This window comes from Lissotriton helveticus, chromosome 1_2, assembly GCF_964261635.1.
Source record: "Lissotriton helveticus chromosome 1_2, aLisHel1.1, whole genome shotgun sequence".
Lineage (NCBI taxonomy): Eukaryota > Metazoa > Chordata > Amphibia > Caudata > Salamandridae > Lissotriton > Lissotriton helveticus.
Window position 1 is genome coordinate 300,021,992 of NC_136058.1, and position 144,179 is coordinate 300,166,170.

General features: G+C 47.9%; 1 protein-coding gene across 3 annotated transcripts; it reads left to right on the top strand.

Moving 5' to 3' along the window:
- Positions 1-14,497: 14,497 nt before the first annotated feature.
- On the top strand, positions 14,498-100,058 carry PTCH2 (patched 2). 3 transcript variants are annotated; one of them, XM_078671771.1, is made up of 24 exons: positions 14,514-15,145; positions 22,915-23,107; positions 53,900-54,089; positions 54,963-55,032; positions 55,511-55,602; positions 64,662-64,857; positions 65,304-65,425; positions 69,471-69,618; positions 75,666-75,797; positions 76,409-76,564; positions 79,322-79,414; positions 80,093-80,218; positions 81,051-81,169; positions 82,459-82,855; positions 83,316-83,628; positions 84,820-84,962; positions 85,331-85,511; positions 85,683-85,963; positions 87,383-87,520; positions 88,634-88,776; positions 92,997-93,096; positions 93,844-94,128; positions 94,964-95,485; positions 97,571-100,058. In XM_078671771.1, exons 1-23 carry the CDS (start codon positions 14,990-14,992, stop codon positions 95,483-95,485), a joined length of 4,296 nt encoding a protein of 1,431 aa, XP_078527897.1. In that variant the 5' UTR covers positions 14,514-14,989; the 3' UTR covers positions 97,571-100,058. The 3 variants fall into 3 exon arrangements, with proteins under 3 accessions (XP_078527899.1, XP_078527897.1, XP_078527898.1); XM_078671772.1 differs by lacking the exons at positions 14,514-15,145; positions 22,915-23,107 and adding an exon at positions 35,390-35,689; XM_078671773.1 differs by lacking the exons at positions 82,459-82,855; positions 84,820-84,962; positions 85,331-85,511; ... (5 more) ...; positions 94,964-95,485; positions 97,571-100,058 and having other exon boundaries at positions 14,498-15,145; positions 83,316-83,548.
- The last annotated feature ends 44,121 nt before the right edge of the window (positions 100,059-144,179 follow it).

Below are 144,179 nucleotides of genomic sequence, written 5' to 3' on the forward strand. Positions count from 1 at the left end.
CACGGAAATAGCTATAGGCAAACAAGAGCAGTTGGGTGATCAGCGGTCTGGAGATGAGGAGGGGGAGTAAGCTGCAGCACCCCCAGCACATACACCAGACTGACCATATCAGAGAGGTCAACTAAAGTTAAGGACACAGGCTGAGTGAAAAGGCGAACAGCAGAGAGTAAAATGAATACGATAGATACTAAATGGACGCGACAGTCAAAATGGCTGCCGTTTATGATAACATAGAATTTACACTTTTCCACAGATGACCCTTTTAGCATAAGTTAAGACAGTTTTGTCCCTTCTAAGGGGCATAGCGTACATCCTCAACATCTATTACCATTAGTCTTTGTATTTCTAGTTCCACTGCTAAACGGGCATTTACATTTTGGACATTCGCTTTAGACGGTATGCAGGCAAAACAGGCAGAAGTACAGAGTGAACAGAGCATTGGTCCACAATGAACACACAAACAACAAGAGAAGATAATAGCTATTAATATGAACAGGACTGATAATACTTTCAAACCCCAAACTGAAAGTAAGTTCAAAAACCATCCAGTCCAAGTCCATGTTCCTGGGTCTTGATGTATTTCAGTGGCTATCTTGTGTAGTTTGGAGATGGCCGCATAGACAGATGGTGAATTGTCCAGTATGAAAATACAGCAGCTGGATCCGATGACACGGCATGCTCTACCTCGGTCAGCTAGAACATCTAAAACAAGTCTATTCAGTAAAGTGACCATGCGGATTGATGCCTGTTCTTCCGTCAAGTTTCCTAAGGCCTCAGTTGTCTGATTAATCACTGCCGCCACTGTACGAGTGAGGCGACGGACCAGCTTGCTGTTTTGTACTGGGCCAACGAAGAAGAAAATCCTTTATTAAAGTCTGTATATTGCTCCCATGTGGTCTCTGTCTGATCGACTACAGACACATCGATGGCACGTTTTCCACTACTATTAACTTGGTGATTGTGCAATTGCAAATCTTGGTGGTATTTGGGGGAGCTAGAAACACAGGTGGTAGAAGAAAGGCTATGTAACAGGTACCAGACCAGCCTGAAGGTAGAAAGTAGTATGCCTTGACTTCACAAACAAAATAATTATGACGTGGTGCGAGGAAGCTGCTTCGGCCCCTCGTAGACATTTGCAACACTGTAGTACAGTTACTTTGACCCATTAGTACATTGCCTGTACTCTGAACACAGAGGGGGCCAATAGTCAGAACAACAGAGATAACAGGTGGCCCATTTCCTTTAGCTGATCTAGAGTTTGGATACACATATTTTGTTGCTGCATTTCCTCTACTATATTCTTCCATCTCCAAGACTGTCCCCTTTGCTTGTGGGTCCCCATCTTCATTGGGATAGCATACTTTATTCAGTTTGGCATTGAGGTCGCCCACATCCCATGTTTCTGAGAGGTTAAATTTATAGGAAGCATATAGTAGCTCAAAAGAAGCTTGGTGTGAGCCATTGTGAGAAAATGGCAGTGGTGGCAACGGGATTCCTTTTATGTTCTGATGAGGAGTAATCTTGCCACAAACCCAACAGTTAGTAGCATTGCTTAGCTGGTGTGTCTGATGCAACATTTGAAGAAATTAATTGCTTCTCAGATTCTGTCGGTACCCCTGTTTATGTTGTGGCAAATCGAAATGATGGTATTCCTTTATAGTAGGCGATGTAGCAGTAATGTTGAGCAAGACAGCCCCAGGCATTACTGCCTCCACTACCCACATTACAGTAGCGATAAGAACAGCAATCAAAGTCAAACCAAGGATGCAAAGTGTACAGCCATTACACATTATCGCAGCAATCCCCTTCTTCTCCTTAGGGGGAATCATCTTTCGGCAAACGACAAGAAAAGTAGCGCCCTAAGAGTCCTGAATGGACGTTGGTTTCTTCACTGACGTTGAGATGAGTAGCCACTAATAGGCGGCCCCCCTTTGTAGTCAGGCTTAACCACTCAGGACAATGGCTTCACCTGTCTTGTTTTGCACTGGAGAGCCTTTCTTCCTGGGTCGGAGTAGGTACCTAGATGTACCGGGGATAGTGTGATCCGGAAAATCGTCCTCAGTTCTTTCAGGTGATGAAGCTCGTCCTCTCTCTGTGACCAAAATGTCTCGATGATCCTTTAATGTAGCCGGGTCCACTAAGGTGTGTGGAACCTTCTTGCAGTGGCTAGCATGTATCCAGTTTTTCTTGTTGGTCACTCGGACTGTGGTATGGGTGGCGAGGAGGACCTGTTCCGCACCCCTCCAGCAAGGTTCTAAACAATTTGTTCGCTGAAATAGTTTGACCATCACATGGTCACCTGGGCGCAAGTCATGTCTGTCACCTTGTGACTTGTCCGGGAAAGCTTTTTGAACCTGCTGATGAATGGAAAGTAAACTGTCAGTTAACCGAGATAGATGATCACTCATTAATGTGTGAGGCACATCATGTGTAGGGTGAGGCTTAGGAATCCCTCAATTATTCATGGGCATGCCAAACACAACCTCATATGGGGTAAGCCCAGAGCGTGTATGAGGTATTGATCTGATGGAAGGCAGAGCTAAGGGCAATGCATCAGGCCATGTCAAAGAAGTGGAAGCCTGTATTTTTGCCAATTTCAGTTTAAATGTGGAGTTATAACTTTCCACCAAGCCTGCTGACTGTGGGTGAAAAGCAGCATGGAACTTCTGCTTGACCCCTAGCCCTTTCATAACATACTCTAAAACCTTTCCAATGAAATGGGGCCCGTTATCTCTCCATAAAAATCGACAAGCACTGAATCGAGGGAAGAATTCCTTCAGAAGTATTTTTGCAGTTGTGAGGGCTGTATTGTCTTTTGTAGCATATGCATCCACCCATTTGCTGAAGGCGCAGACTACTACTAAGACATATTTAAGGTTATTGCAGCGCTCAAACTGGATGTAGTCCATCTGAAGGACCTCAAAGGGTGTAGTTGGTGTCGCAAACCCTCCTGTTGAAGTTTGCGTTCCCTTTCCAGGATTGTACTGAAGACAGACTAGGTAAGACTGGACTATCTTTTTGGCAGTTCCAGCAATATCAGGATGGTCCCAGACTTGCATATGCTGTTTTGCTATTGAAGATGCACCAACATGGGCTGTACCATGTGCCATATGAATCAGGTGGTATGGGTATGCGGTGGGCTACTTCCATTCAGTACTATCTTTGCTCCTCCAATAGCCCTCATCATCCAATGCTCCTTCCTTAGACCATTTGTCTAATTCATCGAAGGAGGCAGATTGTTGCAAATCCAACAATTCCTGTCTAGCATCATGCCAACGTTTAGCTTGCGACTTAACCACATACATAGACGTGGTGCTTTGCTGCATTACAGTCTCATGGGCTGTACAATCTGCAACGGCATTACCTGCTCCTATTTTGTCTATCACCTTCTTGTGTGCACTACACTTGACAATAGCCATTTTCTTACGATAGGTTAAGGCAATAAGAAGATTGTGGACTAGTTCTCCATGCACTATCTGTGTTCCATGTGAAGTGAGAAAACCGAGTTCTTTCCACAGGCGGCCAAAATTGTGCGCTACCCCGAACGCATACTGACTATCAAAGTAGACATTGACAATCAGGTCTGTACTAAGCTCACATGCTCTGGTTAGAGCGATCAATTCAGCGGCTTGAGCTGATTTCTGTGGGATACGAGCTGTCTCAACTATTGTCTGGAGTGTCGTAATAGCATAGACAGCAGATGTAGTGCCATCGGGCAATTTCAAACATGACCCATCAACCTATAACTCCCCATCCGTAATGGAGACAGGAGTGTCTTGCAGGTCAACTCGACCTTTTGTTTGTTCTTCAGTGAGAAATATACAATCATGTGACTCTTGTGACTGAGGCTGAGTGGATGGAAATGGTAACAATGTAGCTGAATTTAATGTCAGGCATCTTTTTAGCGTGATATTGGGGACCAAAAGTGTCAATTCATATCCTGTCAAGCGAGCACTAGTCAGATGTTGCGTTTTTGTTTGATTTAGCAGAACATCAACTGAATGGGGTACTAACACGAGCGGTTTGTGTGACAGAACTATTCCTTCACTCTGGCGTATGGATACAGCTGTTGCTGCCACTGCTCGGAAACATCCAGGAAGCGCGCGAGCGACTGGGTCGAGGACAGCTGAAAAATATGCACACGGGCGTTGTTTATCACCATGCATCTGTGCTAAGACCGAGAGGGCACAAGCTTCCCATTCATGTACATAGAGTGTGAAAGATTTAGTGTAATCTGGGGTACCTAATACTGGTCCAGAGCAAAGAGCTTGACGTAACAGTTGGAAGGTGCTCTGGCCCTCAGCAGTTCATGGGAGGGGCATTGGGGTGTCTTTGGTCAAAAGGGCCAACAGAGGTTTGATAATATGTGAAAAACAGGGGATCCACTGCCTACAAAAGGAAGTAAGGCTAATCAATGCATGGACATCTTTTTGAGTACGGGTACAGGAGTGTCTAGAATGATCCGAATGCGATCTGGTGTGAGCGCACGTCCCTCCTGTAGGAGAGTAGGGTCTGCTGTCCTATGGTCACCCCATTTTTTTTGCTTTTTGCTTCACTGGTTTTCGACTTAATGTGGCTGTGGGCCTGCTAATCAGACCCACAGCCCTGCTGTTCTCTCTCTAAATTCACAACCATGTACTTTAGGTACATTGCCAATTAGGATTGGGTTACCTTATGAGCCCATGTACAGTGTACTATAGGTACCCAGGGCATAGGTGCATCCAAGGCCTACCAGGGGCTGCAGCATATCTTTTTCCACCCCTGGCTGGCCAGCCAAACTGACACAACTGGCTTATCACTAAGCTGGGGCAAGGTCGTGTAATCACCCCTTGCTTAGATATAGTATACCTATGTCTAACCTTATATCTGGACACATGTACACCTATAAGTCACTCCTATGGCAGGCCTTAACAATCCTGGAGGCAGAGTGCTTGGTTTTATGTGAGATGGTGTTCTAGCATGAGCTGAGCCTGTCTGCAGCTTTCGGAACCATGTCCTTATAGCTGTTCTAGGATATTGCCATACCATATACTCTTAAGTGCATTATGAACCTCGCGGTTAAATGCTATCTTTGGTTTGGCATTATCAAAACATGTCGTGTAAGGTGTCATACACTTTGGAATACTACCCCCTTGCCAATTCTGGCGACGGGGGTAGCATTCCACCCTTCTAGAGGGAGAAGACATGTTACTAACCTTAATCCCGGTTAAAGTTCACCAGAGCTTCAGCATCACAAAATGGATGCTGCTGCCACAGACACAAGTCTGGCCTCCTGCTGCTGGCCGAAACTCCGGCAGGGGAGGCCTGGACAATAGGTTTCCTGTCACAGGGAGGTGCTAGCACCACCCCAGACAGGAGATAGTGGATTGGGGCAGGGAGGGCTGAATGAAACTAGACACTGCCTGGGGCACACAAGGTGTCCCATGCATAGCCCAGTTCAAACCGGTGCCGAGACACTCCAGCCCCAGCTCTGGCACGAAACTGGACAAAGGGAAAGGGGTGTAACCACGCCCTTCCTGGGTCCCACCCATAGGAGGGACCTAGCAGGTAATCCAGCCCCTTGATTTGGAATAAAGGTAGGAGCTGTGTCCATAGACTTTAGATAATCCTGACTGAAACTTTGATATGAAACTCTGGACCCTTCGACGTCCTACTCGACGTAGAAGACTGAAGAATCTCCCTTGTGGTCAAGGAGACCAAGCAGGCACCGTCGCAAGCAGGCACCATCAAGCGCTCAACGGTTTGCTTTGTTGTTGCTCCCGCCGGAGCTCGAACGACAGAGATCGACAAGACCCGGACTTCCAGACATCCAACAGCCCGATCCACAGCCACAGCAAAGCTGAGACCCGTGGAGGCGACGTGAGACGTGGGACTGGCCATCTTGGAAAGCCAGCGAAGTGCTTTCTGTGCAGCTCCCTAGGCACCCTCGAAGCTGTGCATTGGGGATTGAGAGCCCCGAGCATCATTTGCACCGAAGATCACCTCTCCACCCTCACCGAGTGCTGCGTGTGGCCCTTTTGCATTTTCCTGTACGACGCGTCTGTCCGGTCACTTGCCTGTTGGCTAGTGGCCTCTGTGACGACGAACCTTCGAATTTTCAATGCTGGTCTGGTTGCTCCAGACTGGCCCTTGCTCCCCTGAAAAGGTGCAGCCCATCAGACCTTGCTGGTCTGATCCAGAAGCCATTGTCGAGTCCTGCGTGGGTTGCATTTGCCAAGGCCTGATCGAGATCCGACACCGCCGACAGTGAGAGCCTTCGTGGGACAGCGCCTGGTCATCGTCGACACCTCCTGGTCCACGTGGCAGCGAAGACAAGCTTCACAACATCACCTGATGGCAACCCGACATCGCCTGGTTCCTTCCTGGTTTCTTCCTGGTCACTGGCTAGTGACCCAGACTCTGTCCCCTCTGCTTTCAGGTACTCTACATCTTCGATCCACCCTTGGATCCAACCGGACTCTTCTCTCCTTGTCGCCTGCAGCATCTTTTCTCCAAGGCTCCATAGAACTCCACGACGAAACCCGACACACTTTGACACCTATGCACCCGCTTCCTGTGGGTGAGGTAACGCGAGTACTGCGGTGCTCCTGTAGAGATTTACATCCCTAGTGTCCTAGTTTTAAGTGGTTAAGTTCTAGTCCAGTCGGAAGACTTCCAAATCTGCAACTTTCAAACTTTACGCACCCATTGACTTCTACAGGTGCACGCGTGTGCACTTAGACACTGCACCCGCATCCTGTGGGCCTCCTGCTCCCTAACTGTTGTTAGTCCAGTGTAGCCCCAGCGATTCCCAAGGCCCTAGGTCTTACCATTGTTCATGACGTGGTTCTTATACCACTATTTTAGTATATGGTTTTAGGGGCCACCAGGGCCTATCCATATTTGTGCAACTCTTGTATGCTATATTAAGTTTCTTGTTATACGCTTGTGCTCCTGTGCTCATAAAGAGTTAAGGGGATTTATTTAGAAATAAATACATATATATTTTGAATATATAACCTGTGTGGTGTCCTTTCATTTGGTATTATAAGGTTTGCATATGGTAAAACAGCTGGCTTCACATGCCCTCTTGAGTTTAGCCTAAGACTGCTTTTGTCCATGCCACCACTAGGATAGCTGGTCTATAAGGTTGACTTTACAACCATCACCATAAGGGTTGTTTGGACTGGTGCAAGGTGCTCACTAGAATAGTGAACATCATATACCAGGCCAACTTCTCACACCTCCTTAGACAGGAGGTGACCTAAATAGGTAACCTGCTGTCTACAGTATTGCAATTTCTTTCTAGAGACTTTGTGATTATGTGATGCAAGAGATGATTAAGGGTGGGCGTAGGCGGAATTCCACAAAGTGTGAATTCCGTAACTTCACTTCGTAGACTCCCAATTAATAAAACAGAAACCTCATATACTGTTTGTAAAATAACAAGTAACTTTGTCTTTACATGCTGAAATGCATATAGTCATTTCACAAAAGAGAAAATGAAAATTTAGCAAGCAGTGAGAGAGGTGATGATTTTGGGAGCCTCCCTAACATAGGGAGAAAACCAAGCAGATGCCTTGAAAACAAAGAGCACATCTTGCTGAACGATTCGGTGGTGGTCCCATCCTCTTAGGACCACCCCAATCACAATTATGGGCAAAAATACAATCCCAACCAAAGGCCATGCAAAGCATTATGGGACAAGATTAACAGTAGGCAGTGGATATTATAGTAACCAATATCAAAATAATTCTACAAAGAGCTGCAGTTCAACTAGTCGTTACTAGGTCCCTGCTGTAGTAGCCCGACGAGATTCCTCTCTAGCACTGCCCTTCCATTTATCTTTATCTTTGCTAGACAGAGTAGAGCGAGTCTGTTACATGGATCGCTGATCATTGTCCATATCTTTTGAGGGGGACAGCTCCTCATCAGGAGCACCACCCGCAGGGGCACTGGGAATGGGTGATTTATACGGGGGCGGGGTCGCTGTAGTATGATATAATCATCATGAAGAGTATCAAGTATTGGATAGACAGGACGTCTAATAGGGTATTGGCCATTTACCTGCAATCAGCGTTCTCTATCTTTCTTTTCTATTCCTTCCTGCATTTCCTTATCTCTTAACCGCATGCGTGTGGCCGCTTTTCCCGCGGTATGCGGCATTTTAAAAATTACCGCGTTACATGACGAGCTCAGCTCGTCATCAGCACACGGCAGGTAACGCTGATGACGAGCTGAGCTCGTCATCAGCATGGAAGGGGTTAATTCAACACATTGCTGATATATCGTCTTCCGCTGTTCTTTCTTCGCTATAGCTTCCGCTTTCTTCACTCTCTCTCGCATTTCTTTAGCCCACATACGCAAACAATCAAACATATCCTGCCTACTTTTTCTTTTGAACAAACACTGTTCCACGTACTGAACCTTCTTAAAATCAAATGACCCATTTACTGGCACTGTAGGTCGGTTACTTTCTTTGTGTATTTGTTCCACAATGAGTCATACATTATGGGACAAATACTAAATTTTATATACATATCTCTATTCGGCACCCCTTCTGGAGGAGCCGTCTGACTTTTTTCCAAAACATTTCTGGTACTGCAATAGCAGCACCACTTACAAATTTTGCTCAGTGCAGACATGTTTATGTATATGTAAAATATTACTATCCAAACAAATGTCAGAAGGAGAAAAATCCCCACATTACCTGCCTTCGGTCTTTGCAAAGAATGAATACCAAAACCAAACCAAACAATCAAGAGTGCTGCATCGGCGACCTTACCAAACAGAAGTCTTCAACTCCTACCTACCGATCTCTGGTTGACCTAATGATCACTTGAAATTCGCCAAAGAAGTGTCAGTCGAGACCGGCCACCACCCGGAGGATCAAGTCAGGAAAACCGGAAAGTTAACGTTCGCTGCAATGACAAAGATTTTCTCATGCAGTGCGCATCCTCAGTGATAATTTCGATCTTCCGTCAAGACCACTCCTTCAGATGGCCGCCTCGCCAATGGGGCCCAACATTGGGCGCCAATTGCGGAAAGGTACCCCCGTGAGGGCACACTGGTGCAGGTTCACCCTCTCATCCACGGGTCCGAAGACTAACAAAAGAGAGATCGGCATTGGAGTGAAGGAAAACAAACCACGTTTATTAAACACTCAGGGGCGGGACTGCTTCCGAACAACACCCTCAAGTGTTGTGGAAGGAAGTACATTGAATGCAAAAACCGTCACCCTTATATACTGTTTGTTGCAGTGTAATCGCTTGGGAAGGAAAACTGGAGAAACAAGTTTAAGCACAGAAATAGCTATAGGCAAACAAGAGCAGACGGGTGACCAGGTGGTCAGGAGATGAGGAGGGGGAGTAAGGAATGTTTATGGCGGCAATAACCAATAATTTGATAACATCTGAGACCAAGTGCACCTGCAGCTGCATCCCCCCAGCACGTATACCAGATTGACCATGTCAGAGAGGTCAGCTAAAGTTAAGGACACAGGCTGGGTGAAAAGGCGGTCAGAAGAGAGTAAAATTAATATGATAGAAATTAAATGGACGCGACAGTCAGAATGGCTGCCGCTTAAGCTAACATAGAATTTACACTTTTCCACAGAGTGCATGTTTAGGGCTACAAGGTACCAGTCTGTGACAGAAAGCACTGTGAACATGCAAGCCATTATTTTAAACTTGAATTACACAGTATAAGATAGGCTGCTATAAAATGTGCAAAAAGTTTTAAAACATAATAGTGCTTTCAAAATATATATTTTAGTGATACCTAGACAGTGCGTAGCGCAAATTCTTTTTTAGAATGGTCTTTTAAAAGCACACACATTGCACCTTAGCTAGTAGCTCCCTTATAATAGCTCTCAAAAGAATAAATGTGTGTCTTCAGGAAGCTTCAGGTGATTCCATCAATTAAAGCCAATACTGCCTTCCAAGCACCCTTTACATGAGCAGATTGACTGGCTGCATGCATTTACATTTCTTTCAGGGAGGCAGGCACCCTAGCAAGAAGGCTTGTTTAGGTGTCTGCCCCTCCCTCTGTGTCAAAGCACAGGAGACTCCCTCCCACTTCCGCTGAAGCTTTTCAACTGTGGGAATTAACCATCCCGGGCAGTTGTTTTTTCACACAAAGTGGGGGAGCTGTTTTTCTAAAATTAAAAAAGTATGGGCACGTCGTGCCCCTCCAACATTCCCCCCCCCCCCAATTCAACCACTGCACTAAACACAGTCCTAGTGCTGATGCAGGAATTGGGTAGAAATCAAAAGCCCCTTTGACTACTGTAGCCTTCGGAGAAAGTTTTGCCTGCAATCAACTGTCCTGGTGAAATATCTGGTGTCAGGTCTTTCACTTTGCTATGTCTGCTCCTTGCCATAGTTTTACGGTGGTCGTGTGTGCAAAGACCCCCTAGATGTGAGCCAGGTGTCTGATAATTTACAAAACTGCCCTAAAAATGAAAAACACTCATTTACTCACCACCCAAAATTAACAGTGGTCCCACCCAAGTCATGAAATTATATTTTAAGATGGCATTGGTAACTGCCAGAGGTTCAGAGAATATGCCCTCATTTAATGGGGCTACCGCGGACCCTATAGTCAGTATATGGCACAGTTTAGAGAAGACCAATTATCGGCCAAACTGATCTTAGGTTCAAGACTAATGCAGGCAGACTGCTTGTGCTGGATTTTTGCTTATATCCAAAGTACAGCCAATGAAAATACCATCATTTAAGGGGCCGATACCTTTCAACTGGCCAGTTGTGGTTGGGAATTAATGTTGGGGATTGGATCAATTGTCACCACTAAGACAAGATAATTACAAAATATAAGTGCTAAGAGAATGATTCTGATAGATTCAAAACTACGTGTTCAAACCAACAGTATGCTACCCTAATGCCTACGGTGACAAGGAGAAAAGCCTTGTAGACCCCTTTGGTTGGAAATGGGCTAATGTGGGCTGTCACAGAAAGAGGTGTTACGTGGTGGTTTAGCTATGACACTTGCAGTCCTTTCATCCTGTCCCTAGACTCTGTTTTGTCATTGAATGGAATGAATAACTCCCTTGAGATGAGACAGTCACCCGTGCCTTGCTCCTCGTCGTAGGGCCTGCTGCACTCTACACAGGGCAGTACAGCGCCCTCTTGCACTCTGGAGGTTGCAACAGCAGTACATTTCCAAGCAACAAAGGGCAGGGTTTTAGGTGTGAGGGAAATACTGGGCGCACTGCTCAGGTTAACGCACAGGACAATGCTGTAAGGCAGAAGGTGCATGCAGGTAAGGGTCACGTCCCTGTAATCCCTCAAAATGTGCTTAGAGGACACATTAAATATAATGAAAACAAAACCTGCTGCACACTCATATGAAAGTTCAAGCCAAAAAAGATGTCTCAATGGACATAAAGTTCAAATTTCATGGGCGAAGGAGTGGACCACCAGTGTTTCGGTTCCTCTTTTATTGTTCATAGAAAGCCAGCCGACACGGTTTCGTCGCAAGAAAACACACTGTTTCCGCGACTCCTCAGGGCTGTAGGTAATAGATTTGTAACCACAGGTCGCGGTGCCGGTGATAATTCCGACCCGGCTCCGCTCGAGACCGGGTTTCAATATCAGTCAGAATGTGATTTTACAAATATCAGAAGTAATCTTCTCCAGCGGGTATGCGGAGATTCTTTAGTAAGTAATCTTGCTAAATATTGCGGTCATCGGGGTAAGAAACTCAAGAGTGTCTCTTTGTCCGCGTGTTTGAAGCACGGAAAGTGTAGAAACTTCTATGGCAGTAAGTCCCCGTAGTGCGGGGGCTGATTCAGCGGCGATATTGCTCGAGTTCGCGTTTCGTTCCGGGTGCGGTCATTTCCAAGAGTCCTATGCCTGGCCTTGAGAAGCATTGCATCTCCCTCCCAAAGTTAAAGCCAAATACACGTAACTGGCTGGCTCCAGGCCCGGGACAGTATTAATTCATCTTCGAGGGCACCAGCGGAAAGTAGGGCCACCTTCCTTCAATGATAAACTCCCCTCCAGTCCGGGGAGAATGCCTCTGCACTGACTTCCTTCTGGCCCTTTGGTGAGGTTAGAAGTTGGACTTGGACGAGCTGATGAGGCCACGTCTAATGGTCTGAGGGAACTCAGACTGTCCTGGGTGTGGCCTCTGGACTCCTGTGGGGATTGTGAAGAGGGAGGGGGCCCAGCTACTGTTTAAGGGCACGTGTTCTAGCGTCAAGAATGTAGATGTGAACCCCACCACCCCCAAGCATCTAGTGTGGACAGCAGTGTGCTGGGGGTCACTCCACAGGGTGGAGAACCACCCCGTGCAGGGGACGAGCCTCTTGTGCAGCCTTCATTTTTCCTACTGAACACATTCATACGAAATCACATTCATAAGAAATCTTATGTACATTTTAACATGAAATCATGTACACAGTACTGCTAATGTGCAGACCAAATGAGTTGGGGACTTCTCTCTCCACTGTCTTTAAGGACGACCACATTCTTGAGTGGGTTGTTGAGACTCTGTACACGTAACCGTGTGTGTGGCGAGATTGTCACGAGCCCAGAGCCACATTTTTCAGAACCCATGGTTAGTTAGTGCTAGACCCCACCGTGAAATATCGCAACCACTTAAAAGCACAATTTGTGAAAATAACGCGTGGTACAAAAGCGTGGTTGGGGCTGGGAATATGCAGAAGGGCACATCTGGAACACTCTGTCCTCCCCCTTTGTCTGGGATTGAGGCAGAAGATGTGTTTGTGTTCCTTGTCTCTCCAATAAAAACAACAGAAATGAAAAAATACCAGTTCTGCAGCTGTCCCAATAAATGCCATGTCAGGCTGGGATAATAAACAGTGTGTGTGTGTGTGTGGTGCCGGTGATGCGTGACGCTGTGCATGAGGTGCTGTTAGGATATGCGTCTGGGTTCGCCTGTGTGTGTGGCGATGCGCTATGTGTGCGTTTCCTTATGCAATATGTGCGCTGTCTCTGCTGTGCATGCGTGCGCAGGGGTGATGCAGGCGACTGCTGTGTGCGTTTAATTGGTCATATATGTGCGTGGGGTGATGTGCAGTTTTGTTGTCTGCCGGGTCTTTGGTTTGTGTCCGCAGTTTATGCTGTGGGCATGTGTTCTTTTATGTACGCATGATGTGTGCGTTATGACAGCATGTGTGTCCTGTGTGTGCAAGCTGTGTTTGCAGCGCGCGTTGTAATGGTGTATGCTTGTGAGTATGGGCTGCTGATGTTGATACACTGGCCTGATGGGGTGAGTAGTGTATGTTCTCTCTCGTGTGCATTGTGCTGGTAAGTGTAGTGCTATTGTGTTTTATTCCACGCGTGTTGGTGCTAATGGTGTATGTGGTGTGTATTTGCTGTATGTGCTTGTATAAGATGCGTGTGTAGTTGAGTTTGTGTCTACGGTGAAGTACTCTTCTGCTAGTACTGTGTTAATTAACCAGAGGGTGTGTGTGCGTACTTGGGTGTGGTGATGGGTGAGTGAGTAAATTGCTGCTGGTGTGTTTGTGGTGCTGTGTGCGCATGTGTTTGGGCTGCTCGTAATGTGTGTGGTCTTGTATGTGATGTAGGTGGGGTGCTTCTGGGTGGGTGGTGTGACAGTTTATCTAATGCTGGCAATGTGTGGTGGTGATCTTGTATGTGGGGCTTGGCTCATGGCGTGTGTGTTTGTAAAAGTCTGTGCTGCCCTGGGTGGTCTGTGCTGGTGATGATGTGGGTAATGCTGGTTTAAGCATAGTTCAAGTTAAATATATATATATATATATATATATATATATATATATATATATATATATATATATAGAGAGAGAGAGAGAGAGAGAGAGATATATATATATATATATATATATATATATACATACATACATATATATATGTGTGTGTGTGTGTATATGTGTGTGTGTGTGTGTGTGTGGTGGTGGTCGTGTCTGGTGATTGTGTAGTGTGACTGAGTGGTGCGTGTGCGTCTGGTGATTGTGCAGTGTTGTCCATGGTGTGCCGTCTGGTATGGTGCCGGGCTGTGTAGTGCTGCGCAGTTCTGCGTGCGGGTGTGCGTAGCGCCGATATGCAATGTGTGTGGGTTGCGCCAGCTGTGTGTGGGGAAGGGGGATGCCGGAGACGTGAATGTGTATCATTCCTAAATGTTATGGTGCTAAATTCCTTTAGTGTTAAACAGCATTGCCTCACACCAGATGAGCACCAACACCTCAGCCTCTCACTCCAGCCCTCAGTTTACCACCCCCCCCCTCCCGTCGCCCCAGGGTCCCCCCCCCCATATTGATCTGAGGACAGAGGAGAGAGAGGCAGCAGAGCCCAGGCGGGCGGGCGGGCTGGGCTGCTTGGGTGGTCTCGTCTCTCCCTCCGGTTGCTTAGCAGCTAATAATAGGAGATGCTTGTGGGGTAATTTGCCTCTTCCTCAGCCAATGGGGGGAGGCAGAGCCCTTTTCCATCCCAAACCTCCCACCCACCCAGCCGGCCCCCGCCCTCCCCCCTCTCACTTCTTTTCAAGATCTGCTTGGAGGCAGCTTCTCACCAAATGTTGGTGGGACTGCCTGTGAAGCGGAGCTCTGAGACCCCCAGAGCGGCTCTTTTTCTCTCCACTCTTGATTTTCGATGCCGGGCCGTGCTTTGGTTTTTATTATATTTTTCTTGCAGCTGATCCCTCTTTGGAGTGTGTGTAGATTTTGAATTTTGATTTTCTATTGGGGTTGTTTTCGCCGCTCCTTCTGCGACTTTTAAAAATTTTGCACCGATCCGGAGGAAAAGGAAAAGCGAGCGTCCCCGAGGAGCCGGGATGACGAAGATGTGGGTCTCCGAGGGGTCTCCCCCGTGATGCCCCCTCTGCCTGGCACCCCCGCCCTCCATGGATTATCTCTCCTGACCGCCTGCGGCTGACTTTCTTTCTGGTTGTGTCTTTGGGTGATTTTCTTTCGTTTTGTTGCTGCTGGTGGTTTTGTTTTCCTCTCCTCGCCACCGCCACCAGCTCCCTCCTTGTGCTTGGATCCCCTATGGCATCGGATCTCCGGGCCCCCCCTGCGCCCCCAGGAGGGTTTGGGGGGCAGCCCCCCGGGTACAGCGCCCCCGCACCGCCGACTGTCAACCCGGACCTGCAGAGGAGACCCGGCTACTGCCACGCTGCCTATGCCCTGAAGCAGATCTCCAAGGTAAGAGGGTGCCGGGGGTACCCGCTGGGAGGTGGGGGGTACAAGTGTGGGGAGAGTGACCCGCGTCTTCAAGGTGCTGGAAGTTGTCTTTCAAGGGATCTGGGGCTCGGCATCCTCGAAGGGAAGCGAGGGAGAGAGAGTCCCGTCTCCTTGCATTCAAAGAGGCGCTCCTTTAAATAAAAGAGTCGAGGACGTGAGGGGCGCGGGGTCAGCCGTGGGTGACAGCCCGGGGCTTGGTCCTGGGATGGAGATGGTGTGCGTGAATGGGAGGTGCAGGGCTGGCCTTTGCGGGAGTAAAAGGGATGTTAGGGATTTAAAGAGCCAATGAGGACGCCGGGAGCTGAGCCGTGTGTGGGGACCACTGGCGGTGTGGAGAAGGCTCGCCAGGCAGCGTCGCTTCACAGTGGGCAGCAGGGGCAGGGGGGCTCTTGTGTGGCAACAAAAAGGGGTGCCCGCCTTGAGCTTGCACGTTGTGGGAGAGGGGGCGCGGCATGGGTCCGGGGCCAAAACGGAAGTGGGTGCACAGAGACGGCCGGGGCAGACCCCCCTCTGTGCACACACGGGGTTGGCTGAGATGAGCGAGTTTGCCGAGGTTGATGTCACTGTTCGGGTGGGGAATGCAAATGTAAGAATACAACACACCTCATTTGACCTCACACCCGAGCCTCGGAGGATAGGTGGTAAAAGTCAGCCCCGGGGGCCGTCGCTGCCACCCCCACCGTCTGCTCCCAGTGTAGAGAGAAAGAAGGCCAGCCGGGCCACGGGAAGGAAACACAAACACGGCGCGGAGGAACTGAAGTCAAACCGAGGACAGGGCCCCTTGGGATAATCCCTCTGCCCCCCGGCGGTGGGATCCAGCGGCCTCTGTCTGCAGAGGGAGAGAGTGTTGTGTGTCTCACAGGAGACGTGCCAGCGGCCGCCGACTGCAGTGGAAGAGAGTGTTGTGTGTCTCACAGGAGACGTGCCAGCGGCCGCTGACTGCAGTGGAAGAGAGTGTTGTGTGTCTCACAGGAGACGTGCCAGGGATCCAGCGACCTCTGTCTGCAGTGGAAGTTGTGTGTCTCACAGGAGACGTGCCTCGGATGCCAGCGGCCTCTGTCTGCAGAGGGAGAGAGTGTTGTGTGTCTCACAGGAGACGTGCCAGCGGCCGCTGACTGCAGTGGAAGAGAGTGTTGTGTGTCTCACAGGAGACGTGCCAGCGGCCGCTGACTGCAGTGGAAGAGAGTGTTGTGTGTCTCACAGGAGACGTGCCAGCGGCCTCTGACTGCAGTGGAAGAGAGTGTTGTGTGTCTCACAGGAGACGTGCCAGCGGCCTCTGACTGCAGTGGAAGAGAGTGTTGTGTGTCTCACAGGAGACGTGCCTCGGATGCCAGCGGCCTCTGTCTGCAGTGGAAGAGAGTGTTGTGTGTCTCACAGGAGACGTGCCAGGGATCCAGCGACCTCTGTCTGCAGTGGAAGTTGTGTGTCTCACAGGAGACGTGCCTCGGATGCCAGCGGCCTCTGTCTGCAGAGGAAGAGGCCGTGTTGTGTGTCTCACAGGAGACGTGCCATGGATCTGAGCGGCCTCTGTCTGCAGTGGACGTTGTGTGTCTCACAGGAGACGTGCCTGGGATGCCAGCGGCCTCTGTCTGCAGAGGAAGAGGCCGTGTTGTGTGTCTCACAGGAGACGTGCCATGGATCTGAGCGGCCTCTGTCTGCAGTGGACGTTGTGTGTCTCACAGGAGACGTGCCTGGGATGCCAGCGGCCTCTGTCTGCAGAGGAAGAGGCCGTGTTGTGTGTCTCACAGGAGACGTGCCATGGATCTGAGCGGCCTCTGTCTGCAGTGGACGTTGTGTGTCTCACAGGAGACGTGCCTGGGATGCCAGCGGCCTCTGTCTGCAGAGGAAGAGGCCGTGTTGTGTGTCTCACAGGAGACGTGACAGCGGCCTCTGTCTGCAGAGGAAGAGGCCGTGTTGTGTGTCTCACAGGAGACGTGCCATGGATCTGAGCGGCCTCTGTCTGCAGTGGACGTTGTGTGTCGGATCTGAGCGGCCTCTGTCTGCAGTGGACGTTGTGTGTCTCACAGGAGACGTGCCTGCTAACTTCTCACCTCCGAGAGTGGCCCCCACAGCCTGCCTGCGGGTGGGTGACAGGAGGAGAGCCATGCTTGCAGCAGAAACCCTCCAGCGCCTCGGATCCCAGCTGGTGGTCGCAGGGGACAGCGGCCCCCGTTCGTGGTGCTCTCCCTTGAGCACTGTCTGCAGCTGGGGGCTGCGGGGGTCTTCCTTCGCTCTCTCTTGCATGTTTTGATTAGAGAGCGAGGTGGGCTTTATTTTCTCCGGGCTTGAAAAGTGCTTGGTACGTGTTTTTTCCTTCGTGGCTCAGGCCAGTCAGGGAAATGTGGCTGTCTATAAGGTGGAGGGTGAGGAGGAAAGTGGTAAGGAACAAGAAGGTGTACACTTGGGCAACATAGGCAGGCACCCAGGGCAATGGTAATTTAGTGTAGTATTCCTGCTTCGAGCCGCTGTAAATGACAGGTGTTAATCTACCTGAGCCCAGCTCAGTGTAGTCATGTTATGGACCAAAGAAAACAACTGGTGTTGACAGTATTTTAGCATGTATACATGTGACTGCTGTACCTCGTTTCCAAGCGCACCCCTTTTTACCAGGACAACTGGTGTGCAGGGCTGTACATCTGTTTGGTCCAAATCACACAACTTGCTCAACTGGGGAAGCCGAGACTACGCTCTCCAGGGCCTCAAAAAGTGCAAGTCCTCTTCGTAAATATGGTACATTTTACATGGTTGAGGGATAAAAAGTGATGCGCTTTGTTTTTCCTCATAAGAAGGAGCACGCGGCTTCTGGGAGTTTATGTACATGGAAGATTCCAGAGGTGAGGGGGTGTAAACTAGAACATAAAGTTCTCCAGACAAAAGTGAGGTTTGAGGGTTTCAAATCCTGCCAACTGATGAGCAGTGCTCAGGTGTGAGAAGAGTCATGGTGCACTCGTGTGAGGGCCATCCCTAGTGATTAGCGCTGCTCTCAAGCGTGAGAAGCACGCCCAATGAGTGACTCATGTGAGTGTCACGCCTAGTAACTGATTGCTGGTAGAAGATGATGACATGAGGGGTCTAGGTGGAGATGGGGTAGAGGTGGACATCTTCTCAGCCTTTCTTCATGTCATTGCCCGGTTGTCACTAGTGTCTGGTAGGCCTGCTCGGCTCTGGTGGACGGTGGTTTTCCTTTGAGCGTAGCGCATGCCAGTGGTGTCCCGAAGGTGTCCCTTAGCTGTCAAGTAGATCCCAGCTTCATGTATGTGACTGTGGCTCACAGGCCGAGCTGCAGAGGTGATGGTGCAGGTCTCTGGGTCGACGCGAGAGTCCTTGCGTGTGGTTAAGACACCCCTGATTTGAAACAGTAGCTGGTAGTTGCCAGTGGGAGCCCAATGGGTGAAAGCGGAAGGCTGACGCAGGTATCACTGAGTTGGAACACCTTAAATACAAGCAGAAGTTCTGCGGCTGCAAACGAGAGGCCCTTAGGGTTAGCAAGTCTTCTCAGTGTGGAGATGTCACTTGGTGAGGAGTGGAGGACCCATGGGTGCGAGTGGGAGTCCTGTCCCTGGATTGTAGTAGGGGCTCCCTTGCTAATAAGAAAGTTAATCTGGGAAGGAGACGACCCCTAGGGGTGAACACGAGCTCTCACTGTGTCTTTTGGTCGTCTGTTGTCAAAGAGGGCGTCCTAGACATCTGTCACTCACAAAGAAGTGGATCATTTCACAAGTGATGCTGCCAGCTAGCAGAGTGGGAGGCCGGGCGGGCTATGGCTGCCATTATTTGCCATGAGCCAACGTCCATCTTGGGCAACAGGCTCTGTGAGGAAGTGGGAAGGGGCCACCTCACAAGCATGTCGTACCACCAGCAAATGCTTCTGTGGGTGAGGCCAAGTGGATCCAGTCTATGGCGCACGGGGCTTGGCTCCTCTACTTCTGTGGTCTTGCATTGAGCCTTCCTTCCATTTCTGGGTTGCTGGTGATGGAGGGGTGGCCCTGGAATTTGTTAGTGTATAAGGCCCACCTACTCTTTCTCCAAGGCTGCAAATCACGCCCCTAGAATCGCACTTTCTTTGGGTTACCAGTCATTATGTGCCCAGTAAGAGGTAGTGGCAAGAGTGTGGCGTCAAGGCAAGCTGCTAAACCTTCGATGAAATGCTTTTATGACCCCCTCTCTGGGCGTCAGGTTAGACAGGATCCATATTTCTACCTCTGGCACTTTTGTACTCGGTGTGTCATGCATATGAAAGGATACATGCTGCCCTTTTTGAAATCGGGCACGTGGTGAAATGAAATGAAAGTGGGCGGCCCACCCACGACTAAGTTGTCAATCTGTGGGCAGTGATAATAAGTGATGCAAGCAATCATAGACCTCAAAACGACGAGGGTCTGAGTCTGTCTTGGCCAGTAACATGTCTAATTGGATTGTGCATACTGTGGGCACAGATTCCTTGCCTCGTGTCTTACATTCGATTGTGCACACAGTTGGCCATTAAAAAGCCCTACATGAGATGAGGTATATGATTGGTCAGTGTCACATCTTGACTGTGCAGTTTTCGAGTAAACATCTTGGTTCACTCCGTGCCCACAGTTGTCCAGTATCCAGCCCAAGATCAGGTTGTACTTACGCTTGGCCAGTAACCTGCCTCAGATAAGTTTACGCACACATGTGGCTGCTACCTACGTTAATATTGGATTATGCATACATTCGGCCAATGAAGCATCTTAGATGGATAGTGTGTGCAGTTGAACAGTAACACGTATTAGATCAGATTGTACATACAGTTATCCAGTATCCCGTATTAAACCAGACTGCACACAATCATGTCCTAGATCGGAGTGTACATACAGTTAGCTGATAAACATTCTTAAATTGGATTTTGTGTACGGTTGTCCAATATTACATCTTGAGTGTACAGCCACTGGCCAGATTGTGCATAATCCTTACATTGAATTGTGTGTACTGTTTGTGCAGCTACTTGCCTTATATCGAATTGTACAAACAGCTGCTAACCATTCTCAAATTGGCTTGTGTGCATGACTGGCCAATATCACAATTTGAGGGGACAGCCACAGGTAGGATTGTGTGTGTGGTTGGCCAATATCACATCTTAAGGGTATAGCCATAGGTGGGATTGTGTGCAGAGTTGACCAATATCACGTCTTGAGAGTACAGCAGAAGGTCGGATTGTGTGTCCGATAGGCCAATATCACGTCTTGAGGGTATAGTTGCAGGTGGTATTGTACTTACAGTCGGTGATAATTCTTACGGTAGATTGTGTTTATGGTTGGCCAATGTCATGCCTAGAGTTTACAGCGTGTACAGAACACGCCTTAGATTATTGGATTGTGCATACAGATGGCTGCTAACCATACGTAAATTGTGTTTACAGTTGACCAGTGTCATATACTGAGTGTACAGTCACGCTACTTGGATAGGATTATGCATATAGGCAGCAGCTAATTGGTCCTAGATTGGATTGCATCTACTGTTTGGCCATTTATGTATATTTTATGCATACTGTTGTATTTTGGGTTTCTAACTTGTTTTACTGGTCATAGCATTTTTTTTTGGTGGTGTAGACATGGCCTTGTGGCTTGAGGCGGTCTCGCAGAGAGTCTGCCTTGAGCATAACGTTTGAGGTGTCCTGGGAGGAGATGTCAGCTTTGCAATGTGAAGCGGTCATAGGTTTGGGTTTTTGTATAGCACTAACGTGTTGTGGGCGCTTCATGGAGAATTGAGATACAGGAGGCATACATACAGCACTAAAATTGGCATTAGACACATGGTAAGCCAGAGCATCGAGTATCTCTGGGTCCAGGGCGCCATGACCTGCCAGCATATGCCTGGGGATACTCAAAGTGCAGATTTGGAGAAAGTGATGTGAAAAACACCCTGGCTGTCGCCGGGCATTTTCTTCCCCTGCCCACAATTCCAAAATGTCATAGCTGCTCTCTGGCTTTCCATGCCTGTGCCAATTCCGCTTTCTGGGAGTTCTAGACTTTGTGGAAATCTGTCCGTTTTCTGCGCCATTTTTAATAAGGTTTGCCATCTAGGTTTTACTGTTGGCAGGTACAGGCTAGGCCCCGCGAGGCCTTGGGAATAATTGTGTGACAGGCAGGCAGTAGACTTGTGTCATGAGGTGTCGGCATACTAATGGCACAGGGTGTGGCTCGCGACAGCAGTTGTGGTCTTGATGCATGATATGTGGTGGAGAAATACATCACGGTGACCTTGGGTGCTCTGTGCCTCGTCTCCAAAGGGTACAGCCCGCACTGAGTGCTGTGTAAACAATAGTGCTCTGTGCCTCGTCTCCAAAGGGTACAGCCCGCACTGAGTGCTGTGTAAACAATAACAAATGGTTCAGTCCATGGAGTTGGGTCATATTTCTAGCAGATCTACTCCACCGACTAGTAAATAGCTGTCGATTAGCCCTTTGATGTGAGAGTGATGCTGATGACTTTGAGGCACACTGAGTGTAACTGTGAGAGACTTATGTTTTTAGGGTTACTGGGCTTCTGGCGTCTAAGGGTGACTTTGAGGCACTCATGTTTTTGGGGTTACTGAGCATATGGGTGACTTTGAGACACTCTTGTCTTTAGTTACCGATCCTCAGGGTCTGAGGGTGACATTTAGACACAATTTTTTAGGGTTACTGAACCTCTGGCCCTGGTATCTGAGGGTAATTTTGAGACAATCATGTTTTTAGGGTTACTGAGCTTCTGGGTCTGAGGGTGACTTAGAGACACTCAGTTTTTTAGGGTTACTGAGCCCCTGGCCCTAACGTTTGAGGGCGTCTTTGAGTCACTCATTATGGTTTTTAGCGTTACTGAGCCAGCCCTGGCTTCTGAGGGTGACTTTGAGGCACTCATGTTTTTAGGGTTACTGAGCTTCTGGGTCTGAGGGTGACTTAGAGAAACTCAGTTTTTTAGGGTTACTGAGCCCTGGCCCTGGCCCTAATGTTTGAGGGCGTCTTTGAGACACTCATTATGGTTTTTAGTGTTTCAGAGCCAGCCCTGGTTTCTGAAGGTGACTCTGAGACACTTGACTTTAGGGTTACTGAGCTTCTGGGTCTGAGGGTGACTTTGAGGCACTCATGTTTTTAGGGTTTCAGAGCCAGCCCTGGCTTCTGAGAGTGACTTTGAGAGAGTGCCGCCTCTCAAGGCTTCACCCATCTTTGTAGTTATAAATCCGCTGTATCACATCCTTTATTCTGGTGTGTACTGTAAAAGTTGTATATCACCACACCAACATCACATACCGTCGGCTCCATAGGTAACCTCCTCCTTTGTAATTCTTTGATTTTGCCCCTTCTTTAAAATGCGTCTTACAAGTGATACCTAAGCTCAATGTATTTAAAAAGTATGCTATATTTTGTTGTTTTACTTTTCCAGTCTAAATAAGGGTCGACAGGTTAAGCATGCTTAATATTTGTTGCTGAAAAAAGAGGACTGAATGTGACATAACGCATTTTTTCAGCTGAAATGTGACCAAGTGGCTTACCTAGGTGTAGGTCTTGGGATTCCAAAAATGTCTGTGTCCCCCAGGCCAATCCTGTGCCCCTACGAACTCTGGAAAGCAGGGCGAGCCTCTAAAGTCGCCTGACCCTCCCATGTGCCTGAATGAAAACCAACTCTACTGATGTAGCGCTGAGAGGCGGACATTTGTTTCGTGCCTGTTTGATCTAACCCCTGTTTCCCTACATCCCACCTCACCCTTGTCTTGTCTTCCTTTCTAAGGGGAAAGCAGTGGGTCAGAAGGCCCCCCTCTGGCTCCGGGCCCGCTTCCAGGCGCTACTCTTCTCCCTGGGCTGCCGGATTCAGCGACACTGCGGCAAGGTGCTGTTCATTGGCCTACTCGTCTTTGGCGCTATGGCCGTTGGGCTGCGGGTGGCATCAATCGAAACGGACATCGAGCAGCTCTGGGTGGAAGGTAAGGCCTCTATGCACCCCATGAACCAATGCCTGCATTGTGGATATATAGGTACAAGGCAATGTAGATGGTTAGTGGTGGATGGTGGTCATATGTATGGCCAAGTACAATTGTGAACAGTAGGTAAATGCAATGAGCGCGCTTTCAAAGGAGCAGAGTGTCTACCAGTACTTCTCAGTCCCCCTGATTTATCTTCCTAGTCTCAACCCTTGACCTGAAAATTCCACCGGTGAATGTGGTTTCCTGCATTGCTTTTATATCCTTTGGGAACCTGGAATCCTTTTCCATCCCCCATTGCCTCCAGTGTGACATCTTTCTATTCTTAATGACAGTGTGTATCTGACTTGTTACCACCATGTGGAGCTCTCACTCTAAATGACAGTGTGTATCTGACTTGTTACCACTGTATGGAGCTCTCACTCTAAATAACAGTGTGTATCTGACTTGATACTACCACGTGGAGTTCTCACTCTAAATGAGAGTGTTTATCTGACTTGATACTACCACGTGGAGTTCTCACTCTAAATGACTGAGTGTATCTGACTTGTTACCACCATGTGGAGCTCTCACTCTAAATGACAGTGTGTATCTGAATTGTTACCACCATGTGGAGCTCTCACTCTAAATGACAGTGTGTATCTGACTTGATACTACCACGTGGAGTTCTCACTCTAAATGAGAGTGTTTATCTGACTTAATACTACCACGTGGAGTTCTCACTCTAAATGACTGAGTGTATCTGACTTATTACCACCATGTGGAGTTCTCACTCTAAATTACTGAGTGTATCTGACTTGTTATCACCTTAAATGACTCAGTGTATCTGACTTGTTATCACTGTATGGAGCTTTCACTCTAAATTACAGTGTGTATCTGACTTGTTACCACTGTATGGAGCTCTCACTCTAAATAACAGTGTGTATCTGAATTGTTTCCACCATGTGTAGTTCTCATTCTAAATGACAGTGTGTATCTGACTTGTTACAGCTGTATGGAACTCTCACTCTGTGTGAATTTTTTGAAACAACAACCCTTGTAATAACGAATTGATTGTTTTAAAAAGTTTTGGGATGTGCACTTTGATGGTTTTAATCTAATCGAATAAAGTTATACTTGACTTGACTTTACCGTATGTATCTGACTTGTTACCACCATGTGGAGTTCTCACTCTAAATGACAGTGTGTATCTGACATGTTACCACCATGTGGAGTTCTCACGCTAAATGACAGTGTGTATCTGATTTGTTAGCACTGTATGGAACTCTCACTCTAATTGACAGTGTGTATCAGACTTGTTACGGCTGTTTGGAGCGCTCACTCTAACGACAATATGTATCTGACTTGTTATCACTGAATGGAACTCTCACTCTAACCAACAGTGTGTGTCTTACTTGTTACAGGATGGTGCTCTCCCTCTAAATGACACGGGGTATCTGACTTGTTTCCTCTGTATGGAACTCTCACTCTAAATGACAGTGTGTATATGACTTGTTTCCTCTGTATGGAGCTCTCACTCTAAATAAGAGTGTGTATATGACTTGTTACCACTGCATGGTGCTCTCACTCAAAACAACAGTGTGTATATGACTTGTTTCCTCTGTATGGAGCTCTCACTCTAAACAACAGTGTGTATCTGACTTGTTACCACCATATGGAGTTCTCACTCTAAATGACAGTATGTATCTGACTTGTTACCACCATATGGATTTCTCACTCTAAATGACAGTGTGTATCTGACTTGTTACCGCAGTATGGAGCTCTCACTCTAAATAACAGTGTGTATCTGACTTGTTACCACCTTGTGGAGTTCTCACTCAAAACAGTGTGTAGCTGACTTGTTACCGCAGTATGGAACTCTCACTCTAAATGACAGTGTGTATCTGACTTGTTATGGCCGTATGGAACTCTCACTCTAAATGACAGTGTGTATCTGACTTGTTACGGCTGTATGGAGCTCTCACTCTAACGAAAATGTGTATCTGACTTGTTACCACTGTATGGAACTCTCACTCAAAATGACAGTGTGTGCCAAGCGTGCTGTGGCTATGTATTGGAATGCTAGGGCTACCCCAACATTAGTCAAATGGCTTAGGGATCTTGTGTTTTGTAGGGAACAACTAAATGTTTATGCCGAGGTGCTACCTGAAGCTTCTAGGCCTAAAGATTTTTGGGCGCCACTTACTATGTATCTGCTAAGCCACCCAGATATTATATAAGTGACTGTATATAAAATTGTCTATTAAGTTTAAAAAGTGATGATTGTTATTGACATTGCGGTGTGGTAAAATATTGAACATGCACCGACTGTACTGTTACACCTTCCAATTTATCTGCCATATGGGACTGGGGGGGAGGGCTGAAGTTCAAATATAACAGAAAAGTAGTTATATAATAGGGGATTGCTGTATATTGAGGGCTAATATGTGTGTATTAATGTCATTGATTGGAATTATGACTCAAATAAAAAGATTTTTTTTATTGACAGTGTGTATATGCCTTGTTACCACTGTATGGAGCTCTCGCTCTAATTGATTGAGTGTATCTCACTTGTTACCACTTTAGGGAGCTCTCACTTTACATGATAGTATGTATATGACTCATTACCAATGTATGAAGCTCTCATTCAAAATGACAGTGTGTATCTGACTTGTTACCGCTGTAGGGAGCTCTCACTTTAAACAACAGTGTGTATCTGACTTGTTACCGCTGTAGGGAGCTCTCGCTCTGAATGACAGCGTGTATCTGACTTGTTACCGCTGTAGGGAGCTCTCGCTCTGAATGACAGCGTGTATCTGACTTGTTACCGCTGTAGGGAGCTCTCGCTCTGAATGACAGTGTGTATCTGACTTGTTACCGCTGTAGGGAGCTCTCGCTCTGAATGTCAGTGTGTCTCTGACTTGTTACCGCTGTAGGGAGCTCTCACTTTAAACAACAGTGTGTATCTGACTTGTTACCGCTGTAAGCTCTCGCTATGAATGACAGTGTGTATCTGACTTGTTACCGCTGTAGTGAGCTCTCGCTCTGAATGACAGTGTGTATCTGACTTGGTACCGCTGTAGGGAGCGCTCGCTCTGAATTACAGTGTGTATCTGACTTGTAACCACTGTAGGGAGCTCTCACTTTAAACTACAGTGTGTATCTGACTTGGTACCGCTGTAGGGAGCGCTCGCTCGACAGTGTGTATCTGATTTGTTACCACTGTAGGGAGCTCTCGCTCTGAATGACAAAGTGTATTTGACTTGTTACCACTGTAGTGAGCTCTCACTTTAAACAACAGTGTGTATCTGACTTGTTACTGCTGTAGGGAGCTCTCACTTTAGACAACAGTGTGTATCTGACTTGTTACCGCTGTAGGGAGCTCTCACTTTAAACAACAGTGTGTATCTTACTTGTTACCGCTGTAGGGAGCTCTCGCTCTGAATGACAGCGTGTATCTGACTTGTTACCGCTGTAGGGAGCTCTCGCTCTGAATGACAGTGTGTATCTGACTTGGTACCGCTGTAGGGAGCGCTCGCTCTGAATTACAGTGTGTATCTGACTTGTTACCACTGTATGGAGCTCTCACTTTAAACTACAGTGTGTATCTGACTTTTTACCGCTGTAGGGAGCGCTCGCTCTGAATGACAAAGTGTATTTGACTTGTTACCACTGTAGTGAGCTCTCACTTTAAACGACAGTGTGTATCTGACTTGTTGTAGAAACAAAAGGAGGAGTATCCCCTGCAGAATATAGGACGAATAGTCTGGAGGGTAGACCTAATGGCAAAAAAGGAAAAATGTATCCTTTTATTTAAAACCCCTCACTCACCACCCTAGCGGTGACATGCTTCATCATCGGGGTCCACCCTGGTGGCCTAGCGTCACCAGGGTGTGCTTCGACACCTGAACTACAGTGGAGCGGGTTGTGACTGTAAGTGCAAAAAGAAAAATATGTTAAAAATTGTCCTGGTTTTACTCAAAAAAATAACTTTATTATAGAGCAACTGGACAATGTTAAAATGAATGGCGAGATGTTAGTAGGCAAGTTACGACCTACTCATCTCTATATGTGTTGGTGTGTATTGGTCGACATGTTTCTACCAATGGGCTAGTGCCCGGTTTCTTCAGGACCAAAAAACAGGTGGACGGGAGGTGTGGGCCCCCTAAAAGGCTCACCCTGTCCTGATCCCCTGTTGACCCACAGGCAAGTTGCTCGGGGTGCGTGTGCTCAACTATCAATTAAGCTGAGACCTACTGCCATGGTTCCCTGCTCGGCTATGAGCAGGGAACCATGGCAGTAGGTCTCAGCTTAATCGCTTCGCCGGCAAACTAATATGTTTTTCTGATGCGAAGAGCCTACGCCCTGCCCGATGAAGCACAACAGAGCTCTTAAATAAGTCTCTTTTTCACATTTTTTTCCTTGCTCACTTATTCAGTTGAGCACACGCACCCCGAGCAACTTGCCTGTGGGTCAACAGGGGATCAGGACAGGGTGAGCCTTTTAGGGGGCCCACACCTCCCGTCCACCTGTTTTTTGGTCCTCAAGAAACCGGGCACTAGCCCATTGATAGAATCATGTCGACCAATACACACCAACACATATAGAGATGAGTAGGTCGTAACTTGCCTACTAACATCTCGCCATTAATTTTAACATTGTCCAGTTGCTCTATAATAAAGTTATTTTTTTGAGTAAAACCAGGACAATTTTTAACATATTTTTCTTTTTGCACTTACAGTCACAACCCGCTCCACTGTAGTTCAGGTGGCGAAGCACACCCTGGTGACGCTAGGCCACCAGGGTGGACCCCGATGATGAAGCATGTCACCGCTAGGCTGGTGAGTGAGGGGTTTTAAATAAAAGGATACATTTTTCCTTTTTTGCCATTAGGTCTACCCTCCAGACTATTCGTCCTATATTCTGCAGGAGATACTCCTCCTTTTGTTTCTAAAACATTTGCCCTAGGGGAAAAGGAGTAATCCTGGTCCAATTTGCCTGTGGACAATCCCTTACTCTCTCCTTTGATCATTACATATCTGACTTGTTGCCCTGCGGGGCGTCCTTACTTTAAATGACAGGTGTATCTGACTTGTTGCCCTGCAAGGCGTCCTTACTTTAAATGCCAGTGTGTGTCTGACTTGCTACCCTGCACGGCTTCCTTACTTTAAATAACAGTTTGTGTCAGAAATATTACCACTGAATGGACTCCTATTTTAAAAACCTGTGTATCTGACTTGCTACCACTACATTGACCCTTGCTTTAAATGACTGTGTATTCGACTTGTTACCGGCATATGCAACTCTCACTCAAAATGACTTGTTACCAATGAATGAAGCTCTCACTCAAAATGAAAGTGTGTATCTGACTTGTTACCACTTTAGTGAGCTCTCACTTTAAATGACAGTGTGTATCCGACTTGGTACCACTGTAGTGAGCTCTCACTTTAAATGACAGTATGTATCTGACTTGTTGCCCTGCAAGGCGTCCTTACTTTAAATGCCAGTGTGTGTCTGACTTGCTGCCCTGCACGGCTTCCTTACTTTAAATAACAGTTTGTGTCAGAAATATTACCACTGAATGGACTCCTATTTTAAAAACCTGTGTATCTGACTTGCTACCACTACATTGACCCTTGCTTTAAATGACTGTGTATTCGACTTGTTACCGGCATATGCAACTCTCACTCAAAATGACTTGTTACCAATGAATGAAGCTCTCACTCAAAAAGAAAGTGTGTATCTGACTTGTTACCACTTTAGTGAGCTCTCACTTTAAATGACAGTGTGTATCCGACTTGGTACCACTGTAGTGAGCTCTCACTTTAAATGACAGTATGTATCTGACTTGTTGCCCTGCAAGGCGTCTTTACTTTAAATGACAGTATGTGTCTAACTTGCTGCCCTGCACGGCTTCCTTACTTTAAATAACAGTTTGTGTCAGAAATGTTACCACTGAATGGACTCCTAATTTAAAAACCTGCGTATCTGACTTGCTACCACTGCATTGACTGTGTATTCGACTTGTTGCCACTGTACGGACCCTTCCATTAAATGACAGAGTGTATCTGATTTGGTACCACTTACTTTGAATTGACTGAATGGGGCCCATAGGAGGGGGGGTCTGTCTGCACAGCAGGGGCGAGTGTTGCCACACCTGGGGAAAGGGGGTGTTCTTGGCAGGCCAGTAGGGCTGGGGCAGAAGCTGCCAGGTGTCAGCTCCCTTCACCCTCTATAACTTTTTAGAAGAGCCGTGACCGTGGTGACAGAGCTCTTCCCAGGTCAGACAGGAGCAAATTGCCATTTCCTCGTGGAAACCTTTTTCTGAAAAATGATTTCTCTGGTATTAATAGATTCAGCATGTCCCCCCCTCCTCCTCTCCCTGGCTGTCGACCTTTCATGTGGGAACACTTTACCGAGCTATTTGTTTCCCCATTCCCATCTTGGAGCGCGAGAAACGTGCCCTGTGCCGTACCCCTCCAGTGCTTGGGGTCAGCTTGCAGGGCTGTGCAGGGGATGCCAGGTTGTTTTTAATTTTCACACCCTTGATGCATTCCTGGCCCCTCCCCCGCCCCGAAGCAGGCCCGGGCTTTTTAGGAGCAGATGTGCTCCGTGGCCCATCCCCCCAGTCCGCCACCCCTTCCCCTCCCTGTGTGGTCCCAATTTCCCAAACTGCTCTTGGATTTCCTTCAACAATAGATGAGACTTTGCCCTCACCCCCGAACTAAAAACTCAGCCCCCACCCCCGCACAGACATGAATGCAGCAAAGTTTACCCACCTGTTTCACACAGTAAAGGAGTCAGAGCAGCTGAAAAGGAAAATACAAACAGGATTCCGAGACCCCCCTCTTACCTCAGACCCCCAGTCCTGCCCTTAGTTGCCATGTTGTGAGCCGGAGCAGGGCTGTCACTTGGCAGTGTGGGGCGGATGGAGCTCCAAAGAACTGGCGCATTCCTGTTTTACTTTTTTTTTCTCTTTAGGTTTGTATCTCGTTGCTGCTTATTTTGTCTCACACATATTATATTTCTCTAGTTTCTTTCCCACGTCTGTTTTCTATTTAGCTCGTTCTCTCACTTGGCAATTCTCTTACTAAATTTTTCATATTTTTCGCACTCTTTTTTTCCTATTCACTCGTGTTTTCTTTATTTTCCCGTTTCTATTGGACAGTAGTGTTTATACTATGTTTCTTTTATAGTTTACTATTTCAATATTTTTGATTTTCCCCCCTAATTTTTACAAAATGTTTCGCTTTCCATTAATCATGCATTCTATTTTTAACCTATTAATCTTAACGTTTAGTGCTTTATCTCATTAGTTCGTTTTCTTTCCTAGTATCTATCTCAACTTATGTTTATCAGTCTGTTTGTCCTTTTTCAAACTTTACGCCCCCCATTATTTTCCAGGTCACTTTAAATTTTACATTTTTGATGATAGACAGGCTAATGTTGTTGGTGTTGAATAAGGATAGCTTTGATGGTAGTAATAACACAATGCTTTGTGCCTTCTTTTCTGGACAGTACATTTTCCTTTTTTGGTATAATTCCTGTCTACTTCGATGCATGTTTCCTCAGTTTCTCAGAGCTGAGCTTTTCCACTATGAGTTCGTCGTTCATAACAGCTACGTCGTGTCTTGCCTTGGTCTCCCCTCCCTCCTTCCCCCTCTGTGTCCTTCTACCATCTTCTTTATTTCCTTCCTGCAAACTTCCTCTTCCTCCGCCACTCAGGTATTTCCGGCTTCAGCGATGGTGGGCGGGAGGGGACATGGACTGGAGGTCCTTTTAGTGACACACGAGGATTGATTACATACATGTGCCTGCATTCCCTGGTGGGCTTCCGTCGGGTTGGATTACCAAGCTTTTTGTTCAATTTAATGACCTGAGGAAGTATGTCATTGCAGAAATGCCATGTGCGGGTATCTTTGCTCTTGTGGGGTGTTTAGGTACACGTGAGTTGGTTTGGAGCATGTTCACTTTTTTGGCACTTATCAATGCATTTGACCTCTGGTGGTAACTCTGGGCTCATGTGGTGGCAATGGAAACGCGTGTGGGGTCACTGTTAAAATCTGTGTCATGGCTTGTTTTAAACCTAAACCATCAGTGTGGCTAACTATTGAATGTAAGTCATCATTGGCTAATGAATGCATTATTATGTGAAAGAACATTGTTAAACACTGCTCTCGTTAATTAGTACATTGTCGTGTCCCGTTTTATTTTTTTTAAGCTCAGTCACTGTTGATTTGTGCATTGTGATGTCAATGTGCATTATTAAAGCTCTGCCATTAGTTCATGCTTTTTGATATCGACTTTTTTTTAAAGTTGGGTCATCAGATCGTGCATTTTGATGTAAGAGCTCAGCATTCAAGCTTACCACGATTGTTCATAGTGTTGTGATATTATAGCTCGTTATTAAAGCAGTGCTATCATTGTTTAGTTCATTGTGATGTTCAACTTCATTAATAAAACTCTGACGACATTAATCGATGGATTGTGATATACTAGCCTATATAGAAAGCTGTCCCATCAGTGGTTGTTGCACTGAGAGGTCCACAGTAAACTCAGATCTCGTCAGAAATCTTCATTGTTGTGTTATGTTAATGTACTTGTAGAGTGCAGAATTGCAATGTAAGTGCATGTTCGGTGAGTTTTTTGTTGCTGACTAAAACACTACTAAAGTTAACACACAGATGAAGTTGAAACCTAGCAAGGCAAACCAAAGACAAGTGTAGAGGCAAAATTAATGAAAAAACAGGTTTTCACAAGTCTTTAAAAATGTCAGAGATTAGATTTATCTAGTAAAGAGAGGGGTACATAGTTGAAAATGTTTTTAAGTTTTTCTCTGGGGACAACAGACCTATTGAGTTGGTGTAATCAAGTCTAGGCTGAACTGGATAAGAACGTAATATAGAGTTTCAATAAACAAATGGATCTTTTTTCGAGATAGTCAGCTGTACAAACACCTATTATCAACCCAGGCCACCCCGGGTGTCAAGAAACAAACTGGAATCAGTGTGAAAGCAAAGATTCCTAACTACTTTGGGTGAGGCCACACAAGCAGGCTTCATCAGGCAGCATCTGGCTGCTTCTATAAAATCAAATAATCTGTATGATGTAATTTCCCTATTGATATTTATAAAGGCAACATCACTGGATACACCACTCAAACTTATTAATGTTTTGTTTTCAATTATTGTTAACCTGCTTGTCAAAAGTATTAATAACTGAAAATAGTTTGAATTCCCTCAGTTTCAAATAAATTGCCATAATGAGTAGTTGCAACTGAACATAAATACATGAAGTGAGACTTAGGCCCAGATTTACTAACATTTGATGCAATGCAGTGCAGCAACCACAGCTCCACTGAACACCTTGCTACAAGGGGAAAGAGAGAAAAAAATAATAGATATTTACTAAGTTAACATAGAGATTTGTGAACACCCCTTGACATTTAGTAAAGCATAACACAACTTTGCTTTACTCTTGGGAACTTTGAAATGCAAATACTAGTTTGTAATGGATAGTAAATCCCACCCCAACACTTTGCAACAGGGTTGCTTTTTGTGTGAAACAAACTCTGCATAAATGAATGAATGAATGAAGTCTTATAACGCACGACTTAGCCCAAGGGCATCAAGGCGCCTAAAAGATATTACAGCTTGTAATTTATTCAAATGCAAGACTACGGGTTGGCTCACCTGGGCCTTAGTGTACAGCGTGGATAAATTGTGCAAAGAAAAGGAACAGTTGCTGTGAGATGCAAATGGTAAACAGTGTGATCTAAGAAAATGCATTGAAATTCAAACTGTTTGAATGCAAAACTTATATATGCAGTGAGGCATGGACAGACGGAAGCTAAAACGTAGACTGGCAAAGCTGGTGCAGTGGGAAATGAGCATTACACGGTGATAGGAGAAGCTGCACTCGTAAAATAGCAGCAGCGCAAAATGTAGTTTCTAGAAATAAGTGCAGTGTAATGTGAAATCAGTGTTGCAATGACTGGAAGGTGTGAAGTGAGCAGGTGCAATCACAGGCAATACTTTCCAGTAGTTTTTACCCGTCCGGCACTTAACACACCCAGTTACTCTCTTGTTTGGGCCAAGGGCACTAATAGTGTTCGGTGGCTGTCTGGGGCACTGATAGTGTTCGGTGGCTGTCTGGGGCACTGATAGTGTTTGGTGGCTGCGTGGGGCACTGATAGTGTTCGGTGGCTGTCTGGGGCACTGATAGTGTTCGGGGGCTGCGTGGGGCACTGATAGTGTTCAGTGGCTGTCTGGGGCACTGATTCTGTTCAATGGCTCTGGGGCACAGATAGTGTTTGGTTGCTGTCTGGGGCACTGATAGTGGCTGCGTAGGGCACTGATAGTATTTGGTGGATGTCTGGGGCACTGATTGTGTTCAATGGCTGTCTGGGGGCACTGATAGTGTTCGGTGGCTGTCTGGGGCACTGATTGTGTTCAATGGCTGTCTGGGGCACTGATAGTGTTTGGTGGCTGTCTGGGGCACTAATAGTGTTCGGTGGCTGTCTGGGGCACTGATTGTGTTCAATGCTGCCTGGGGCACTGATAGTGTTCGGCGGCTGTCTGGGGCACTGATAGTGTTCGGTGGCTGTTTGGGGCACTGATTGTGTTTGGTGGCTGTCTGGGGCACTGATAGTGTTTGATAGTGTTCGGTGGCTGTGTGGGGCACTGATAGTGTTCGGAGGCTGTCTGGGGCACTGATAGTGTTTGGTGGCTGTCTGGGGCACTGATAGTGTTCGGTGGCAGTCTGGGGCACTGATAGTGTTCGGTGGCTATCTGAGGCACTGATAGTGTTCGGTGGCTGTCTGGGGAACTGATAGTGTTCGGTGGCTGCGTGGGGCACTGATAGTGTTCGGTGGCTGAGTGGGGCACTGATATTGTTCGGTGGCTGCGTGGGGCACTGATAGTGTTCGGTGGCTGCGTGGGGCACTGATAGTGTTCGGTGGCTGTCTGGGGCACTGAAAGTGTTCAATGGCTGTCTGGGGGCACTGATAGTGTTCGGTGGCTGCGTGGGGCACTGATAGTGTTCGGTGGCTGCGTGGGGCACTGATAGTGTTCGGTGGCTGCGTGGGGCACTGATAGTGTTCAGTGGCTGCATGGGGCACTGATAGTGTTCGGTGGCTGCGTGGGGCACTGATAGTGTTCGGTGGCTGCGTGGGGCACTGATAGTGTTCGGTGGCTGTCTGGGGCACTGAAAGTGTTCAATGGCTGTCTGGGGGCACTGATAGTGTTTGGTGGCTGTCTGGGGCACTGATAGTGTTCAATGGCTGTCTGGGGCACTGATAGTGTTCAGTGGCTGCGTGGGGCACCGAGTGTTCGGTGGCTGTCTGGGGCACTGAAAGTGTTCAATGGCTGTCTGGGGCACTGATAGTGTTCAATGGCTGTCTGGGGCACTGATAGTGTTTGGTGGCTGCGTGGGGCACTGATAGTGCTCGGTTGCTGTCTGGGGCACTGAAAGTGTTCAATGGCTGTCTGGGGCACTGATAGTGTTTGGTGGCTGTCTGGGGCACTGATAGTGTTCAATGGCTGTCTGGGGCACTGATAGTGTTCGGTGGCTGTTTGGGGCACTGATAGTCTTCAATGGCTAACTAGTCACAGACTGTTTCTAATGGCTGTCAGGCCTCCTTGTCTTCAATGCCCGTTAAGGCTCAGTCTGGGCCACTAATTTTGTTCACTGGTTCTCATACCTCTGCCTTTGCCACATTGCGTTCAGTGGCTGTAAGTCCTTCGTCCTGGCCGCTGATTGCGTGAAGAGTCAGCCCGGCTTGTTCAGTGGCTTTCAGGCCTCAGTCTGGGCCACTGATGTGGCCAGGGCTTTCTGACTCCCGGTGACCGATATTCCCGCTCGGCAGTCGTCATGCTGCTGTCTGGGCCCTGGAGTGGCTTTACATGTTGTCTGTACCACCGAATGCGTTCATTTGCTGCCCGGCCTCGGTCCGAATCACCGAGTGTGCCCAGTATTGCTCAAGCGTAGGTGTCCGTGATTGCTGGAAGTTGCTTTCCTAACAGTGCCTAGGAGTGGGGCGTCCGATACACGGCCAGGGGCCCCATGTATACACGCGGTGGTTCGGAAGCAGTGTAAACAGTGCACCCCCATTCCCCCCCTCATTTGAATGCTTTTCCGGTCACCGTTGAACCGCTGCGCACGCGCCTGCGTCACACAACAAAACTCGCCATGTCAGCTGACTGATGTGCGCATGCCTCCTTTGCGTCATTACGTCACGCTCTCACGGGCCTCTTGCGTCACGGCGCGTGGTCTTCGCCTGTTTGGGACTCGCCCCCCTCCATGTTGGCCTCTAACGGCCAACATGTATCTCGTGGCCCCTGTGCCCCTGCGGCCTGCTGCAGCCTGAGTTTTAGAGCAGAAACCAATGCCCGCAGCAGGTTTGCACGTGGCCAGACTCGGGCAGGGCCCTTCCGCCTTGCTTCAGCCACCTGACCAGGCCTCGCTTGCCCTGAGGGGGGCGAAGGAATCCAGCCGGAGTTTGTATGAAAGTAAAAGCTATTCCGGGCAGGCCGGTTGACGGATTTATAGTAGGGAGGCTGGTTTAATTTTTAACACAAACAATCGAGGCTGCTGGGCCTTTCAGAGGTGAGCCGCCAGGCTCCGGAGAGAGGGACATTCTTTCCTCTATAAAAGAGCTCCCTTCTCTGAGGGCCGCTTTCAGAGCCGGGTCTCGTAAAAACGCTTCGCAGGGACCCGGGAAACGCCTGAGGTGACCTAGAAATGAGAGGGGGTGGGATAAGAAGGAGACGCCGGGGTTCGGGGGGGTGGTGGGCGAGGTAGGGGGAATGAACACGATGTGGGGGGGACAGGGTATTAAACGCCAGTGAAGCGGGCTTACGAAATGGGGCAGGTATTGGAATACTAAAGGGGTAGAGTACAAGAGGCGATGAGAGAAAGTGCGGGCCCCTGGTGGAGTAAAAAGGAAACAATTTCATTAAAACAAAAATGTGGCACTGTGGGAATTATCGTTAAAAAACTACAAGGGATATTACAATAAGACAATTTAAAGCAAGAGTAAACAAGGGAACGGCTAAAGAGTGAAAAGCTAAGCTAATAATAAAGGGAGGGACACAGTAAGTGAGGGTAGGGCAAGAAAGGATTTGTTTGGGTGTCGGTGTGGTGAAACTAGAGGGCAAGAGTCTGGGGAGGATCTAGGGAGCCTTGAGATAACTACGCGTTTACATCTGGTGGTAGGATGTCTTTTTTGTGGGGGGCTTTTGCATTCTAGTTTTCAGGAAAGCACTCTGGGCGATGGATGAAGTGTACTGTTAAGGGCAATGATGTGAGATAATGTGACGGCAGGTAAAGGGATCGGGTCACCCAAAAGGTTTGTTTGCTGAAGAGTCATCCACATACACTGTTTAAGGAGGGTGCTGTGAGCCACTGCCCCTGGGCAGTGTTGATTTTGATGGTGTGACGCTAGGAGTGGGAAGGGGCGGGGGCTTCAAATAAAAGAACAGCTAACAGTCAGGTGGAACCACACAAGGTATGACACCTTCGGCGGGTTGACTAATACTTTGAGCTCCATGAGATATAAGCCGATTTGTATGTTGGCAGCCGAAACACAAGTCCCAGAATGGTCATCACACTTCTGTTGTCCGTTGGGCCTGGGCTGGTTACAATTTGCTACTTGTGGCATTAGATAACTCGGCAGCTTTGTACACTGGGCCTTTCTCAAGTGGTCCCTATTTGAAAGGTCTGAATCCCTTTTTACTTTAATTTTCAATTAATAAATTAGCTGCCCACGGGCAAACCTTTTAAAACTAGGTTCAATACATTTCCGTGGAGTTATCAAGCTGAGCTAGCGTTCAAGTGCCTTGGGTCCCAATGGTCCTAGGCCAGAAGATGTTTATATATGTTGTCTTACGTGTGGCTGTCTTAGGGTTCTCATTTAGAAAGCGCTTCGCGGAAAGGAGATTTACACATAGACATGCTCCGGAGGTTCTGCACGCATATAAGGAGGCGAGCTGTACAAATACACTGAGCTTCCCTCAGCACAGCACACACAGGCAGGGAAAGGAGCTGTATAAATATACAGGCTGTGGGCGGAGAGGCCTTCCCGGGAGGGGAAGGAGAAATATAAATATACAGAGAGCAGTGTACTCGACTATATAAACAAACTAGCTGTGTGAGGCGGGGTGCGTGGGCAAGGGGATCGTGTACCCCAGCCAGACCAGACACGTATTTTAGATGGGCAGGGCAGCTGTGGCCGGGGAGGGGAGGCCAGGGGGTGGTGCTCAAGTGGTGGTGAAGACCTAGTGGGTGGCCAGGCCCGGACTTGTGGGTGGTCTCAAGAATACTGGCACGCAACAACGTGTTTAGGTGGAGGGGCGAGATGGAAAGCAGCTGTGTTTGTGAGTGTGGTTGGCGTTGGGGTCCTGGTTCTGGGGGGAGGAAGTTTCAGGAGAAGGCAATCGCAGTTTGGAAGCCCTGATGACAGAGCTGGAGGTGCTGTGTGAAATTCACATCTGCTGTGCAAGCAGCGAGACAAGACAGGGCGTGTGCTAAAGCGCTTGGCCGCACGCCCCGGGTGTGCCCAGACGGAACCGGCGCGGGTGCAGTTTTTTTGCAGAATTTCACACTCGGGGCTGCACCGTGATCTACGGACGGTGCATAGGAACCCCAAGCTCGTTCTCATCTTAGGCCAGTGGCAGGATCATAGATTAGAGACTGTAAATTGACGTCATTTCTCGACACGCATACTCTACGTGGCGTCCTTCTTTACCCTGCCCTTCAGTGCACTGTTGCTCCTCTCTAGTCGAGGCTTTTATTTTTAATTACTTTACTATTTGCCTCCATCGTTCCGGCTGGGACGTATGTTTTCACTCTCTCCTTGTGAGAATATATGTAATTGTAATGTCGCCCCACCCCTTTCAGCGTCAAACTGCTGAAAGCCTTCTTTTGGTTTTTATTTTCTTAAGAATGAGAGTATCTTTACTGTGCCCCACACAGACCCGGTTTTCTTCAGCGTACATCTGTTTACATTGGAAAACGTCTATTAGGGCATTTGCTCACCTTTATTTGGTGTAAATATATGGATGGCTCTGTGCATGGGAGTGTGGACTGCAGAACTCGACTCCATATTTCAGGTTAAGTTTACAGAACTTGGCTCAGTACCCCAGGCAGGGCGTACAAGAATGGCGCAAAACAGCAGGTGAGGCCTCAGAAGTGGTTACGTGTGTGGTCTCCAGAGCTGGGCACAGCACTCCTAATGAGTGAGGTTTCTCAAAATCGACACAATACTTGGTATTAGGAAATGACACAGCACTGAGGTGTTGTCTCTTTAGGTTCCTGCTTTGTATGGCACCGACCTGGGCCTATTTGTGCATTTTCAGTAGTGGGACTGGACACAATACCCCAAATGAGACTTTAATTAGTAAATTAAATGAAAATTAAATGTATAGAACGCCCTACTACCCTGGGGTGTCTAGGCACTATAGTGATGTTGGCTGAATTGAAAGCATATTTTTGTCTGGCTGCTGAGTGCTGCCCCCCCCCCCCCCCCCGGCTCATGTTGGGTAGATCTGGGCCTCAAAGCACTATTGTCTGTGAGTATTTCCAGTTGGACCTCTCTGACCATGAGTCATTTATACAACAGCACACGTCGTGAATTCCAGGTGTTCTCTGTAGCATTACAGCAGCTGCCATAAATTATTTATGGAAATGCCTGCAAGGAGCAATTCTATCAAATTTTTCTCTACTGCGAAAAAACTACAGAAGCTTTGCGAAAGTTTTTCATAGAACACCTTTAACAGTGTGAACTTGCACAGGCAGCAGCTCTAATCTGGAAAGTGATCCTCAATGTATAGCTCCTCCAGAAGATGGGGATTGTTTATACGTATGATGCTTCATATTTGTGCTACTTCTATAGAGTGTGCGATACACTCTAGGACTCTTTGCAGCCCAATAAACTGTAATACAATGAATAATCACTGGCGAAGACATAGCTAGGCCCAGCTTCTTAAATTTCCATCACAGCTTCCTTATTGATGTCATCCAGTTTTGTGAAAGTTGCCTTCCTGTTAGGGTAGTACTTGTGATGCACTATCCATGTTTAGTAACTGTTACCTCATGGCTAGGTGCCCTGTTGAACCAAATAGATGGCAATATTTTAAGAAAACTGTCAGACCAGGATATCTCATGCCAGGGCTAGTCTGAATGTTATTAATAGAACTGTTCTTAGACAATGCAGAGACACCAAGATTTTTGATACAGACATAAAAGCAGGCATTTTAGACAGTCCTTCGATAATTGCCTGCACTCCGCAACAAATCATAGGTAGCCTTTGTGAGCTACTGCTGCTGAGAGCATACAGGGAGTATTTCATATAATGTGTGCCTCCATGCTGTGCCCAGAGCGTAGATTGTAAATGCACTAAATTATATAGTGTATGGAATTGAGGATTTGTTTGAGAATTAGCATAGTGCGCAGTAGCCCAGAGGTCAAAATCTAAAATAGAAAATTTTCATTCACCCCATTGAATGCTTTTTGTAGAGGTATTAAAGAAAAAAAGCCTAAGCTTCTGTTATTATGCTCATGCGAATAGCCAACACTTTTTTTGCAAACAGCTGTAAAGTGGAATTGAGCATGAAATGATATTATAGGGACCGTGCTGGTTATGTTAATTTGTAGGGCTCACTATCTCCTGGGAGGGTACTCTGGTGCTGAGCAGGTGTGAGCCTGCCTAATTCTATGTACTAGTGGAACTGCTAAAAAAGCCAGGTCTTCAGCTTCTTGCATAATTCAAGAAATGAGGAGGAGGCTCTTATGTGTAGCGGCAGGTCGTTTCATGCTTTAGGAGCGATGTAGGAGATGGCTTGACCGCTGAATCTGTTTTTCCTTATTCATGGGTTATGTGCAAGTAGGAGTCTCGACAAGCAGAGGTGTCTGGAAGGTTTGTGAAAGCGGATACAATTGTTGAGGTATGTTGGGCCCGTGTTATGTAGTCTATTTGAAAGTGTGGGTTAGGAGTTTGAATTGTGCTCTTTTGTGTATAGGAAGCCAGTGTAGCTCCTTCAGGTGTGGAATGATGTAAGTGCGGCTTGGGAGGTTGAGAGTGGTTCTGTTTGCCAAGTTCTAAATGGTGTGCGCCTTCGGTGAGTTTTTTGTTGATCCTGCATAGAGGCTGTTCCGGTAGTCCAGCTTGCTTGTGACCAGAGCGTGCATGACAGTTTTCCGGGGGCTGCTTGGAAGCCATTTGAAAATCTTTCTTGGCATCTTCAGTGTATGGAACCATGAGTTGGTGAAGGCATTGAACTTGAATGGTCATGTCAAGTTTGTGGTCAGTGACAACCCAAGTTTTTTGGCGTGGGTGGTGGGGGTTTGTGTCTGTCCTAACTTTGTTGGCCACCTGGTTGAGTCCCTCGTGCTTTTCCTGAAGATAATTAATTTGTGTTTGTCTCTGTTCAGCTTTAGACAGTTGGACTTGATCCAGTAGGCAATTTCAGTCATGCATGCATTGAACTTAATCTGGGTACGGGGCAGCTTGTTCATGGTGGAGAGAATGCGTTGTGTGTCGTCGCATAGAAGAGGAGATGTTGAAGTTGTGAGAGCAGATGATGCTGGCGCGAGGGAACATGTATGCGTTGAAGAAGGTCGGCTTCAGTGAGGATCCTTGCAGAACCTGCGATCCGTTCATAATTCTTCCTCCAGTGCTTATCTGTAGAGTTAAAAACCTTATTCAGAGTCATGGATTTAGACTTGTTTCTGGTCTTGTGGGCATCCAGTCTCACCAAGACTCCTGAGCAGCCATTTTCAATAGACAACAGCATTGCCCCTAGTATGAGTTGGATCTACCATGGTTTGTATGAATTGCTTATGATATGACCAACTAAAAAGGCACTGTTCGTAAATCTTTCAAAGGCAAATGTTGTGACTTAGATTAATCTTGGTACTTTGAAGCTTGGCTTATCAACATTACTGTGATTTGGGGCGCTTGCTGGCATCCAGATTTCGGTGCTTAGGGAAGGCATGTTAGATTTTTCTCCCCTAAGATGACAGCCCCTGTTTTCCAGTTTCCTTCACCCCTTTCTTCTTTCTCTCCTTTTCATGAGCTCCATGACACCCTTTCTCCATATGTTCTATACACTTTACAGTATAGTAAATAATAAAACACTTGCAGAAAAGTCAAACATATTGATAATTTAATGCCAACAATACATTATCACAATTTACGTGGCTCTTCAAGTGATGCCACATTACCTTTTCAAATATTGTTTATTTTTTTTCAGTTTCCTCATACCTGGCCTCACAAACTTTACGTGAGCCTCCCTCTTTTCTCCATCAGTAGATGTATACAACTGCCAGCTTTTCAATCACTTACAGACATGCCTGACCTCAGTGGCATGAACATGGTTTCTAGAAACGTTGTGTCAAGTGATTACTTCTAGATAATGCTGTTACCGGTAGGAACTGCCAGGCCCACACCTACCATCAAAAGTTACACCCGAATTTTGCATTTTCCTTGCATAGTTTTGCAAACATTAAAACTTAACAATGGTTGCACAGTTAGGTAACTCTACAAATCTTTATTTATTAACACAAATTCTTCACAAAATAGTTATGCTATGACTTTTCTTGCAAATACACTTTATGTGCAAGAAAATACTGTCACCAAAAACACATTTTTGATGGGCTTTCGTACCTTAAAAAGTAGCTATGACTCGAAGACATCTTCTTTCTTGCAATCTAATCTTCTCAATCTTCAGGCAGCGTGCAAAGCCTGCAAAGCAATTAAGAAACTTCACTAAGTTTGTAGAGAAAAAAATGACTTCATACTTCCCTTTCACCTGTGTTCTACTAACAAAAGGGTATTTTAATGTTTTTGTCATACCCCCCCCCCCCCCCGCCCCCCATCTATTTCCACCCAACAAATGCAAATGTATAACCGTGTGTCGCTCATCAATCCACGTATGCACACCTTGGGAGTCTCAGCTTGAATTTCTCCTGTCACCAATGGTCCTTCGAAGATTGTGGCTCCATCACTGCTGCCACATCCACCTCTAATTGTGATCCTTCTTTCGTGGTTTATTTTTACATATACTAGTTTCATGGACTTTTTACATGTCCACCTTAATCTTTCCATACACTTTTATTCTTAGCTTACCTATTTATCCTTATTTATATTTGGTGGATGAAAAATGAAGTTAGAGCCGTTATATTTCCACATATATTTAACTGAGACATGCACAATCACACATTGAACCCCATGGGCTATAGCCATAAACTATAAAATAGCATAACCACCTGAAATATTGGTACTGTATTTGTAGTATTATCACTTCTGCTCAGCTGCGGGTAGTTAAACTTCATTATGCTCCTTTTTGACTCCCCGTGATATCGGTATGCACAGCAATTGTTTTCAACCGTGATTGATAGCTTGAAAAAAAACACTGTAAGGCCTAAGGAATTTGTGCATTGCAACTATTTTTATTTCCACTTGCCCCTTTCCTTCCTTAACTACTTTCCCTATTATCTCTTTTGCAAATATACTTTAACTTTCTTAGGGTGATTTTTTTTAAATCTATTAAACTACCAGCATTTTTGCTCTTGCTGCTGTCACTTCCACACCACATTCGAAGAACGTGTGGAATTTTATTTTGGTACTTTTCTGAGGGGGAATCCTGCACAATGCCTAGCTATGGTCTTGTCAAGGGCAACGCTCACTGTGTGGTGCACAGCCCAGTGCAGCATTTGTAAACCAGTCGGCTATTCTGCTAGGTATTGCGAGAACGTAGGGGCAAGGGAGGGGGCAGGGGGCTCACCGGATGAAAGAACGCATCATGGCAATAAAAAAATAAAAATATGTATAGAAAAAAACGAGAGGCGAGGTACAGAATCTCCATTTACTTTAAAAGAAAAAAAGAGGTTTACTTTTTTTGGCCAGGAACAGTGTTTCCCGAGCCGCCAAAAAAATCATTTCGTGCCTGAATGAAAGCAGCAATGTGGAAAGATTCGTGCATTCAGGGCCGCCTGAATGCATGTTTCACTCACATATTAAGACACATTAGCGGGCAGTGGACTGACTAATGTGTCCATTTCCCAGAGCAGCCAACAGAGAGGATGATTACCATAATTAGGCCGGGCTGGGCCATACATATGGAAATAGCAAGTGCTTAAATGTCAACACCAGTGCAAATTTATGTCAGTGCTGTCAGGAGTCTTGGCCGTGAATGGGCGCTCCTAACGGAATTTTTCAACACCCCCCCTTTTTGGGGGGGTGGTTGAGGAACGGACGGGTGGGTGCTGCTAACCTATCCCCAAGCTTGTGTAGCTTTTCCCGCATGTTACTATTTTTTGCGGTGTTGGCATCTTTTTATTTCGAGGGCTCTTACCAGGCCTGAGGCTGACATTTTGAAGCAGTGAGTCTTACATACACCACTGATGCGCAAGTGATCCAGGCAGCTGCAGGAGAAACAGGGAATCCTGTTGCCAAAAAATCGAACAGACAGGTGGCGGCTCTGAGTGTGAGCGTTTTAGGCAAGAGGGTCGATTCCGGGCAATAGACATGTGTTATGGGGCCTGAACAAAGCGGGATATACAAGGCTTGGTAGGGTTGAGCAGTATGGAAGTGCTAGTGCCCTGGTCCAGCCCTCTCTTTCTCACTCATTCTCTCAGGCTCTCGCTCCTTTTTCTTCTGTAAAAGAGAAAAAAGTCAGCCCGCTCTGCCTTGTTTATGTCAGGGGTAGGGGCTCTGCTTTTGTGAAGCTTTTTTTTCCACCCCCTCCCCTCGGTGGTGTTTGTTGGAGAACACACACTCGAAGGCATTCTTCGAGGCCGGACAAAAGAGCTGTATTTGGCCAGTGCTGGACGGCCTTCCGTACCATGGGGACACCCATCTGCTGCACAGCTAGGGGTGTGGTGTGAGGAGGGGGAGTGGGACTGAAAGACATTTTAATTACATGTTTTCATCCACATTGGTCGCAGCATCTACTGTGGTCTGTGTATGCCTCCCCCGAAATTTAAGGTCGCCTACCAAACGTTGGGCCCCACCAATACATAATCCACCTAACAGGGCCATGGCCACCTTGGGCAGTGACCTCCCTCCAAGGGCCCCACTAAAGAGTCCATCAAGCGCCCCATTGGGTCTTCCCCACATCAGAGTGCATCCCTCTCATCGCCAGAAGAATGACCCCACGCAAGCTAAGACCCAAACCCCCTCCCCCTTCCAGGAGGCATGTTCTGCTTAGCCAAAACTTGAGACCCTCCACCCAAGATATGCACCCTAAAAATGACAAGAACCCAAAACCTGAGGACCCTTCACTTGAGATGCGCACCTTAAAATGCCATGGCCTCGTGCCCAGTGCAGATGGCATCAAAACCCTCGACTACATGAATGAAAAGGGTGTATTTCTGCCCCTCCAGGTTTCAGAAGCCCCAGGAATGATCTTGTATCATAATGGGCATTTTTATGGTACATAATCTTCGACTAAAAATGAAGGGAGCATAGAGGACGATATCAATTGCATAACATTAATTTTGCAGTGGCCACCTCTGTATTATTGCCAATGCTTCATCGTTTTATGATGAGCAATTTACTTCTTAAGTCAGACATGCCCAAAAATATTGGACTTGTGCTAATTTAAGGACCACTTTGTGGAGTAATACAATATCTCTCAACATTTCTTTAGCATTTAGATCGGCAGTAGGGTAGAGCAAACAGGGTTGTGGGCAGAGACTGGTTGTGTGTCTTAAAATACCATACAAAAGTGACCCTTGTTTTCCAAAAAATGTAGTGCCTTCCAGACATTTCTGGCCGTTTAGCCACTCTTCATCGCTGCTTCGGCAAAGTGCCTAAATAAAGGGCATGAAATTCTGCCACAGCCAATATCCGGGAACAGGTAAAAAGCGGCTCTTTTTTTTAGATTGTGCAGGGTCCGACTTCCTCCGGAGCAGCAGGAGTCCTTTGATGGGTTCCCTAATCCAGCTAATCCGAGGTCACAACAATCTGTAAGGTGGCCCCTCGGCGCAGGGGGCTGCGTCGGGCACAGGGGCTGTCCGCCGGAGGACGGGCGAGGAAATTTCACTGTCACTTTTCATTTTTCCCCCCTCCTTCCGAATGCCTCTATCGCTTTTCTGCTCCGTCCTCCTTGCAAAGGGCCCACTTCCCACCTTGTGATAGTGAGGCCATCAATATGTAGAGGAAGCTACAATGATAATTACACACACACACACATCCTTATTGTTATCAGATTATACATAAATAATGTCTTGTAGAAAGGTTACCCTTTTTTTCTTGTTTTTATAATAAATTGTATTATAATTTAATGAACGTACAAGGAACCCCTTCTTGCCCTCACATAACCACACATGTTAAGTATGGTACCAGTTAACACGCTATAGCACTAATAAATAATAAACTAACAGTTTCAACTAGGTTCTCAAACATATATACTCAAAGTTGTGTTACTTTGACATATACGAAGTAGGAACAATAGCAGATAGGGGATACCACGTAAGAAACTTTCAATACATTGTTTTCTGAAAATGGCATAACAAAGGCCGGGGAAGGCTGGATAGGTGTTTTATTAGCATTTTTTTGGTTTTCCTGTTTTCCATTTTTGACACTGTTCTGAGGAGTACTACTTTGCGGTTTATTGTATTCCAGCTGCATATTTAATAGTTTATGGCTGCTAGAGTTTCAAAAGACCTGGGACAATGTAAGTGTCATATTGTGCAAAAAAAGTGGCTCCTTAAATTCTGAGATGCAACTTTTCACACTCCAGCTTGTTCAGAACATGGCTGCTTAGATGCTGAGGACAATCCGAGAGGGCTTCAGGTTGTGCAGAGAATATGGCGGCTCAGAAGCTGAGGATTGTCTGTGGGTGCTCCTGCTTGTGCAGAACATGGCTGCTTAGATGCTGAGGACTGTCAGTGGGTGCTCCAGCTTGTGCAGAAAGTGGCAGCTTGGATGCTAAGGCTGTCTTTGGATGCATCACCGTGTCCAGAATGTGGTGTTTAGATGCTTAGCAGTGTTTGTGGAAGCTCCAGTTTGTCCAGAGCACACCTATTGGATGCTGAGCAGCGTTTGTGGAAGCACTAGCTTTTGCAGAAGGTAACTGCTAGGATGCTTTGGATGCTGAGTAGTGTTGGTGGGAGCTCTAGCTTGTCCAGAACATGGCTGCTTAAATGCTGAGCAGCCTCTGAGCAAGCTTTAATTTATGCAAAGTTTGGCTTCTTGGATGCCCAGGACTGTGGAAGCTCCAGATTGTGCAGAGCATGGCTCTTGGATGCCCAGGACTGTGGAAGCTCCGGATTGTGCAGACCGTGCCTCTTGGATTTTGAGGACTGTGGAAGCTCCAGATTGTGCAGAGCATGGCTCTTGGATGCCCAGGACTGTGGAAGCTCCGGATTGTGCAAACCGTGCCTCTTGGATTTTGAGGACTGTGGAAGCTCCATATTGTGAAGAACATGGCTGCTCGGATGCCCCGGGCAGTGGAAGCTCCAGATTTTGCCGACCTTGGCTCTTGGATTCTGATGACTGTGGAAGCTCCAGATTGTGTTGAGCATGGCTCTTGTATTCCCAGGACTGTAGAAGCTCCATATTGGGCAGAACGTGGCTCTTGTATGCCCAGGACTATGGACGCTCCAGATTGTGTAGAACATGGCTCTTGGATGCTAAGGAATGTGGATGGCTCTAGATTGTGCAGAGCGTGGCTCTTGGATGCCCAGGACTGTGGAAGCTCCAGATTGTGCAGAGCGTGGCTCTTGGATGCCCAGGACTGTGGAAGCTCCAGATTGTGCAGAACGTGGCTCTTGGATTTTGAGGACTATGGAAGCTCCAGATTATGAAGAACATGGCTGCTTGGAAGCTCCAGGCTGTGGAAACTCCAGAGTGTGAAGAACATAGCTCTTGGATGCCCAGGACTGTGGAAGCTCCATATTGTGCAGAACGTGGCTCTAGGATTCTGAGGATTGTGGAAGCTCCAGATTTTGCAGACCGTGGCTCTTGGATGCCCCGGGCAGTGGAATCTCCATATTGTGCAAAGCTCAGATATTGGCTGCTGAGCATTGTCTGTGGAAGCTCCATTCTTGTGCAGAGCGTGGCTGCTTGGATGCTGAGGGCTGTCTGTGGAAGCCTCAGCTTGTGCACGTTTACATGGCTGGGGAGGGGGACATAGTGCTGGGGAGCGAGAGATTGGGAGTATCATAGGGCTCCTGGGAGGGAGACATTGACAAGAAGCTGAAGTGTGGGCTGCACTGGTTGTCATGTCAGTCTGTGCTGATAGGGTGCAGTGCTGCCGCTAACATTGTGCCATGTTGCTCTTCAGACAAGGCTAATGGCATATCTGTGCTCATGTTCCTTGAGTGTCCTAGTGCTACTGACAGGTTTAAGAAAATTGTGTGAATCCATATGAATACCCCGCCCCCCCATCCTTCTCACAGATTATCCCGACTCCCCATGACTCACAAGATACACCCAGCCTTAGTGGCCAAGGCAGGTGCTCTTACGCAAACAGGCATGTTCGCAGGGTTTCTCTCAAGTTATTGATGTATGTGACGCCTGTGCGCCAGGGCATTAACTCATTGGGGCCATATCCAATGGGTTCGCTGGCTCAGCACAGAGCTGAGCACCTGTTTCTATGCACCAGCAGTGGGTAAAGTGAATTCATTGAACCCAACATTTCTCAGAGTCAGTGCATTATTTTATATTTTTATATATATATGTATATAGATAGCTCAGAAACGGAAAGAAGGAAACCCCTCTCACTGTTTCCGAGCTGTACTGTCTGAAAATAAACCCTAACTTTGATTGCAGGTGAATGAAAAAAAACGTCACTTCGCTTTGAGGCAGGACAGCCAGCCATAGCTTGATGCTTATGCAGTCTCATTTGTGCTAATGTGCGGTCACTCATTAGCACACAGTGCTCTATCATGAGGGGCTGCGCGGGCTCAGCAGTATTCAGAGTGCTTGTTTTTATGCAACTGGAGTGTATAAAGTGAATTAATTTAACCCTATTTAATACTGCAGGTTATTGCACTATTTTAGACAACACAGCTCGGAAATAAGAAGCAAACTCTGCTCACTTTCCAAGTTGTGGTGTTGAAAATGAAGGCCTCACTCTTAGAAAGTATGAGTTAAATCACTTAAGACATCGCAGGCAAATAAAAACAGGTGCTTGGGTCTGAACACACCTGTGGGTCTTTACCCCGCCACTGTTCTCACAACTCATGCCCAGGGCATGGTCTACAGAGAGCTCACAGAGGTGGGCAGTGAAACCTTTCCCGGCACCCGCTTCATGCGTGAATTGCGAGGTGAGTGGAACGAAAGAGGTAGCACAATATTCCCATCACTGTTGGTCCTTCTGTCGCAGGAGCAGCTGTGTTACTTGGTGCTGACTTGTGCATGCCCGCTTTGCTACAGCGACCACATAACCCGATGCAACTAGACAGGCGGTTCCCACTCAAATACCCATACCCTGAGTAGGTGTCACTGTAGCAGGCCGCAGTAATAACAATGTTTTAAGGATTATCTCGAAAGGGCAGTCCATCACGTTGGAATCCATTACCCCTTGCGATTGGTTAGACCACCACTGCATTCTCTTCTATATCAACATGGAGGTGAAGTTGAGGAAGGCTCATCCAAAGAAATTTAAAATCTGGAAAAGGGATTTCAGATCAATAAACCCAGTTGAATTAGCTGCCCACTGTAAAACTGCCCTCTCCACTCAAGCCGATTTGGGTGGGGTTTAGTTACTCTCCGACTTTTACAACTCGGCCATCTCTAACATCTTGGATGACATTGCACCACTTCAACTAAAAAATACCTCAACAAAAAAATCCAAACCATGGTACAACGACAATCTAAACACGGAACAACGCAACCTTAGGGCAGCTGAACGAGCCTGGAAGTCAAATCCCTCCTTGGAACACCTAAAATTCCTTAGAGAGGTCAGGAGTATTTACAACAAGCAAGTCCAGTGCGCTAAGGCAGATTACTTTAGACAACAACTTTATCAAGCCGCGAATCGCCCCAAGAAACTCTTCGAACTGGTCAAACAACAATCTACTGCGGGTACAAATCACTCTGTCTCCAATGTCAGTCCACCATCTGGCGATTCATTTTCTGCTTTCCTCATTGAGAAATCAAGACTCATCTCTAGTGAACTTGCCTCCAAGAAAGCTTTACTACCAGCTTCTGGGTCCGCTCCATCTCTTGTCATAGAAAAGCCCAATCTCACCAGCCTGATCATCAAAAATAAGGCCTCTTGGAGCACCTTTACCCCACTCAGTGAAAAAAACATCAACAGGATTCTTCAAAACATCAATCCATCCAACCACTTCAGTGACCCTTTGCCCCCGACCATCTTCAAAGAGATCAAAAATGTTCTCATCCCCACATGGACAAGGATAGTAAACGCTTCTCTGTCCCAAGGCACGGTCCCAGACTGTCTAAAAGCAGTGCAGGTATCACCCATACTAAAATAAAAAAAGCAACCGCTGAGAAATCTGACCTCAATCATTTCCGCCCCATATCTAACATCCCCACTGTAGCTAAATTACTCGAAAAATGTGTACAATCCCAACTCTGTGCTCACATGGAGAATTTCCAACTCCTTAACCAACATCAATCAGGCTTTCGGAAGGGGCACCGCACAGAATCGGCACTCGCGCACGTTATGGACAACATATTAAATATACTCGATCAAAATGACTCCTGCCTCCTGATCCTCCTTGATCTTTCCTCCGCATTCGACACGGTTAATCACAACAACCTCCTTTCCACTCTGAAGAACAGGATGGGATTCTCGGGTCTGGTGCTACAATGGTTCTCCTCCTTCCTCCACCACAGAACTCAGAGTTAAGGCAAACCACTCCCTCTCCCAGCCCTCTCCAGTACTCATGGGTGTCCCCCAAGGGTCTGCCCTCTCTCCTATCCTTTTCAACCTCTTTTTGGAACTTCTTGCTAATTCTCTAAATGACATGAACATTCCCTTCCACATGTACGCTGACGACACACAACTTTACCGGAAAATCTCATCCCTGGATAACATCATCTCACTCAACTCCACCTTAACGTCTACTCAAAACTGGTTAACTGAGAACCACCTCCTGCTCAACACCTCCAAAACTGAATTCCTTCTCATCTCTCCTCCGAACCACCCCTTCAAGCTAGACCTTTGGTTGACTTACCTCACTGCTTTCAATTGCACCCCTCTCATCATAGACTCTGCCAAATCCCCAGGAATCACCTGGGACAAGCACCTGAATATGAAAATTAATATCAGCAACATATGTAAGGGAGCTAATCACATGATGAGGACACTCAGAAATATCAAGCCCTTCCTTCCACAAAATGACTTCAAATAAGCAGTCCAAGCACTGATCTTGCCAAGGCTAGACTATGGCAGCGCTACGCTCTGGGGCCTTCCCAAGTACACCCTGGCTCCACTGAGGTCAGCACTGAATGTTGCGGCTAGACTAGTTACTGGTACCAAACGAAATGAATGAGCACATTTCCCCAGTCCTAAAGTCTCTTAAATGGTTGCCCTACAAAGCCCGAATCCAGTTAAAAATTATCGTTCTAGCCACAAAGCCCTGCACGACAACACTCCCAGGTACCTAGCACAAAAGCTTGAATTATCATGTGGCGAGAGAGTATCTAGAAGCGCTAACTACTTCCTCCTGAAACCACGTATCATGAATAAAAAGAGAACTTGACGTTGAGCCATCTCAGGTGCTGCACCAAAGATCTGGATCTCTCCTACCGGATTTGCGCAGAGTATCATTATTAACTGCACATTGACTCTACATCCTTTTCCCATCCTGTGTTTGTGCTCCATGCTCCTCTCGGATGTAAGGCTTGCCCCCGTAGCAGCCTGTTAGTGACTTGCTTATTTCATTACTTGCTGTGTACCACCTGTCTGTGATTATTGTGACTGTAACTGTTTGGCATTCTTATATGATATCGTTGCTGGATCTGTATTCTCCCTCTCTTCTCATTGTATATCACTTGTATATGATTTTTGTGACTTAACTGTTTGGCATTCTTTACTGGAGTAGTACTCTTCCTTTCATTCTTTTGTAAAGCGCTCTGATATCCCTTGGGATCTGGTTCGTGCTATATAAAACGTAATAAAATAAAATTAAAATTAAATAAATAAAGATATTCTGCAAAATTACCTTTTGAACCGCCCAAGGTGGTCAGACAGGCTGTGTTCTGCAAGAACATTTCACACTGGGTTGGGGGTGTAGACTCCGCTCTTGGCCGCACACCATAAGGCATCCCTCTTGTTACCTGGTGGGGAGAAGGAGTGGGTCCACAGCAGGTGTTTGATTGGGTAGAGATCGGGGACCACACCTTAGGGATACAGGAGATTTCACCTGAATGGTCTGGATAGATTGGAATTCAGAGTGGACCTGCCCACCTGATAACACATAAATCAAAAATAAATTGTAAATAGATATTAATAATTGGGCTGTATCTTAAGTGGATGGAACAGTTAACTGATACTGTTATGTACGTGGAATTATTTACTACGCAGTTGTTCGTGTTACATTTTGTGAGAGAATAACTTAACCTGTGTGCACCCAAAACTGAGATGTTGCAGTCATGTCACTGATTCGGTTGAGTTGGAGGGAGGCAGGAAACAACTGGAAGCATCCAGGGCCCATGCGCTGAGCCAGTACAGCTCATTCTCAAAGGGTGCCAGAGCGCTGCAACAAATGTAGTGCTTACATATCTAATTAGAAATTACTTTTCAACTGTGTGTCTAAAACCTAAATCACCTACTAAAGTCTCTAAGAATGAAAAAAACGTTAAAGAACCAATGCAGTGTTTGGCACAAATAAAGAATGTTCTCAAAATCAGTGCAGTGTATTAGACAAACACGTGCACTAGTAGGTGAAAAGCTGCATAGAAAATGGTGTGGGAGATTTTCTTAGGGAAATAAAGGGATAGAAAATGTTTGACGTACTTTAAAAAGAAAGATGTTGAATGGAAACATCGAACGAAAGTGTTTATTTCCCTTGAAAGAAACGGTTGTCAGTTCTGAAGGCCAGCAGGTCTTTTGGCAAAGCTTGAGTAGTGGCATTTAAAACAAATCGAAACAGGATGCAGCATCTTAGGTGATTTTGAAGAGGATGAAAAGGAATCTATTAACCTGATCAAGTAACTTCAAGTTCACTTTTAGATGAAGTTACCCCATGAGAAACCTTGACGGTAAAATAATTCATATTAAATGCTTGCAGTGAAATCATAGGCGCATGAGCCGATCACTTGTGTTGTGCGAGAGCATGATTCATGTGTGTGCCTGAACTGACTATTCATGTATACTTCAGTCAGTCACTCGCATGTTGATTTGATCATATTAGGCTTAGGAGTGGTTTAGATGATCAGTTATAGTTGAGTTTAAATTGATCACTCGATTGTGTGGTTGAGCCAAACAGGCTATCATTGATAAGTGGACTTCAGTCAGTGTTTCTTATCTTCACTTGAGCTCCTCACTCTATGGACTCTTGAGCGAATCACTATATGGGCACTTGGGACGATGATCAGTCATAAATGCGCATGTCTTTTTAGTTCCTGGAAAACACCTATGAACGACGGTATTTACATCAGCGTTGTGTAATCTACTGCAACCTTGTCTCACAAGAATTAAAGCCCAGCTTGAGAAAAAGATTGAGATTTTTCAAATGCCTGACAGGGAAATTAGCTTATGTGAGAGAGAGATAGATGTGTACGGTGTGCTTGATTTCAGAGGAGCCATCAACAGTCATAAGCATGCAGTTGTTAGTACAGTCATGAGCACATAAACAGGAATAAAGGGTCGAGGGGAATTAAGTTTGTGCTTGAAACGAGCTAACTAGTGGATTGCCAGAAGGAGCAGGGGTGGGGCCTCTGTTGGCCAGACTGTTTCAAAAACCTCTTTCAGTGATAGATCTAAGGGGCTCAAGGGACAGCTGGACCAGTTTAGCTTGTGCTTTCTTGGTTGCTGAGTATCTTTCTCAGAAATACGTGTACACAGGTGTGACTGACTGTGCCACAGGCCTTCTCAGCCTTTTCAAGGCCCGGTATGTTAGGAAATCTTCAATATTTTATTCAAATTAACTCCTAGTACAGGTTATGCCCCTTCTCTGCCGAAACCCATGTCGGGAAGATTCCTTACTTAAAGGCAACAAACACATTGTGGTTCTGGCCTGCATGATTATAGGTGCTGAGGGCCGCTCCTGCCACGGTGTCTAGGAGTCAGTAGGTTCAGGAATTAGCTCTTCCTCAATACGATCTGAAGTCTGTGTAGGCCTATGCTGTTCTCTTTTTCTATGGACTCTTTCCTCCTCTGTATGGTTCTCCAAATCTTTTCTTTGTGGTTGCCCTATGCCTATCCATCTCTCTCCCCTCGCTTTTCCGCTCATCTCTCCCTTCATCTTAGCTCTGTCTTATCTCACTTATTTACATGTTCCTCTCTCAATCTCTTACTTGCTGCTACTCCTTTTGTCCGTTTATCTCCACTATTTCTCTCTGTCTCTTTCAGTCTTGAAGACCCAGCAGTGCTGATCCTCCCCCTGCCTCTCCCTGTTTCTGGTCTTCCATCCTGTGTCTGTGTTCCCCCTTCTATACTTCCTAGATCTCCCTTTTTCTTGTCACACGTCTGTTTTTTCCTGCCACAATTCTCTTCTGTCTCTGTAGAAAGCGTCTCTGCACTGTCTGTGTGGAACCTCAGATTGGAGATGCTCTGCCACCAAAGGCCCGGTGGGTCCGACATTGGCCCACGGCTGCGCTCCTGGGCGTGTGGTGACTCCAGGCGTGCAGTTCGTGAGCCCTTCTCACCTGCTCTTCTCTCCTGTCCCCTGCAGCGGGCAGCCGCGTCAGCCACGAGCTGCGCTACACGAAGGAAAAGCTGGGCGAGGAGGCGGTGTACACGTCGCAGATGATGATCCAGACCCCCCGCGGGACGGGCGACAACGTCCTGAGCCAGAGCGCCCTCCTGCTGCACCTCAAGGCCGCCCTGGCCGCCAGCAAGGTGCAGGTGTCGCTCTATGGAAAGTAAGTCAGGGACATGCAACGAGGGGTGGGCGCGGCCAGGACGGACGAGTGTGTGGAGCAGGACAGTGCAGCGGGTGCTGCTGCTCCCTGGGTGTCCATGGAGGCCTTGGCTGTGCGTGGGGCGGGGCCTGCTCTCTGTGGCTGTGTGTGCGCCAGCGAGGTATGTTCTGTCCTCTTTCAGCGAGTGATGTGTTTTCTTTCATGTGCATCCACCCCCCTGTGGAGGCCTTGCAGTGCTCTCCGTCTGTGTGAGGATGGGCTCTGCTGCACATCTGTGTGAGAGGAGGGGCTCTGCTGCACATCTGTGTGTGAGAGATGGGGCTCTGCTGCACATCTGCGTGAGGAGGGCTCTGCTGTGCATCTGTGTGAGAGTTGGAGCTCTGCTGCACATCTGTGTGAGAGATGGGGCTCTGCTGCACATCTGTGTGAGGAGGGCTCTACTGTGCATCTGTGTGAGGACGGTCTCTGCTGCACATCTGTGTGAGAGGAGGGGCTCTGCTGTTCATCTGCTTGTGAGAGAAGATGCTCTGCTGTCCACCTGTGTCAGATAAGATGCTTCGTCATCCATCTGTGTGTGAGTGGAAGTGCTTTGCTCCATCTGGGTAAGAAGTGAACTGATCTGTCTCTGCTGAGGGATCTTGCTTTGCTACACTTGCCCTTCTGTGTGAGAGAATCCTTGCACTGATGCTGCCTGCACTTGAAATTGTTGAATCTGTGTTTGTTAGTGTAAGTGCTCGTTCATTCACAGATGTGTGAACATCCAAATATACCTGTTCATTAGATGCATATGACTTCACTTCCCTCTCACGGCACATCTTCACTGTCTGTCCGACCTGAAACCTGTCACTCAGACGCTTTCCTTTCTCTCCAAAGGTCTTGGGATTTGAACAAGCTCTGCTACAAGTCTGGAGTTCCCATCATCGAGAACGCAATGGTGGAACGGGTGAGTGTCTTTGCCGCAGGTCAGTGTGGACCACCTGATAATGGATGACACACACTTGGCCATTCTAGCCCTTCCACACGACATTCCTATGTACAGTGGAGATTTACAACTCAGCCCTGGATTCTGTACTCTTGTGTGTGCCTTCACATTGCAGGGTGGTGGAGTCCAGAGCTAGATTAATGGCAGGGTTGAGATCCGCTCAAGGTGATTGAGTCCTCAGCTAGAACAGTAGAGGATCCTGGAGAACATTACTGGAGGGCCCTGGCTGAGGAGTACTATGGGGCCAATTGCTCTCTTAGCAATGGCTGTTGTTGTTTTTTTGGTGAGGCCTGGGGTAAATCCGTAATGCTGAGGTGTATGTAGGATGGACCTCGGTAGAAAAATAGCGGGGGAGGAAAAGTAGGATGGAGGTGGACTGGGAGAACTCCAGGATGGGCGCTTGAGCCAGCTTCTAAACCGCATCTTGTTGTCTCTACAGATGATTGAAAAGCTCTTTCCGTGCCTCATCGTGACTCCTTTGGACTGTTTCTGGGAAGGCTCCCTGCTGCAGGGCGGCTCTGCCTACCTCCCGTGAGTACCACCAGCCTCAGTCTTCACCTATCCATGCCAGCTAACGAGATGAGGGTTCTGCCTATTGAGAGTTTTCCTGTAGTCATGCCACGGTCAGTGACCAGTGACAGTCTGTGTGATGGAGCCTCAGTGTTAGAGTGATGCATAATGCTCCCTAAAATATTGTTGTGTGTTATCGTGGAGATCGATTGAGCCTCTCCAAGTCTTGGTCAGGTAAAATTAGTTTTCCAAATCCTTCTTATAGGGACACAATGGGCCCCATTCACAGAACTAACTTAAGACAAAATCCGAAACTTACTACCATTTTGCTATTCACAGAAGGCACTTACTCATTTTGGTATTCACAGAAGGCACTTACTCATTTTGGTATTCACAGAAGTTAGGACTCCTAACTTTAGGACTCCTAAATGCCTTCTGTGAATACCGAAAGTCTTAAAATTGGGATTTTTCTCAATGTAGTAGTAAAGTTAGGAGTCCTAACTTTACTACTACTAAACTGAGATAAATGCTAATTTTAAGACTTTCGGTATTCACAGAAGGCATTTAGGAGTGCGAAAGTTAGGAGTCCTAACTTTACTGCTACTAAACTGAGATAAATGCTAATTTTAAGACTTTCGGTATTCACAGAAGGCATTTAGGAGTCCGAAAGGTAGGAGTCCTAACTTTACTGCTACTAAACTGAGATACATGCTAATTTTAAGACTTTCGGTATTCACAGAAGGCATTTAGGAGTCCTAAAGTTAGGACTACTAACTTCTGTGATTACCGAAATGAGTAAGTGCCTTCTGTGAATACCAAAATGGTAGTATGTTTAGGATTTTGTCTTAAGTTAGTTCTGTGAATCGGGCCCAAAATGACTCCAAATATGATGTAAAACAAGAAACCTTTAAAACTCCCACAAAAAACTGTGTAACTTGTAAGTCCGTAGAACTCACAAAAATAAACAAAAGTCAAAGTCTGTACACTCCGAGATAGTCTGTAGTGCTCATGCTAATGAAGCAGTTCCGTTTCTACCTGCTGCTCCTCTGCCTGTCCTCCATGCGCCTGCTGCTCCTCTGCCTGTCTTCCACCTGGCTGCTGCTCCTCTGCCTGTCCTCCACCTGCCTGCTGCTCCTCTGCCTGTCCTCCACCTGCCTGCTGCTCCTCTGCCTGTCCTCCACCTACCTGCTGCTCCTCTGCCTGTCATCCACCTGCCTGCTGCTCCTCTGCCTGTCCTCCACCTGCCTGCTGCTCCTCTGCCTGTCATCCACCTGCCTGCTGCTCCTCTGCCTGTCCTCCACGCGCCTGCTGCTCCTCTGCCTGTCTTCCACCTGGCTGCTGCTCCTCTGCCTGTCCTCCACCTGCCTGCTGCTCCTCTGCCTGTCCTCCACCTGCCTGCTGCTCCTCTGCCTGTCCTCCACCTACCTGCTGCTCCTCTGCCTGTCATCCACCTGCCTGCTGCTCCTCTGCCTGTCCTCCACCTGCCTGCTGCTCCTGTGCCTGTCCTCCACCTACCTGCTGCTCCTCTGCCTGTCATCCACCTGCCTGCTGCTCCTCTGCCTGTCCTCCACGCGCATGCTGCTCCTCTGCCTGTCTTCCACCTGGCTGCTGCTCCTCTGCCTGTCCTCCACCTGCCTGCTGCTCCTCTGCCTGTCCTCCACGTGCCTGCTGCACCTCTGCCTGTCTTCCACCTGCCTGCTGCTCCTCTGCCTGTCCTCCACCTGCCTGCTGCACCTCTGCCTGTCCTCCACCTGCCTGTTGCTGCTCTGCTTGTCCTCCACCTACCTGCTGCTCCTCTGCCTGTCCTCCACGCGCCTGCTGCTCCTCTGCCTGTCTTCCACCTGCCTGCTGCTCCTCTGCCTGTCCTCCACGTGCCTGCTGCACCTCTGCCTGTCCTCCACCTACCTGCTGCTGCTCTGCTTGTCCTCCACCTACCTGCTGCTCCTCTGCCTGTCCTCCACGCGCCTGCTGCTCCTCTGCCTGTCTTCCACCTGCCTGCTGCTCCTCTGCCTGTCCTCCACCTGCCCAGGAGGCTATTGTGGTTCTGGGACCTTTATTGGCCAGAGAGAGGATGGTGTTACAGGGATGCCCTGGGTGCGGAATCCATGGCATGGTGACTAGCAGATAATCCTGCCAGGCCTAGCCATAATTCAGGCGGGTCCAAGTGCTGCATCACTGGATGCCCCTGTATAGAGTGATAACGTGAGCTAGCGGTTCATTGTGAAACCAAGAGAGGACAGAGAATTGGCTATATTAGTTTCTGCACTAAGGCGGGGGGAAGGGCCCTGTAATCTTGTGATTCAACTGGTATATATGTGTCAGAGGCATAGTTGACCCCGATGGAGTGACACTGAAGAGTGGCCTTTATAGGAGGGTCTTTAGGCACCTGTTAGGAGCAGGCTGCCCAGGGGAGGCTGTAGGCACAGGTGGCACTGTCAGCATCGGTGGTGAGCAGCCTCCACACGTAGCACTCGAGGCACCTAGCGGTAAGTGACCTGCACAGGTGGCGCTGTCTATTCTAGAGGTGAGCGGCTGCACAGGTGGTGCTGTGGGCACCTATGGTCAGCGGCTGCACAGGTGGTGCTGTGGGCACCTGTGGTCAGAGGCTGCACAGGTGGTACTGTGGGCACCTGTGGTGAGCGGCCTCCCCAGGTGGTACTGTGGGCACCTGTGGTGAGCGGCCTCCACAGGTGGTACTGTGGGCACCTGCAGTGAGCGGCTGCATGGGTAGCACTGTGGTCACCTGTGGGGAGCGGCCTCCACAGGTTGTACTGTGGTCACCTGTGGTGAGCGGCCTCCCCAGGTGGTACTGTGGGCACCTGTGGTGAGCGGCCTCCACAGGTGGTACTGTGGGCACCTGCAGTGAGCGGCTGCATGGGTAGCACTGTGGTCACCTGTGGGGAGCGGCCTCCACAGGTGGCACTGTGGGCACAGGTGGTACTGTGGGCACCTGTGGGGAGCGGCCTCCACAGGAGGTACAGTGCACCATGGTGGCTCGAGCTGCAGGCCCCTGGGGCGGTGGAGAGGGCACGGTGTGGGCGCAGAGCACCGGCCTGTCCCTGCTGCCCTCGTCCTCTCATTATATTTCTATCAGCATGTGTAGGGGGCGCCGGGCGGCCGGGTGGGTGTCTGGCGGGAGGGGAGCGCAGGCTGCAGCTTTGGAAGCGGCTCCACAATAGGCAGTGTTCTCTCTGTTTACAAGTGTGTTTGTCCCCGAGGGGCCCGGGGGGCTGTGCTCTGTCAGCAATGGGTAACTGCCCTCATTCTCATGCTAATGATGGCCGTGGAGCCGAGGGGCCTGGTACTTCTAAAGCCGGCCAGGCCCGGGGACCGCTAGGAGGAGAGGGAGAGAGAGAGGGAGGGAGGGAGGAACCAGAGAGAGGCTCACAAGACGGAAGAGAAGGCACCGGAGTGGGACAGGGCAGGGCCCAGGGAGGGAGAAGAGATACCGATGGAAAGACTGAGGCAGAGGCGAGAGATCATGACACATCCCACGAGGCGCAGGTTCGACTCCCTATAACAAGGCAGCCCTGGCACGCTGCACGTGCAGTGGGCACCCACAGCGCCTACAAGACGAGGCTCGCGGATAGCAGCTTCCAAGCACTGCCTGGTCACCTTAGCAGAAGCGTTGCTGCTCCTCTTTGACAGGGGACTAGAGGGAGAACGAGTGTGTGTGTGAGGGAGAGAGAGAGAGTGAAAGAACGGGAGCCAGAGAGCAAAAGGGGAGAGACAACTTGGACAACAAAAGGCTGCAATCTGCTGGAAAAACAAAAGGCAGCAGACTTGGCGCAGTGAAGCAAGAACAGGCCGATAAAGGGGGCCCGCTTGGTATGTGGGAACCTGCTCCCATGAATCACTGGTGCACTGCTTCCCCTCCATGCCAGGGGAGGGTCCGGGGGACAGAACAACACTGATGCACGGAGGATCAGGCATTGCCTCAGCTCTGTCTCTCTCTCTCATGGGTCCAGACCTTCTAGCTATCCTTCCTCTCCGTGGCTCCTGGGGAGGTCGTATCTGCATCACAGAATCAGTAATATAGCGAGAATGTATGCCGCTTTCACCGACTGCACAACCGAAGATCAAGAGACTTGTCGCTTCCACTAAATCATGGGAGACTAGCTCAAACCAGGGGTGCTGGCACGGGTAAATGATGGGTGTAAGGGCGGCTTAAAGTAGCATCTGAAAATATAGTGGTCACATAATCCTCCAAGCTGCAGTGGTAACATAAGTAGCAAACGAATAGGCCTGGGAGAGAGACAGTGGAGCAGTTGTGCAAAGAAAGAGCGCATGGGTGGCGCTCAAGACTGTCTCGAACCAGTGTGCAGCCTGCATGAACCTGGGGGCTTCGCCCTCCAACACATCCGGTTTCAATGGAGGCCTATTTGGAAGGTTGTATGTGGGTCGCCGCAGCGTTGGTCTTTTGGACGCGCTCGTATCCGGGGTGGTAATGGTATATATTTGCACCTTGGATGGCTGTTCCATGCTATGGTGACCTCACCAGTGGTATATGGCTGGATCTTACTACCCGGAACCGCCTGTCATTTCCACCCACCGGTATACACCTGTTACAACGCATTTTTTACTCCGCACTACCATTACAACGTGACTTTTACTCCGCATACCATTACAACGCATTGCGCTGGGGGGCGCTGTAGGATAGGGAATAAGTTTAATTTTCTATCCAACACCTTCCCTAGTGTCCACGGGGACTGGTGTTGGAATAGAAAATTATACTTACCACTATCCAGCGCCCCAAGGCGCTATGCGTTGTAACGGTATGCGGAGTAAAAGTCGCGTTGTAATGGTATGCGGAGTAATAGTATGCGTTATAACGTCATACATCCCCACCCACCACGAAAAGAAATAAAATAAGTAATGGCCTCCTAAATCCTCCTGTCCCAACCATTTTCTTTTGTTCTTTGGAATGGCAGTGGTGTGAAAAGGTTGGCTACGGCTATCCAGTCTGGGTCCATGCATCATAGTCCTTTGCGAGTGCCCCTCGTAACATAATATTCCAGAGAACAGATTTCTATTTGACTGACTTTTCACAGCCTTCAATGACAATGGCCTTCTAGTTGTATTCTGTGTCAAATGCTTTGAATTGTAATAAAGTTGTGCCCACTGATAGAGATGACGAAGCATTGCCTGACTTCTGCCTATGAAGCTTGGCGGTAGCCAATGTGCTTGCTATGTGCCTGTGCGCTGCCTCTTCTTCTACCTTATGTCTGGCTGCAGCCTCTGCTCACTATAAGGGTGGCCGTAGCCCCGCTTTTTGCACTGTGCATTTCCCCTCTACCCAAAGCATGTCTGTCTGCCCTGTGTCCTGCCCTTCCACCCACCATTTGACTGGCTTCTGCCCTCTTTAAGGCTAGCTGTATCCCTATTGCCTGCCTTGTGACTTTGTGCTGCCCCTCCACCCACTATATGTCTGGCTTCTGTCCCTCTGCCTGCTATAGGGCTGGCTGTAGCCCGGCTTCCTGCCCTGTGCCTGTGTGCTACCTCGCCACCCACCATAAGTAATCTACAGCGGATGCTATTGGGTCAAACAATTGCTTAGTGTGTGATGCTGGAGTAAAGTTTTAACCAATCAATTAATCCATCATGATAGTTTAACAGTTCTGAAACACCCCAAATAACATGAATAAAAATACACATACAATGTAAACAATCACTTTTTTGTTTTATGTAAAAAAAGATTCAGACATATATGGCTGTCACATATGCAATTACATCAACAAAGGTGAAAGGTGACGTATGTGAATTAAGTGAGATAAGGTGACACAGTGGTGAGATCAGTGAAAGGTAGATACGTTTTTACATATATGTATATATATATAATATATAAAAAAAAAATATATATATATATATATATACACACACGCACACAAAAACAAAGAATGGTCTGTCCGTTTGCAATAACATGTGTCTTCCTCAGTGGCCCTGGCAATTTTTATTCCAGCCTTAGGGTGAGGGGACTGATGGACATGGCCTAAAAACACGTTGACGTTTCGACCCAGGATTGTGCACAAATCAAAAGGCGTCACAGCGGTTCTTCTTCAGGACTGACAACAAGAGGAGTATGGACAGCTGAGGGAAAGTGTTCTAATACGTGGAAGAGGTCTACGTATTGAAGTCTGAAGATTCAGTAAGTTTGAATGATATGTGGTGGGCGCCCTTAATTATAGGTGAAAATGCCACATCCAGTAGGAGTCTTGAAAAGCGACTGATTTTCACTTTGCGGCTCAAAGAACGGTTAAGCTGAGTCCACCCTCCGGTTGGAGTCTTCTTGGCAACACAGCATGTTAATTTAGCTGGAATATACTATGCCTCAGTCACTAGATGTTGGTCTCGCTCGTGCTTGTTACTTTTAAAACGTACAGTATGCCTTAGTCACTGGACGCTCATCTGTTCGTGCTTGTCACTCTTCCGAATCGAGGGCAACAAATGCCGAAAACTGCAGAGCCGCACCATATCTCACTTAATTCACTTACGTCACCTTTTTCACCTTTGTTGATGTACTTGCATATGTGACAGCCATATATGTCTAAATCTTATTTACATAAAACAAAAAAGTGATTATTTACATTGTAAGAGTATTTTTATTTCATGTTATTTGGTGAGTTTCAGAACTATCATGATGGATTAATTGATAGGTTTAAAACTTTACTCCAGCATCACACACTAAGCAATTGTTTGACCCGACAGCATCAGCTGTAGATTACTTATTAATGCCCAGGTGCTGAGGGATACAGAGTTACCCAGTTACCACTAGTGGGTCGCCGCCCACCATAGGCGTGGCTTCTGCACCTTTTCTTGTGTTGTGCCTTCTGCCCTGCTGCTTGCCTGTGCCTCCACCCACCATACGTCTGTCGGCTGCTCCTCTGCCTGTCCTCCACCTGGCTACTGCTCCTCTGCCTGTCCTCCACTGGGTTCTGCCTGTCTGCCACCTGCCTGCTGCTCCTCTGCCTGTCCTCCACCTTCCCGCTGCTCCTCTGCCTGTCCTCCACTTGCCTGCAGCACCTCTGCCTGTCCTCCACCTACCTGCTGCTGCTCTGCTTGTCCTCCACCTGCCTGCTGCTCCTCTGCCTGTCCTCCACCTACCTGCTGCTGCTCTGCTTGTCCTCCACCTGCCTGCTGCACCTCTGCCTGTCTTCCACCTGGCTGCTGCTCCTCTGCCTGTCCTCCACCTGCCTGCTGCTCCTCTGCCTGTCCTCCACCTGCCTGCTGCTGCTCTGCTTGTCCTCCACCTACCTGCTGCTCCTCTGCCTGTCCTCCACGCGCCTGCTGCTCCTCTGCCTGTCTTCCACCTGCCTGCTGCTCCTCTGCCTGTCCTCCACCTGCCGCTCCTCTGCCTGTCATCCACCTGCCTGCTGCTCCTCTGCCTGTCCTCCACCTGCTGCTCCTGTGCCTGTCCTCCACCTACCTGCTGCTCCTCTGCCTGTCATCCACCTGCCTGCTGCTCCTCTGCCTGTCCTCCACGCGCCTGCTGCTCCTCTGCCTGTCTTCCACCTGGCTGCTGCTCCTCTGCCTGTCCTCCACCTGCCTGCTGCTCCTCTGCCTGTCCTCCACGTGCCTGCTGCACCTCTGCCTGTCTTCCACCTGGCTGCTGCTCCTCTGCCTGTCCTCCACCTGCCTGCTGCTCCTCTGCCTGTCCTCCACCTGCCTGCTGCTCCTCTGCCTGTCTTCCACCTGCCTGCTGCCCCTTTAGTTGCTGCTTCTCCCTCCGCCGGGTGCCCCTCGCCTCCTGCTTGTCCTGGCTGTGCCCCTCGCCTCCTGCTTGTCCTGGCTGTGCCCCTCGCCTCCTGCTTGTCCTGGCTGTGCCCCTCGCCTCCTGCTTGTCCTGGCTGTGCTCCTCTGGCTCCCCCTGCCCGCAGTGTATCAAGATGTAACCGAGCCGCCATTAATCGTCCTGACGCGCTGCGCGGCGTCGGTGATGGAGGGCGGCGAGGCGTCGGGGGGCTTCTCTCCCCGCTTTGTTTGTCTCTGTAACAGGATCATGCACGCCGGGTTACCGGGCATCTGTCCCGGAACGCTGCTCCGGGGGGTGCTCGAGAGACCCGAGCAGAGAGGACGGGTCACACCGGGCAGCCTCTCTACATGCAGCCGAGCCAGCCCTCTGCTGGGGGTTACCACGCGGATCAGATATGTCGAAACAGACTGATTGATTCTGAACCCCTTCCAGGCCTAGCCCTCAATCCCTTCCCAAGTCTGCTTGTGCTCAGTTGTGGCCTGCCACACCTTTGGCGTGCTTGCACCTTCATTGTCTGGCTCCTTACTGAGCCTTGCAAGTCTTTCCCTGCTCGAGATCCCCTGTTGCTGCAGACTCTCCTCCGAGGCCGCCTCTCCGGGGACACAGCCTTACCCACCTGGAAAGGCTTACCTGTTCATGACTCTGTACCACATTCCACACCACAAGTCCCACTCTGCACCCTGGCCCTAATCTTCCGGCCTAGCCGACCTCTCGCAGCCTGGCCTCTCTGTCCTCTCCTCACAGTGCCCCCCAAGGACACGCAGCCTCCCTTTCCTGAGTCTGTTCACAAGTCTGCCTGAACTGCCCATGGAAGCCAGATTAACTGCCAGTAGATGTAGCTATAGATGTGTTGTATTTGTAAAGCGCACGGCTGCCCACGCGACAGGGCGTCCTGGCGCTGCACTCATACCGCTGTGGAACCCTTCCTGGCTTTTCCATGTGAAATGTCCACTCCTGGGCACCCCCAAGATGAAGCCAGGCATCCAAGCGCTGCTGGGGCCGTTGTGGAGATTAAGCAAGCTATTGCCCAGAGTCACAGAGTGGGACCCATGATTAGACTAGGCACCGAGGCGAGAATTATCAGGTCCGGGGAAATTGAGCCCAAGACCCGCCGAGGCGGGAATCGAACCCTGGTCCCGGGCCAGACCTCTGCATCAGAGTCTGCCGCTCTAATCATTGAGCCACGCTTCTCCACAAGGAGTGTCCATGAACGTGGACGCCACTGGAAGTCACATCGGCTTCACTCGGGGCAGGAGGGGCTCGCAGCAATAATTCATATTTCTATTTGCTGCTTTATATTTGTAACAAATCTTTTCTCTGTTTTTGGCAGTGGGCGGCCCGAAATCCAGTGGAAAAACCTAAACCCAATGCAGCTGATGGAAGAGCTTGGGCAGTTCACCTCCGTGGATGGCTTTAAGGAGATGCTGGACAAGGCGGACGTGGGCCAGGCGTACATGGAGCGGCCGTGCCTCGATCCCATGGACCCCCAGTGCCCAGAGAGCGCGGCCAACAAGCACAAGAGACGGGTGAGCTTGCCATGCGGCATTGCCTCAGAGGTTGATAGAGGACTGATTGTACCCCCTCTGTGGGCATGTCTAGGACTGCTTTTATCACAGTTTGTATGGGCTCATTCTGGGGGCTCATTGTACTACTTGTCTAAAGTGCTTCTTTTGAGGACTGATTTTACCAGGCACGCTTGTTGTATGAGTTCATTTTGGGTGTGGAGGGCAAAGGTAGTAGCGGGGCCATTGTACACAGCATTGTCTGCCTGTGTGTGGCGAAGCAATTATTAGCAGTTTTGCAGTCTTTATTTTCCCTCAGAATCCCTTTATCTTCTACAGAAAGCCTACAGGGTTTAGTAAAATAAATTGTATCTATTTACAAATATGTTAAAGTCTAATTGGCATGTATGATATGTGCAGTGATGTTCCACTGCCGCCCTCATGACCCGCTTCATTATTCCCTTCCCCAGGTTCCCAACATCCCCCAGGAGCTGGCGGGGGGCTGCTACGGCTTCTCCAAGAGGTTCATGCACTGGCAGGAGGAGCTGATCCTTGGAGGCACTGTGAGGGACTCCCAGGACCGACTGCTGAGGTAAGGCCCAGAGGGGTGGGTGGCCTTTGCCTTCCAATAGCCATGGGCAGCTTAGGAATGTGGTGTGGGAGGGGGCAGATCACTTGTCCTCAAGCATATGAAGGAGGATGGCTGGGCCTCCATCTTCAGTATAGTAGGGGTTTGGGATGCCCCAAAGTCATATTAGGTACTTCGAGTGAATTGATTAAGAAAATCATTACTAGACCACTAAATGTGGCTGGATCATCAGAGAGGCCAATAATTACTAGACCACTAAATGTGGCTGGATCCTCTGAGAGGCCAAGAATGACTAGACCACTAAATGTGGCTGGATCATCAGAGAGGCCAATAATTACTAGACCACTAAATGTGGCTGGATCATCAGAGAGGCCAATAATTACTAGACCACTAAATGTGGCTGGATCATCAGAGAGGCCAAGAATGACTAGACCACTAAATGTGGCTGGATCATCAGAGAGGCCAAGAATTACTAGACCACTAAATGTGGCTGGATCATCAGAGAGGCCAAGAATGACTAGACCACTAAATGTGGCTGGATCATCAGAGAGGCCAAGAATGACTAGACCACTAAATGTGGCTGGATCATCAGAGAGGCCAAGAATTACTAGACCACTAAATGTGGCTGGATCCTCAGAGAGGCCAATAATTACTAGATCATAAATGTGGCTGGATCCTCAGAGAGGCCAAGAATTACTAGACCGCTAAATGTGGCTGGATCATCAGAGAGGCCAAGAATTACTAGATCACTAAATGTGGCTGGATCATCAGAGAGGCCAAGAATTACTAGACCACTAAATGTGGCTGGATCATCAGAGAGGCCAAGAATTACTAGACCGCTAAATGTGGCTGGATCATCAGAGAGGCCAAGAATTACTAGACCACTAAATGTGGCTGGATCCTCTGAGAGGCCAAGAATTACTAGATCACTAAATGTGGCTGGCTCCTCAGAGAGGCCAAGAACCAATCAGAAATCTTGAAAGCAAAAGGAGTTGCAAAGTTGCTGTAAATTGCAGTCTGGTTTCTTGAAAGGCTTGTGCAGCTGCAATGAGTGTGAGCTTCTGAGGGCAAAACTAGGAAGGCTGAAAAAGGACGACGCCCAGATAAGAAAGGAGGGCGGGTACAATGGTCAGAGTGGGGCGCAAGGAGAGATGATGGGGAAACAGGTCGGCTGAAGGACTCTTTGCTGTTTGGACTATTTACTGGCCTGGGCCTGTTAAAGTAGAGCTGTACTGTAGAGGTGCGTGCCGACTATACCAATGGAGACAGAGATCTTTTGGTAGCTACGACGGATATTAATCTTTAGTTCCAGTATGTATGCACAGTCCCTCTGCGGTCATGGGGCTCAGCAGATCTATCCATGAGTGTGAGGAGTGACCATCTCTGCACGCAATGCTCTTGAAGGGTCTCTACAGTCAGAGATAGCTCTGAACGGGCACAAGCCCTTCCCCTCCCCCTTCCTTGGTTGAGGCAGAGTGGGTAAGGAACAAGCTTGGTCATATTTCGTAAATGCCCATGTGATGGTGATCGCAAAGTATTGTTTTGTTTTTGGGCTCAGAGAGCCAAAGCCCTTTAATGCTGTGTTACCGTGTGAGATTCAATTATTTTGGTTGGAGTGGTAAAGACTGCGCTTCCTGTGAGGTAGGCCTTCCTGCCCGAGGTAGAGCGCAACACTTAGCAGTAGCGGTGAGAGTGGGGTCTGGCCTTCTAGGGGGGTTGAGCTGGGGAGTGCAGACTTTGATGCTGGGGGTAGGATGTTGGGCACGCCTGTCCTGGGTGAGGGGGGAGGAGTGCTCGTGCTTCGCTGTCTAGTACGACATAGAAGGGAGGTTAAGGACCAGGCTGTGGTGATAGGCTATGTCTCACCTGAGTGGGGCCTATCAGCTTGAGACACGCCCCCCAGTGGGAGGTGATCGTCCAGGCCTGATCGACCATCATGGAGCAAGAGTGGGCCTGGCTGCTTGCTTGGAAGGGTTGAGGGGCGTGGAGTTACAGTTTGAGACCTGGCTCCAGTCTGAGGTGGTCGTCCAGGCCTGATTGACCGGGACGTGCTCTAAAGGCTGGATGAGCAGGCCAGGGGAGGGTCAGAGGCCCCGTGTCCGGGCTGCCCGGCCCGGGCTGTCCAGACAGAGGCCTGTGTTGCAGGCTGGGTGTGATGCAGAGGCGGCCTGATCTCTTTATTGCCCCACTGATGGAGACCTGTAATGGGCTCCTGCCCCTCTGTCACTGCTGCAGATGGTTATCCCTGACTGTTAACAACCCTGGGCCCACACAAGAGGAGCAGCTGCCTTTTTTTTTTTTTTGTGGCCTGGAGCCAAAGGCCTGATGGAGCCAAAATCAATCCAAGGCGGCGCTGAGCGCGAATAACAATGTCGAAGGGCATCAGAGCGCTCAGAGCTGCCCGGCTCCTCCGCGGCGGAGTACAACAAACCAGGGCTCTGCCCCGGGGCCCTGCATCTGAGGGAGCAGGGGAGAGAGGAGACTGTGCTTGGGGTCGTCCTAAGAGGATGGCACCACCACCAAATAGTTCAATAAGATGTGCTTTTTTGTTTTCAAGGCATCTGTCTGGTACTCCCCTTAGGAAAATCATCACCTCTCTCACTGCTTGCTAATTTTTCAGTTTCACTTTTGTGAAAGTACTATATCCACTTTAGAATATAAAGGTAGAGATACATATTTTATCATGACTGGCACTGAGCAGGTTGCCATTTGCAATTATTTAGCAATTTTTTCACAGTGCAGACAAGTACACAGTGTCATCAGCTTCGCGTACTACGTGAAGTTTAAAGTATACTACGTGAAGCTACGTGTAGTGCTGCCACACAAACTACGCCCAGTGCTACTACCAACCATGAGGTCTGTGATTGACCCTAATATCTGATCCAATCTGTGAGGACTAATGCAAACCAGGAGGCCTGTGAACAGAATTAACGTTGGCTACCGGCTCTGAGGTTTACTACCAACCATGAGGCCTGTGACCAGCCCTGAATCCTTACCGCAGCCCTAATTCTTGCTACCAACCTTCTGCCCCCCCATACCTGAGGCCTTTCACCAAAATAAAGGCCTATGAGCGACACTGCAGTTTTCTGCCTGCCCTAATACCTACTGTGAGCCCAGTAGCCTGTTGTCAACCCAAGCCTACTGTCCGTTCAGAATCCTACTCTTACCTGGGCCCTAAGGCCACTCTCTGTCCTGTAACGTACTATCAGATCTCCCTCGCACCAGGGAAAGTTAGACAACTGATTCAATGCCATCACAGTTGTGTTCTTTCAGCGAACAGTTGGAACTTGTAGGGTTGTACGTATAATGCAGATGCGACCCTACTTGTTTCCGCACTGTAAGCTGTTGCATAAAAACCAGGATCGGCTTAAAGTCACCCTCACGCAAAGGGAAATAAATGATGAACCAACTAATGTCCCTTTTTGGCTCATAGTAATCTAGAGGCAGGGAATGAGCACACCTTGCCCCTCCTTATTCATTCCATCCTCTCCCTCCCCACAGCCACGGCGTCCTCCGGTTTTGTCACATGCTGCTGCGTACAGCCTGGGATATTTCTCGCACAGATCGACTATGAAAGCAGATGGATTGTACATGTAGAAATGGGGTCGTCCTGTGGGATGAACAGTCTATGGTGCCCCCATATAGATGATTTTTCACTATCCATATTCTGTCAAATGTACTTGATCTTCCCTAGAGCTTCTATCATTTCTGCAAAAAATGAAGGTTTTTGACGGGGAAATAATGTTAACCCCTTCGACGCTGATGACGAGCTGGGCTCGTCATGGCGTAGCCTCCTCGCACGCTCATGACGAGCCCAGCTCGTCACGTAACATGCGATTTTAAAAATCTCAGCGTACGAGCGGAATTCCGCCCGCACGCATGCGGTTAATTCTATTGAAGCTTTATTAACTGTCTTAGCAGGCTCCAAGCTGAACGTGTACTCTGTCTGACTCCTTGTTTTGTGCATGCATCCTTGCATATTGCTCAGTACAGGCCGTGTCAACTGTTCACACCTTCATTAGCTGAACTTTGCCCTCTCTCCTTGCAGCGCCGAAGCTCTCCAGACGATGTTCCTGCTCATGAGCTCCCGACAGCTCTATGAGCATTTCAGGGATAACTACGAGATCCACGACATCAACTGGACTGAGGAGAAGGCGGCGGCCATCTTGGAGACGTGGCAGAGGAAGTTTGTGGAGGTAATACCATATCAGTATTGTTTACGTTACACATGAAATGACGGGACACTTTGGGGCAGATTTATGATGGGAATGCGCCACGTTTCCATCACGCAAACGCGGCGTAAACGTGGCGCATCCCTACGACCCATTTACAACGTGACGCATCTAGGCAGATGCGTCACGTTATAAAGCCCTGCGCCACTTGTGGGCATTCCGGCGCAGGGTGGGCGTTCCGGGGCAGGTGCGCCTCGCAAAAGTGGCTGAGTGAAATCTATAAGATTTCACTCAGTCACTTTCAGGCCAATGCTGCGTCAAAACCCTGCGCCTGCTTGAAGCAGGAGTAGGACTTGACGCAGCATTGTATAGATGGGGCACCCCCGAGCCTTGCTGGAGCTGCGTCGTGCTTGCGACGCAACTCCAGCAATGCGCCACCTTTACGGCACAGATGCGCCACGCATCTGTGCCGTTTTTGCCCCATGATGCGCCGCATTGTAAATGCGGCGCACCATGGGTGGCGGAGCAGCGGCGCAAAATAACTGGTGCATCCCTGGGGATGCGCCAGTTATCATAAATCTGCCCCCAAGTGTCGTGGGTCCTGCCTTGAAGCCCTCTGTGGCCACCGAGCTGAGTTAGTGACTAACGCTTGGTCGTCGGGGACCTCAGCGGGCATGTCTTGGGTGCCATTAGCCAAGGTTTCCATGGGCATAGATGACCCACCATCTCCCAGGTGACAGACAAAGAGAAACGGAGGGGGAAGATACAGAGCTGGAAGATTGACAGGAGGAGAGAGAGCGAATGTTCAAGGAGCCTTTCCGCCCCTAGCAGTATCAGCACCCCCAGCCTGGCTGAGAGGTGAGCCACACAGGACATGCTCACCTGCTCAGGGTAGAGTTACATGGACGCATTGAAATGTTTGTGAGGTTTTGTTTTATAATTGTAAAAAGGCACTGTAAACGTGAGTTGCAAAAAATCCCACATCTCCAGAAAAGAACACCGCATTCACCTCTAGTAAGGAAAAGTTTAAATGTCTGCAAGAATATGTCCTAACTTTCAAGGGGATGTTTCTCACTACTGTCTGGAAGCAACCTCGGTTTCACGCTTTCAGCAAGGATTCTTTTCTTTGCTGAACGTTCATGTTGCCGTTCTTTAGACAGATTTGCTTGTAGCCGCCAGGTCTCCTGGGTTCCATCTGTCCTCGGTGTGGGATATAAACAAGGTCAGCCTTCACATCGCTGGCACATGGCGAGGGAAGGGAACAGGCTGTTTCGGAGATAGCGGCAGTCTGAGTGGGAAAGGCCTGCAGGCAGGCCCAGTCGGGTTCTTCCACACGCACTAATACCTTGGAGTTCAAAAATTCATCACCCACCACAATAGACTTTCACCTTTACTCTGATAAATAAATGTGGTCACTGTGCCCTTCCGGAGACTGGCCCCTTAGCTTAGAAGACACGTGTCTTCGTGTATTTGTGTCCCAGCAGCCCTTGCCGTGAGTGGAATTGAAGTATTTTCGGTTCCACGCCTCTGGGCCCTCCTGGACGCAGCCTCAGGCGGGTGTCCTGTATACATGCTGAAAGCCTCCAAGGGGCGAAGTGCACGCAGGTTTAGAAGAGGAACCAGCCTGTCTTGCCTTTTTTAAGGAAAGCTTAGGCTTTCACTGGTCGTGGCACTAGGGACAGGGTGACCTGAGCTGACCTCTGCCCTCTGCCCTTCAGCATCTGCAAGCATTATTCTCAGCTGTCAAACTTGCAAAGATGTTTTTCTGTAAGAAATTGCAGAAGCAGCTTGCCTCCTTTTGGTCTCCAGGGCATTTTCCAGGGGCGAGAAGAGGAAGCAGTTGGAAGGAGAACTCCTCCGGAGGCACTCTGCTTGTTTGGTGTGTGCGTCCATCCGTCTGTCCAGGAGCCTTCCAAGGCCACACGCTCCAGCATGGCCTGAGTTAGCCACAGTCGGAGGAGGGCATCCATTGAATGGATGGTCTTTCTAGTGCTTGCTCTAGCGGTGCTTGTCGGTGCAGACACTCCTGTGGTGGAGACTCTGCGTGTTTGGTGTGTGCGTCCATCCGTCTGTCCAGGAGCCTTCCAAGGCCACACGCTCCTTCATGGCCTGAGTTAGCCTCAGCCGGAGGAGGGCGTCCATTGAATGGATGGTCTTTCTAGTGCTTGCTCTAGCGGTGCTTGTCGGTGCAGACACTCCTGTGGTGGAGACTCTGCTTGTTTGGTGTGTGCGTCCATCCGTCTGTCCAGGAGCCTTCCAAGCCCTCACACACGCTCCTTCATGGCCTGAGTTAGCCTCAGCCGGAGGAGGGCGTCCATTGAATGGATGGTCTTTCTAGTGCTTGCTCTAGCGGTGCTTGTCGGTGCAGACACTCCTGTGGTGGAGACTCTGCTTGTTTGGTGTGTGCGTCCATCCGTCTGTCCAGGAGCCTTCCAAGGCCACACGCTCCTTCATGGCCTGAGTTAGCCACAGCCGGAGGAGGGCGTCCATTGAATGGATGGTCTTTCTAGTGCTTGCTCTAGCGGTGCTTGTCGGTGCAGACACTCCTGTGGTGGAGACTCTACGTGTTTGGTGTGTGCGTCCATCCGTCTGTCCAGGAGCCTTCCAAGGCCACACGCTCCAGCATGGCCTGAGTTAGCCACAGTCGGAGGAGGGCATCCATTGAATGGATGGTCTTTCTAGTGCTTGCTCTAGCGGTGCTTGTCGGTGCAGACACTCCTGTGGTGGAGACTCTACGTGTTTGGTGTGTGCGTCCATCCGTCTGTCCAGGAGCCTTCCAAGGCCACACGCTCCAGCATGGCCTGAGTTAGCCACAGCCGGAAGAGGGCGTCCATTGAATGGATGGTCTTTCTAGTGCTTGCTCTAGCGGTGCTTGTCGGTGCAGACACTCCTGTGGTGGAGACTCTACGTGTTTGGTGTGTGCGTCCATCCGTCTGTCCAGGAGCCTTCCAAGGCCACACGCTCCAGCATGGCCTGAGTTAGCCACAGCCGGAGGAGGGCGTCTATTGAATGGATGGTCTTTCTAGTGCTTGCTCTAGCGGTGCTTGTCGGTGCAGACACTCCTGTGGTGGAGACTCTGCGTGTTTGGTGTGTGCGTCCATCCGTCTGTCCAGGAGCCTTCCAAGCCCTCACACACGCTCCTTCATGGCCTGAGTTAGCCACAGTCGGAGGAGGGCATCCATTGAATGGATGGTCTTTCTAGTGCTTGCTCTAGCGGTGCTTGTCGGTGCAGACACTCCTGTGGTGGAGACTCTGCTTGTTTGGTGTGTGCGTCCATCCGTCTGTCCAGGAGCCTTCCAAGGCCACACGCTCCTTCATGGCCTGAGTTAGCCACAGCCGGAGGAGGGCGTCCATTGAATGGATGGTCTTTCTAGTGCCTGCTCTAGCGGTGCTTGTCGGTGCAGACACTCCTGTGGTGGAGACTCTGCGTGTTTGGTGTGTGCGTCCATCCGTCTGTCCAGGAGCCTTCCAAGGCCACACGCTCCTTCATGGCCTGAGTTAGCCAGAGTCAGAGGAGGGCGTCCATTGAATGGATGGTCTTTCTAGTGCCTGCTCTAGCGGTGCCTGTCGGTGCAGACACTCCTGTGGTGTAGACTCTGCGTGTTTGGTGTGTGCGTCCATCCGTCTGTCCAGGAGCCTTCCAAGGCCACACGCTCCTTCATGGCCTGAGTTAGCCACAGCCGGAGGAGGGCGTCCATTGAATGGATGGTCTTTCTAGTGCCTGCTCTAGCGGTGCTTGTCGGTGCAGACACTCCTGTGGTGGAGACTCTGCTTGTTTGGTGTGTGCGTCCATCCGTCTGTCCAGGAGCCTTCCAAGCCCTCACACACGCTCCTTCATGGCCTGAGTTAGCCTCAGCCGGAGGAGGGCGTCCATTGAATGGATGGTCTTTCTAGTGCTTGCTCTAGCGGTGCTTGTCGGTGCAGACACTCCTGTGGTGGAGACTCTGCTTGTTTGGTGTGTGCGTCCATCCGTCTGTCCAGGAGCCTTCCAAGGCCACACGCTCCTTCATGGCCTGAGTTAGCCACAGTCGGAGGAGGGCATCCATTGAATGGATGGTCTTTCTAGTGCTTGCTCTAGCGGTGCTTGTCGGTGCAGACACTCCTGTGGTGGAGACTCTGCGTGTTTGGTGTGTGCGTCCATCCGTCTGTCCAGGAGCCTTCCAAGCCCTCACACACGCTCCTTCATGGCCTGAGTTAGCCACAGTCGGAGGAGGGCATCCATTGAATGGATGGTCTTTCTAGTGCTTGCTCTAGCGGTGCTTGTCGGTGCAGACACTCCTGTGGTGGAGACTCTGCGTGTTTGGTGTGTGCGTCCATCCGTCTGTCCAGGAGCCTTCCAAGGCCACACGCTCCTTCATGGCCTGAGTTAGCCACAGTCGGAGGAGGGCATCCATTGAATGGATGGTCTTTCTAGTGCTTGCTCTAGCGGTGCTTGTCGGTGCAGACACTCCTGTGGTGGAGACTCTGCGTGTTTGGTGTGTGCGTCCATCCGTCTGTCCAGGAGCCTTCCAAGCCCTCACACACGCTCCTTCATGGCCTGAGTTAGCCACAGCCGGAGGAGGGCGTCCATTGAATGGATGGTCTTTCTAGTGCCTGCTCTAGCGGTGCTTGTCGGTGCAGACACTCCTGTGGTGGAGACTCTACGTGTTTGGTGTGTGCGTCCATCCGTCTGTCCAGGAGCCTTCCAAGGCCACACGCTCCTTCATGGCCTGAGTTAGCCACAGCCGGAGGAGGGCGTCCATTGAATGGATGGTCTTTCTAGTGCCTGCTCTAGCGGTGCTTGTCGGTGCAGACACTACTGTGGTGGAGACTGCGTGTTTGGTGTGTACGTCCATCCGTCTGTCCGGGAGCCTTCCAAGCCCTCACACACGCTCCTTCATGGCCTGAGTTAGCCACAGTCGGAGGAGGGCATCCATTGAATGGATGGTCTTTCTAGTGCTTGCTCTAGCGGTGCTTGTCGGTGCAGACACTCCTGTGGTGGAGACTCTGCGTGTTTGGTGTGTGCGTCCATCCGTCTGTCCAGGAGCCTTCCAAGGCCACACGCTCCTTCATGGCCTGAGTTAGCCACAGCCGGAGGAGGGCGTCCATTGAATGGATGGTCTTTCTAGTGCCTGCTCTAGCGGTGCTTGTCGGTGCAGACACTCCTGTGGTGGAGACTCTACGTGTTTGGTGTGTGCGTCCATCCGTCTGTCCAGGAGCCTTCCAAGGCCACACGCTCCTTCATGGCCTGAGTTAGCCACAGCCGGAGGAGGGCGTCCATTGAATGGATGGTCTTTCTAGTGCTTGCTCTAGCGGTGCTTGTCGGTGCAGACACTCCTGTGGTGGAGACTCTGCTTGTTTGGTGTGTGCGTCCATCCGTCTGTCCAGGAGCCTTCCAAGGCCACACGCTCCTTCATGGCCTGAGTTAGCCACAGTCGGAGGAGGGCGTCCATTGAATGGATGGTCTTTCTAGTGCTTGCTCTAGCGGTGCTTGTCGGTGCAGACACTCCTGTGGTGGAGACTCTGCTTGTTCCTGTTCCTCCCTGTGACTGGATTTGCGATGGCCGTGGACATGTAGGTTTCATAAGCGATGGTCATGTGACTCCACGATGCTCCATGGTCTTTGGAGGTCACCTGGTTAGAGGGCACTTGGGTCACTTGCGCCAGAGGTGCATGATTAGGCCCTCATAGAGTATTACGCTGGTCCTATCCGCTACGATCGGACTCAGAAAGCCATCAGGTGACTTCTTTCGAAGGGCAAGAAGGCGCTATGGGAAGTGGAAAGTATCTGTTACCCTCTGGGTGTTTTTGCAAATGGCATGTGTGTCCTAGAGTTCATGTATGTTCTTTTTCTATAAGAGGAGCTCTTAAGGGACGGTGTCCGGGGCTGGTGTATTTCGCAGGCCCAAGGACACAGCCTGAAAGACCATGTTGTTAATTCGCTTCTTGGGCTTGCATGTTGCAGTATTATACAAAAGCCTCACCTGCCTTACTTTGTGTTGTTTTCTGTAGTACATCGTGGCTCAGCAACAATCAGTAAGCAAATAACAATGATGACTATTAACAAATGCTGCTGTCTCCCTCCCTTGCAGCTGGCTCAACAGTCCGCTCCGGAAAACTCCTCTCAGATCATCCACGCCTTCTCCACCACCACCCTCAATGACATCATGAAGTCTTTCTCCGACGTCAGCGTGATCCGTGTGGCTGGCGGGTACCTCCTGATGGTGCGTATGTCCCCGCTGATATCATGTGTTTGCTTTCGCAGCATTGGGTTTCATGGCCGGGTAATATGAGTCACGGTGCTTGCTTGGGTTCTGTAGGCCTATAAAGAGCTGTGGACACCTGGGCCTGGGTGTGGGCTTCTTTCGGAGGGGTCATATGAGTCCAGTCCCCCTTCTGTAGGGTCTGTGCGTGAGGAGCTGTTTCAGTTTGCCAGACAGCCCATGTGCCATCATCTCACACCCAACCCAGATTTGTTTGGGGCCGCGCTTTCTTCCACCACGTGTGTACATAAATGTCCCAGTGCACGTGCACCCTGTCCACCACAAAACATGGATCTCTACCATGGAGCATACTATCAAACCCTCTCCACTGCACAAAAGATGCTGCGGCTTGCAAAAGAATCCCGCTATCCTGGACCCTTTCATGCCTGTGATGCCTGACCCTGCTGCCTCTGACTTCAGTTTGCAATGTCTGTGAACCGTGATGCCTTGTGATTCACACTGCACATTCCTTCATCACTCGCTCTACTTTACCCAGGGCTCCGTGTGTAGAACTGTATGCATTGGCCCTGTTTGAGGAAGATGTCTGATGCTGTCTTTGCCTCTTTTTGCAGCTTGCCTATGCCTGCGTGACCATGCTGCGCTGGGATTGCTCCAAGTCACAAGGGGCTGTGGGGCTGGCCGGTGTGCTGCTCGTTGCCCTGTCAGTGGCATCTGGCCTCGGACTGTGCTCCTTGCTAGGCATCTCTTTCAACGCGGCCACCACCCAGGTAGGCTGAAGAGCAACATGACTGAGACTCTGCCTGTGTCTGCACACATGACAGTCAGTGCATTAAATGCGTATAGATCTCCCTGTATCATACCGCATGCTTCCACATCAGACCTTATTTGTAGAACCCCCTATCCCTACACATGCAGGGCACGAGTATACTTTACCTGCATCTCAGAACAAGTCTGCACATTCCCTCGCTCACAGAACATGTCTGTAAATTCTCTCTGTATCAGAACCTTTGAGAATTTCTGCACTTCAGAACGTTTGTGGATTCCATCCATCACATACCATGTTTATAGTCTCACGCCTCCTAAGACAGAGTATGCTGTAGAAGCCTACTCTTCTCCACACACACAGCATGTTGTAGACCACACGTCTACAACATGCATGTAGATTCTCTCATCTCACATGTGTAAATTCTGCCCTTCGATAAGGAATGTGCTGTACACCACACACCTCAGCACTCTTCGGCGCAGCACATGCCGCAGACCCGACACTTCAGCGCAGCAGCACATGCCGCAGGCCCCACACCTCAGCGCTGAGCAGGCAGTAAGCACCACACCTCAGCTCTGAACATGCGGTAAGCACCACACCTCAGCTCTGAACATGCGGTAAGCACCACACCTCAGCTCTGAACATGCGGTAAGCACCACACCTCAGCTCTGAACATGCGGTAAGCACCACACCTCAGCTCTGAACATGCAGTAAGCACCACACCTCAGCTCTGAACATGCGGTAAGCACCACACCTCAGCTCTGAACATGCGGTAAGCACCACACCTCAGCTCTGAACATGCGGTAAGCACCACACCTCAGCGCCGAACATGCAGTAAAAACCACACCTCAGTGCCGAACATGCAGTAAAAACCACACCTCAGCGCTGAACATGCAGTAAGCACCACACCTCAGCTCTGAACATGCGGTAAGCACCACACCTCAGCGCCGAACATGCAGTAAGCACCACACCTCAGCGCCAAACATGCGGTAAGCACCACACCTCAGCTCTGAACATGCGGTAAGCACCACACCTCAGCTCTGAACATGCGGTAAGCACCACACCTCAGCTCTGAACATGCAGTAAGCACCACACTTCCGCTCTGAACATGCGGTAAGCACCACACCTCAGCGCCGAACATGCAGTAAAAACCACACCTCAGCGCTGAACATGCAGTAAACACCACACCTCAGCGCTGAACATGCAGTAAGCACCACACCTCAGCGCTGAACATGCAGTAAACACCACACCTCAGGGCTGAACATGCAGTAAGCACCACACCTCAGCGCTGAACATGCGGTAAGCACCACACCTCAGCGCCGAACATGCAGTAAAAACCACACCTCAGTGCCGAACATGCAGTAAAAACCACACCTCAGCGCTGAACATGCAGTAAACACCACACCTCAGCGCTAAACATGCAGTAAGCACCACACCTCAGCGCTGAACATGCGGTAAACACCACACCTCAGCGTTGAACATGCAGTAAGCACCACACCTCAGCGCTGAACATGCGGTAAGCACCACACCTCAGCGCTGAACATGCGGTAAGAACCACACCTCAGCACTGAACATGCAGTAAGCACCACACCTCAGCGCCGAACATGCAGTAAGCACCACACCTCAGCGCTAAACATGCAGTAAGCACCGCACCTCAGCACCACACCTCAGCGCCGAACATGCAGTAAGCACCACACGGCCAAGCATGCAGTAAGCACCACACCTCAGCGCTGAACATGCGGTAAGCACCACACCTCAGCGCTGAACATGCGGTAAGCACCACACCTCAGCGCCGAACATGCAGCAAACACCACACCTAAGCGCCGAACATGCAGTGAGCACCACAGCTCAGCGCCGAACATGCAGTAAGCACCACACCTCAGCGCCGAACATACAGTAAGCACCACACGGCCAAACATGCAGTAAGCACCACACCTCCGTGCCGAACATGCAGCAAACACCACAACTAAGCGCCGAACATGCAGTGAGCACCACAGCTCAGCGCCGAACATGCAGTAAGCAGCACACCTCAGCGCCGAAAATGCAGTAAGCAGCACACCTCAGCCCCGAACATGCAGTAAAGCACCACACCTCAGTGCCGAACATGCAATAAGCACCACACCTCAGCCCCGAACATGCAATAAGCACCACACCTCAGCCCCGAACATGCAGTAAAGCACCACACCTCAGCGCCGAACATGCAATAAGCACCACACCTCAGCCCCGAACATGCAGTAAAGCACCACACCTCAGCGCCGAACATGCAGTAAGCAGCACAGCTCAGCGCCGAACATGCAGTAAGCAGCACACCTCAGCGCCGAACATGCAGTAAACACCACACCTCAGCGCCGAACATGCAGTAAACACCACATCTCAGCGCTGAGCATGCAGTAAGCACCACACCTCAGCGCTGAACATGCGGTAAGCACCACACCTCAGCGCCGAACATGCAGTAAAAACCACACCTCAACGCTGAACATGAAGTAAGCACCACACCTCAACCCCGAATATGAAATAAGCACCACACCTCAACCCCGAACATGCAATAAGCACCACACCTCAGCCCCGAACATGCAGTAATGCACCACACCTCAGCGCCGAACATGCAGTAAAGCACCACACCTCACCTCCTCAGAGGACTTGCTGTAGACAATCGCTCTTGCCGATTTATTTTTCTGTTTTCCATTGAAAGTTGTCTTTGGGTGTTCACTGTTTTGATATATTTTGTCCTTCTCTTCTTCTGTCTTCCGTACACTGGCAGGTGTTGCCCTTTCTGGCACTTGGAATTGGGGTGGATGACATGTTTCTTCTGGCACACGCCTTCACAGAAACAGGACTGAGCACCCCCTTCAAGGTGAGGATACAGCTTGTAATGAGCTGTTGAGATTAAACTAGTTCTTTGCGTCTCCAGTAGGATAAATGGAAAACCAGACACATAGGGGTAAAGAGGGACACCTTAAGCTCATAGAGAAAGAAAGGCACAAGGGCAAAAGGCTCTAATTGGGTGAACAAGAGACATAAGAGGTGGGAGTAAGGAATGTACACCATGTTCTGAAAGAGGAAACAAAGTAGGAGAAACATAGCAGGTATTTTGAAGTAGAAGATGCCACAGGACTTGGAGGTTAAGGACGTATGCAGGACTCCAAAAACGAGATTCGTACATGGATCTATGAAGGAAAATAGGACAGTCTGTGGAAGAAGTGAAAAGGGATTGGTGTCTTTATTTGGACTTACGGGTACGTGCCTTTTATTAAAGCCCCACAATTCCTTGTACAGATCACACAAAGTACCTAAGCCACCCGTGGGGTCGGCTACAGGGAGTGGTTTTGTACGCATCCCTTCAGGCGCTGGTGATGCTAGTGGCATCACTGTCAACTGGCCTTTTTTACAAGCTGATAACACCTTGGTAGGTTGTAGTGTCAGCTGGACACTGGATAGAGAGCTCTAGGAGGAGGAAAGGAAATAGAAGGGTATGTGAGAGAAGGGCAATCGGACTACCTCTGTAACTTCCCTGCTGTGTTTCTTTCCCCAGGAGAGGACGGGCGAGTGTCTTCGCCGCACGGGAACCAGTGTCACTCTGACCTCCGTCAACAATATGATTGCATTCTTCATGGCAGCGCTGGTGCCCATCCCTGCTCTAAGAGCGTTCTCACTCCAGGTAAGTGCTGTGCATGCTTTGGGTGCCAGGACCAAGGCAGTGTTGGTGTTGGTGGTGATAACCCTGGTCAAGGCACTGGTGGTGGTGATCACCCTGGTCAGGGCACTGGTGGTGGTCACCCTGTTCAAGGCACTGGTGGTGGTGGTGATCACCCTGGTCAGGGCACTGGGGCCGGTGGTGGTGATCATCCTGGTGTAAGACTTTCTGCACTCTGGGGCGAGCCAAATGGAAGGGTTAAGTGTCCGCACCGGTCAGGTTGGCTTTACCTGCAGCCGCAGTGGGAAAATATCCGATTGGAGATGGGCTTGGCGATGTCGTCGATAAATGTACCGTAGTTATGCTGCCTTCGGTAGTGGGCTTTGAGTAAATATTCACAAAGTGCTTTTAGCTATGCCCTTGTGAAATTCCCATTTAGGCAGTGTTTTAAATGGGTAGGTACTGTCTGGTACTGAGTACCAGCACTTCTTTAGTTTGTAACAGAGTGCCTACACTGCTGAGCGCTACTGCAATACATTTAATGGGAGAGTACCGGCCCTTCTCAGGAGCAAACAGGTACTCTAAACAGTAAGTACCTGCACTGCTATGTTTCCTTTGAAAGCACTGCCTCTAGATAGGATGACATCCCTGAAAAGGTGAAAACTACTCCTGGAAGTAATTACCTACATCTGATCTGCAGTCAAAATCTTGCTGACTCATTGCCACCACCTAGAGCATGTCACTCTGCACTGCTGCTGACAAGGGCTCACCCTGTGCTGGGCTTCTCTTTTGTGGAAATTGAGATTGAAGTGACATGTGTCTTTTCCCTCTTGTTCTCTTTTTCTCACCATGGCAGGCAGCCATCGTAGTGGTGTTCAATTTTGCAATGGTGCTGCTCATCTTCCCTGCCATCCTGAGCTTGGACCTTCAGCGGCGTGAGGACAAGAGGCTGGACATTCTTTGCTGCTTCTACAGGTGAGTGCCGGCCTGCGCTGTGTGTGTGTGTGTGTGTGGTGCTGCAGGCAGACCCTTCCATGGAATGTATGACTGCCACAAACACCTCAGCAGGGCCGACTGCCTCCATATGTTCAGGCCGGAAGCAAAATTCCACATCTGGCAAGGAAATAGAAGTATTGAACTTTAAGTTAGGGCAAAATACCTTCTTCTGAAGCACTTCAGTTCTTTGGAAAGCCTTCCCACTGGAAGAGATTTAGTGAGCGCTATGAGCAGGGGCGGCTCCTTCATTATGGCGGTGGAGTGTTGCCCCACTGATTTCTCGCAGTTCGAGAAGCAGAAACATAAAATGATATTTTTAATACCATTTTATGTTTCTGCTTCGGGCACTGTAAGAAAGCAGAAAGGTATGCCTAGTTGGGGGCGGGTAGTTTGGTTAAGGTTAGGGATGAGTGGCTTGCCCAGTGCTGTGGGCCCGATAGTCATGCACAATGGTCTCCTCATAGGCGCCCGGCTGGGCGCCGTCGCCACCAATCACACTGCGCCATTGCAGCGTTGTGATTGGCTTAGGGGAGGGGAGGGAGGCTGCCTGTGGCTGCTTCCTGTTCAGAAGAGCAGCAGGAAAAGGGGACCCGGCCAGGAGCTGAGGCGGCACGGTACCCAGGAAGGTAAGTTTAAAATAATTTACATTAAAGCCGTCCCGGGAAGCCGCACAACATTAACCCGTGAGTCATGACGGCAACGACTAAGCACACCTTTACATTCTGTGCCAGGTGAATATTTGATGCTCACTGGCCAGACTGCGGTGTATGTAAAAGCATTGGTTAAGGTTTAACTTGTTTAATGGGGACCAGTGTTACGATGTCACAAACTGAACACACTATAGCATATTTTAATTAAAGTGTCCCTTCTTTTAATTCCTAAAGCAATGTCTTCTCCATGAAACTAGGGCACTAAGTCACAAAACATGAAGTGATGAGTACAACATGAAGTGATTGTATTTACCATTTCTTCCTTTGTGTATGTGTGTTTGCTTCCCCTAAGCATGCGTTAAAAATCTTGTAGTGTTCCATCCCTTTTCCTGCATGAAGTGCATAGTGCAGTATTTACTCTTTCTTAGCGTCCTGCTACTCTGTGGACATAATGCAGATAGTGCAGTGTTTTCAGTTTGCCTCTGTGTACCCACCTACGCTCAGCACCATGCATTGTAATGCTGGAGTGTGTATGTGTCTGCATTGCTCACTTGTTGCATAAACAAGTGATTACATACATCGTGTGTGACATTATTCCCTTACCTTGGTTCGTTTCAGCCCTTGCTCAAACCGTGTTATTCAGATCCAGCCACAGGAGTATGCGGACGCCAACGACAACTGCACATACCACCCGTCCTCCTATGGTGGCCCCACCATCACCACCAGTACCCACATCACCACCACTGTGCAGGCCTTCACACAGTGCGACTCCTCTGGCCAGCACATTGTTACCATACTGCCGCCCACCTCACAGATCCGTACCTCACCCTCTGTCATTGTGGACCCCCTGGGGTCCCAAGTGTTCACCCCTTCCAGCTCCACAAGGGACCTACTCGCTCAGGTGGACGAGACTAAGGCGGGGCGAGAGTGTGTTCCACTGCCCTTTGTCAAGTGGAACCTGTCGGATTTTGCCCGTGAGAAGTACGCCCCTCTGCTGCTGAAGACGCAGACCAAAGTACGTAACGGCCTACTACCTGCCGCGTGTTGTGTATGATGGGTTAGTGGAGCTCGTGCCTCACATAGGTTGTTGGTGTATCTGTACAGTCAGTAGGTAAACACTTGGGTATAACTCAAAACTCTAGAATGGCGCTGTGCTTTGGGGACAGGTTCTGGTTTTCTTTTCAGACAGATAATGACTCTGAACAGTGTCTGCATACAAAGTTTAATGCAAAGTTCGATGCACATAACTTTATCTCAATCCATGAACAGGGACTAGTGTAATGGGCACTGGAACGATATAGATATGTATTCATAGTAATAACATGGTAGGAATTCTGGGTAAACTTTGCATTTGTGGTACCTGAGGAGATTAGAATATCGTCCTGAATAAGATAGATACAGGGGAGGGAGATGCGGCGCTGTGCGTTTGTGTGTACACTTCTTAAATAGTTTTTAATCCCACCACTTTGTTGCAGGGTATCGTGGTTGTACTCTTCATGGCTCTCTTGGGCCTCAGCCTGTACGGCACCACCAAGGTCCACGACGGGCTCTACCTGACCGACATAGTGCCCCGTGACACCAAGGAATATGGCTTCATCTCGGCCCAGTTCAAGTACTTCTCCTTCTACAACATGTTCATCGTCACCAAGGGCGGCTTTGAATACCCCCGGGCACAGAGGCCGCTGCTCGAACTGCACCAGAGCTTCAACTCCATCAAATTTGTGGTGCGAGGCGAGGATAGGGCCTTGCCGAAGATGTGGTTGCACTACTTCCAGGACTGGCTCAGAGGTGAGGTTTGTTGAAGCGTGCCCCTTAATCGTTTCTGTAGTTGCCTGAAGAGGAAGGTCTCTTTTTGTTAACAATATGTTCGAGGCATATGAGTTGTAGATCACATGCTTTGCATAGCCTGCTATCTAGTGTTGGGTCAGGATGTTTGCACTTTGTTTTTTTCTTCGAAGAAGTCTTTTCCAGTCCCAAGGCTCAAGAAAGCTGTGATTAGTTGGGAGGACATGGAAGCTTTCTCTTGGATGGCCCCGCAGGAAGCTCAGCTTCCCCACAGCCCACACACAGCCTGCCCCAGTGGAAAGCACACCGCCCAGCTCTCTGCACCACTGCCAGCTCAGCTCACTTCCTGGCTTAGGTTACTGCCTGCCATCCATCATCCTTTTCTGCTCTGCCTCAAGTCGTCCCTGGCAGGCTCCCCTGCCCACCAGAGGATCATCACTCCTGATCTCACTGCTGGCAGCCCCCACTTCCCCTGGAGAGTACCCATCTGAAGAATGGTTACGGAGGGGCCTTTGGTGACAAAGGGTTCCCCACGACAGATGTCCTGCTGCGATCGGGAGGGTCCCCCTTCTAGATCATAGCAAGGGCTGCCTCCTGTGCTCAGGGAGAGGCCTCATTAGCAGGATCTGATGTTGCCAGAGGTCCTCCAGCTTGGATAGCCTCTGCTGACAGATGCTTCCTGGCTTCAGATGCCCAGGTGTCCACTTGCAGAGTCTGCTGTCCAGGGGAGGCTCCGACGCTGCATCATTCTATGCTGGTGCCGCGCCGCAAGAGAGCGCGTGGTCATCGGCCCTCCTCTGTGCCCTTCCAGGCTCGCCTTTTTACTGAACGGGACTGAGACTGGATGGCAAAGAATGTCTGCCATGACTGGGCTAGCTAGGCAGAAGCCCACTGTGATGGTGCTACCAGTGTAAGATGAAGGCTCGTCATCGCTTGTTGGGGCCAGGGGCTGTCCTGAGGCATCATTCTGATTTATTGGTACCAAAAAGGCTGATGTAGACCCGCAGTGGTGGCCGACTGGTGGAATGGGATCACAACAGAAACACCTGCATGGCGGCAGTAACACAGAGACTATATTGGTACCATCTCTGCTGGGGCATCTTTGATGATGGTTGCACTGGGGAAGGGGTGGAACTTTTAATTCCAGCTGAAACTCACACTGCTGCCTTGCCTGTCTGTCTTCCTCTCCTCTAGATCTGCAAGCCAAGTTTGATCAGGACTGGGAGGCGGGACGCATCACCCGTGACAGCTACCGCAATGGCACAGAAAATGGGGTCCTTGCCTACAAGCTGCTGATCCAGACCGGTGACAAGAAGGTCCCCTTCGACTACAACCAGGTGAGTTTCCTTGGACAGGTACCCCAGAGACAAAAGAACCTTTGAGGGTCCACACACACGAAACACATGCCTCCTGTCTATAATCATGGCATTAAGTAGGATACAAGTAGAGACCCACATTTGTGGCCAAGTAGCTAAAGAGTTGGGATCTTGATGCACAGCAGCACCATATAGGGAGGAAGTGAGGCACTATTATGCCAAGAAAGGAATGAGCCGGGTTCCCTGTGGGTTGGCACCTAAGCACTATGAAGGGAAGAAGCATGAACTCCAGGGGTGCTGCTTTAGCAATGGAAGAATGCCCTGTGGCTTCCTTTTGAAATCTTATTGGCTTTGCTGACATCTGCTCTCCCAATTCTGCTCCACTACAGCTTACCACACGTCGCCTTTTGGACGAGAATGGTCTCATTCATCCAGACACTTTCTACATCTTCCTGACAGTGTGGGTGAGCAACGACCCCTTGGGGTACGCTGCCTCTCAGGCCAACTTCTACCCTCAGCCTCCGGAGTGGATCCATGACAAGTATGACACTACGGGCGAGAACTTAAGAAGTAAGTGTCCTTCAACATGTCACTCCTTGCTAACCCCTGCTGCCTGGTCCTCTTGTATTACAGCTCTCCGCAGAGCTTAAGGCATGCACACATAACTAGCCCATGAACCTCCTGGTGTACAGTGCACGGAAGGCTAACCTCACTAACCCCTCACTCTGCTTGTTTCTACAGTTCCCTCTGCGGAGCCTCTGGAGTTTGCCCAGTTCCCGTTCTACCTCAACGGCCTACGCCAGACTTCTGACTTCATTGAAGCCATTGAGAGTGTCCGTGCTATCTGCGAGGAGTTTGCTGCCCGGGGTGTCCTAAGTTACCCTAACGGCTACCCCTTCCTGTTTTGGGAGCAGTATATCGGTCTGCGCCATTGGTTCCTCTTGGCAATCAGCATTGTTCTGGCTTGCACCTTCCTGGTCTGTGCCATCTTGCTGCTCAATCCCTGGACGGCAGGCATCATTGTGAGTACAGAGCAGCGCTGGGCTCCATTTTGTGCAAATGCCTATGCGGAAAGGTGTATGTGTTTGGGTGTTGTAGTCCACTGTTGTGTGGGGCCAGTGTTGGTTGATTAGGCAAGGGTCCATTGAAGTGTACTTGGCCTTAGAGGTGGAATGAGGGAGCCTCCGTTGAAGTGTATGTGGCCTTAGAGGTGGAATGAGAGTGCCTCCATTGAAGTGTGCGTGGCCTTCGAGGTGGAATGAGGGGGATCCTCAGTTGAAGTGTACGTGGCCTTCGAGGTGGAATGAGGGAGGCTCCATTGAAGTGTATGTGGCTTTAGAGGTGGAACAAGGGAGCCTCCGTTGAAGGGTATGTGGCCTAGAGGTGGAACGAGGGGGCCTTCATTGAAGTGTACGTGGCCTTCGAGGTGGAATGAGGGAGCCTCCATTGAAGTGTACGTGGCTTTAGAGGTGGAACGAGGGAGCCTCCGTTGAAGGGTATGTGACCTTCGAGGTGGAACGACGGGGCCTTCGTTGAAGTGTTTGTGGCCTTTGAGGTGGAATGAGGGAGCCTCCATTGAAGTGTTTGTGGCCTTAGAGGTGGAATGAGGGAGCCTCCGTTGAAGTGTACGTGGCTTTAGAGGTGCAATGAGGGAGCCTCCGTTGAAGTGTACGTGGCCTTCGAGGTGGAATGAGGGATCCTCCGTTGAAGTGTACGTGGCCTTTGAGGTGGAATAAGGGAGCCTCCGTTGACGTGTACATGGCCTTTGAGGTGGAATGAGGGAGCCTCCATTGAAGTGTACGTGGCTTTAGAGGTGCAATGAGGGAGCCTCCGTTGAAGTGTACGTGGCCTTTGAGGTGCAATGAGGGAGCCTTAGTTGAAGTATACTTGACCTTCGAGGTGAAAAGAGGGAGCCTCCATTGAAGTGTACGTGGCTTTAGCGGTGGAATGAGGGAGCCTCCGTTGAAGTGTAGATGGCCTTCGAGGTGGAATGTGGGAGCCTCCGTTGAAGTGTTTGTGGCCTTCGAGGTGGAATGAGGGAGCCTCCATTGAAGTGTATGTGGCCTTAGAGGTGGAATGAGAGAGCCTCCATTGAAGTGTACGTGGCCTTCAAGGTGGAATGAGGGAGCCTCCATTGAAGTGTACGTGGCCTTCGAGGTGGAACGAGGGGGCCTCCGTTGAAGTGTACGTGGCCTTCGAGGTGGAACGAGGAGGCATTTGTTGAAGTGTCGAGGCCAGTGAGGCACATTGAGCAAGACTCTACTGGTGTATGCGAGGTCAGGAGTGGGAAATGAGAGTGATCCCCGAGAAGTCCAGGACGCCAGTGACTGGCAGTAAATGAGATTGCGTTGCAGAGCGTGAAGCCGAATGAATGAGACCAAAGTCCTTAAAGCTGTCTTTTGAGAACTGGTGCCTTAACGCAGAGGTCTCTTTCCCTCCAGGTCTTTATCTTGGCCATGATGACCGTGGAGCTCTTTGGAATCATGGGACTGATGGGCATCAAGCTCAGCGCCATCCCTGTGGTGATCCTCATCGCCTCTGTGGGCATCGGAGTAGAGTTTACTGTCCATGTGGCTCTGGTAAGTGTCCTGCAGCCCGCTCCATTACACACTGGGATAGAATGACTGAAACAAACGTCAGACTAAATTCCATAAACAGTTTTTGTTTTCCATATCTCTTTCTGAATGCTGGACGATAGCTGCTTCCTGCTGACTGGGGGTGAATGTTTTGCCATTGTGCAACATTTCATCCATCATCTTGTGTGTTTTGCTGTTCACCCTATGTGGGAAGGGTATGCCCAGACATGGGTCCCGTGCTCACTACGCCACTGGAGTCAAGCTATCCTGGCTCAAGACGGCTGATAGCCAGAAACCGGTCCTAGGATGCTTGATTCCGGTCCAGGGAAGACATGGCTTGGCAGTTCGGGCTGGACTGTTCCCATGAGGCACAGGGTCAAGACTGATTTGCATATGGCCATGTCTGAACTGGGGTGGCTTGGTGAGCAAAATAACGATGGATTAAACCCAGATCTGTGACTGGGGGTGAATGTTTTGCCATTGTGCATGTCCATCATCTTGTGTGTTCTGAGTCTTCTGAAGCCAGGGTTGCTTTAGCCTTCCTAATCTCTTAGGGATTTGGAGCATGCAGGTGCTGGTGCTGCAGTTCTGCCTTGTGACCAGGCAAAGCAGGGCGGTGGATGAAGTCAGAGCAGGGAGCACCTACTTAGCAGCCAGTCACTTTGTGCTCAAAGCGGCGATCCCTAGTAGCTAGACTGCCCTTGGTATGTTGTATGTCCTAGAGTTAATAAAGGGTGATGCAGCAGTGACGCCTTGTGGCCAGTCTGGGTTCGGCATTATCTTGAGGCCCTGGAGGAGCTTGATAGGTGCCCTCCTAATAGCGACTCCCAGTGGTGGATCAGTGGAGAGCTTGTTTATAGTACGAAAGGAAGCTGGAAGATAGTGGGTGCAATGGTGTCTCCCCCCAGTGGCCATTTAGTGTATGACATTAGCTCACATCCTGTTAAGTGTTTTCTCGACATTTACTTGATATAAAAATATCAAACCATCCCAGTCTTTCTAGGGTTTAAAGAGAAACATATGTTCAAAAGTATTTCGACAGGTTGAATAGAACAAGGAATGTAAAAATTGTGATTTTTTTTTGTGTTAAAGCTATCTGTTTTTTTTCTGTTTTAGGGCTTTCTTACGGCTATTGGCAACAGGAACCTGCGATCAGCCCTGGCTCTGGAGCACATGTTTGCGCCAGTGATGGATGGTGCCATTTCCACCCTCCTGGGAGTGCTTATGCTGGCCGGCTCTGAATTTGACTTCATCTTGAGGTGCGAGCATGTGCTACTTTTGGAATATTCTTCCCTCTCCCTGTTCCGCAGACATTTTCCGCTCCCCTCTCTTCTTTCCTTTGCCTCTCATTCTCAACTGCTGTTTCTTCAGCCTCATCTCCAGGGTTCTTTAGGTCCTGCATGCTGGCTTTTTGGGGGTGTTCCTTCATCCTCTGCTGCACCTATTTTGTTCCAAATAGTCCCTCTGGCATGTGTCTTGCGGAGAGCATAGATCTGCTTAGGACGCAGAGCGAAGGCCAGGACTGTGCTTGTAAACATTGCCCTCGGTGGAGGCGCCAGTCATGCTTTTTTGATTGTGGGGCCATGGAGATGGGCGGAGAGTTGTGTGTGCCTTCACGAGGAGATGAACTGAAATGGCGACCCTTGCTGTGAGATCTTCAGAAATGGGGGGCTTTTTGGAGAGTTGTGGAGAAGATAGCGAGACCTGAATGAAATCAGACTGGGTCTGTGCCCTGCTACCGTGAGGGCAGCACGAGCGATGCAAGGCTCTGCATGATCCGGGCTGCACTGGAACCGCTGCTACCCTCCAGATGTGCCCGGTGGATTGAGGGCACACTCTTGGCTTAGACCCTCATCGATGAGCACCCCTGCAGCCGGATTGGCGTCCCGGTGCGTGGATTGCTTGCTGCTGTAGTACTGGTGGAAAGATCCTTCTTAGGTTTTGGTATTGCCAGCGCTGCTCCCAAGCAGACCTATTGCTTACATTTTACATAGAGTGGACTGTGGATCTGCTCCTCGCAGCCATTGGTTTTTTTTAAGCAGCCTCTTTCAACCTTTGGCTTGAGAGTTTGTCAATCATGCCTTGGTATTTCTCTCTCACCTCCTGCTTTCCGTCTCCACTCGGTACTTGCATTGAACTGCAGGAGCGGCTGCTTTACAGGTACTGTCTGCCCCTGCTGGCTCCTGCCCCTGGAGGGTGTGCCAATGCTGCAGACCATGGCACATTACACCCAGCCCTAGTGGCTTTGCCAGTGCTTGTTAGCTTTCCCCCCCTTGGCAGCGTGGCTGCCCTTTCGTCGGACTGACTGTCAGAGGGAAACAGCTTCCTTGACACGCTGCCCCTTTGAGATCATTTGACCCCACAGCTCGCCCGCCCCGGCCTGCGGGCACCGAGCCCGCCGGGCACAGCTCGCCACCGGGATCCCACCCGCGCCGCGGACCCGGAGACAGCGGCGCGTAAATATTTATGGAGTGAAGAACTCTGTGATTACACGAACAGTGAAGCGTCCTGCCTCCCTCCCACCCGCTCTGGCCTGGCTGAGGTAAACAAAGATGGCGCCGGGCCTGGGCTGAACCGGCCTCAGCCTGGGAGGTCCTGTTGAGCCAGGGGAGGGGGAGCCCCGGCTGGCTCCGGAGCAGCATCAGTATCGCTCATGTCAATGTTTCTCTTCAGCGGAGCGTAGAATAAACAGCTGAAGCAGCTCGGCCATTCGAGACCCGCCCCCTCCTTCCACCCTCTCCCGGCTCCCTTCCTCTCCCAACCCCAAAACTAAACACTGAGTGGAAAAGATGACAAGGCCTCTGGTATATAAACACGCGGCATTCCTGCAGGCCACTCGATCTCCCGCGCTGATCCGAGCAGGAAGCGCGGCTGCGGCCCGGATCCGAAGAGAGGCAGACAGACAGACAGACCTGCATGCTATGTGCTGCTAGCCCGAGGGCCTGTGCTGACCCTGTGACAGAGGACACTTCCACCCCCATACCGGTGGCGCCCATCTAGTGTCACCTGCAGGATGATGGCACATTCTTTACGGAGGGCAACCCCTTGACCGTTATTCCTTCCTACGGCTAGATAGTCACTGCACAGGCCCTCATGGCAATGCTGCCCCCTCAGAGGAAACAAGCACACCATCAAACACATGCTGCCCCTTCCAGGTCTCCGCTCCAAGCTTCTGTCTCCCAAGGTCTCCTGTCAATGGCCTCTGATTGGCCTGAATCTCTTCTTATACCCCCAAGTCCTGCAGTCTTCTCTTGGACTCTTCTTGGCCCGGGACCTGCTACTTCACGCATTCTGCCCCGCCCAGGTCTCCCAAGGCCTCCTGTCGATGGCCTCTGATTGGCCTGATTCGGTGCCAGCTCTCGTTGTGCCATCAGTACCAGTAGCTGTGGCTCGCCCCCACCTCTGTCGAGCTGCCCTCTGTTCTGAGTGTAATTATGAGCCTCGATTCCTGCTGAGATGGGGTCACGCCCTAAAGTTCCCTTGCAAGACTTTTGACAACCATAATACCTCAGCAGTCACAGAACTAACACACGCTGTAAATTAAAAATGGGAATATGAAGCTCGGCCCTCCAAGTCGAGGCTTTTAATTATTTTCCTTTCTCCTCGTCCCGCTGTCCTTTTCTTTCCTTTTAGTTTGTCCCCACTCACCTCTTTTAAGGGACTGACGCCTCTCCTCATCTATCCGCGTGTTTCTCTTCTTCTCACCCCTCCCCCTCCAGTTACCGAGCAGCTGAAAACCTGAATTCTTTTTCGGAGGACAGGGAAGGCAGCCCCTAATATAAACAGCCATTTCAGGACGCGGCAGGGCCGCACTGATAGATCGGAGCCGGGGGCAGGGGTGAGAGGGCCGCATCTCGAGGGAGATGTTGCCTGAACTCTTACTCACAGTCTCTGCAGTGTAAAAGAAAACCTGGAGTTAGGGGCGACGAGAGAGTGCCGGGAGACCCCCCCTGCAGCTCCACCACGCTCTCACTCAGTAAGTGGCGAGAGTGAAGGCCCACCCATTGCTTGGGGTGTTACGAAGAACATGTGGAAAAGTTTGAGTTTGGGTTCCCTCTGGCAGGGTTTTATTGACGTGATCGGCATTTTTATGTGAAAGCCTGTAAAAAAATGAGGGAAAATCAATGAAAGCCGGTCTTTTCCATCTGAAATTAGCAGTGCAAACAGGAAGTATAAAAGTACATGAGAATATTACAAAATGCGCAGTAAAGCAGGCAGGCACTTTGCATGCCCGTGGCCCTGTCCCATTTTGAATATATGAAGACATGGGCATTTGTCTCTTCAAAATGTGGCTGGGGCAAAGGTTCAGGTCGAACCTCCCCTCCTGGCTTCTCGCGGAGGGGTTAACATACGGCCTGGACCCCAACCTCCATACCAACGTGCCACATGGGAATATATATCTCCATATAGAAACTTGTGTTTAGATACTGCTTAAACTACAATGTGGCCAGGCCCAAATGGACGGGGATTAACAACCAGCCCGCCCCTTCTAAAAATGGTACTATTGTTTTTTTTCTTTATGTCACCACCTTGAAACTTTTCGTTTTCCTCACACTTGAGCACTCTCCTTTACGCACGTTCTCCTTGGAGCAACCCCCACACAGAAATACCGAATGTAGAGTGTATAGCAACACCTGACATGAAAATAAAATGCATTTGCTTTTAAAATTTGGTTTGTTGCATTCTCTTTGTCATTGTTTTGAATTATTTATTAAGTATCATGAGCAGACTTATGTTCTTTTAGTATGTTCGAGAAATGATTTACCAAATATACAAAGGATTACTGATTGACCTCTTGCTTATAAATAAGGTTTAGGACCACTGTTTTTTGTACCAGACTGTACCCAGGTACAGGAACATTTTGAGTGACCCCATTTTTTGTAATAGCTTCTCTGGAAGGGTGGCAGTCAAAGCTGTGCAAAATTCTGCACCTGATGCCATTCAAATGAACTGGGCTTTTTATCCATGCTTCGCCGAGGGAGTCTGGATTCTGTCCAGATGGTCATGTGCCAAATGGCAAGTTTGAGGACCTTTTTCTGGTGGCTTATGGAAGGGTTCGGGGGCTCTTGAGGGCAGGAGCTATCTCATGGACCTTGTGGTTAATGCCAGCCAGCTGCTGAGGGTTGAGGACCTTTTTCTAGAGACTTTTGAAAGGTTCGAGGCGCTCTTGAGGGCGGGGACTGTCTCATGGATCCTGTGGTAAATGCCAGCGGCTCCTGAGTGTTGGGGTGCTTTTTCTGGAGACTTATGGAAGGGTCCTGGCGCTTCTGAGGGTGGGGGCTATCTCATGGGCCCCGTGGAAAATACTAGGTTATGAATAGGTTTCAGATTAAAGTGAAGGGTCACTGCTGAGGGCACCATGGCTTGTATTGGCAGTGCTTGGTTTTGCTTTAGTTGCACCTGAGGTCCAGTGGGCTGCGCTAGGTTGGATCGGGAGTCTGCCAGAAAGGATCTCACCCTCTTTACTCTTTCTTTCCAGGTACTTCTTTGCAGTCCTGACAATTCTGACCATTCTGGGCCTTCTGAACGGACTGGTGCTGCTCCCTGTCCTGCTCTCTGTCATCGGCCCCCCCGCAGAGGTAAGGCACAATGCCATCATTTCATTTCATGTTCCTCATAAGATTTTCAGATAGCTCATCAGTCCAGTCAGGTTGCGTTCTGTTAAAGATGGCTGCCCGTGGCCCAGTGCAGAGCCACCATCTCACAGCAGTCTAGTTCTCTCATCTGAACATATCAGAACAGGCCCAGTGTCTGCAAGAGCTTTGTTACAATGGGAACCCACTAAAGATTGACTTTATAGCGTTTCTTTCGTGTATAGGTATTTGGAACAGAAAAATGTTTGTCTGTACTCCTAGTTCCCGGTGGTTTCTTCTAATACAAGTACTTGCATAGGGTTCGTTGCCAGGTGGTTGTTTAGCAGTGTTAATTGTGCCCTATTGTTAGTTGTAGAAGGCCACTAGGTTTTATGATGAAAGCTTGCTAAGATTTTGTAGGAACACCAGGAGCAGCCGGTGCAGGTAAGGTGAAGTAGGCCGCTCCTCAGAAACACCAGTGTTTGTAATGCTAGGCTCTAGAGGGTCTCTTGCTTCTGCTCTCGGTAGGGTGTTTTGGTTGTTGCCCATATGAACATTAATAAGGTTACTAATATGTTTTTGTAGCTTCCTACATATAAGTGGCTCCGTAAGGTCTACGTCTGTCCCTACCTAAGGTTTGCACCAGTCACGCCCTATGGTTTTCACCAGTTGCTCTCTAGGGTTGGCTCGCTAGTTAGCATGCATGCTGTTGTACTGAGACATTGATTGGTCTTTCTCTTTCCACAACATCAGATGGTTCCAGCAGACAGTAGCAACCACTTACCACCACCTTCGCCAGAACCCATCCCGCCACCTCTCAATCACCACGGCTTGTATATGCAGCCGCCTCCTGCCAGACACAGCTCTTTCATGGACTCGGACTCGGAGTACTACTCGGAAACTACCACCACAGCCACCTCTGGGGCTGGCGACGAGGATCTGCACTTGTATGAGCAGCGCAGCCCCTACATCATCCCACCACCCCCTTCGCACATCCTGCTGGAGAACAGCAAGGACCCCAGCTTTCCCAAAATCACTGTAAGTATCTATTGGAAAGACAAAGAGGGGGAATGCATTTGTTTGCGTATGTGAGTTCAGGTATGTATATGTGTGTAATTAAGTATGTGGGTGTGCCTGCATTAATGTTCGTAAGTGTGCTTGTATGTGTCCTTAGGCACCTGTGCTTGTGTGGATGTCTCTATGTCTAGGTTTGTGAGTTTATCATGCTATGGTGTTCCATGTTTGCATTATGATTCTGTGGTGCTACATGTTTGCAGCCCTTTGTACTTGCTTTTGTCTGTAAACATGTATATGTTGTCATTGCCCATACCACGCCTTCTTCATGCTGAACCAGGTCACTATTACCTTTAAGGTGGCGGCAGGCAGTGGCTGCCCAGCCTCTCAAGTGTGCTCGTGTTTCTGCTTCTTGTGGGGACTTCATTTTGCTTTCCTTTTCTAAGCTTTGAAGTTAGAATTTGGCAGAAGAAAGTGGGACGATGAAGATGCTCTGTGGCGGAGCATGTTTCACTTGTTTCTCGTATTTGTTCTGATATTACGTTGCTGGATCACACTTAACAGATTCTGTAGTATGAATCTGCTTCCGATTATCATCCCATGCATAGTCTATGTTTTATTTCTTCCTAATCCTGTGCATCAGGTGGAATGTGGCTGGTTTGAATAATTCCAAAAGCCATATTCCGAGGTTCCCTGCATCCATGATTAAAAAAGGCAGATCATGAATGAAAAAATGACCTTTTGCTGCAGATGTCCTGCTCCTGTTATTCTACGTGGATGACTCTAAGTTCTTTGTTGAAATGAGGTGCTTTTTGCTTGTTGCTCGGTGGATGACGCCTCTATCCTTCTTGTCCACCAGGTTGTGAAGTCTTGCAATGAAAGCGAGGACCTGCCACCCAAGAAGGACCCTCTGGCACCGCAGCAGCCTCAGCCCAAGGTGAACACCTTTGCGTCGCAGATCGTCTGCCAGGACCTAAAACATTTCCAGCAGCTGGAGCTCGGCGAGAGGAGGCCGCAGCCCCCCAGCCACAGACTGCACAGGCCTGGCAGGCCTAACATTGTGAGTTCTAGGACTCAACCGCGGGCTCTGCCCAACCACACTGCTCACAACCACCCCCGGACTGCACTGCCAGCCTACAGCACCACAGTGACTGCCACTGCCTCGGTGACGGTGGCTGTGCACCCTAGACTGCCTGGGGCGGTCCAAGGGTACGCCCATGAGGGCTTTGTGGACATGGAGTCAGACTGTTGTAGAGACTCTTCTCCCCCACCTGACATGATTCGCAAGAACAGGAGGAACGGGAAGCAGCAGCTCGAAGAGTTGGAGTTACAGGACTTCGAACAGAGCAGGCGACTGGAAGACACTTCTGCGAGGCACTAGGTCAGTATTTATTCCAGACTCTGCTGCCTTGAACCTTTGCATGCTGTCCTCTGAGTGTTCAACAATATTCCATTGAAATTCTTTCATAGAATCAGTCATGTAAGCTGCTGCTGTGATGGTACTCTAGGCACATACTTCAAATATTCACACACTGAGCTATATATATATATATAACCTACCTTATATATATATATATATATATATATATATATATACCATCCATGTATTGATGTGTCTTTATTAATTTACTTCTAATCCAGCATCCAGCATCTCCAATTCACTACCCTATATCTCACCCTATACCGCTCTCAATATATCCTCTACAGCCACACTCTGATTCATCCCAAACCACATTTTACTACTATAATTCCTAAAATAACCCTTCCTGGATTATTCCCTCGTCTACCCCTCCTTGCATCATCTCAAACCTCCTTTACTATTCAGATCTCCTGACTCTTCCCCCTCTACTCATCCCCAACCTCCTCCTACAGCTATGATCTTCAAAAAGCACTTTCTAGACCCTTCCCTCTTTTATCCCTCCACTAACCTTTTCAATCCAACTAAGAGACTCATATGTCCACCGTTAAAATTATTTCATATTTCCCTATAATGATTCCCCACTAATCCTGTTTGGGTTCCGTAATAGCGTGCTACCCGCTGAAAAGCGCTTTGACACTTCATCAGGGGTAGCAAGTGCTATATAAATGCAAACACTTCCCTCTTCAATCCCTCCGCTATCCTTTTTCAATCCAAATAAACGTACAAGTCCACCACTCAAATTAATTTCCTATATCCCTATGCCAATTCAGCCCTAATCCTCTTTGGGTTCTGGAGTAGCGTGCTACTCACCGAAAAGCCATGTGATGCCTCATCAGGGGTAGAAAGTGTTATATAAATGTAATTACAATTACAATATGAGTGCCATTCTTTCTAAAGTTTTTGAAGGTTACCAGATGACTCCATGTGAGCTGAGGCAACATGTCACAATCTAACAATTGTTGTACTCTAGAACGTAGTTTGCATTGAGGTCAGCGAGAGCTACTCTCAGAAGGCATTGGGTTGGTATCCAAGTGACCTTTCCCTTGAGGGTCTGTGGTTGCAAGTCAGTAAGATATGATAGATGAGTGTGTTAGTGCACCTGCTGCATTAGACTGCTAGACACTGGGGGAATGACAGCCCGCTGTCTTCCAGAGGCGATAGAATTAGCAGCACAGTGCTTGCGGCTGACTTTCTGTAACACTCTCGATCAATTCCTCCTTATACATTCCAGCTTTTAGTAGAAATCAGAACCCTTCCAAATCTTTAAAAAAAAACTACAAAGTATAGTATTTCTAAAGGCCATCTTTCATTTCTAGAGTATTACATTGAAAAGATCGATCAAACGGAATGGACCGAGATTTTACAATTATGTTTGTGGGGCATAATAGTAAAAAAAAGAAATCAAGCACATTCTTTAAGTACCGTGCATTTTCTCTCATGGTAATAAACATAGGGCAGATATATTACAAGGTTATCACAAAAGAAAATAGCCATCCAGAAAGGAAATAGGCATTGAAAAGAAATGGCTTTTTAGGGAAAAGGGATAATGGTGGAAATTAGAAATGAAGAGGCAGAGTGAACAATATATTTAAAGTAAATAGGCATTTAAATGATCATGCAAAAATTAAATAGATATCCAAAGAGGACAATAAGGTAAGAGTTGCCTATGGGACAAACTTGTGCCTAGAAAGGAAATGGAGGTGCTAGAAAGGGTTTAAGGCCATAAAGGAAATTTACAATTTTAAAGGAATTTTAAAAAGAAAATGACAAGAAAATAGCATCCAGCAAAGACATTGACTTTTATATATACATTGACTTTTATATATTAAATGGATGGACAGTGTGAAAGGAAATATATATATCTAGAATGGGAGCAAATATTTCCAATAGAAATTAACGTTTAGAAAGGAAATTCTTTGAGCCTCTGTTCCTCATACGCATCAAATTTCAATTTCTCATGCAGTCTGTACGTCAACTTGTAAATAGTAAAGGGAATAAACCAATGTTTTGTGTGGGAAGCACTCTAATCTGTTTTTTTCCTTGCAGGTTTCTGTGAAAGAACAGTAACCCAGCAGCAGAACTCCCTCCACGCTTGAGCTGATCTCCCGCCAGGCCTTGCAAGAAGCAGATCCCTCCCATCTTTTGTACAGAAAGCCTCATCACTGCCAGAGAGTGTTAAATATTATTAATATTATTAGTTATAATAAATAAATCAAGATAAAGTATTAGAGACCCTCTTTTAAGATATATTTTAATACTAAAATTTATTTAAAAGTGTACTGTATAACTCAGTGTGTGCTCTCATGTGAAGGCGCCTGGCTGGTGTCCGGGAGTGCGGTGATGGACTTGCCGGACCTTCCCGCATAAGTCCAACTGCTTGACATGGACAGAAAAAAGAGAGCAATCTCTCGCCAGGACGTCTTTTAGAGTGAAAGACAATATTCTGAAATATTGTGCTGCTATACTTCCATTACAAAAACAGACTGTATGACATTCACAATTTGATACATTTTTGAAAGATTTCTATAAAGGTGTGGCCTCTCTTTTTTATTACAAAGCCAGTGGCAAGCGATGTGATCCAAATTTGGATAGCTGCTTTTCTTCTCTCCTTTTTTCTCTGAAGGTTCGTTAAATTCGACATTAGGCAGTGTACTTGAGTTTTTCCCTGGGTAATGGCACCCACTGAGGAGCTTATCAGTTGCCAAATTACTCCTAATTTCTCTAGCAAAATTAGAAAGTTGTGCTCCAGCATATCCGCTGTCCTCCAAATCACACCCTTCTGTATCCCTGGAGAGAGCCGGAACATGCTCTTCCCAGCATCGCAGAACGGTCAAAGCTCTTCCTTTCAATGGCAACAACCTCAGTTACTCATTGGCTCTCTACTCCACCCCAAGCCCACCATGCTAATCATTTTCACAGCCTGCAATGGAAAGTTGACTACCTGTAAGATGAGGTCGTTGACAAGGAGGACATTTTTTCCAAGATTGACAACTTTGAATATTCCCAGCCATTGGATGGGAACTGGTTCTTCCTAGCTGCAAGAAAAAAAGTCTGCTTCCGCAGAGGAAGTCCATGACTTGCAGCACCCCAGGCAAGTCTCCTGACATAGGGCTTGAGTCTTGCTGCAATGCTGGTGAATGGTCTCACCGCAGTCAGCAGCCTGCCACTATGTTGTTGAAACTCCAAATTAACATCGATTTTGCCTCTTGTTTTTGTGACTAAAAAAGATGCCACATTCCTTCATATCTATGCAAAACGTGCTCTGGTTAGGAAACGTGTCTGATTTTTATTGTGTTTCTACAGAAAGTGTTTCTGGTACAGGGTGCACATTTCTCGCACTCTTCTCCCCATCTCCCAGGGCCATTTCTCTGTTAGGGCCAGACATTGTAGCACTATTAGATGATTCCTTCTTCAGGAGCATTTACAGGAGGACACCAAGGAGGTTATCCAAGAGGAATAGACCCAAATACTTAAAAGACCATTGAGGAATCACCTGGCCCTGGATCTGTCTCCTACCCCCATGAAATGTGTAGGACTAGATCAGAGATAAGCTAATGTCCTTTCTCACTCTCCTTTGGGTGGGGTTAATTTCACTAGTCCTGGCACTACCTGCTGCTTCGAATCCTACCCGGTCGTAAAATGGCAGAGGGAGAGGAAAAGAGTTAAGGGCAGCCTTCTTCAGGGTGACGGCAACACCAGCCTATGGCTGAGGCAGCAGGGCCATCTCACCTTACCTGGACAGAATCCTAAAATTGCCCACAACATCCCATAGCTGCTTAAATACACAAAACAACAATAATTGTAGCTTTGGGGATGGAGCAGTCTTTGGTAGTGTTGGGCGGCTTTGCCTTTTTCTCTTTGTTTTGGGTACCAGGAATCTGCCACTTCCCTCTCCTTCAGCAGAGGGGGCTGCAGTCTCAGGGGTGGTTCCTGGAGCCTTTCCTTTTCACGTCCCTGGGTGACAGTCCTCCAGCACAGGTCGGATCACTGCCAAATGGGCAAAAGCATATGAATGTCAAAAGTCTGAGCTATTGGTTTTATACAAATGTTTTTATTAGATTGTCTTTTGTGTGTTTTGCTTATGAAAATGGCAGCTCGATGTCAATGTCTAACGTAATTTTAAGGCAGAATATGGCATAAAAGACGAATATGCAGAGCCCCTTTCGCTGTTCCAGAAATATGTGTTAAAAAGGGAAAATAATCCAACTTGTACATCATAGGTACTACTAAAATGAAAGAAATAGGGGTGATACATGAGATATATATGTTTTCTATGTATAGAGAAATATATAAATATATATATATATAAATATAAATATTTCCATGACTACAAAAGTGAATTTCCATGATACAGCTTGTTTTCATTTGTCTGTTTGTATGTTTAGTGGTTATAGCTTAATACAAATTGTTGTAATGGCATATAAATTATTTATATTAAGAGAACAAAGTTTTATTTTTGTAGTTGTACAGATGCTAGCTATTTGACTGGAGTTTATTTTCAAAGAGTAAATATATATTATATATATACCTACAACCATTGGCTGTTGTTCTTTTCTTCATTTTATCAAACGACTGTCTTGTGTCAATATGTGTGTGTGTGTGTGTCCCTACAAGATATTTTCTGGTTTTGCTGGGTGAATCCTTTCTGGATTCACATGTTGTGCATTATTCTGCCATCTAGTGGTTGGGCCCGGAATTGTTGTATTTGTCCCATTTTTCCCTCCTGTTGGTGGGCATTGACGTACCACCATTTGGTGTCGCTGTGCTCCCTCCGGAAACTCCCATCTTTGGTCGCTATCTTTAGATTCTCTTTTTCCGCTGTTGAGTCTGTATCGATACAGAAAAAGCTCCATATTTTGGAGAGATGAATTGATGAAAAATCGGGAAAAAATCAAGAAAAATCAACAGGACATCGGATCAAGGTACTGGAGAGCGCAGAAGGCGAAGTAACAACCTCATAGACGACCGGAGAACAATTGTGCGTGCAGGGGGCTCCCTGTGCGTAGTAATGGAAAAAACACCGTTCAAGTTCTGCCAGAACTGCCATCACAAGTTTGCCCAGGAAGACCAAAATCCAGCCTGCAACCTCTGACTACCGGTAGACCACCGAAGTGAGGATTGCAACCTCTGTTCGGCATTCACCCCGAAGACCCTTGGGGTGAGGCAATCATACATACGTTCAGAAAGCTCAGAGTTCCATGAGGTACAATGGCAAGACCTCGACATAGATTACCCAGAAGAGGCTGTCGACACCTATCCTTCGAAGCCCTCTCCACCAGACGATATTGGTATGTAGAACCAAGTCATTAAAAAAGCAGCAGATACATATGGAGTCCAACTTGAGGAGGAAAAACCTGAGTCATGCTTTTTGTTAGAAACTCTACTGCCTATACAGTCTAGGAACCAATTCCTCCCTATGTTACCAAGTGTGCTAGACCAGGGTAAGGAAGCTTTCAAGAAGCCTGCCACATGCAAAGCAGTTACACCTAGAGGGGAGAAAAAATACAAACACTCCTCCAAGGACCCAAATTACATCAAGAGGTCAGTGCCTACAGATTCCATCATAACATCCACGGCCAGGAACAGAGCAAATCTCAAGTAAAACCAGAACTCGCCTTGATACAGAAAGCAAAAGAATGGCCCTCATGGGCAGGAAGGTTGATAAAAGTGTGGCAAACAAATGGCGCATCGCAAATTCAAATGTCCTGTTCAACTGCCACGCCTATCAGCACTTGGAGGAGATAGACCTACCAGAAAAAGTCCAAAAAGGGCAACACATTTAGTAGAAGGGAGGAAGAACATGGCCAGTACGTGCCTGAAATCAGCACTGGATGCCACAGAGACATCAAGCAGGCAAATGATGATCGGATCAAGGAGAGAAGACATGCATGGCTACGCATCTCAGGATTCAAGCTAGAAGTGCAAAACAACATCCTTAGTGCACCATTCAATGGGAAACAGTGTGGTAGACAACACCCTAAACCAATTAAAGAAGGACAACATGATGGCAAGATTAATGGGGGCTCCACAGTTCAGAGGGGGCACCACCCCCTCAAGAAGGCCAGCAGTTAGGGAGAATCTTCTGCCCACAACCTCACATCAAACCTACCAGCAAACTTACCAAGGAGGAAACCAATCGCAGCAGCAGGGACAGCAACAAAGTTGGCAGGAAGACAGATCTTTCGAGGATGCCCCTGTGGAAGAGGCCTATCACAAGGGGGGGGGCGCTCCCCCTACCACCAAGTGACTTAACATCAAACAGAATACACACCCCAGAAAGACCAGGGCGTGTGCCCGCAAAGAAGACAAAGCAACAAAAATCAAACAAAGTTACTCTAGCATTCTACAACAGTAGGAGGCAGACTAAAACGCTTCCTTCACAAATGGGAGCAAATCACTTGAGACAAATGGATTCTAAATATAATACAAAACGGTTACTGCATAGAACTAATCAAAACACCTCCAAAGAGAGGCCCAAGAAGGAAGGTACATTCCAAGGGGGAAACACAGCTATTAAAAGAAGTAGAGGAAATGTTGACAAAGGAAGCAGTAGAGTTGTGCCAAACAAGGAGATAAACAAGGAAAACTACTCCACATACTTCCTAGTGCCAAAGATGGATGCAACACTACGCCCTATTCTGGATCTAAGGTTCCTGAACAAATTTATAAAAATGCAAAAGTTCACGATGACAACCCTGCAGGAGGTAATACCACAACTACACAGAGGGGACTTTATGGCTACAATAGACTCAAAGGACTCCTAGCTGCATATCCCCATAAACGAAAAACACAAACCATTCTTAAGGTTTGTGATCAACAAGACACACTACCAACTCAAAGTGGTGGCTTTCGGTATAAAATCTGCACCAACAGTATTTACAGAGTGCCTAGCAGCAGTGGCTACATACCTAAGAAGACAAGGAATACATGTGTACCCTTACTTAGACTGTCTAGTAAGGGCAAACTCGTACAGAGCCTGCAAGCAACATATGCAACAGGTAATCGAGACACTAGATCAGCTGGGTTTCTCTATCCACTGGGAGAAGTCTTCCCCGGAACCAGAACAGGGAAAAGTGTTCTTGGGGGCAAAAATAGATTCAGTCCAAGGGAAAGTTTTCCAGAGCGAAAAGAGAACAGCAGCTCTGCTGAAGGGAAGGAAACACAGCTGTACCAGAGAGGGCAAGCTCTGACAATGAGGACAGTGGGGAAGTTGCTAGGGATTTATTTATTTATTTATTTTCAAAGTTTTATATAGCGCGAACAAGATCTTCACAGATATCAGAGCGCTTTACATATAGGGGTACATGAGGGAACATAGTCAAACAATAAATCACTAGATCATACAGTACAAATAGGTGGCTACAAAGCCCATCACGAGAGTAATAAGACAGCTCATACAAATAAGTAAATGGGTCAAACATGTAGTACAGATCGGTGCAGGGTGTTAACAGAGTTCGAGATAGTAGATCAAGTGTATTTAGCCATGAGGATAGCTTTTACTTCCTTTTTAAATAGTGTAGTGGAGGAGATAAGCCTGGTTTCGGGAGGGAGTGAGTTACAAATCCTAGGCGCCAATCCTGAGAAGGAGCGCTTGTATGTTTTTTCCTTCCTGAATCTTCGAGGTTTCAGCAGAAGATTCTTTGTGCCTCTCGTGTTTCTAATACCCCCAGAGATTGTCAGTTTCTGAGCGAGGTAGCCGGGTGAGTTTAGGTGTACCGCCTTGTGTGTCATGCAGGCGATTTTCAGATGTATTCTGGCTTCAAAAGGCAGCCAGTTCAGGGATTTCAAGTCGGGGGTAATATGGGAGTGCTTTTTTGACCCAGTGATGAGTCTCGCTGCAGCATTCAGAGAAGCTCTTAGTGGTGCGGTAGTAGTTAGGGGGAGTCCGCAGAGGGCGGTGCTGCCGTATTCAATACGTGGGATGACTAGCGCTTGTACTGCTGTTTGGAAGTCTTTGGCTGGGAGGTAGGGTTTAAGTTTCCTCAGAGTATTGATCTGGAATTTCGCTCCCTTTGTTGCCTTGCTGATATGTTGCTGCATGTTGAGGTTGGTGTCAAGTGTTATGCCTAAGGATTTTGCTGAATCCACTATGGTCGGTTGGACATTGAGTGCTGTTAGGTGCTTAAGCCATGTTTGTGTGGTAGATATTTTCGTGGGAGGTGAGATCAGAAGGAACTCAGTCTTCATAGCGTTGAGTTTGAGGTGGTTATCAGCCAACCAAGATTGGGTGCTTCTGATCGTTGAGTTCAGACGCAAGATGTCTTTGGGGGATTGTAGCTTGAGATATAGCTGAGTGTCATCGGCGTACATGTGAAAGTTTACGTTGGATGCATGTAGCAGGGAGGTGAGAGGTTCCATGACTAGGTTGAACAAAGTTGGGGATAGAGAGGATCCTTGGGGGACGCCTAGCGTTACAGGTATTGGCGAGGACATCAGGTTGTTGCTCTTGAATTTCTGCGACCTGTTGTGAAGAAAGGAAGTGAACCACTTGAGGACAGTTCCAGATAAACCCATTCTTGTGTTTAGTAGTTCTAGTAGATTCTCATGTTTAACGGTGTCGAATGCTGAAGAGAGATCTAGTAGGATGAGGAGGCAGGTGTCGTTTTGGTCTAGCATTTGAAGTGCGTCGTCAATTATGTGAGTCATGGCAGTTTCTGTGCTGTGTCCTGCTCGGAAGCCTGACTGGTGGGTGTTGAGGAGATCAAATTGCTCAATGTGTTTAGTCAATTGTAGTTGTGCGCATTTTTCCAACAGTTTGGCGAGAGTAGGAATATTGGTGATGGGACGGTAATTGTTGAGATCAGAGGGGTCGGCTGTAGGTTTTTTTAGTAGAGGTGTGACCTGACCAACTTTGAGGGAGTCAGGTATGCTTCCTTGTTGGAGAGAGCTGTTGATAATTTTAGTCCAGAGAGGGAGAAGCAAAGGGGTAAAGTCTTTTACTGCGGAGGCAGGGAGGGGGTCCGTGAGGTGATTGGAAGGTTTCAGGGTGCTGAGCAGTTTGCCAATTTCTTCTTCCGAGTATGTGCCGAAGGTTGACCATGTAGCATTGTTTTTTGGTTCAGTGGGTGCTAGGCATTGGGGTTTGGAGTAGAGGCTTGCGTCCATGAGGAGATCGCTTTTTATTTTGTCAGTTTTTTGGATAAAGAAAGCAGCGAAGTCTTCACAGGAGGGTGCCTCATGCCCAGTGTTGAGCGGTTGGGGTTGTTCCTTGGATTGTGTTCTGATTAGCTCAAACAGTTTTCTTGGGCGGTTTTTTGCTTGGTCGACTTGGAGGCTGAAGAAGTCTGATTTTGAGCGTTTTATTTTCCTGAAGTAGGCGTTTATCTTTTTCTTCAGCTCTTTTAGGTGCATTGCAGAGGGAGCTGATCTCCAGGTACGCTCTGCCATTCGCATGTCTCGTCTATCCTCATTGAGACTCCCGTCGTACCATGGTTTGGAGATTTTAGTAGAGACTCTTTTCAGCTCCATAGGAGCAGCCTCATTGATTATAGAGGTCATAGCGTTGAGGTAGTGGTCAGTCAGAGTTTGTACGTCTGTAGCGCCTGTCGGTGGCAGTAGGAGGTTGCAACTGTTGGGGGGCAAAGAGCCTGGGTTGAGCTTTTTCAAGTCTCTTTTCCAGACTTTGGGCTTGGAGAGTTGAGCCGGGTTAACTTTGACTTTTTCATTGATAAAAAATGTGACAATATGATGATCTGACCAATCACAGGGTTGGATGGACTCGAGTTGGATAGAGTCCTCTTTGGAGATGATCAGGTCGAGGGTAGAACCTTTCTCGTGGGTCGGGCTGTTGCATATTTGGGTGAGGTTAAGGGCATCGAGGAAATTTTCTAGACTATTTACCATCGGATGATGGCTTCCTGTATCCACTTGATACCAAACATACACTACACATGAGACTGTTTCAGGAATGGCTTAAGGTACAATGGCCTAAGGGAATTGGGATCATATAGTGGTTGTCACGCAAAACAATAGTGGAAGAGATAGCCTGGTCGAACAGAGCAAACGACACAGGGGAGACCTTTTACACAACCAACTCCAACTGTAACCATAACTACAGATGCCTCCCAGATGGGATGGGGAGCACACATGCACAACCTCAAAGTAAGGGGCGTGTTGAAGGAGGAGGATGCAATACAGCACATCAACATCCTGTAATTAAAGACGGTGGGCCATATTATCAAGGAAGCTGCGGTAGTTTATCGCCGCTTTACCGGCAGGAAACTGCCGATAAAGCGGCGATAATGGGCTTGATAATATGCGATTCGAATTTCAATCGATGCCCAGGTTAGATGTGTGAACATCTAACCTGGGCTTCGATTGAAATTCGAATCGCATATTATCAAGGCCATTATCGCCGCTCGATTCGAATTTCAATCGATGCCCAGGTTAGATGTGTGAACATCTAACCTGGGCTTCGATTGAAATTCGAATCGCATATTATCAAGGCCATTATCGCCGCTCTATCGGCAGTTTCCTGCCGGTAAAGCGGCGATAAACTACCGCAGCTTCCTTGATAATATGGCCCGGTGTTCCTAGCCTGCAAAGCCTTCCAGAAAGCTCTGGAGAAAACCAATACTAGTACAAACAGCCAACACATCCACCATGTTCTAAATAAACAAACGAGAGGGAACTTAATCAAAACCACTCTCAACGCTTGCGCAGCAATTGTGGAGCTGGGCAATTCCATGGGAAATAAACATTGTAGCAATGCACCTACCCGGGGGAAGGACAATATAGATGCGGACGGACTGAGCAGGCAAACTACATGGGCTCACAAATGGGAACTGAATCAGTCAGAACACAGGAAAAAATTCTGAAATGGGGAACTCCAGAAATCAACCTCTACGCAACACCCCAGAACGCAAAATGCCAACGCTTCGCATCCAGGCAACACTACCATCAGTCCATAGGGAATGTACTATGGATAGACTGGTGAGGGTTATATGCCTACGCTCTACCCCTGATACCACTACTCCACAAGGTGATCAGCAAATGCAGAACCAGCAGCAGGAAGATGATACTTATTGCTCCACAATGGGCAAGACAAACCTTGTTCTCAGAAATAATGGAAATATCATAGGGATCAATTCACAAATTGCCAAGGAGACAAGACTTGTTAACAATGCAAGAAGGAAGGGTGCTCCACCCAGAACCAGAGGCTTTATGCCTGGCAGCTCCCGAGGACTTTGAGTTTGGCAACTAAAGTTACCAGAAGACACAATTGCAATCCTAAGGGAGGCAAGAAGGCATTCTACTAGGAAGTGTTTATACGGCAAAGTGGAAACGATACTCTCTATGGTGTCCCCAGGAAGGGCTTCTCAAAAAGAACACAAAGGATAAAACAGGGCTGAGGTACTTAACACATTTACAGGATTGTAAGCTTACCTACGTATCACTAAAAGTTCACCTAGCAGCAACAGTAGCATATACAAGGGACCACACAGGAAGAAGCTTCTTCATGTCACCAGTGTTCAAAAGGTTCCTAGAAGGAGCCAAAAGAATCCCCCCTGCCCCCCCACAAGAGTAACTGCACCCACTTGGAATCTAAATATGGTACTCTCAACTAATTAAGGCACCATTTGAACCATGACACAATGCCACACTACACATTCTCACACTTAAAACAGCATTTTTGGTAGCGATGACATCAGTAAGTAGAGTAAGTGGGTTACGATAACATCCCTACGTAGAGTAAGTAAGTTACCATAACATCACTACGTTGAGTAAGTGAGTTACAGGCACTAACGTTACAGGAACCCTATTTCCAAATACATAACAGAATTGTCATGACAATGGATCCTCAATTCATGCCAAAGGTGATCTTACAGTTCCATATGAAGCAAACCATACAGATACCAATTTGTACCAGAAACCAAAGACACATGGAGAAAGGAAGTTACGCACCCTTGACGCTAGAAGAGTAGGAATGTATTACATTGAAAGAAAAAAAGAATACATGAAAACAAACAACTCTTTATATCATTTGCTAACAGTCTTCTAGGGAGACCAGTAACCAAGAACACAATTGCAAGATGGCTAGCACAAACAATACAATTGTCCTAGAAGGAAGCAGGGGAGACATTATAAAGGGCCCCAGGGGCGCATTCGACAAGGATGAAAGTGGCAACTATCGCATTTCTAGCGAACACTCCACTTGAAGACATTTGCATGACAGCAACATGGTCTTCAGTGCACACGTTCACAAAGCACTAATGGGTGGACATTCAAATGAACAAGGAAGCTCAAGTAGGGCAAAGGGTCTTACAGCCTCTCTTTTCAAATCAATGCTCATCTTCAACCCAGCAGCCTCAGTAGTAACAAACCGCTACAAAATCTATGCACAGCATGTGAATCCAGAAAAGATTCACGCTGCAAAACGTAGTTTCTTACCAGTCGGTGTAGTTTTGCAACTTGAAGAATTTTCTGGATTCAAAAGCGGATCTACCCTCCTCCTCCAATGAAGATGGAAAAGGAGGAAGAGAAAAAAAAAAAAGCTGAAGATGGCGACCAAAGGTTGGAGCTTCCGGAAGAAGCACGGCGACGTCACAAGGGGACACCAAATGGTGGTACGTCATCGCCCACCAACAGAAAAACAATCATTTGCACTGCAATAAGTCTCACATTTACGCGAGTTTAAGCTATTGGCATAGTAAATGACAATGCCCATTATTTTTGTTTTTTAAAACATAAATAAAAGGCATTGTCATTTACAATGCCAATAGCTTAAATTTGCGTAAATGCTAGACCTATTGCATTGCAAATGCTTGCTTAAGTTTAAAACTGAGGGCTCGATTCACAGAACTAACTTAAGACAAAATCCTAAACTTACTACTTTTGGTATTCACAGAATGCACTTACTACTTTTAATATTCACGGAATGGATTTGCGACTACTAACTTTACGTCCGCACTCGGGCCGGAAACTCGGGCACGGAGGCAGAGCTTCCGGCTTGGAGGCGGAGCTTGTGGCACGGAGGCAGAGATTGCAGCTTGGAGGCGGAGCTTGCGGCCCAGAGGCGGAGCTTCCAGCCCAGAGGTGGAGATTTCGGCCATGGCTAAATCCCCACCTCCTAGCCGGAAGCTCTGGGCCTCATTTATGAAAAGTGACGCATCGCTGCGTGAATTGATGCGTCATATTTATAATATGACGCATCATGTCGCAAGGAGTTACAGATACGTCAGTATTACTGACGTATCTGTAGGCGCAAAAGTGACGCATTGCTGGAGTGTGTCACAAAAGTGACGCAACTCCAGCAATGCTTCCTTTCACATGGGGAAAGCCCCATGTGAAAGGGCTTGCGTCAGTCTTACGCCTGCTGTGAGGTGGGCGCAAGAAATTTTACGCAACAGCGTCCTAAAAGTGACGCAGTGAAATCTCATAGATTTCACTGCGTCACTATTACGAGGCTTTTTGCGGGTGAACGCCCCCTCTGCATACATTATACCTGATGCAGGTATAATGTAGCGCAGGGGTTTACAAAGTGACGCATCTGCTTAGATGCGTCACTTTGTAAATAGTGCGCATCAGGAGGCATGTTTTACGCCGCCGATGCGTCACAAAAAGTGGCGCATCGGAAGCGCAAAACTCACGCACGGCCTCATAAATGAGGCCCTCTGACTCCAAGCCGGAAGCTCCGCCTCCGGTCCGCAAGCTCCGCCCCCAAGCTGGAAGCTCTGCCTCCGGGCCGGAATGTCTGGCCCGAGTGCGGACGTAAAGTTAGTAGTCGTAAATCTACTGTGTGAATACCAAAAGTAGTAAGTGCATTCTGTGAATACCAAAAGTAGTAAGTTTAGGATTTTGTCTTAAGTTAATTCTGTGAATCGGAACCTGAGCGTGGCGCCGTTTCAAGGACACGCACTTGTTTTTTTTTTTAACTTTAACACTGAGCGCGGTGTCTTTGAAGCGGACGCGGCGCTCAGTGTTAATGTTTTAAACAAAAGAAAGAAACCAAGCTCGGTGTCCTTGAAGTGGCGCCACGCCCATTATGATAGTAAAAAAATAAATAAATAAACAGAGCGCGGTGTCCCTGAAGTGGACGCCGCACTCAATATAAAAGTTAAATATAAATAAATAAACTGAGTGCGGTGTCCCTAAAGCGGCGCCGCGCTCAGAATACAAATACAATAAAATAGCATCCGCTATTGTCCCAATAAGTGCCCATAAACAAAATAGTGCTGACCCCCTAGATAAAGCTGGCCGTGTGGTAACAAGGAGGGACTAACAAGCCTCATAATGATTCGGAAGCCAGCATTTACCAAGCACAATGACACCAGCTAATGAAAAGTATGGGGGAAGAGTTGGCGAGGCTTACACAGCATACTTGACTACTGCATGCCTCGCAGAGTGAGCAGTGCCTGCGTGCTGCCGCTAGGCTCGACCTAAAAAGAGGGGACAAATAGAACAATTCCAGACCCAACTACTAAATGGCAGAATCATGCACAGCATGTGAACCCAAAAATTCTCCAGTATTACATCTTTCATAGATTCACATGCTTGTATCTTCCCCGTCGTCATGGTGGGAGTCTCACGGTAACAGAATGACCAAAGCAGTATCATAGAGAAGATAAAACTGCATAGAAAATCCCATAGGGACTGTAGCATTTGGTAACCAGACCATGTCGTTATTTGGTCCAAAAGTCAGCCAATCAGCATTGCTGCCCTGACCTCACACTCCCCAGCAGAAGCTTCCTGCCTCAGATTTCCAACCGCCTTCATGTGAGAAAGGAGTCTCCCTGAGCTCTGCTCAGTTTACTGTTCCTGAGTGAACTTTTGACCTTTTGTTTTCTTATATCCTGACTACTGGATTAAGGTATTGTGTGTGCCTATATTCTTCAATATGGCTGAAAGCTCTAAAAAGAGGCTGTTCAGGCCTTGCAGATCCTGTGGGAAGGCCAGGCTTTACTCCGAAGACCCTCATAAGGACTGCCTATACTGTCTTCATCCTAAGCATGTTGCTAAGGATTGTAAATACTGTAGAACTTTTTCTGTCAAAACTCTTAGAGACAGAGAGGCTCGCTTGCTGTTATGGCTTCAGAAGAAGAAGGCCATATCAGACTCAGATTCTGGGGAGGAATCTGCTAAATTGACACCTAAGAAGAGAAAGGCCTCTATTCCTGAGGAGAAAGTGGAGCCTAAAAAGAGTAAATCTAAGGAGAAAGCAATGTCGTCTCTCCCTATTACTCCTCTGAAGAAGCTGTCAGATCAGAAAGGGACAGGGTCTGCTCCGTCGACCAGTTCCCTAGCTTTTGCTTCAAAATCTGTGGAAAAGCCTTCAGCTCCGTCGACGATTTCACCGTCGACGACGACTTCGTCGTCGACGACGGCTTCGTCGACGACAGGATCTAAAGCAGCGTCGACGTCGACAACGTCGACGACAACAACGTCGACGAGTAAGATTATCCCGTCGACGAAGAGACCGTCGACGACGACGACATCGTCGACGAAAGGTTCGACGACGAGGATGTCGACGGGGGCCTCGTCGACGAAAATTATTCTGAAAACGGCAAAAGCTTTCAAGTCACCACAGGCGAAGACTATGATTTCTATCCGGTCTTTTCAGTCGTCCACGGGTTCGGCGACTATCAGCAAATCTGCGGAATTCACATCATGGACGAAGATTTCACCTCTTCCACCATCTTCTTTGTTGGAACAAGACTCAGATGGAGAGGAGTCCTCAGGTGCCGCCTACAGTCCTTCACAGCTCCAAATAAAGAGCCAGGACACAGACGAGGAGGAGGTATTCTCCTTTAAGGACAGAACTCAATCTTCCAGATATGAGTCTTTCCAAGACACATGTGAGTATAATGAGGAAGAGGAGCAACAAGAGGAATCACGAGAGGAAGAGCGGCAGGAAACAGTTTCCATACCGATATCTCTGGTATCTGACCTCAGATTCATGATAAACGACTACTACCGTCGTTTCCCGGAGGCAAATGCCCCTCAATCAGCTACGCCGATAGCCTCTTCGCAGCCATCAAAGACGAAAGATACCACTCAAGAGCAAGGGGTGAGATCACCGCCAGTGGTTACAATAAGAGATGATCTAACGGAATCCGACGAGGATGAACAACCTGAAGAAGGGGAACTTGTTCATGATGCTTCGGGGCAGGAATGGAATGAATACATCTTGCCATCGGCCCCGTCACCTTCCCCACTGCCATCCACATCTCCTCCTCAAGACATCGGAGGGTTCCACGATATCATGGAAAAGGCGGCGAAGAGGTTTAAATTAGATATGGAAGTTAAAGAAACAGACTGTTTCTTGTATGATTTCAAGGACGATGCCAGGAAATCAGCTCGATCTATTCCAATTATCCCTCATATTTGGGAAGAGGGCCTAAAAATTTTGAAGACACCGGCTTCCATAGCGGTTTCAGTTCCAAGGATTGAAAAGAAGTATAGAGCGCCAGAGTCTGCTGCAGCCTGTCTAATAGGACACCCCAGACCGGAGTCAGTCGTGACGCAGGCGGCGCAGAGAAATTCAAAGAACCCGGTGGCTACTTCCTTGGTGCCACCAGACAAAGAAGGAAGGAGAATGGATGGTGCCGGTAAGAGGTTTGCGGTCATGGCAGCCTCTACTATTAAGGCAGTGAATGCTATGGCCCTTATTAGCCGTTTCAACAGGCAAATGTGGTCAGATCTGGCACCCATACTGTCTGCGCTACCGGAAGATAGGAAAGAGGAAGCGGTGGCCATCCTCAAAGACGGAGCAAAGTCTGCGGCTGAATCTATTGACATCGCCATGGACGTTTCATCTATGGCTTTCAGACAGATGGCTGGGGCAGTTTCGCTTCGCAGACAAGGCTGGCTTAAGGCTACCTCATTTCGTCCGGAGGTGCAAGCGAAGATTGTGGATATGCCGTTTGACGGCGAAAATTTATTTGGGAAACATATAGACGAGGCGTTGCAAGGCATCAAATCTGACACGGATACTGCTAGAGCGCTGGGATCTCTTCAACAAGGACGGTTTCAGTCCTTTCGTAGAAGAGGTCAATTCAATCAGAGATCCTCATATCAGACCAACAGATATCAGCCGTATAACCAACAGAATTATCGGCAATACAACTCAAACACCCAGTTCAAGCCCTACAACTTCTCTTACCAGCAGCAATCTAGGGGCAAGTCTGGCACCAGAGGAAAGAATCAGCAGTCTAACAGACGTCAATGATTTCAGGCCGGCGCTCCCCACAATGCAGATCCCGGAAAACGACCATTATCTGTCTCAATACTTCAACAACTGGGCGTCCATAACATCGGACAAATGGGTTCTAGATGTCATCAACAGGGGTCATACCATGGAATTTGTAGAAATGCCACCGGATCGTCCCCCGGTGCTCAGGCTCTCTCAACATCGTCAGGAATTGCAGAGATAGGTCCTCTCGCTTCTGCAAAAGGGAGCCATAGAAGAAGTGCCGCAACATCTCAGAGGGAAAGGCTTCTACTCGCATTTCTTCCTCATCAAGAGGAAACAAACCCTGAAATGGAGACAGGTATTGGATTTGAGGGATCTGAATCAGTACATAAAAAAGATTCCCTTCAGAATGCTATCTTTGCAAGAGATCCTGCAAATGTTAAAGGAACAAGACTACATGGCGTCTTTGGATCTCATGGACGCGTACTTCCATATTCCAATTCATCGGAAGCACAGAAGATATTTAAGATTCATCGTGGAGAGTCGCCACTTTCAATTCAAGGTCCTTCCATTCGGCCTCAAATCGGCCCCGAGGGTGTTCACCAAATGCATGGCCCCGGTGGCAGCCCATTTAAGATTGCAAGGGCATTACATTTATCCATATCTGGACGACTGGCTAGTGACAGGTCCATCTTTCAGAGAAACAGCAACGTCTCTCCAGTGCTGCATTCGACTGTTTCGGCGCTTGGGACTAAGGACCAACTTGGAGAAGTCCTCGCTGACTCCAGCCCAGGGCATTCACTTCTTAGGAGCGTGGATATGCACCAAGGCAGTGAAAGCTTATCCTTCCAAAGAACGGATGAGAAAGATAATGGGTCTGGCCACGACCCTTCAGTCAAAAAGGTTCACTTCTGTGAGAATATACAAATCCATGTTAGGGATGATATCTTCTTGCATCCCACTGGTACCAAATTGCCGTCTTCGGATGAGACCTTTGCAGGAACAACTGGACGAGCAGTGGATTCAGTCCACAGGAACCTTCGAGGATCGCATTACCATCACGAACCGTATGAAGGTGGCCATGTCATGGTGGAAAGCACAGAAGAACTTGGACCAGGGCTTAACCTTTGTGACTCAGAATCACAATTACGTGATGACGACGGACGCCTCATTGCAAGGATGGGGTGCACATCTTCAGGAGCTGGAGATCCAGGGCCTCTGGTCAGACTGGGAGGCACAGCTTCACATAAACATGTTAGAACTCAAAGCTGTGTTTCTGGGGCTCCAAGCCTTCCTACCCAGGATACGACACGCATCGGTGCTTATTCAAACGGACAGCACCACGACTATGTTTTATCTGCTGAAGCAGGGTGGAACAAGATCCAAACAACTGTCGATGTTGGCGCAAAGAATCTGGAAGTGGCTGATAATCCACGGCATTTCAATTCAAGTGCAACATATACAGGGCATCCTCAACACACGGTTAGATGCCCTGAGTCGCACTCCGAATGAGACGCACGAATGGGAACTACACGACACTCAGCTCCGCAGAGTGTTTCAAAGGTGGGGCACTCCCACATTAGACTTGTTCGCAACCAGGGACAACTCAAAGTGCGTCCAGTTTGCGTCCAGATACCCTCAGCAAGATTCCAGGGGAAACGCATTCCACATGGATTGGACGGACATGTTTGCCTACGTGTTCCCTCCGTTTCCACTGATACCGCGAATACTTCGCAAAATAAGGTCGGAACCGTGTCAGGTCATACTGATAGCACCAGCCTGGCCGAGGCAGGCATGGTATTCAGAACTGCTACGGATGTCAAAGGGCAACAAACTACAGTTTCCGACATTCCAGAACCTCATTTCCATGAAAGACGGTCAGATTTTGCATCCGGACCTACACTCGCTAAAATTGTCCGCATGGAACCTCATGAGAGGGAATTCCAGGACTTAAACATTCCTCAAGAATGCAGACATATTCTGTCACAAGCCAGAGCTATGTCAACCAACAAGACATATGCAGCTAAATGGTCTCGTTTCTGCCACTGGTGTGACAGTCAAAACTTGCATCCGTTAACAGTACACCCTGAAGGTATTCTACCTTACCTGTTGTCACTATCTAAGGCAGGACTGTCGCATGCCTCGGTGAAGGTACACTTAGCAGCAATATCACGCTTCAGGAGAAAGCCAAACGAGCCATCTCTCTGGTCTTCCAGGCTAATAAAAGAGTTCATTAAAGGACTTTTTAGAGTTTTTCCACCCATTCGGCGCCCACCAGTGCCATGGCACCTCAATACAGTCCTGTTGCAACTTATGAGGCCTCCATTCGAGCCTATCCACAACACAGACTTACAGTTTCTTTCATGGAAGACAGCCCTGCTCCTCGCCTTAACATCAGCAAGGAGGGTTAGCGAAATTCAAGCCTTTTCAGTGGAAGAACCCTTTTTACAATTTCGCCAGGACAGGGTTATTTTAAGGACAAATCCTACTTTCATACCCAAAGTCCCTACGTCTTTTCACCTCAATGAGCCTATTATTTTGCCTACCTTTTTCAGCAATCCCTCAACTGATGCAGAAAGAGCATTGCACTCTTTAGACATTGCTAGATGTTTGAAGTTCTACATTGAACGAACAAAGACATTCCGCAAATCCAAACAATTATTTATTGCTTTTGAAGGCCAAAGGAGAGGCCTTCCTCTATCAAGACTGAGTATTGCAAGATGGATATCATCGGCTATACTGAAGTGTCATGAGAAAGCGGGAAAGCCGCTCTCTTCTAAATTGAATGCACATTCCACAAGGAAGATGGCGACATCAATGGCCTTATTCGCAGGAGTGTCGCTGCCAGACATCTGCAGAGCAGCGACGTGGAAGAGTGTGCACTCTTTCACCAAGCACTACTGTCTGGAAACTGCATGGAAAGAAGACACGGCAGTGGGACAAGCTGTTTTGAAACGCCTATTTCAATAAGGTATAATTTGATTATCTGCTAATTTGTCTATTCAGTACTTTTGCCTTATGCTTGCATGTATATTTGTATATACATATATCTCTGCATACTTAGTATTATATGATATGTATTGTTCTAACATTGCTTTACTGCAGAGCTTCCTTCTGGGTTCTATCCTGGAAACGCTGCAAACCTTTGTGAGCACTGCTTACTACTCTGATACAAGCATGTGAATCTATGAAAGATGTAATACTGGAGAAGGAATTAGTTACTTACCTGTACACTATTGTTCTCCAGTATTATCTTTCATAGATTCACATGCGCCCACCCGCCTCCCCGTTTCGCAGGCAGAACCTGTTCTCGGTATTTATCCATGTCTCTCACTCGGGGACGGAAATCTGAGGCAGGAAGCTTCTGCTGGGGAGTGTGAGGTCAGGGCAGCAATGCTGATTGGCTGACTTTTGGACCAAATAACGACATGGTCTGGTTACCAAATGCTACAGTCCCTATGGGATTTTCTATGCAGTTTTATCTTCTCTATGATACTGCTTTGGTCATTCTGTTACCGTGAGACTCCCACCATGACGACGGGGAAGATACAAGCATGTGAATCTATGAAAGATAATACTGGAGAACTATAGTGTACAGGTAAGTAACTAATTCCTTCTTCAAGCTGCAAAATATTACCGACAGGTAAGAAACGATACGTTACGGTATGTCAAACACTTTTGACTCTGATATTGGAACAAGTGTAATGAAAATCCTAGGTGTCTCTTACGAAAGAGACCATGGAGCCAATTCCTTCGGCATGCAGGTTTATGCCATTTACGGAGATGTGTCTTCTTTAAATACAATGGAATTGTATAAAAAACACAAACTATACAATTACATATAATATACGGATGATATTAATAATATATCAAACCAACTGCGCATGTGAAGCCAAGTATGTAAAGGGAAAAGAGACTGGACCATGTACTACAATTGGAAACATTAGTTTAAAATAAACAAATATTGCAAAACATAGCATAATCGTCTAATGAATAGTAAAGAATAAAGTATACACTCAGTATGTAAGATGAGCATGCGTTGCTAAAAGTGAAAGTAGCTTGAAAAAGTGATCACAGCTGGTATAGCTCAGGCGGATGTATGTCATGACAACGCAGGCTTTACCCCGCGCTGCCGTTACGACGCATCCTTTACAACGCAAGTCGTTACAACAACTTGCGCTGGATTGTGGAATAGTTTAATTTTCTATACCAACTCCAGCCCACGTTACAGTAGGGAAGGTGTTGGAATAGAAAATTAAACTATTCCTTTACCAACAGCGCCCTCCAGCGCAAGTCGTTCTAACGACTTGCGTTGTAATAGCAGCGTCGTAATGGCAGCGCAGGGTAAAGCCCGTGTTGTCATGGCTGCTTACCGCTCAGGCTAATACAGAGTGCAGAAACCCTACCAGGTGAAAGAAATGGCTAAGATCGGAGGCAAATATGCTTCCTTTCCTCTAGCAACAAGACCTATTTTAAGGCTGTTATTTGCAAGATGATGCCCTCTTGAGGCCGTTTCTCTTGGCACTATAAGGCCCCTGATTTTCAATGGCCTTACTGTAACACTTGACAACATGCTCTGAATGCCAGTCTAGAAGACTGACACAAATGTGAACAGGGCCGGACTGAGAACCAAAACCGGCCCTGGCAAAGTGCTCGGCCGGCCCCCTGGTGGTGCGACCGAGCTCTTTGCGGGGCCCGTTTTTGGCCGATTTTATTACAGGGCCGATTTTGCAGCTATACTGCAAAAACGGCCTTGTAACAAAAACGGCCCCCAGGGGCCCAAAACCGGCCCCCACCCTTGCGGCGCACCGGGGGATTGCCCGGTGCCCGCAAGGACCAGTCCGGGCCTGAATGTGAACTTGAACAACAAGGGTTCACCAGCATAGTCGGGCACTCCGAAAGCCGTTCTGTTTGCCACAAGAGAAAATGCAACAAGTACATACTCCCAAATCAGGACTGAGAAGGAGGTATTTCATTTGGGGAAAGGCATTTGCGAAAGGGTTTGCGCCACTGCCTCTGGAATGGAGAAGTAATCCAGATAATTAAATACCACTTGAAGTATTTAATTCGGAATTCAGATTTTTGCACAAATTCCTGCCTGCGCAAAAATTGGAATATATCTCATTACCATGAATAAGGTCCCTTCTAAGGGAAAGCAACCGCTCCATCATAGGGATATGTAAAGTTAAAATATGATGTCCCATATGTATGTTTTCACATACTACTATTTGGACTTAGATGGAATACAAGATGCTCAGGTTGTAAAAGCTAACTTATGGAACTACTCTCCGCCTCTCGTTCTGTGGCACCCGGATGGAAGTAACTCAGTGCTGGCAAGCCTTCCCAAATATTTGCTCCTCTCAGAGCTACATCTCATGCAACCTTCAGGCTCGTTACTGATGCAAAGAAGTTGGACCATATCACACTCTCCTAAAACCATTCAACTGGGTTCCACATTCCTGTCCTTTTACTCTGCGCCGGCACACAGTGGGCTGCCGTGCGCCAATGCCTCTCTTACGCCTCCCCTGGGGAAGAGTAAGATTTTAGCGCAGGCTCGGGAGGTGTACGTTTTTGCTGCTGCTCTTGTTGTAAATAAAACAGCGGTATTATTAAGCATTAGCCGAAGCCATAATGCATTAGTCCAAATATCTAGTATACGGATTCCATTTTGTATTTCGAGTCTGCCATTTTTCATGTCCTGCATTGCCATGTGCTCAATGTTCTGATTGTCCTACCTCTCTGCCAGTTACACTGTGGATTCAACCTAGCAACAGTTATTATTAGTCCTTTTTGAGGGTGTAGCGAATACTCAGCAGAAGTAACAGCTGTTCCTTATTAGCATAGCCCGCCCATGTTCTAGAAATACTGTTAGCTCCACCCACTGATATGTTTAGAAATGTCCTTACGTGGTTGTAACCTCTGTCTAAACTGTAAACTGAACCCCTTCCACTGTGTATAAAAGGGGCCATGTGCTTGTATTCAGTGTGCTACTCTGTACAATGCTGTAGAAGTGTTGTGGAGGTTGTATCACCACCTTTAAAGGTTTATTAAACTATGCTTTTGTATTTCCAGTTTCCTTGCCAACTTCATTTGTAAGTCTAAGGACTTTGTACACAGAAGGGCGAACCCTTTCGGTACCTTTGGGCCTTGCTGAGGTCTGAACTCATCAATTGGCGCCCGTCACGTGGGGCTCATCGGCGACTCGGAGGCTCGAAGGACTGGTCGTGACGAAGGAATGGAACTCTGCCGGGGAAGTGATCACTGCCAGCGGCATTTTTAGTCCTGGCATCCTGAGGTATTTCTTCCTTCCTTCCGATCTGACCATCTGGGTGGCGCCGGTCCTCGACTGAGACCTCTTCTGTCGGTTTGCTGTGGATAAGCTGTTTGAGCAAATTGTGGAACTTGGCAGGTGGAATCTGGACGCTCGTGCTTGGTAAGGACCATTGTATGGTAATTACTGTGAGTGTTTATGGTAGCCAGTGATTAGCAAGGCAGTTTTAGGATACGCTTGCTGTGGCTTATGGATATGGATATGGATATGGGGATGTTTGGATGATCGATCATATTATGATTATGAAAATGGGTATATATGCGTTGCAACACATATAGGTAGGTAATGTGGAGATTTTTCTCCAACATATGGTTGTGAGCGGCGCAACGATTAAGCGCTATTTTTTTTTCTGTATAATATTGCGTTTTTCGCACTATTTCTAGCATGCCTACTTTTAGCGCACTACGTAAGTGGTGCTGCTGTGGAAACCGGTTATGTCTTGAAGAATCGCAGCCGGCTTCCCCAGAAGGGACGCCGAATAGGGATATGTACATCAAGTTTGGTCTTTCTCCTATAATGTACAGCACATTATGGAGGAAGTATACCAAGAAGGATCCTGAGTTGAGATGGCCTTTGTATGGTTCGTTTGATTTGCGCAAAATTGAGTATGTGGAACAATGCCTGTGTAAGCGCCGAGCGAGACAAGACATGTTTGAGAGTGTGCGAATGTGGGTGAAAGAAGTACGTGAGCGTGAGAAACGTGAACATGCGCTGATTGAGAAAGAGCAGAGGAAGAATGTGCGTGAGAAGGTGCAAGAAATGAGACAACGTGAACAAAAAGAAGCGGAAGAGAAACGGGAAAAAGAACGTAGATTGCAGATATCTGGCCAATATCCTATTCGACGGCCTCTTTATCCTGTCGTTAATAATTCTGATGATGACTTTTCATTACTAGATCGTTCTCCGCCTCCGTATGCTGGCCCGTCTGCTCCAAAAGGGGAAGATGAGGATTCTGGATCACTTAAAGATAAGGTAGACACGCTGTCTAAGTTAACATCTGATCGTATGGCGGAGCTCCGACAAATTTCTTATCGTATTCTTAAGGGTAAAACTCCTCTTGCTGAAATATTGTTGTCTTTTGAACAATGGCCGGACAGGGAAAACATTTATTTTCTTGAAACCTTTTCTGATGAAGTAGTCGGGGCTTTTCGAAAATATTCTCCTGTTCTTGAACCTGATGACATAGTACAAGATAAGAAAGAATTGCGTAAAGGTCTCTTTTCTCCTTCTCAGGCAGCTGATGCAGTTCGACGGTTATTCGCATTGCGGGATGAGACGTCTCGGTTACGAGAAGAAAAACGACAAGAGACGGCGGACGACAAAGAGACGGGTTTGAGTGGCGACGGAAACAATCACCTATCTCTTCTTCAGATACGGTCGAGATTGTGCATGTTAAACCTATGCGAGAGGCAGCGCCTTTGTATGTTCCTCCTAAAGGAGCGGGTACTAGTTCAGATAAAAATTCAGCTGATGCCCGAGGGTATTTTATCTATAATTGGGTATATACTCCTTGGAATAGAGCGGATGTTATGGCCTTAAAGAAAGCGTTACCTGACCCACGGAAAAATCCTGCTGCCTTTTATGAGGAAGTTGAGGGGGCTTTGAATTCTTGTACTATGACATTAGCTGACATTGATTTATTCTTTGGTCTTATATTACCCCCTGACATGTGGAGATCAGTACGGAAAATTGACGATTTAGTGACGTTTAAAGCTAAATGGGAAGACATTGAGGAGGAGGACAGAGCTAGGAAACCTGCGCAGAAACCACCCCAGCTCATTCTAGGCCTCCCTGCTGCCATTTTGACTAAATTGAAGACGATTATCCCCCCTAAAAAGATTGATTGGACTATGTTAGCATCTTGCAAGCAAAAGACAGATGAATCAGTTTCTGACTTCTTTACGCGATTTGAAGAAACTTTTCATGATTTTAGTGGTCAGTCTCTGACGGATGACACGGGTCGACATCTGTTTGTAGACAAATATGTCTCGAATTTATTACCGGGAGTAGCAGCTCGGTTGAAAGCGAGTGAAAGCTCCTGGACGACTTCGACTCCGGCATCTCTCCTGACAATGGCTCAGTATTACGAGCGTCAGGAATTAGAAGCAAAAAGTAATGAAGATAAGAAATCTAAGGATTTGAAAACAAAAGTTATGCTAGCACAAGTGTATGGACCACCCCAGAGAGGAAATGATAGAGGGGGTTGGGGTTTTTATGATTCTACATATAACCGCACAGATTTGGCTAAAGATCAATGTGCATATTGTAAGCAACGAGGCCACTGGGCCAATGAGTGTCCTTTAGCGCGAGAACACAGGGCTATGGGACGGGGTAGAGGTTTTGGGAGAAATCGTGGGGGTTTCTCTGGACCACGAGGTAACCTAAATGACAGGGCTAGATTTGAATCCAAGGAGCAACGACAAGGAGGGTCTAATACCTTTGATAGACGAAATCAGTACCAGATGTCTGACTATGTGCACCCCGAAAGTCATGATTCCCAATATGCATAGAATTGCGTAGGATGGGGGAGGAATCAGTTGAAGTGCCAGTAGATCAGAGGGGTCCTTATGTTACAGCACATGTTTTGGGTTCAACTGATCAGTTTCTGGTTGATACAGGGGCTACTCGTATCGCTTTGTCTAAACAATTGGTTCCGAGGGCTCCCCTGTCTGGCTTAACGATCACATCTGTAGGGTTTGATGGAACACCTTCTCTTAGCCCATTATCCCAACCCCTTGCATTTCATGTTGATAAATTTACAGCACCATGTCCATTCTTGCTTTCCTCAAATACGCCTGACAACATTGTGGGTCTAGATATGTTGAAACATTTTCGAGCCACAATCCGCTGCTCCCCTGAAGGAGTACGCGTGATTTTAAATGACAATTACCCTGCAAAAGAGAGAGTGTGTATGGTCGCTGAAAGTACTGCATTAGCCTCTTTACCTCACACATTGTGGGCTACTTCAGACACTGATGTGGGACAGATGGTCATTCCTCCGGTTCACATTAGTGTGAAGGAGGGAGCTGTGTTGCCACGCCTGCCTCAATATAGGATTTCACAGGAGGGTGAGGAGGCGCTCATACAGATTGTGCAGGATCTCATCCAAGTGGGGGTGGTGGAAGAAATCCCATACAATGTTTGTAACAGTCCTATTCTACCAATCTTGAAGAAAGACACTGATACTAGGGTATATCGATTCATTATTGATTTGAGGGAGGTGAACAAGATAGTAGTGCCCCAATATCCTGTTGTTTCTGACATTACGACACTCCTTACTTTGGTCCCACCAACAGCGACAACGTTCTCGGTTGTCGACCTGAAGAACGCCTTCTTTTCAATCCCTATTCACCCTGATAGCCGTTATCTTTTCGGCTTCACTTTGAATAATCGATCGTATAGATTTTGTAGAATTCCACAGGGCTACACTGAGAGCCCTAGTATCTACAGTCAGGCATTGAAAAGACAGTTGGATTCCTTTGTCTTGCTTGAGGGGGTAGTGCTTATTCAATATGTCGATGACATTTTGTTGGCTGCTGACACCCCTGAGCAATGTGAGACTTGTACGTTGTCCTTGCTTTCCTTTTTGGCTTCCCACAATCATAAGGTATCTAAGAAGAAATTGCAATTTTGTAGACCTAAGGTGACCTACCTAGGCCACCTTTTGTCTAAGGAGGGGCGTGCACTCACAACAGATCATATCCAAGCCATCCTGGACACACCAACACCTTCTACACAGAAAGATGTTCGAGCATTTTTGGGTCTTACGTCCTTTTGTAGGCAGTGGATACTGGGGTTTTCACACATAGTCAAACCACTGTTAACGCTATTGACAAAAGACACTCCAATTCCCCTTCCTTGGACAGATGAATGTGAAAATGCTTTCCAACAGTTACGTCAGTCCCTTTGTTCAGCACCAGTGTTGGGCACTCCTGATTACACGAAACTTTTCACATTATATGTACACGAGAGAGAAGGATGTGCGTCATCTGTGTTAGTACAGATGCACGGGCACAGGCAGCGTCCGTGTGCATACTTCTCGGCATTGCTCGATCCTGTTGCTCGGGCATTGCCGGGGTGTTTTCGTTCGGTCGCAGCGACAGCTGTGTCAATACGTCAGAGTGAGGGAATAGTGTTATCTCACAAGCTGTTAGTGTTGGTTCCCCATGCTGTTGACGTCCTTTTGAATCAAACAAAAACGCAGCATTTAACAAGTGCCCGTCTGACCGGATATGAACTAACGTTGCTGGCTCCCCATATCGCATTGAGGAGATGTGCTACGTTAAATCCAGCAACATTGTTACCATTCCCGGCGACTCAGCCTGAGGCACAGGAAGCACATGATTGTATTTTTGTGACTGAGGAACAGACAAAGGGTCGTATCGATCTCCAGGATACGCCTTTCTCAGATGTAGATGGAGAATTATGGGTGGATGGCTCCTGCCTAAAGCTACCGGATGGTACGACTTCGGCAGCATACGCCATCACTACTTTGTATACTATCGTGGAAACAGCACGCATACCACAGAAATCAGCCCAGGCAGCGGAGCTGATAGCATTGACACGAGCATGTGAACTTAGTACAGAGTTGTGTGTGAATATTTATACAGATAGCCGCTATGCTTTCGGAGTAGCGCACGACTTTGGCCTGCTGTGGAAAGAAAGAGGTTTTCTGACATCACACGGAGCACAAATTATGTATGGAGAATTGGTGCACAATCTTTTGACTGCCTTGACATTTCCTAAAAAGATAGCTATAGTGAAATGCAGTGCACATAAGAAGGTTACCGACAAAGTAGGGCAAGGAAATGCTTTTGTTGACCAAGTAGCACGAGAAACTGCAATGAGGCCTGACTCCACTTCAATGTATGTTGTGAAGTCACAAGCAGAACGATGGCATGATGCTAGGAAAGAAGTGATGGAAATACAGAGAGTTGCTTCTGATAAAGAACGAGAGCAATGGTCTGAAAATGGAGAACTGGATGATGAAGGTTGTTGGCGCAAACAAATGGATAGGTGGAAGTTGCCCACAGCTTTTGTCCAACCTATGGTTCAAATGGCACATGGGCTAGCACATGTTGGAATTTCAGCGATTGTAAAATTGCTTGCGCAAGTTTGGGAGCATCCAGAGATTGCTAGCACGGCCAAGAGAGTGGTACAGACCTGTATGATCTGTCTTAAATACAACCCAGGGAAAGGAGCACGGACTCCAGCAGGAGGATTTGAAATACCTACTGCACCTTTTGAAGTCCTGCAAATGGACTATATCCAACTCGAACGCTGTAATAATTTAAAGTATGTCTTGGTGGTTGTGTGTGCTTTCAGTAAATGGATTGAAGCCTACCCTACTGAGGACAATACTGCAATGACTACAGCAAAGGTGCTATTGAAGGAGTTCTTCCCTAGGTATGGTGTTTGTAGACTGCTATGGAGTGATAACGGGCCTCATTTTATAGCAGACGTTATCAAGTATGTTCTGAAAGATCTGGGGATAAAGCAGAAGTTCCATGCAGTGTTCCACCCACAGTCGGCTGGCTTGGTGGAACGGTACAATGGAACACTGAAGCTTAAACTAGCAAAGATCCAGGCTTCCACTTCTCTGACTTGGCCAGACGCTTTGCCTTTGGCATTGTTGTCAATAAGATCAGTACCACACTCCCGGACCGGCCTTACACCGTATGAAGTGGTGTTTGGTCGTCCCATGAATATTTGGGGAGTGCCCAAACCAAGTTCCGTATATGATGTACCTTGTGTATTGATGAATGACTATCTGGCACAATTAACTGATAACTTGGTTTCTATTCATCAACAGGTTCGAGAAGCACTCCCTGACCGGTCCACAGGCGAGGGTCATAGTCTCTGACCCGGTGACTTCGTCCTCATCAAGGCGTTCGAGAGGACGAGTGGCCTGGAGCCCCGATGGTGCGGTCCCGAGCAAGTTCTGCTCGCAACAAGAACGGCTGTCCGAGTGACCAACCGGAAAAACTGGATTCACTCCCTTCACTGTCGCAGAGTGCAACCCGGATTGGTGGAGCCTGCCGTGTTGACTGACCATCGAGAAATCCTGACTACAGAGAAAGGCCCTGCTGTGGTACCTGATGAGGAAGAGGAGTTCTTCCCGGACCCGACGACTTCTGGAGTAAGAAAATACAACCTTCGACCCAGGAAGAAGCTTGCTGCTGTTTAGACTGTTGTCAGAACAGCCCCTCGGTTGGTGCAACGGAGAGCCGATGAGGCAAGGGGGGGGGGATCAACCTTGCATTAGAGTAGTGACACCCGTCTTGGCCCGCTGGTGAAGAAAACAACGGCCGCCTTGGGGGAAGAGTTCTGACAACCTTTTTTTTAGTTTCAGGAAGATTTTTGAGACATTTGTTCAACATGGAGAGAAAGAAAGTGATCTGCGCTTTTGGATTCATTGCTATTGTGGCAGTTGTTGCCATTATCACGTGGTTTGTTGAGGATGTAATTCCTGCCCGTGATCTATATGTGGTTTCTACACCGGTGCCAGACGAGCATTTCTTTTATACGCTCCCCTATCAGGAATCAAAACACCGCTTGTCCTTTGTAAATAACACCTTCATTCAAATGCTACATCATACCCACACTGCTACAAATGAAACAAACTGCTGGATATGTGGTATGATGCCAGCGCACCAGAAGAAGGGGGGAACACCGTTCATACCTCTCCCTTTCTCTCATAATGGTTCTTGTCGTGCCTGGTATACTCTTCTATTTGCCACAAGAAAGCCTGCTGTTGGAAGGTTACTTTTTAGACTAAACAAATAATGTCACCAGAATAAAGAAGGCTATCCACAAGCCAATGGAACCATATGGGAGTGGGAAGAATATCGACCAGACAATGAGTCTACTCCCTACATTTTTACGAACACTAGAGACACTGTCGAAAGTGAAAAATTTGTGATCTCAGTTGCACAAGCACAAGCGGACTTATGTGTGCAAAGTGTTGGGTACATCCCTGTAGGTGTTAGTGATTGTATTAAAGTCTTAAATATAGATGGCCTGAATAATAGCACATTTTTAGCATCCCATAATACATATTTTGTATGCGGTAATAGAGGATATTATCGATTACCAGCTGGCTGGTCAGGAGTATGTTATGTATCGTTTTTATTACCACCAGTGTTTTTAGCACCTGCCACATATCATAAAGACTTGAGATTGTTGAATAATGCCACTGTGAATAGATACAAACGTACTTTATCTATCGATGATGTGGACCAGACCGATACTAGTTTGCAGCAATATGTAGATTTTAACCTAGGTTTATTCTTCTTTGTTGGAGCAGCCCTAAACAGTAGAAAGATAAGAAGATTAACTAGAGTTGTAGAAGCAGTGACCAACCAAACTGCTGCAGCACTAGGAAACGTAACTGAAGAGTTGCAAATTACTAGAATTGTTGCACTGCAGAACAGAATGGTGTTAGATGTCATATTGGCAGAAATGGGAGGAGCTTGTAGAATTATTGGAAGTAGCTGTTGTGTCTTTATCCCAGACCATTCGCCTTCTGTTTATAATGCCATAAATAAACTGCATAAAATAGCTGCCGACATACATGTAGATAATGGTACATGGACCTTCTCTAGTTGGTTTTGGACCTTATTTACTACATGGGGTTGGAAGATTCTCACTGGCCTTTGTATAATAGTAGCAATTCTCTTCACTTGCTGTATGTGTATTCAATTTGGTCCTATGATATGTTCTCTTTGTATTACCTCTTGTATACCCAATAAGAAAGCTGTTTCCGAAGCTGCTTATCAAAAAAGTTTAACTAAAGAAATTTCTAACATTATGAGCATTGACATTCAAGATGAGTATGATGACTACCCTACGAAATGGAATGGCTTCAGCTAATGCTGAAAGGGTCGTCTGTTGTAAATAAAACAGCGGTATTATTAAGCATTAGCCGAAGCCATAATGCATTAGTCCAAATATCTAGTATACGGATTCCATTTTGTATTTCGAGTCTGCCATTTTCCATGTCCTGCATTGCCATGTGCTCAATGTTCTGATTGTCCTACCTCTCTGCCAGTTACACTGTGGATTCTACCTAGCAACAGTTATTATTAGTCCTTCTTGAGGGTGTAGTGCATGCTCAGCAGAAGTAACAGCTGTTCCTTATTAGCATAGCCCGCCCATGTTCTAGAAATACTGTTAGCTCCACCCACTGATATGTTTAGAAATGTCCTTACCTGGTTGTAACCTCTGTCTAAACTGTAAACTGAACCCCTTCCACTGTGTATAAAAGGGGCCATGTGCTTGTATTCAGTGTGCTACTCTGTACAATGCTGTAGAAGTGTTGTGGAGGTTGTATCACCACCTTTAAAGGTTTATTAAACTATGCTTTTGTATTTCCAGTTTCCTTGCCAACTTCATTTGTAAGTCTAAGGACTTTGTACACAGAAGGGCGAACCCTTTCGGCACCTTTGGGCCTTGCTGAGGTCTGAACTCATCACTCTGGAGAAGGGTGACCAACTGTCTGTAAATTTCACGGACAGTCCGTTATTTTAGTATGATGTCTGTAAGGCATCCGTAATTTGGGGTCCCCAAATTACGGACACCTTACAGACTACACTAAAATTAAATTGGGAAATTTCAGAAAGTTATGCTGTTTCCCTGCTCATGAGTTTAAAGGTTTCCACTCGGGGCCTCTCGCACTTATCTTTTAATCTGTAGGCAGGCTGCCTGCAGCAGCCCCACCCGGACCTTGCAAAGACTGTGGACTGGCCCATTGTCACTCTGACACTGCAGACGATTATCACAGATAGAATGACAATGGGCCCTATTATAGGGACTTTTGACAGTAAATGGAAAACCCAATTAACCCATGACGGCTTGGGAAAACAAATATTAGCCGGTAAATGAGCCTACAAGGGATTTATATATATACACCTGTGTGATAAATCTTTCTTTGATGATTTGTTTATATATAAATAATTGGAAAATTGTTTTTGAAAATTCGAATTGCAACCTACTTTGATAGAGCTTGCTAACATTGAATGCAGTAATTATATAAATATTTGATCCAACAAATCCCTTGTAGGCTCATTTACCCACTACTATTATAGCGACAGCATGTGGTGTGCCGCCTTCTGCACCAATCGTGATTGCAGAAAGGGCCTGAAGTCGCTTTGCAAAGCTGCGCGCATACTGAAAAAATGAAGTGCATGATTGTCTCAACCTTATATAAACTTATTTTGACTTGTACTTATTTTGGTTGACTATTTACTTATATAGTATTGTACAACCTCCTCTGACATATCTGTTAAATGTATGTTTTGTCCCAATATTCTGTCCTGAATTTTGACACTGACCGGGCCCGATTCACAGAATGAGCTTCAAACTAAATCCTAAACTTACTACTATTTGGTATTCACAGAGTGAACTTACTACTTTCGGGATTCACAGAATGAACTTACTACTTTCGATATTCACAGAATAGATTTAAGACTACTAACTTTACGTACGCAATCGGGGCGGAATTTCCGGCCTGGAGGCGGAGCTTCCTGCTTGGGGGCAGAGCTCGTGGCCTGGAGGTGGGCCTTCCGGCCCGGAGTCAGAGCTTCGGCCCAGAGGTGGAGATTTCAGCCATGGCTAAATCCCCACCTCCGAGCCGGAAGCCCCATCTCCAAGCCGCAAGCTCCGACTCCGGGCCGGAAGCTCCGCCTCCGACCTACAAGCTCCACCCCCAAGCCGGAAACTCCGCCTCCGTGCCAGAAATTCCGGCCCTAGTGCGGACGTAAAGTTAGTAGTCTTAAAACTATTCTGTGAATACCGAAAGTAGTAAGTTCATTCTGTGAATCCCGAAAGTAGTAAGTTCACTCTGTGAATCCCAAAAGTAGTAAGTGCATTCTGTGAATACCAAAATAGTAGTAAGTTTAGGATTTTGTCTTAAGTTCATTCTGTGAATCGGGCCCACCGTCCTGAATTTGCACCCATGCCAGTTGGTCACCCTACTCGGGAGGCGTACGTTTTGCCTCTGCCTCGGAGTTATGATTTCTCCTAAATCAGGGGCAGAGTTGAAAAGCCATGGATGTTGCTGGGGACACCCCCAGCAACACCCATTGCACACCCCTTTACAGCAGAAAACTGTGTTAAAGGGAACGATATTTAAGAGGCAGCATTAAGCCAAAAAAGTGGCTTAGTGCTGCCTCGTAAATATGGCGCAGGCTTCTGCACCACGGAATGTCACAAAAAAAGACGTTCTGGCGGCGCAAGGGACCTCAAAAATGAGGCCCATAGAGTGCAGAAATCTTATTAGGAGGGAGAAATAACTATTGAATGCAAAGATTTTCAGAGACCTACTTTTGGGTGCTTCCTTTCCTCTGGCAACCTTTTCTTAAGGCTGTATGTTAAAATATGATGTTCTCTTGTGGCCATTTGTAATGGCACTATAAGGCACCTTCTTGCACAGGAACTGAGGAACACTAAGTCTAGAAATCCCCAAATCCAAAAAAAGCAAAACTTCCTAATAGGCTTGCTCATCTTGTGCCCCACGACTATGGAATTGCATTTCTAACCCCCTGTCATATGTAACCCAGAGCTATTAGCATTCAGAAAAAATCTAAAAAGCCATCTATTCAAACTATACTTCTGTAGTAGGGGATCTCTGTGTATAGTCATAATCTAGTAAATAGTCTCGCCCATGTGCGTGGACCCCGGAGCAATCAAAAATAATCTCTCAAGCTGTCTTCTTTGCAGTCCTGCATAGAGAAAATAAAGACAAATAATGCAGCCGAACATATTCAAGGCTACAAAGGCCACCACTTCATCTAAACAGTGAAAGGATAGCCCACAATGTCCTGTTTTATACTTCTTACCAAGTTTTCCTCACAGGGAAAAACTCCCCTTCACCAAAATCCTTGAAATGATAGAGAGGAAGGGTTGGACAGACAGGCACCCATAGGCTGCCATTATGTGTCTGGAAAAGGGATACCGTGCCTTTAAGGAACTCTCCAGAGACCCTCGGTATCCCAGGATGCACAGCCAAAGTTCCTTTACTTCCAGTTCTTTTTTCTGGCTCCTGCTAGCAGGACCCTGGAGCATTAAGCTCTCCCTTTTTGGGTATTTCCTCAATTTTGTGGCACTTTTAAAGTGTTTTGAGTGTTTCACTCGACGTTTGGGGTCTTCCTCTTCCTTTTGCTGTGTTTTTCAGCCAGTTTGGCCCACTCTTTCTGTCGAATATGCCAGCTTTGTTCGACAAGTGTCCTGAGTGTGCCAGGAAGAAGGCTAATTCTGACCCCCACAGAGTATGTATACTCTGTCTCCCTTCCTCCCATGTCCCTGACACCTATGAGATTTGCCAATCTTTTTCCAGGAGGACCCTGCGTGACAGGGAGAAGATTCGTCTCCAAGGCCTGGAGCAGAGGTGACATCAGGTACCAGGTGGGTCTGGGCATGGAGGGACTCATTCTTCGTCCTCTGCCCGTCCTTCGGCCTCTGGGGGGCTCCCCAAACAAGAAAAGGCCAGGAAAAGGCACAGTTCCCGGGTTGACGTTGATGGCTTCGACATCGGTGTCGAGACTCATGACCACCATCTGCTCTCCGTAGACCCAGGGCTCTGGGTCCAAGCAACATCGAGAGGCAGGACGTCGAGACCTCGGACGAGGTCAACGTCGAGGACTTCACCTGCGTCGACACAACATCGACGTTGAGATGAATCCAGGAGGCACCGTCGCTCGCCGTCAAGGCAACACCGCCGTTCGCCGTCGACGTCGAGGAGGGACAAATCGATGTCGAAGAGAAGATCGACGTCGAGGGGTTCATCGACGCCTAGGCGGTCGATGTCGAGAAGCAGGAAGGCGAAGAGGTCGACGTCGAGGAGGCTTTCAAAGACCAGGACGGTGTCCTCTGCCTCAGTAGTCAGCCTATCTTCGGCATCTACAAGTCCCCGGTCGCGGTGGCGCCGGCGCTCGGCTGAACGGAGGTCTGCCTCCCAGGCACCCTCGTTGAGATTTGCGCAGAAGAAGAGTAGAGTGGTCAGGTCTTCGGTATCTGAATATTCTCGGACCTATTCGCCTTCTAGGCCCAGGTCGCCTACGTCACCACCATCATTGCCTCCACCATTGCCTCCGAGGAAGCCACCTCCGCTACCTTCCTTGCCTCCTCCTCCGGTTTTTATTCCTCCTCTTCCTCCTTCTCCTCCTCCGCCTCCGCGGCCGTCTCCTTCACCGCTGCCGCACCTTCTGTCACCGCCTACGGGGCCTCCACAGCCTAGGACTTCGGGTCTGCCTCCGCAGCTCCCGCCTCCTGTAAGGCCAGTGGATCGCCCAAAGCCTAGGAGGTCTAGATCACGGTCCAGAGGGAGACACAGATCACGGAGTGACCGTCGGTCTTCGACGCGGTCCCGTCGTCGGCACCGGAGGGATAGGTCACGGTCCCGTCATACGGACTCTTCAAGTGGCCGGGGATATTCTCCCACCTTATCGGATTCCCCACAGACGAGGGTGTCACTGGTGGACATCGTAACGTTCCAGGAGGTGCTAATGAGAGGGGCAGCGAAGTTGGGCATCACGTTAACGGTACCCACATCTTCTACTTCGGTGATATTTGAGACCTTGCACAAGCAGCATTTGTCTCGCCCCTTGTTGCCCTTGGTACCAGGACTGAAGGAACCGGCTATAGAGCTCTTCCTTACTCCGGCTACGGTGAAGTCAGCTCCGTCCCGGCTGCAGAAAAAGTACAGGCCCCCGGATTCAGATCCAGCGTTCCTGAGATCAGATCCGGTACCGGATTCAGATATCGTGACTGCAGCCAAGAAGCAGCATGCTACTGCCCCGTCTTCTACAGCGCCTCTGGATAAGGAAAGCTGTCAGATGGACTCAGCTGGACGGAAGGTCTGCGGGACGGCGGCCATCTCCATGAAGGCGGCAAGTGCCTCGGCGCTCTTGGGGCGCTACGACCGCTCCTTGTGGGAGTCCCTGCAGCAATTCCTGGATCTACTCCTGAGGGATAGGAGAGATATTTCCAGGAGATTTTGAAAGAGGGTATGATGGTCTCCAATCAGGTCATCATCTCTGCGGCAGACGCCTCTCTCCTGGCGGCTCATGCTTACTGCCATGGGATCAATTTACGACGACATTCTTCGTTGCGCCTAACATCTCTCAAGCCGGAGGCGCAACATAGGGTTGCTAATTTACCTTTCTCTGGCTCGACTCTCTTTGGGTCACATGCAGACGAGGAGATGGCCAGCATGAAGGAAGAGTTAGAGACACTTAAAGCCGTTGGTTTGGAGAAACCAAAAGAGCAGAAGAAGTCCTTCCGCCCGTTCCAGAGGCGGCATGGTTCTCAAAGACAAGGGCAGGGTCGTCAAGCTGATCAACAGCAACAACAACAGCAGTACCAGTGGCAACCATTCCAGAAGCGCCAGAGGGGCAGAGGCGGACACCAGTCCTTCTCGGCGAACAAGAGCCCGGCCGGGTCTACGCCCTGAGGTGTTACTTCCCCCTCTTCCGTTACCCACTCCGGTGGGGGGAAGCATACGGAATCACTTGGCAGAGTGGAGAAAAATTACTCAGGACAAGTGGGTGCTGAATATTGTTTGCAATGGATACAGTCTTCGTTTCGTCAGCCCGCCTCCAGCGATTCCACCGGTTTGCTCGCAGTACCAACTGCGCGAGCTCCAAGCGGAGGCCGATACCCTGTTAAGAAAAAGGGCAATAGAAGACGTCCCTTTGTCTCAAAGGGGAAAGGGTATTTACTCTAGGTTCTTCCTCGTGCGCAAGAAGGACAAGAACGAGTTCAGGCCCATTCTGGATTTGCGACAAGCAAACAAAAGGATTCGCAGGGAAAAGTTTTGCATGCTGTCTTTGCACCAGATTTATCCTCAGCTGCAAAGAGGAGACTGGCTTTGCGCAATAGATCTACAGGATGTGTACTTCCTGCCCATTGCACGGAAACACCGGAAGTTCCTGCGCTTTCTAGTCGCACCAGTCACTATCAGTACACCGTACTACCGTTTGGACTGAAGTCTGCACCCAGGATGTTTTCAAAATGCATGGCAGTGGTGGCAGCGCACCTGCGAAAGAACAAGGTGTTTGTCTTCCCGTACCTGGACGACTGGTTGATCAAAGCCTCCACCTTCTAGGAAGCACAACTGCACTTCAACAGGACGGCCGTTCTGTTGAACCAACTGGGGTTGCACATAAGCATGTCCAAGTCCGTTCTGATGCCTGTCCAGTGCCTACAGTACTTGGGAGATTCCATCGATACTCTTTCAGCAAGCGTGTCTCCTTCGGAGGAGAGACGCTTATCGATACTTCGGAAGGCTCAGGCTCTCATAGCTGTTCCATCTACAACAGTGAGGACGGTGTCTTCTCTACTGGGGTCGATGGCCTCTTGCATCTTCCTCACGCCACATGCGCGCCTACACATGAGGCCGCTGCAGGAATGTCTGGAGGATCAGTGGGACCAGAAGCGGGGGAGCTGGGATGACAGGATCCGGCTGTCTCTTAACGCTCAACAGTCCCTGAGATGGTGGTGCTCAGCAGAGAATCTCCTAAAGGGGGTTCCATTCCACAAGGACATTCCCATTCAGTCTATCATCACGGATGCTTCTCTCCTCGGTTGGGGGGCGCATTCAGACCATCTACAGATCCAGGCAACGTGGTCCCCGGCGGAATCCACGTATCACATCAATTTCCTGGAACTCAGAGCTATTCACTTGGCACTGAAGGCCTTTCATCCGTCCTTCCAGACCAACTCCTTGCTTGTGCAGACGGACAATACGACCACAATGTATTACCTAAACAAGCAGGGGGTCTCGAGATCGCGCACACTGTCACAGGAAGCGCAGGCGATCTGGCACTGGCTGCTAGCCAGAGGACTGACGATAACGGCTACCCATCTGCCAGGTGTGCAGAATGCTCAGGCGGACGCCCTCAGCAGGCTGGTGCAAGAAAACCACGAGTGGGTTCTAAACGACGAAGTGCTAGGAGACATCTTCGACAGATGGGGCACTCCGGACGTAGATCTGTTCGCCACCGCCGAAAACAGAAAATGCTGAGACTTCGCCTCCAGGTATTACCAACCGGGGACTCTGGGGAACGCGCTATGGATCAGCTGGTCGAACAGCTTTCTGTACGCTTTTCCACCCATTCCTCTGATTCCGGTGGTGATCATCAAGCTGTCTCAATCCAGAGCACGGATGATCCTCCTTGCTCCGGAGTGGCCCCAACAGTGGTGGTTCACGGACCTGCTTCACCGGTCTCTCCTACCCCACATGCGGCTGCCGTGTCGGCCGGACCTTCTCACGAAGTCTGGTGGGCAGATGGTGCACCCCAACCTCTCGTCGTTGAGTTTGGCGGCGTGGCTCCTGAGATAGTGCAATATGGGCAGTTGAATCTTCCTGAAGATTGCATGACTATATTTAAGGAAGCTAAGATACCCTCCACTAGGACTTCCTATGCCTACAAGTGGAAGAGGTTCTGCATCTGGTGCACTTCCAAGCATTATGATCCGACAACCTGCAAGGAAGATGTCATCCTTCTATACCTTTTGCATTTGGCTTAGTCGGGCCTTCATTTTCATTCTAATAATGTTCACCTCGCAGCATTAACTGCGTATAGGAAATGCCCTTCACAGACATCCTTCTTCCAGATCCCTGTAATTAAAGATTTTTTGGAAGGATTGAAGAAAGTGTTTCCTCCTGTTCAGCGTCCTTCGCCATCATGGGAGCTGAATGTGGTCCTGTCCAGGTTGATGAAGGAGCCTTTTGAACCCATTCATAAGGCTTCTCTGCAGCACTTGTCATGGAAGGCGGCCTTCCTTGTGGCCATCACTTCGGCCTGTAGGGTGAGTGAAATTCAGGCGTTTTGTTGCCAGGAACCATATACTGTATTTCATGCTGCTAAGGTTGTGATGCGTACTCACCCTAAGTTCCTTCCTAAGGTGATTCCTGATTTCCATGTCAATCAGACCATAACTTTACCATCGTTTTTCCAGAATCCTTCCATTCCAGCGGAAAAGTCTCTCCATTCCCTGGATGTCAGAAGGGTGTTGAAATTCTACTTGGATAAGACCAAGGAAATTTGTAGGTCAGACCAATTGTTTGTCAATTATGGGTCGGTCAGGACTGGTCTTGCCACCTCAAAACAGTCCATTTCTAGGTGGATTGTGTCCTGTATCCAGTTATGTTACCAGAAGGCTAACAAGACCTTAGGGGGTAAGCCTAAGGCTCTTTCTGCCAGAGGCAAAGCAGCTACAACAGCTTTGCTTCGTAATGTTCCCATTGCAGAGATCTGCAGGGCTGCCACTTGGAAGTCGGTTCATACCTTTGCTAAGCATTACTGTCTGTACTCTGATGCCAGAGCAGATGCTCAGGTTGGGCAGGCTTCATTGAGAAATCTGTTTGCACAATAGAGGTGTTGTCTATTTTTTCTCCACCGCCAGGTTGTTTTTTTTGGGATGGGCTTGCCATTCTATTCACTAGATTAAGACTATACACAGAGATCCCCTACTACAGAAGGAGTAGTTTCTTACCTGTAACTCCAGTTCTGTAGTAGGGGTATCTCTGTTATAGTCATAAGCGCTCGCCCTCCTCCTCGGTGGAGAAAATTGTACTGTAATGTATGCTGCAGGCCTTGCTTTATACACCTTAAAAAATAACTGAAAGTAAAAGGACTTTGGCTGTGCATCCTGGGATAACGAGGGTCTCTGGAGAGTTCCTTAAAGGCACGGTATCCCTTTTCCAGACACATAATGGCAGCCTATGAGGGCTTGTCTGTCCAACCCTTCCTCTCTATCATTTCAAGGATTTTGGTGAAGGGGAGCTTTTCCCTGTGAGGAAAACGTGGTAAAAAGTGTAAAACTGGACATTGTGGGCTATCCTTTCACTGTCTAGATGAAGTGGTGGCCTTTGTAGCCTTGAATATGTTAGGCTGCATTATTTGTCTTTATTTTCTCTTAAGTGTCTATGCAGGACTGCAAAGAAGACAGCTTAAGAGATTATTTTTGATTGCTCTGGGGTCCACTCACATGGGCGGGACTATTCACTAGATTATGACTACAACAGAGATACCCGTACTACAGAACTGGAGTTACAGGTAAGAAACTACTCCTTCACTGACTAAACACTACCATTCTCTTTTACTGTTATTCCTATATTATTTTAACACTCACTGCGCCCTTCACCAATGTTGCTATATCTATCTATCTATCTATCTATCTATCTATCTATCTATCTATCTATCTATCTATCTATCTATCTATCTATCTATCTATCTATCTATCTATCTATATATCCATACTAATATAATAAAGAGAGAGCCCAAACTTTTGAGGCGGGTATTCTCAGGAACCACAGCACCAATCACAACACCCAATACAGCGTTGGAAAGGGCAGTTGCAGCAGAAGGACATAGGCTATGCAGACGCCCACCATATACATTTAAAAGGTAAAAGAACCGTGCCAGCAAAGTAGTCCCTTGTGGGCGTGTCTGCGTTGTGCTGTGGGAGTGTGCTGGGGGCGTGACAAACGCTGGGGGTGTGTGGTACGTTCCGCCCTTCGAGCTGGACTGTTCCCATGAGGCATAGGGTCAAGGCTGATTTGCATATGGCCATGTCTGAAATGAGGTGGTGTAAAGTGCAAAAAAACGATGGATTTAGGCCCAGATCTCTGTACTGGGGTGAATGTATGACATTGTTCTGCATTTTGTCCATCAACTGTTGTTTTTGCATTTGTCACCCCGAGTGCGGCTAATAGCCAGAAAGCAGTCCTAGAATGCTTGATTCTGGTCCAGGAAAGACATGGCTTGGCAGCTCGGGCTGGACTGTTCCCATGAGGACCAGGGTTAAGGCTGATTTGCATATGGCCATGTCTGAACTGGGGTGGTGTGGAGTGCAGAACAACGATGTATTTAGGCCCAGATCTCTGTACTGGGGTGAATGTATGACATTGTTCTGCATTTTGTCCTTCAACTCTTGTTTTTGCATTTGTCACCCCGAGTGGGATGGGTATGCTCAGACACGGCTGATAGCCAGAAACCAGTCCTAGGATGCTTGATTCCGGTCCAGGAAAGACATGGCTTGGCAGTTTGGGCTGGACTGTTCCCATGAGGCACAGGGTCAAGGCTGATTTGCATATGGCCATGTCTGAACTGGGGTGGTGTGGAATGCAAAAAAATGATGGATTTAGGCCCAGATCTCTGTACCGGGGTGAATGTATGACATTGTTCTGCATTCTGTCCATCAACTGTTGTTTTTGCGTTCCTCCCTTCATGCCATGTCTCATATCGTGTGCTGGGGGCGTGGTCGTGTGCGGGGAGCAGGATTACGGGAAAAAAAACATTCCAGCTCCGGGTGTCCACCCTGCTTCCTTTAAATACCCCTGCACCCCATAATCATTTCCCACCCTTACTCCTTAAAATACCCCAACACCCTTAAACCTAACCCATCTTAACCCTATAAATATACCCTGTACCCCAAAACCCAAACCTATCCCTAAACCCTAAAAATACCCCTGTACCCCAAAACCCAAACCTAGCCATGAACCCTATAAATACCCCTGTACCTCAAAACCCAAACCTACCCCTGAACCCTAAAAATACCCCTGTACCCCAAAACCCAAACCTAGCCCTGAACCCTAAAAATACCTCTGTACCCCAAAACCCAAACATACCCCTGAACCCTATAAATACCCCTGTACCCCAAAACCCAAACCTACCCCATAACCCTAAAAATACCCCTGTACCCCAAAATCCAAACCTAGCCCTGAACAATAAAAATAACCCTGTACCCCAAAACCCAAACCTACCCCTGAACCCTAAAATACCCCTGTACCCCAAAACCCATACCTATCCCTAAACCCTAAAACTACCCCTGTACCCCATAATCCAAAACTATATCTGAACCCTTAAAATACCCAAACACCCCAAAACATGTACCTCAGTACCCCACAACATATACCCCTATACCCATACTTACCTTATCCAAACATTAAAAAAAAAACATGCTTTTACCATTCATGCATTTACAACAGCCCGTCCCGACGTTGTCCGGGTATGAATTGCTGCCGGCCAGTAGTATATTGTTTTGTAGGATTTTGTTTTGATACCATTTCTTATCTGTGACAGGCCTGTGAAACGCTCCGATTCACAGTGCACTGCTGATGCACTTAAGAGTGCGCGTTCAGTAGTGTGTGAACTCAAGTTTCCCTACTTTATTTTTCTGTGCAACATTATATAGCGCGAACTAACTGCTAGCAGCCCGTCCCGACGTTGTCCGGGTATGAATTGCTGCCGGCCAGTAGTATATTGTTTTGTAGGATTTTGTTTTGATACCATTTCTTATCTGTGACAGGCCTGTGAAACGCTCCGATTCACAGTGCACTGCTGATGCACTTAAGAGTGCGCGTTCAGTAGTGTGTGAACTCGAGTTTCCCTACTTTATTTTTCCGTGCAACATTATATAGCGCGAACTCGACAACATGGCATGAGCACAATTTACATTACAGAAGAACACATTCATTTGTGGTAGGCACGGGGAGAAAAAGCGATTTGCCTGGAATCACAGGATGTTGAGCTGATGCCGAGATTCGTACGTAGCTCCCCAGCTCTAAAGTTCACAATTCTAGAACCTGTGGCGGGAGGTGTGTCTAAAAGAGTATGTCGGTGCTGGCCATCGATGAGAGAGACCTGTGCATTTTTCATCTGTGGTGAAAAAATATGAGTATGTTGCTAGAGATGTGGGCTGTCGTGCCACCAATGTACTTACCGGGGGAGGGTAAACACCCATTATTCCGCAACTTTCTTTCCGCATACCATCACTCCACATACTTTCAAGTACCATGACTCCGCAATGCCATTATAACGCATGGCATTACATTCGTTGTAAATGCATGAATGGTAAAAGCATGTTTTTTTTAATGTTTGGATAAGGTAAGTATGGGTATAGGGGTATATGTTTTGGGGTACTGAGGTATATGTTTTGGGGTGTTTGGGTATTTTAAGGGTTCAGATATAGTTTTGGGTTATGGGGTACAGGGGTAGTTTTAGGGTTTAGGGATAGGTATGGGTTTTGGGGTACAGGGGTATTTTTAGGGTTCAGGGCTAGGTTTGGGTTTTGGAGTATAGGGGTATTTTTAGGGTTCAGGGGTAGGTTTGGGTTTTGGGGTACAGGGGTATTTTAAGGGTTCAGGGCTAGGTATAGGTTTTTGGGTATAGGGGTATTTTTAGGGCTCAGGGGTAGGTTTGGGTTTTGAGGTACAGGGGTATTTATAGGGTTCAGGGCTAGGTTTGGGTTTTGGGGTACAGGGGTATTTTTAGGGTTTAGGGATAGGTTTGGGTTTTAGGGTACAGGGTATATTTATAGGGTTAAGATGGGTTAGAGTTTAAGGGTGTTGGGGTATTTTAAGGAGTAAGGGTGGTTTATGATTATGGGGTGCAGGGGTATTTAAAAGGAGCAGGGTGGACACCCGGAGCTGGAATGTACAGAACCTGGGAAGAAGAAACAATGAAATATTTGGCACAACGCTCGCTTTTATTTTCCCGTAATCCCGCGCCCCGCACACGCCCATAGTCCACGCCCACAATATGAGATATGGCATGAAAGGCACAACACAAAAACAACAGTTGATGGACAGAATGCAGAACAATGTCATACATTCACCCCAGTACAGAGATCTGGGCCTAAATCCTTCATTTTCTTGCACTTCCACACCACCCCAGTTCAGACATGATCATTATGCAAATCTGCCTCGACCCTGTGCCTCATGGGAACAGTCCAGCCCGAACTGCCAAGTCATGTCTTTTCTGGACCAGAATCAAGCATCCTAGGACCAGTTTCTGGCTATCAGCCGTCTTCAACCAGGATAACTTGACTCCAGTGATTTGGAGAGGATGGGACTCACGTCTAAGCATACCCATCCCACTCGGGGTGACAAATGCAAAAACAACAGTTGATGAACAAAATGCAGAACAATGTCATACATTCACCCCATTCACTCCAGTACAGAGATCTGGGCCTAAATCCATCGTTTTTTTGCACTCCACACCATCCCAGTTCAGACATGGCCATATGCAAATCAGCCTTGACCCTGTGCCTCATGGGAACAGTCCAGCCCGAAGGGCGGAACGCACCACACGCCCCCAGCGTTTGTCATGCCCCCAGCACATGCCCACAGCACAACGCAGACACGCCCACAAAGGACTACTTTGCTGGCACGGTTCTTTTACCTTTTAAATGTATATGGTGGGTGTCTGCATAGCCTATGTCCTTCTGCTGCACCTGCCCTTTCCAACGCTGTATTGGGTGCTGTGATTGGTGCTGTGGTTCCTGAGATTACCCGCCTCAAAGGTTTGGGCTCTCTCTTTATTATATTAGTATGGATATATATATATCCAACCAAAGAGTTTGCCTGGTATGGAAGATGCCACTTCACGGTAGGTATTTGCCAAACATGTTTATTGTTGGAAGCAGCAGCGCGATCACATCATTGTCCATGAATATCAGCAGCCAGTCCCGACGCGTTTCGTGTTAACTTCTTCAGGGGATCGAGGCATTGAAGGCAACAGCAAGGCTAGATTGGCGGCATCCTTTTAGCTTCCAAATACCCCGCCTCAGTGGGCGTAGCCCTCACGAGGGCATGTTGGTACTCTTAGTGCCTGCCGTGTTACTCGAGTGAGTAGCGTGCTGTTGTTCTTCTAAAATAAGTTCAATATAATCACAGTGGATTGTGAACCCAGATGAGTTCCCTGCCACCACAGGAAACACTTGCAATAAACGGCACCCATGCCATAGGGAAATCCGCCGGTTGACGGAGTCGCTGGAGCACTGAGAAAGCGCCAGCCGGTTGAAGGAGTCGCTGGCGCACTGAGATAGCGCCCGGGCGTCTTCCGCGGCTCAGGCCAGCCGCTAACATCCAACCAAAGAGTTTGCCTGGTATGGAAGACGCCACTTCACGGGTAGGTATTTGCCAGATATGTTTATTGTTGGAAGCAGCAGCGTGATCACATCATTGACCATGAATATCAGCAGCCAGTTCCTTTTTTTTTTTTTTTAATATTTTTATTGAAAAGTTTTCCCCCCTTTTTACCCTTAAATCATGGGCAGGACACAGTAGCAATCCATACAAAACAGCACAAATTCATAATTACAATAGAAGCATATACAAAAAAAAACAACAAAAACAATGCGAAACCAATTGATGCCCAATTTATCGAAAAGTAAAGCATATATACACTAGATACATAAAGTTTCTATACAATACACGCTCAGTTTCCCCCCCCCCCCCCGACAATCCACAATTCAATGATCGGGACCTTGTTTCCATCGAGTGAGGGGCTCCCATATTTGCAAACCGAGGGGTATATTATCAACAACTAGCGATAATTTTTGTCTCTAACTTGTTTAGAGACAAAAATTATCGCCGCACATCGGCGATTTTTATCGCAGATAAACCTTGCTATTAGCAAGGTTTATCGCAAATGCGATAAAAAACGCCCGCAATGCATGAATATCGCTGAAAAGTCAGCGATATTCATGCATTATCGAGCAAATGCTCTTAGCCATGTTATCCACCTCCCATTGGATAACATGGCTAAGAACTGCTCAGGGCAGGTGTTAGCTTTTGGAGATATTCGCCCTTAGCGCAAATATCTCCAAAAGTTGGTAATAGGAGATAGCGATGTTAGCGACTGTTTCCAGTCGCTAACATCTTGGCACGCCCACTTTGCATATCATTAGTGATAAATATCACTGACATGCAAAGTGGGGCCCATGATGGTCGCTATCTCCTATTAGCTGTCGCTAACTGGTGTTAGCGACAGCTTGGTAATAGGGAGATAATTTTATCTCCGCTTTCTTGGCTTTTAAAGCCAAAAAAGCAAAGTTAAAACCCCTTGATAATATACCCCCAAGTTTCTTACCCTTTTTCCCCCCTCCTGGCATACACTGCAGATTCTAACTTTTGTATAGATAATACCTTACCCAGCCATTGATGATATGTGGGAGGATTAGGATCCAACCATGCCGAAGCCACTAACAGTCTAAGAATAGCCATTGCAACGAATACAAAATTTTTCCCATTGTTCACATGACCCTCGGGGTTAACTCCTAATAGCATTACTGCTGAATTCAGTTCTATTGTGAATGATAGTGCATTTTGCAAAAATTTCTCAATATCCTGTTTTATACTGTCTAATTGTGGGCAGAGTGAAAAAATATGTATTAAATCCGCCTCTATACTACCACACCTAAAACAAGTGGTTCCCGAGAGACCCCCCCATTGAGCAATTTTTCCAGGCGTGTAATACAAATGATATAGGATCTTATAATGTTGGGCCTGCAGAGATGATGAACACAACAATTTTATTCCCATCTCTAATGACTCTGAGAAAATCTCGTTGGCTATTTCCAAATCCTCAGACCACCTATTGATCCATTTCTCCATATCATCTTTTTTCAATGATGTCATCTCTGAGTGAAATCTCTTTATAGTACAATCGGAGCCTACTTCTATAAGGTCCAGCAATACATTTCTATCAAACCCCAAAGGCCCTCCTTTCCTATTTATTAAACAGCTCCTTATTTGGAGATATTTAAAAAAATGTTTTGTATCTAAAGTGTATCTATCCTGCAGTTCTACAAACTGTAATATACCTTGGGGGCCCTGAATATCTCCGATCTTTCTTATCCCCCGTCTCTCCCAATCTTGAAATACAGCTCCTGAAAAAACCATACTAGGGAGGGAAGGATTATTTTTAAACCTAGTGTAGAAATTATATTTCCCAATTCCTATCTTTTTTGATATTCCCTTCCAAACGTTATAAGCAGCCAATATAGTCTTAAACCGTGTTTTTTTATAGTAACTTTCCTCAGTAAATCTCAAAAAAATATTTTCAACATTTTTACCCAAGACCAAACCATAAATAACAAGTGAACCAATATTGTCCCATCCATCCACATCAGCCCCCCCAACCAATCCCAACATATTTTGCAATGCGGCAGCCCAATAATACACTCTTAAATCTGGTAGAGACCAGCCCCCACGCTCCCGCGGTAGAGACATATATCTCAATGCCCTGCGTGTCTTTCCTCTAGCCCATATAAACCGATTGATCATTTCTTCACATGTTTTGAACCATTTATTATCAAAGAGGAGTGGAATCGCCCTAAATATATACAAAAATTTTGGCAGTATCATCATTTTGATTATGTTGACCCGACCTACTAATGATAGATGTAAATTTTCGTAGCGATCCAAATCTTTCTTTGTTTTACTTATAATTGGAGCGATGTTATTTCCCACCAAATTGTTTATATCAGCTGAGATATTTATTCCAAGATAGGTCCCTGCCTGGACCACCCGATTGTCGTCACAGACTATCGCTGAATTTATAATAATCTGGGTCTTGGAAGCATTTAGGGCGTACCCCGATATCTGTCCAAATCTATGGGCCTCTTCTTCAATAAAAACAGTTGCCTCCGTGGGGTTTGGGGTGACCACCGCCACGTCATCAGCATACGCCAATATCTTACAGGGTCCCAAGAGTGTTGGAAACGGAGTTATCTCTGGGCATAAATCTAGCTTACGAATCAGTGGGTCCATATACATGGCAAAGAGTAGGGGGGAACATGGGCACCCCTGCCGTGTACCTCTTTTGATCATAAATTGACCCGTAACGCCCCCATTGATTCGTAAAGCCGCAACTGGTTCTTTATATAAAGTTTGCAAAGCTTTTATAAAACCGCCCCTAAATCCAGATCTTGCTAAGCAATACCACAAATAGTCCCAGGAGACCCGATCAAACGCTTTTTCAGCATCCAGCAGCATTACTGCCATCGGGTCTCCTGTGACCTCGGCAACATCGAATAATGTTATAACTTTCCTAATGTGGTGAGTTGTTCCTCTTCCAGGAATAAAACCATGTTGAGTTGAGCTGACTAGGGCACTTATCACCTCGGCGAATCTCGTTGCCAGAGCTTTTGAGTATATTTTGGTGTCATTATTCATTAATGTGATAGGGCGGTATGACCCAGGCTCCGTGTGTGGCTTACCTTTTTTTAGAATTAGGACAATATCTGCGCCCCCCCACGACTTTGGGATGGACTCACCAAGTTGAGAAGCTTGAAACACTTTAGTTAGCTCTTTAGCCAGCATACCCCAGAAAGTTTTATAGAATTCTAAAGGTATCTGGTCCGGGCCAGCAGCCTTTCCTGAGGGGAGTCTACCCATAGCT

Coding starts and splice junctions, on each gene's coding strand:
- PTCH2 (XM_078671771.1), top strand. CDS start 14,990: ATGGCATCGGATCTCCGGGCCCCCCCTGCGCCCCCAGGAGGGTTTGGG. Junction 79,415..80,092: donor GACTGAGCACCCCCTTCAAG/GTGAGGATACAG, acceptor TTCTTTCCCCAG/GAGAGGACGGGCGAGTGTCT. Junction 83,629..84,819: donor CTTCCAGGACTGGCTCAGAG/GTGAGGTTTGTT, acceptor CCTCTCCTCTAG/ATCTGCAAGCCAAGTTTGAT.